The sequence below is a fragment of the Bicyclus anynana genome, chromosome Z, assembly GCF_947172395.1.
Source record: "Bicyclus anynana chromosome Z, ilBicAnyn1.1, whole genome shotgun sequence".
NCBI classification, from domain to species: Eukaryota; Metazoa; Arthropoda; class Insecta; order Lepidoptera; family Nymphalidae; genus Bicyclus; species Bicyclus anynana.
The window spans coordinates 2,913,948-3,058,126 of record NC_069110.1 but is presented as its reverse complement, the minus strand read 5'-3'; the positions used below and the strand labels follow the sequence as shown (position 1 = coordinate 3,058,126).

Here is a 144,179-nt window from a genome sequence, read left to right as displayed (position 1 = left end):
AGGTTTTCAAGTCGGTTGTATTTTTTTTTATTAAAAATTTCATGTTTTTATTCTTTGTATTAGTGATGACGCAATCGAATATGGAAGCGGATTAACTAGTCATGAAGGATGAAAATCCACACTCCTTTGAGTTTCTACAGGACATCGTATCGGAACGCTAAATCGTTTTGACGGCCTCCGTGATGCAGTGGTATGCGCGGTGGATTTACGGAGGACCTGGGTTCGATCGTCGGCTGGGCTTTTGGTTTACTTAATTGGTCCAGGTCTGGCTTTCGGCCGTAGATAGTTATCACCCCACTGACAAAGACGTATCGCCAAGCGATTTAGCGTTCCGGTACGATGTCGTGTAGAAAACGAAAGGGGTGTAGATTTTCATCCTCCTCCTCGTAGGTTAGCCCGCTTCCATTTTAGATTGCATCATCACTTACCATCAGGTGAGACTGTAGTCTAGGGCTAATTTGTATATACTTAAGCCGCGATAGCCCAGTGGATATGACCTCTGCCTCCGATTCCAGAGGGTGTGGGTACAAATTCGGTCCGGGGCATGCACCTCCAACTTTTCAGTTGTGTGCATTTTAAGAAATTAAATATCAAACGGTGAAGGAAAAACGTCGTGAGGAAACCTGCATACCAGAAAAAAAAAATACCGAGGATTCCAAAAGCACCTTGGTCCGATAAGAGCCCAGAAAAAACTCAGCCAAGGTTTATTGCACGACAAACTGACCAATTGACTAGCACTAGTGTAGGTATTAGTTTAGATTATAAGGTTGTGTTGGCTGTGTTCGTCGCGTTACCCAATCTGTGGTTCCAATTGAAAATCAGCGCTACGTGTCCAAATTCAAATGGTCACGTAGCATTGTGCTGAGCTGGGGACATTTTCTGGGTTATGCCACACATCGCAGGATATTGTCTTGGATGTCCTGGTGTACTGGAGATATTTTCATTTTTCTTTCTTCTTTCATTATTTTATCTACTCATACATTGATAAAGATTTACCAAGATAATGTCTGTGAACTTACATTCAACAGTGATAAGCATGACGTATGAAGACCGACACCTTCTGGGAGGTGTCGGAATAAACTGGTAATCAGAATGAACCCTAGGATATCTACCTGAAAGGGTCAAGGTACAGAGCACGTTGTGGCAATTTAAAATGCTTCTTTATGTAGTCCTCATCGAGTAGTTCGAAGTCGTTCGATTTACTAGTAGTTGCGTGAGAAGGTTGTGGTCGAGCACCGGACTCAGGCTTGCCATCCCGCGGCACCAGGCAGACTAGAGGCAGATTCTGTTTGCCTGAACCAGTGGACCCACGGTTGCATGTACAGCAACTGAAAAAATGTAGTAGATTAGCCATCAAGAGGCTGACGCCGCGCGGTTTTACCCGCGTGGTTCCCGTTCCCGTAGAAATACGGGGATAATATCTAGCCTATAGCCTTTCTCGATAAATGGGCTATCTAATACTGAAAGAATTTTTCAAATCGGAACAGTAGTTCCTGAGATTAGCTCGTTCAAACAAACAAACTCTTCGGCTTTATAATATTAGTATAATTAGTATAAATTAGGTATCATAGCCCAATGGATATGACCTCTGCCTCCGATTCCAGAGGGTGTGGGCTCGAATCCAGAGGGTGTGGGTGTGCATTTTAAGAAATTAAATATCACGTGTCTCAAACGGTGAAGGATAACATCGTGATCAAACCTGCATACCAGGGAATTTTCTTAATTCTCTGCGTATGTGAAGTCTGCCAATCCGCATTGGGCCAGCCTAACGAAGAAGTCACGGGCGTCGTCTAGTTTACTCATAATAAATACAAGAATAAGGTGTTTACCAAAGAGTGAATGTTGGTGTTTACCTTGCCATTCTTCCAGTGTCCTTCTCCAAATCCCTTCAAATATAAGTTAAAACCACAAGATTTTCATCTTTTTAGTTTTAATATTTTGTAAATTTTATTATATTTAGCTTACATTATTTATTAATTTTTGATATATAATTATGACAATAATTTTTAGTAAAAATTGACGTTATCATCTTGTCTATTTGTTCGTATTTATATTCTTACTTCTTAAATAGGTCGTATACCTACTTAATACATAATAATATAGCAGTTTAATACTGTTTTGTATATTTTGTATGTTTATCATTGTTAAAAAATAAAAAAAAAGAGAAATAAATAAATGAGAAAAAAAAGCAGCTATCATAGATGTTTAAATCTATGGATGTAATAATGTTCACACACCACTAAATACACAATGCACTCAATCGTCTATGGCCGCTTTAATATTGTAGGGCATTAAATCATCATTTATCCAAGTATCAGTTTTATAGAATAGAGATTACCTAGTTTAGTTTAGTAGATTATCCAGTGAATTTAATCTATACTTCTACTACTACTAATACTAATATAATACCTATGTATATATAGCTAAAGAGTTTGTTTGTTTGATTGAACGCGCTAATCTCAGGAACTACTGGTCCGATGTGAAAATTTCTTTCAGTGTTAGATATATAATTTTTCTTACACTGAAATATTTTTTCGGACTTGAGATTAGCGCGTTCAATGAAATAAACTCTTCAGCTTTATAATATTAGTATAGATTGCGTTATTTCGTTGCGATGGACTCAGTTCCCTATTGAAACTTCAATATAATGGAAAATACTTCTGATAGAAAATTCAAAAGTTATTATTAAAATACCTACCTTACGATATTACGAGATGTTTCGTCTCATAAAACTATATTGACGGTTCAATATTGTTCTTGGGAAAGTTGCATAAATCTTACAACCAGCTTCTAAAAGACAGTTATAAATTCTGAACTATTCATAAGGAATGCACGCTTGCTTTTATTAAAGGTAGCTTGATAAACAAGTAATAAGATATAGGTATTTCAATATAATAGTTCAGGAAGCGGTACCTTGGGAGTGGTAAACAGAGTTTGTTTAATGTAACTTCAGAGTTTCAGAGTTGCTGCATACAGTTATGAAGTCCTCAAGCCAATGTTGAATTATTATAAGCGACAAACTTCTATTCTGCTCTGTTGCTCTAACTGCCGTAGATATTGTAATATCTGCGGCAGTTAGATCTACAGAGCCCGTTATGAATAGTTTTTGTACACTTCGCAACTGTACACCTAGTTTTGGATTAGAGATGCATAATTAAAAAAAAATATACAAGAGGCTTATGACATCGTTTATAATAGACCAGCGGCTTAGATCGAAAAATGTCTGTAGTTCTTGACTAACTGAAAAGTTGGAGGTGCATGGCCCGGACCGGATTCGAACCCACACCCTCCGAAATCGGAGGCAGAGGTCATATCCACTGGGCTATCACGGCTCGGCAATTTTTAAATTTAATAAATATTTCACTTCTACTCATGATATCTAAAGTCGGTTTCAATATTTCGACATTGTCGTTATCAACCCATATTCGGCTCACTGCTGAGCTCGAGTCTCTTCTCAGAATGAGAGGGGTTAGCGCAGAGACATTTCGACATATTTCAATGCAAAATACTTCAAGTTCGACATTGATATAATGAAATGAGATAAATCTCTATGTTTATAAGATACAAAATGGCGAACGTTAAACAGTTAGGGGTAGAGTTTAGATTTTGGTTGTTGACCGCTTACCTATAATATCGCCCATCAAATGATAGTACTGGCGGAGCAATAAAGTCGTTGCCGATAGCGATAAAATAGTAGAACTATACTTGTGTGAATCAATACTATGGGCCCATTATTAAGGGCCGTTCTTTGGAGAATTTTTCAGACTACAACTTGCAGATCGAGACGAATTAAGAGTGTGCATTATGTAATTTGGTGGTTACAAATGGTTCTGGATCTCAGATTCTGGAAAAGTTAGGAGCCTGATTTAGGTAAATGATATTTCAAAGTGTTAGCTCCGTTATGACTATACAAAATACACAATTTGTAAAACTTTTCTCGATAGTTTATTTTTTTTTAAAATACATGTTTTGCTCACATTTTGCTTTCAATCTCAGGAAAAGCAAAGTTATTTTCTTAAATTTTTGTTTTGCATAGAAAATTAGGTATATATCTTGAACATGGCCATTTTGTTTTTCGTTATGTTGTTTAATTTACTTGCAATTAGGTAAAAATGGTTTTGGCGCTCACGTCATAAAATTTGCGTCGCGCGTCAATCGCTCCGTGCTTTTCACTCACGTGAAAGCCATAATTCGGCGTCTCGTTTGTGCTTCGAATTTTATCCATATCGTACCGATGCATTGCGCGCTCTTAAGTGATCGCCAGCCAGTAGGTATATTTTAAGACGACGTAGATTAGCGGATTTCAAAAATGTTGTTCTGCTTTAATTACATACTTTTCTCTCAAACACAACTCGTGATTAATAAATGGAGAGTTGGACTCTGCAAGTTTGAAGACCAAAACCTGGCGTTCGGCAAGGATGTATTTTGTCTTCACTCTTCTTCAAGACCTGTACAGAATATTATAATCCGGATTGTTATAGAAAACTGGGACAAGCAAATATCAGTAGCCGGACGAAAGATTTCCAGCCAACAATTTAGGTATACAGACGGTACTACGCTTTTTGCACAAAATAAAGAAGATATAAAATAATTAACCAATGAGCGAAAGAGATTAAATAAATTAAAAAAAATAATCATTAAACTCTATCTGGCCGCAATTTAACAAGGCAACCTATGTTCAATGTGTCAATGTGAATATTTTCTATCATTTATTTCTTATCCCAATTAAGTAACAGATTCCCGTAAGAATACGGAGATATTATATAGCCTATAACCTTCCTCGATAAACGGGCTATCTAACACTGGAAGAATTTTTCAAATCAGTAGTTCCTGAGATTAGCACGTTCAATCAATCCAACAAACAAACTCTTCAGCTTTATAATATTAGTATAGAAGTATAGATGCCGGATCTCGTACTATACGTTTTACTGTACTAAGTACTACTCGTAGATGGCATCAATATAAGTAGATTTAATTTAAATGTCAGGTAGGCCCTTAACCTAGTAGAAAATCTATAGTTTCCTCTGTTTTACTCTTATTCCTCTAGTAAATAGAGGTGATATTAGAAGTCAGTTAATATATAAATACTATAGAACTGTTACAAAGAATGAGATCGTCAGACGTACCAATTTACAAAATAATTTATCAATTAAGTAGGTACATGAAGCTACTTCTCAAAAAGCTACTTCTACTTCTCTTGCTTGAAGATTATCAAATCAGCTTTATTAGATACAGAACACAATGATTTGTAAACGATATTAGAGATAAGATGATTAAAAAGAAATGTTGAAAAACCTAGTGCCGTACTAAAAAGTCAGAACAAACATTTAATTGTCGACAATTGCAGAAGAAAAATCATCTCATTTCTCATTCGTCAGGTCATTTATTACTGTGTTTTGCACATATCGCAGCGCAGGAGTCGAAATATAAGGTTTGCAAGCCTTACTCTTCACTCGCGTACTCACCTGTACCGCTTAGAAATGACGGCATAGTGCTCTTCTAAGAGTTATTCACATTGGGTCATTTCAAATGTACTTTTTGTTCAAGGGCATGTAGTCTATAATAAATAACTCATGAGGGTATTATTTGTAATGCATAAGATGTAAGACTTTTAAATTATATGTTAATTTAAAAGTCTAGCTAAAATAAACAAATGTTTTAAACCTTTTGGTAGAAAACATTGGCATTTCTATAAAGTTTAATCTATGATGGCCGGTATAAAGATTTTCCCGATGAAAGCGGCGCGTGGCGTCCACGCGTCGGTCGCGATATTGAAACTGTTACTAGTTCTTCGCCATGGGGCTTGATAACTTTGTTTGATGTGCCTTGTTTGAACTTGTCGAATCAACAACGGAGATAATGTTTTATATATTAAAACATTAAGGTGCGTGCACATACGTCGATAAGCGCGTTAACTTTCTTTTAGCGTAAGTGATGATGCAGTCTAAGATGGAAGCGTGCTAACTTGTTAGGAGGAGGATGAAAATCCACACCCCTTTCGGTTTCTACACGACATTGTACCGGAACGCTAAATCGCTTGGCGGTACGTCTTTGCCGATAGGGTGGTAACTAGCCACGGCCGAACGCACCCACCAGCCAAAACCTACCTCCCTTTAGACCATCCTCAAGTATTAAAGTCGGTTACATGGTCAGGGGAAAAGAAGAGAAGCTAATAATCGACCAACGCATCGGGATACGTGTGCAGTCTATAGCATGTTTCTAAACCCCGCCACTTTTCTCACAAAAGTGGAATAACAATTTTAGTTTCTGCTAGGTGTCATGATCTTCAATAATATACAAAAACGCAAGAATGGAGTGATACGCTGCCTACATAATTACGATGATAAGCTTTAGGCAAAGAATGTCTATCAATTGATCGTTGACCTTGAACATAATAAAAATACTTATTGTTTTTTATTGAGAAAGAATACAATAAGGAACTCAAGCTAACTTATCCTAATAACTATACAAATCATGCCCATGTAGAATGGTGGCAAGAATACTGGCTGCATTTCCGCGCTGGACAGCCAGGTTGATCCTTTGCGCAAAAAATGAGCCAGCCTTTCTGTCACCAGTTGAGGCAACTAGCCGCGGAATTTTAAAATGCATATAATTATGTAATTTGCTTACTTAAAAGATAATAAATGTTAATAATTAGATTTGGATTCAGTTTTTGCAACACAAAATTTCATCAGCGTGAGAAAATTGAGGGAAAATTAACTGATAGGCCTCTTTCGGTTTGCAAAGACATTTCAGGTGCTGAAATTTAAACTTTTAACGCGAAACGTAACAGGATCGTTCAGTTTTATGGAGAACGGAAATTGAGTGAGTGTTCCACAACTTCAAACAAAAAGGGTGGTAACAAAAAAGAATAACGCAATAGATACGTGCCAACGAGTGTTTGATCGATAACGACTCTACAGGTGTCGACTTTCCGATGTAAAACACATTATGGAGATAACTTCGGAAAAGGGCCAAGTGTTTTAATAGTATTTTAAGCATTTCAGGATTTGTTTATTTTTTTCATAAACGTCTGAACATTTTTGTCAACTTTATGAGGAAGTTATAGAGCTAAGAAATAGAGATTTATCACAATCAACTGTTTACTTTAAGCTAAGAATAATTTTTAAATTGCAAGAAATGTTATATATATAACGACAGCTTACAAAACCCATCGTTCTTAGAGGAAACTAGGATTTAAGAATAAAGCCGAGTTAGTATTAGACGGCCGCGTGGCGCAGTGGGTAGTGACCCTGCTTTCTGCATCCACGGCCGTGGGTTCGATTCCCACAACTGGAAAATATTTGTGTGATGAGCATGGGTGTTTTCCAGTGTCTGTGTGTATTTATACATTATATAAGTATTTATATGTAGTATATAAATGTATATGAATATTATAATATCAACTATCTTAGCACCCATAACACAAGCTACTCTGTATGCTTACTTTGGGGCTAAATAGTGATGTGTATTGTTTAAGTATAATTATTTATAAAAAACAAAAAAAAAAATGACGTTTCTCAATATAGAAGTGAAGTTCAAGCAACTTAAGATCATAATTAGCGACGTTTCTTTATGTGGTGTGGATTATATTATCTCACTCTCCAGCGTGTCATTGTTCCAGCGTGGTGGACTATTAGCCTAACCTCTCTAATTCAGAGAGAACAATCGAAGTAAGTATTGTTAACTTTTATTTTTTACAAAGCCTTATGCTTTCGTTTTGTTCAGTATAAACTCAATAGGGTATAATCTATTAAACCTACTATCTGGATTAGTTCTTTATCGTTACATTCAACCACCAATGTTTATTATCAATATTCGTAAAGCATAAAATACTCATAGTAGATACAATTATGGTATTAATTGAGTTCTACAAAAGGGTTATTTTCCGGTGCATATTCCTAGCTGTTCTAATGTATTGTTGTAGGTTGTAGATACTACAGGCTACAGCCGTACGTTTTGTGTAGAAGGCGTCATAGAAAATAAGCATTTAGCGTTCCGGGACGATGTCGTGTAGAAACCGAAAGGGGTGTAGATTTTTATCCTACTCCTAACAAGTTAGCCCGCTTCCATCTTAGATTGCATCATCACTTACCATCAGGTGAGATTGTAGTCAAGCTAACTTGTAAAGAATAAAAAAAAGCATTGAAGCTCTTGATATATTTTTAACTTATATAGTAATACTCGTAAATTAGGGCTCGAGCGCAGCCCGCTCGACTGTTATTGTTCCCAGCTCACGATTCTTTAGCTCAGTTGAAGCTCAGTGATAAAAGGCAATATTGATCATATATTCCGAAGATATGTTTAAATAAATAAACAAATATTTTCTTTTTTAGTAGAACTTATAGATGCTTCTTAGTGGCAGAATGTAAATCTATATAAAAATAATTTATAATGATACAAGACAGCAGTACCACTTCCAACACTTCTGATACAAAAAAATCTACATTCTTTACCAGTTTTTTTTTCTTTACAAGTTAGCCCTTGACTACAATCTCACTTGATGGTAAGTGATGACGCAGTCTAAGATGGAAGCGTGCTAACTTGTTAGTATGAGGATGAAAATCCACACTCCTTTCGGTTTCTACACGGCATCGTACCGGAACGCTAAATCGCTTGGCGGTACGTCTTTGCCGGTAGGGTGGTAACTAGCCACGGCCGAAGCCTCCCACCAGCCAAAAAAAAGCAGCTACCAGCCAGTACGACGTATTCAGCGATCTTTTGACGTGACATATACAATAACGCATATCAGTTTAGGGATCCTACATAGCCATTCTGATTACAAAGTTTATCAATAGACACGATACTATCACCACTCGAGAATTGATCGAGATAAAATCGGTTCAATTAATTTAACCGGCAATTGGAATGATGTATGTATACCGCTACCTACCAGCTTGCTACCTGAAGCCTGGAGAGTCATCATTAACAACCCATATTTGGCTCACTGTTGAGCACGAGTCTCACAATAAGAGGGCTTAAAACTAATAAACAAGCCTCTTATTCGGACCTTTTTAACAAGTTGATTCTTACACTATAGTATATATAATATATAACTTTTCGCTTTTCGCATATTTGCTTTCTATAGGTCTGTTTGCCAATTGGCAAAGGCCTCCTCCAACCTACTCCATTCTGATCTCTTTCTGGCGATTGTAGTCCAAGATGGTCTAGCAACCTGTCTGATATAATCTTTCCATCTTTTTGGTTGCCTTCTTCTGTTCCTTTTACCTTCCCTTGGATACCATTGTGTAATCTTTGTGTTCCACTTGTTCTCCTCTGATTATCAGGCTAATTCGCTATCTGTGACTATGCTAGCTAACAAATACACTATTTCCCAACTTTGGGCTAACAATTTGTAAAAAAAAACAATATTTCATTGACTCGAACCCAGGACCTCGTCATACAAAGTAACACAGGCCAACCACGCGACCAACGATGCAGTCAATGTAAATATTACACAGCACTAATTTCACTAAAACAAAATAAATTTTCATTAACAACAATTACTTTGGGGAAATCTGTAAATGTTTCGACGCTAAAATCAATGAGACAGATAGCCCGAACGACAGGGTTATAGCTGTTCAATAGTCCAACTCCATCTGAGTAAATAGTGAGGACGAATGGGACTAATTAAAACGTCATCGACGCTTAATAGGCACGTGTCATTAGGCTCAGCACCCCTAGTACTACGTTGATCGACTCGCAAACGTAGCTGGTTTTCGAATAGAGAATGTTTTCTGTTCCATCAGTGTTTCAGACTAAGTAAAAAAAAATCTTATTGCAGTTTGAAATACTAAAGGCTTTCTCATATTATAACGCGTCCCCTGGGAAAACTGAAACCTCCCAATATTGTAAATACTGAAAGTAACTAACTTAACTTAACTCTATTTTTCCTCTACACAGTCAAGTACTCCTGAAGGAGGTTATTTGTGTGTCTCCGACACATAAATAAGAGGAATAGTCATCTAGTGGAATGGTTTGAGAGTGGCGATAGTTAAAATCAGTTAAATAAAGAAAATGTCTTCTTTTAGGTTTTTTAACAAGTGTAAGTAGTTGTTTTTGATTGAAATTATTACTGTTCAATTTTAACTTTATAGCCATTCAAAGTTCAAACGGTTCCGGTGTTAGTGCGGTAGCAAATTCGTACTAAGGGCACGGAAATTTTCAAGATTGGATACATCACATCTATCTATCTATCTAGATTCTGGGCAATCCTGAAAAATGTATGAGTTTTCGTAACTTTCAAATAAAATCATTGGTGTAGATGTTTTACGAGTCCTCTATGAACATAAAAATGTAGAGCAAAAATTAAAAGTAATTTTTTGAAAATTGAAAACAAAAATTAAAAGTATTTTGCAAATATCTCAAAAACAAGTAAAAATTTTTTGAAATTCAAAATGTTTTTGTATGACACACAATACAACAAAAAAAAAAGTTGTCCGGAAAAGCACTGGAACACTGGGTTATGCAAAACTTTTCGTACTCTAGCGATCGAGGCTGGTTGAAAAAGCCAAGCAATTCCATGGCGATGAAGTTACTGCTAGAATAATATTTGTTATACTAGCAGTCCTCCGCGGTTTCACCCGCGTTCGTCGACATTTTGGGTTAAATAAAATTGAAATGGAGCCCTACTACTTCCCAGCCTGGTCTCCAGTTTTGTGTTAGAGAGAGGTCAGGACAAGTTTTGAGCTTGTCTCAAATATTTACCCAAATATTTCAATCAGCTCTATAATATTTAAAATAGGTAAAAATGCGATTCGCCTTTTATACTAATGCAAAGTTGTATCATAATTTTTATCATTATCAGCTTATTTTTAACAGCGCACTATAGGGGGCAGACCTCATTTCCGTATAGGAAAGGTGATATGGAGTTTAGACCCAACACACTGCTACAATGCGGAATGGCTGGCTCAAGATGATAATGTTAAATTCATTAACGACCACTATCAAATGATAATGATAGTGACCGGGGCCTTTAGTTTAACGGAGGGAGTAACACTAACAGTTTCCCTACTCCTTCACTACTCACCAATATCATATTGGTTATTGATATTGGTGAGTTATTTCATTCTTCTGGGAAATTTCAGTTACATTTTTCCATTATCCCAGGATTGCCGCCCCAGGATTGGAATCCAGGACCTCATTATCCGAAGCTACACGGGCTAACCACTAGAGCTAGATCAACGAGGCAGGCAGTAAAAATGCATATGCATATGAGACATGAAAACAATTTAATTTGCGTGAATCGGACGACTGACGGAAATCTCAAAAGGCTTTTTCAAAACATCACTCGAAATTAAAATAGAATTTTATTTGTAGCGAACGTCCGAATAACCTTACGCTTAAAATTTAGTTTTTCACAAAGCTTGCCGAAAGCATTGATTTTTATGGGACAAAAAGGTGCTTTATAATTTGCTAAATTATGTGCTCTACCTTTCAATGTAAGTCCAATTAAAATACAGACAAAAATTGAAAAGTTCGCATTCGCGTATAGTCTTAAATCAGATAACCATGCACATGAAAAGACACTGTTATTTTGAAATCACAGGTAGACATTTAAATTTCATTTATATGTATTGATGATATTGTTTCGCAGAAATTTATTTATTATACAAAGTTTATTCACAAAATTCCTGCGCCCGGTTTTCAGTGTTTGGTGTTGATAGGGATGCTCAAATAATTGGCGGCAATGCATCGTCCGTGCGATGCAGCATCAACGCACAATACCCGGCCAGGAATTTATGCGTCTAGAGCCAGCACGTGTTATCGTGTAGGTGACCATTATTTCTGCAATTAAGGAGACTTTTTTTATTTAATTAATGACTAGTTAACATTTAACTACTGTTTATAGCAGGGAAGCGGACGAGGGAAGGTCTTTAAGCTTCTGGACTGAGACGGATTTGGCATCAACATCAACGGCGTAGTATGTAGTCATCATGGCAGAGACTCTGGATGACCTTAGTACCATGCTCAATAACCTCAGCAGAGTTTATCATCAGGTTGGTTGGGTTGAACCGAGACTTGGTCATGAAGTAGCTTACTAGTGAAGTGCGGAGTGCTACTTGCAATATCTTGTCGATATCGCTAGTCACAGTCGATTACGTATTTTAAAATGCAAGGAAAGCTTTATGCGTGTGTTACATGGATAGTAGGAATTATATGAATTACTTTGTATGAAAACGTCAAACGTAAAAAGTTTTTTTTTTAGTTAAAAAAGATTAGTTATGCAGTTCGGCTCCTATAAGTGGATTTGTCAACACCTTGAAGTTATGGGAAATACTTCTGAGCACCCTGTATAAATAATAAATTAGTATTACTATTGGTAGGTAGGTATACCAAAGGTTGATTAAAATGTAAACAAATTTATCATTTTCTTTAATGTGAATAAAAAAAAATAAAAGAAAACTAAAAATTATAATTCCTTAAATTAACCGCAGCCTTGAAAAAAGTCTAGCACTAAACTTTAGTAACTTGCTTATTTGATAGACACCAGATAGGTAAAAAACTTTCATACTCTTCATAACTTTAATAGTCCAAGAGGTAGTGGCGGCAAGAAGCTAGTCATTTTATAATAGCTGAAACTTTGTCAGTCCATGCGCATAGATAATGGCAACTGCATAGCACGACAAGAAACCATAGAGTTTGGATCATGGTTGCTTTCTGAGGTCGCAAATAAGAAAGGTCCAGACACTCAATCCAAAATGAATCGGTGATTGTTAAACCCCACAAGTACCAATAAGTTAATTTTTCAGGAGAGACAATAAACATTTATTAAAATAAATATTGTTTATAAATATTTGTGTTTGCCGTATGTTGTAGTTAATATAAGCAGTAATAACAGCAGCATAAGTATTACTTTTTTAAACTTTCATAATGTGTAAGTATGTTATTTTTTTTAATTTCGTAAAGAATTCTACTTGTGGGGCTTTAACAATCACCGATTCAAATTTAAAACGTATTTTTTACATTTTTACCGTGTAACATAAATTTCCAAGGATATTCGAGAGCTCTCTACTGACAATGTGGTTTCTTATTTAAAAAAATCGGTATAAAATTAATGATTGAGAGTCAGAATAATTGTTACCTACTTAATGCCATAATTATTGAAATTCCATATTTGCGTGTACTATGTGGTAAGCGTATTAACTGACACTGATAAACTTTTAGCTTTTACAAAACGATGAAATAGCGAAAATATGTCCATAGGCTCTTGCACTATGAGTTCTTTACACTGTAGGTAGCAGGAAATATGCCAAGCAAGTATGCCGGTCTAGTAAATTAAGGAGGAATTTCAAAAAATCCTGTAATATAAAACTGTTTGCTAAAAGATCCTGTAGCTACTAACTTGAAATATCAGTCTACTTTACTTCACGCAATTTACTTTGTAGACAAAAGATTAAAGCTTTCAAAGAGTGCTAGATGCTATTTCAAAGAAATAAAATTCCAGAGTTAGGGTCGTAGCTCACTTAGACGATAGCGCTGCCGCAGTTTTATCATATTGAAAATGCCTAATTTTGTTTTGTTAGATCTATTTGTGGAGCTTTTTGTGAACACAGCTCGAAGTACTTGAAGTAAGTACTTACGTTGTGTATATTTGTACTGTTATGCTGCGTTGCAACCATACCGTGTCATAAGTTTTTTTTGTATGGTAGCTTGACTACAATCATGTCTGATGTAAAGTTAGCTAGCTGTAAGTGTGTAGACGCCGTGCATGAAAGAATATTTGCCATATCCTCAGACCAATTATAGAAGGACCTGTATCGCACTCATAGTCACGAACAAAATTGTCTGTCATTTTCTGAGGAAAACGAGCTTAAATTTTGTATATATCTTATACTAAACTAGAAGTTTTTGCCCGTTTTTTACACAATCCAATTACACTAAAAGGTAATTTACGGAGTTCTTTAACCGACGAACACGATTACAACTATTTAACATCGATTCTATAGAGACAGTACATAATCGCATTAGATCGTTGATCATATACTTTGACAGAAAAGTAACGTCTAGCGAGGCAGGTCCTATACAATAATTGGTCTGAGGCCATATCTATTAAATATGACTAATATTACATTTCCCTACCTACGAGTATACTCGTACTTACATCACTACATAGCCCCAAAGTTAGGATTTTATGATATATTTATAATTTGCGATTTGCTTCTTCGTTTCTTATTCGCATGGCTAGAGTATGGAACTCTCTCCCGAAATCAGTGTTTCCTAATTCTTACAATCTGGGCATCTTTAAGAAGAGAGTGAATAGGTATCTTCTAGGCAAGCGCGTTCCACCTTAGGCCACATCTACACTTACCATCAGGTGAGATCGTGATCAAGCGCGAGATTATTCAATAAAAAAAGGGAAATCTGTAGGGAATATAGTGTGGACTGTGTGGACGCATGAATAAACGGGATTTGGAGATGTGTGTTTGGAGGGCGGAGGCTGGACGTACCTTAGATGAGCGGAGGTGAGAGGCAGGGAGTAGCAACAGCGTTGGCGGCTGTTGGCGGCGTACGGCGGTGGTGGCGCGCATTACGCGGCGCTTGCGTTGCGTCTTCCAATGTAGTTTGCTGTGCTGAGTTGGCGATTCGGTCGACCACGCAATGCCCGGCACCTTCACTCACTAAACACGGGTTAGGGCGTTCGAGTCGTTGGGTTAAGGTTTTATTAGGTTTTTATGGGCAGAGCGGAATAAACTGGATTTTAGTTATTACACGCGTGTTCTCTCGCTGAGCACACACCGGAAAAAGCAAAAAAAAATGTCATAGCGTCCGCTATTCCAACGGTAGTCGGCCAGTTTTGCCACCATTTCTTGGTGTTAATTCCGGCACCTTTTACTGTTATACTGTATGAGATATTGAGGATTTTAGTAGTGCGAAGGAATATGGAGCATTGAGAAACAACCTTTAGAGCAAGTTTCTCTTTGTTTTGTTACATCCGTGCACCCAATACAGAATTTGTACACTTATCTCCGTTTATCTACGTAGAAGAGGCCGATAATTACGGCTGCGAGGAAAAGTTCTTACTGCAACAATCACATTTATGCAAAATATGGTATTTTTATTAATTTATTTTTATTTAGTTAGATTTATTCACTTATTTAGATTTTATTTTAATGATACGGGGTACAAGAGTGGACCTGAAATGGACCATCTCTTTTGTGTTGATAGAAAAACAGAATCCGTTTTTCTAATAACTTATAAACCTCCACATTTGATAGATTCTCAAATCAGCAGTGCAATGTAATTATTATTTTTTATTCGTGCTCTCTCTCTCTCTATATAATAATTTATGGACTTGTATTTTGTACGGTTACAAGAAACTACAAAAGTAACGCACAATAGTTGTTACATCGAATAATGCATTAAAGAAGTCCCCTCTTTCGTTAAAATTACTAACGGACAGCCGCGTCTTCGGCTGCGTGGAATTTAGTTTGTCACAAATCCCTCCAGAACCGTGGATTTTTCTGGGTTTATAAGTATATAGCCTATGTCTTAATCCATGCTATCATATATCTCAATACCAAATTTCAGGTAATTCAGTAATCGAGGCGTGAAAGAGTAACAAACATTCTTATCATCAAAATCATCTATTTTCGCAAATCTCGGGAAAGCATGGATATTTTCGGGATGAAAAGTATATGTTAATTCAGAGTAAAACCTATTTCCAATTCAAATTTCAGCCAAATCGCTTCAGTAGTAGCGGCGTTAAAGAGTAACAAACATCCAAACATCCATACAAACTTTCGCGTTTATAATATTAGTAGGATGTCCTGATACGCATCAGTTAATGGTTACCCTTCTATAGTCCACCTGTCACCTTCAGATAGGTATTTCTTGTACAATATAATATATCAATGTATATCAGAACTAACGAGAAAACGGATGTATTTCAACAGTTTCAGTTGCCGATTGATTTGATGAAACACCAAGTTAGTATTGAAATCTCAGCTAAGATGTGACAGCAGAGAGCGTTATCCTCTTCGTTCGTGTATTTCAAATTGCATCTCACAGTGTACGAAGTGTTACAGTTGGCCAATTTTACTATTTTGGTCTTTTTTATCAACCTACAAATAATTGTGTCATTTACCCTATTCACCTGTAACATCATGAGGAAACCTGCATACCAGAGAATTTTCTTGATTCTCTGCGTGTTTGAAGTTTGCCAATCCTCATTGGGTCAGCTGGGGGGACTATAAGCCTAACCCCTCATTCTGAGAGGAGACTCGAGCTCAACAGCGGCGGAATATGGGTTGATAATGAATGAATAGGTAACAGACTTCATAGAAGTGACACAAATAAACGTATTGATGACAGCCGTGCCGTTCCATCACCGCAACGCAGCGAGGCGCGTGCGCGTCTCTAATCGCGCGTTTACGCGTGAAATTGCATATGATGCGTTCCGGCTTGTTTGCCTCTCCCGCACCCTCCCCGCATCTCCTCCCGCATGCACCCTCGCACCCTGTGTCGAGTCAACCTTGCCCAATTGGAGGAACCGTGAAAATGCAATACAATTTGGTATTTGACACTCGGAATCAAAGTAACAAAGTCCTATTTTCTATGCTCTTCCTTTTGTCAATGCTTGTTTACGTCCAGAGTGCTTTGTATTTGAACTAAAATAACTTCGAAAAAATTTGCCTAATAGGTACTAATTATTTATTTATTATTATGGATATATTTATTATGGATTACTTTCTCAATAATTTATATATTTTTGGCTTACAGGAGAAAATATTTGGAGCCATGTGGCCTGAATGTTAGCGGGCTTAGGGTAAATGTTAACAAATATTTTAATAATATCCTAAAAGACGGCTTAACGTGCTCTCCGAGGCACATGAGTGTAACATAACTAATAATAGAAGAAGAAGAAATATACTTTATTGTACATTAAAAACAAAAATAAACAATAACTTATAATAACACTTAGAAACTAATGTACAAATGGCGGTCTTATCGCTAAAGAGCGATCTCTTCCAGACAACCACTGTGGAAGAGAAAAAAAAAAAACGTAAGCACCGATTCGGGTATACGCACACAAAAAATAAGAAAAGTTAAGTAATTTAAATACATAAATATTATACATAATAATACATAATACATAATAATAATACATAGACTATACTTAACTACATCATACATATATACAAAGAAATACATATATACATACATACATACATACATACATACATACATACATACATACACACATACATACATACATACATACATGAAAACCTGCAAAACATAAAAACAAGACGGCATCTAAGGGAAGACAAAAGAAAAATAAATAAACAAAATAATTCAAAAATAATAATAAATAAACATAATACACATACAAGCGTAATTTGGATTAATAAGTTAAATTAAAAGATCAGGGAGGAAAAAAATGCATGTTTACCAGCCGTTTGAAAGAGGTTAGAGATTGGGCACGCCGAATGTCTAAGGGCAATGAATTCCAGAGCCGAGCAGCTTTAACAGAAAAGGATTTAGAATAGAAGGAAGTATTATGGGAAGGAATTTTTAAGATTAGGTTGTCTTCAGAGCGAAGGGAGCGACAGTGAGTATCACTTAGAAAGCTAAAACGCTCTTTTAAATAAATCGGAGTCGTAGGATTAAACAGGACATTATACAAAAAAGACAGAATGTGAGTATTCCTGCGAAGGCGGATCGAGGGCCACTTGAGTTTTTCGCGAAATTCGGAAACATGGTCATATTTGCGAAGTCCAAATATGAATCTTATACAAACATTCTGAATGCGCTCAAGTTTATCCAGTAATTCTTCACTCAAATTTAGATAACAAGTGTCCGCGTAATCGAGAATTGGTAACAGGAGAGATTGTGCAAGCGCAATTTTAGTAGATAAAGGAAGGAAGTTTCGTAACCTACGAAGTGACCCCACGGATGCAAACACCTTCCCACTTACTCTGCTTACCTGAGGGGCCCAAGTGAAATACTTGTCAAAAGTAACTCCGAGATTTTTAACCGTGTCACTAAATGGCACACGCGTTCCATCAAAGATTACGTATGGAATATTATCCCAGTCAATACGTGCAACCAAACTGTGACTGCCTATAATAATAACTTGGGTTTTAGACGGATTGACTTTAAGGCCATAAGCCTTACTCCATTGCACTATACAATCTAAATCTTTATTTATGGCATCTATTGCATTGGGTAAATCAGCCAGTTTGGACTGAGCATATATTTGGAGATCATCTGCATACAGGTGATAGAGCGAGGTAAGTTGAAGAGTAATAGAACTTATAAAAAGAGAAAAAAGAAGAGGAGACAACACGCCACCTTGCGGTACGCCGGCAGAAATTGTGCACCAATCAGACACAGAGTCATTGACTCGCACACGCTGCCGACGTCCGAACAAGTAACTATGAAACCAGTCAATCACATTAGGAGATATGTTGAGAGAAGCTAGTTTGGCTAGTAGAAGTTCGAAATCGACATTATTAAATGCATTGCTGAAATCTAGTAAGGCCAACACTGTGACACACTGATTGTCCATATTAAAACGAATATCTTCGGTAATTTTTACTAATGCAGTAGTCGTACTATGACCAGTGCGGAAACCAGATTGAAAAGGATTTAAAAGATTCTGTCGGGTTAGGAAAAGGCTTAATTGACGATGGACTAAACGCTCAAAAACTTTCGAAAGGAATGGGAGGATAGAAATAGGCCTATAGTCAGAAAAGCAGGAAGGATTTAATTTTTTGGGTAGTGGAATGACTTGAGCATCCTTCCAAGAGGAAGGAAAACTCCCGGAAGACATGGAGAAATTGAATAAGGATTTAATTATTGGAGCTAGTAGGTTAATGAGAGGAATAATCATCTTCCGACTAATGCAGTCAGTACCAATAGCATCAGAGTTGACCTCACGAATACTTCTCTCAACATCACTATCAGTGACTTGACAGAAAATAAAAGCAGGATCATCAGAAGTGGGTAAAGCTAGTAAATTATATTTAGTAGTAAGTTTAGTGGCGTCATCAATGACGCAAGTAGAGGAAAAGTGGCTATTAAGCTGATTTAAATTTATGTTGAAGGAGCTATTATTTTGACGCGCTTTCCCAACTCCTAGAGACTTAAGAAATGTCCACACTCGACCTGAATCTTCTTCTTCGAGTATGGATTTGTGGATATGGCGTCGTTGCATGTCTCTACACAACCTGTTGCAGCGATTCCGAATAATATGATATTTTTCCTTATTGGCATCACAATTGTTGGATCTATACTTGGCTTTAGCCGAGTTTTTTTTACCCTGTAAAATTTTAATTTCCTCAGTAAGCCAGGGAGCAGGGAGGTGCTTAAGCCGAACAGGACGTATTGGAGCATGTACTTCATATAGTTGAGTAAGGAGAGAATTAAAGCTCTCAACCCTACTGTCAATGTTAGCTCCAGTAAGAACATTGGTCCAGTCAATCCCAGCAGCGTCTTCCCTCAAGCGATTTATGTCCATACTACCAAAATTACGCAGCAGAAGGATTCTCGATTTAGTTTTAGGTGGACGAATTTTGTATGAGAGAAAAATCAAGTCATGATACGAAAAGGCATCAGCGGGACATTGGCCATGTTTGGCGACATGATCAGGGGAAGAAACTAAGATGATATCCAGAAGAGATGGGCACGAATTAGGAAAAGAATGTGTAGCTAGAAGAGGAAGTATTTGTAAGTTGGCTGCTCTCACTATTGTTTTTAGACGCAGAGAGCGGAAATCTGCTTTTAGCAGGCAGGTATTGAAATCCCCCATAATAATATTATGCGAATACAATGGAATAAATCTGTCTAAAAGAGTTTCAAAAGCAGGGAAGTAGTCAATAGTGAGATTGGGATTATAATACACGCCAAGTAAAACTTTAGTATTAGAAAATAATACTTCGATAAATAAATGTTCCGCTCCCGGCGCGGCCTGGGCGTCAGATAAATTTATGATATTAAAGGGTATGTGAGAGCGTAAATATATGGCAACACCACCCCCAGTCCGGTGAATGCGATCATTACGTATTAGTTGAAATCCCGGGATTGCATAGGTTGTAGAGGACAATAATAATTTGTAGGTAGAAGGATACTCTAATATTAAATGTCCTAAACATCTTCATTCTTTTCTCTTAAATTCCACATTACACACTAATATGCTGCAAATTCAGTTTCGCATATAATAATTGCTTAGCCTTTGGCTTCAGATCTCATTCCTTTCTGGGTTCCTAAAAAATTTTCATTAAAAATTCTTAGTCCGGCGCCACAGAATACATATGTACAAGCCGGCGCTGAGAAGTTAATGGTGTTAGAATTACATTGTTTTTTATATTTGGATCACAAAACTGGTTACAATTATGTTACAATATTAAATAACATACTTATTGATTGCATCTTCTTGGTGTGACCTCTTATAATAAATTATCATAACTGCACTTAGACGAAAACACTACACAAGACAACAATATAAATGCAAAAATGTTACATGTAAGAGGTCAGAGTACTATAGAGAAGTGTAGTTCTCTGACCTGTTTAAAAAAAACTCATCAAGTTTACTTAGTGATTATGGATTAGTTTGGGGACGTGTATCATATATTATCATACAGTATCATACATTATCATACAGTATCATACATTTTGGCGAAGCCATCACGACATGTCACAACACATAAGTGTAAACGTTGCTACACAAAAAGTATGATACCGATTCTGTTCTGATGCGTTACGTCACGTCAGAGAAATGTAAATCCGCCTTAAATCCGCGTCAACACTAATATGCCTCGGAGAGGCAAGAATTAATAAACTAGATTTTCGATATAGAATGCTATAAATAGCATACTCGTACAATCTTTATGATGTTTAGAAACATCGTGCATTATGCTGTGCAATACCATATTTTAGATATCAGCGGTAACGTAGGGGCGCGGTGGTACGGCATCACCTCGCAGTCGCTTCTTGATATTTATAAACTGAGCGTAGCGATAGCGTAGTGATGGTCGACTAGGTAGAACGAAGACGTAGGGTAGCAGGGAGTCACAGGATGCTGGCGGCTCCAAAACATTGTGTTTGGAAATCCATGCAAGAGGCCTATGTCCAGCAGTGGAGGTCCATCGGCAGTTAACGATGATGATAAAATGAGGTATGTCTGGCTGCGCAATACAAGAGAGAGCCGTGATAGCTCAGTGGAAGTGGAGGACCTCTGCCGGTCCGGGCCATGCACCTCCAATTTTCCAGTTGTGGGCATTTTAAGAAATTAAATATCACGTGTCTCAAACGGTGAAGAATCGTGAGAAACCTGCATACCAGAGAATTTTCTTAATACTCTGCGTGTGTGAAGTCTGCCTATCCGCATTGGGCCAGCGTGGTGAATATTAGCTTAACCTCTCTCATCCTGAGAGGATACTCGAGCTCAGTAGTGAGTTGAACATGAGTTGATAATGATAATGATGATATCTGGCTATCAAGTCTCTCTTTACTAGGTCAGGCGAAACTTTGCTGCGTGGTGCGTGATGAACAATGCGCATGTCACCCTTACAAATATAAATCGGATTGAACACAAAGATCAAGTGACGTATAGCTTTTTTACAGTCACCGATACGCTACAATTAATTACACTTGTCCGCAAAATTGAATTATTATTACAATATGCTATAGGGTAGGGTACAGTAAGGAGGAACGGCATATTGTCATGCACCCCATACTCCCTTGCCCCTGAAATTCCTGGCGCACGTGTTTTATTTTACTATGTAGGGTAGTTGTGGAATAATTAATTGTTTCTGTTGACGTAATATAGGTTATGATGGATTTGTTTATTATAGCACTAGCCAAACTTAAAACTTAAGAGGTGCTTTGTTTAGAATTTAAGCTGTCGTGAGTATTATTCATATTAATTTATTATGATGTAGTTTAGCTATGTATATATTATAGTTTCTTTAGTTGCTTATAATTAAAAATCTTTGATTTTATTTTTATAACTTAGTCATAAAATACATGCGGTATTATTGAATTGTATTCAATAACAAGCTAGTATAATATATCTCATAGTTTGCTATGTCGGTTTATAAGTTACAAGTTATCTTTCTTATATAAAAAAAAACTGAAATATATTTAAAAACGTGAAATTCGAACAGCTTCCTATTACTGGGTAATGCGTTGAGCTAATTAATATGCTAATTTTAATATTGTTTTTGGTGAAAATAATGCTTGAACAGAATTGGTTTCGCCTTAAAATGTAAATGTAACTTAAAATAATAAATTGTAAAAACGTGTAATTTCAAAAGATCAACTTTTGTAGGGACTTCCAAACATCACGATACTGAGCCGCCTGCATCCAGCGAATACCTGCGACTCGCTTGATGTTGTCAGTCCACCTGCTGGGTGGTCGATTATAAGGTTACTTCCTGATAATGTAGCCTTCTTTTGGTGAAAGGATTTTTCAAATAAGTCAGAACGTAGTACAGCAGTTGCGTTAACAGTAGTTTTTGAGTTTATTCGTTACATTATCATCTTCATCATTCATAGACGATAGACGTCCACTGCTGGACATAAACAGATGATAGACGTCCACTGCTGGACAAAGGCCTCTTGTATGGACTTCCAAGCACAACGGTCTCGAGCCGCCAGCATCCAGCGACTCGTTACGTACAGAAATACAAATCTTTCTTCTTTTTAATACTCGTATTAGTGTAGAAGAAAGTCCTCCTCCGGGTCTGTTTGTCTGTCTGTCTGTTTTCATTAAACTCAAAGGTTACTAAAAGAATTTTTACCATTAGATAGTTATATGAGAAAAGTTCCGGTAATTTGTCAAGATTTTGTATAAATTGATTGAAATATTACGATGGAACGTAAAAATATACATCCATTTTTATCTGCTTCATACAAGCTCTAAGAAAAACTAGTGGCACGCCCACCTTCGAAATGATTTTCATGTGAAGGGGGGAAGTGAAGGGCAGGGAGGGGCAAAGAGGGGGGACCGTATTTCACAATTAAATTTTTCTGGCGCGATCTCAGTGTGTACGCCGAGCTACGAACCACGCTTGGGGTGAGATCTGGTTGTTCTCAAACTTTTAGAAATTAATTTGGAATAAACGCGAATAACTTATTTTACGCGATTATTTAATAAACCTCCAAGCACAACGGTCTCGAGCCGCCAGCATCTAGCGGCTCCTTGCAACCCGCTTGATATACTCGATCCACCTACTGGGGGGGTCAATCAACACTGCGCTTTCCGGTACGGGTTCCAGCGTCACCAACGTCCATCGGCTCTTCGAACTATGAGGCCTGCCCATTGCCACTTCAGCTTTGCGACTCGCTGAGCTATGTCAGTGACTTTGGTTCGTCTGCGGATCTCCTCATACTTATACGAAAATACACCCGGTGTATTATTGCAAATCATCAGTAAATGTTAAAGGGGGTACGAGCTCGATTTCTCAAGTTCAGTTTGAAGGTTTTCATACAGCTTCAATAAGTTTAAATTCATTTTTAATCAGCATTAACTCTTTGAATAACTCGGTGCTCAAGCAAGCTGCCAGTTCTATGATCACTCAATACATAACTCTTTTAGGAACTTAAACAGCATGTATATTTGACCTCCGAAGACCAGCGTTCTCAAAAGACAGAAAATTTAAAATGTTTGTTACTGAACAAATAAGCCAAACTTTGGGAAGCCCAGTTCGTCGGTTTAATATCGCAGCGGCGACGACACGGCGTCACGTGCTCGCAAAGATACACTAACACAGACGCACAGCCCTGTGTTTATGTTCGTTTGTTTGTGTGGGTGACCTGAATCTTAGACTTTGACATGTCGTACCTATCTATTGCTCTTATTTAGGGTCAGGGCTTTTCGGGAACCGTGTAAATTCTCGAGCTGTCGTGAATTGTGTATGTATATAAAACAGTGGAGTGCACAAGGTTTTAACCTAGGGTAGGCCCTACAAAAGAAGATGAAAAATTCCTTCTTCGATAGACGTTCGTAATGCATCCTCAGAGGTCAAGGATCGAACCTCTATGTCAGAATACTTTGGACCAGTCCCTGACATGTCTGGATAGTGGATAGAGTTGTAATTTTTACTTTCAACTTGTGCTAAATAAATACAATAAATTGTATAATCTATACAATGACATGGGTCACAGGCAAGACCAAAAATCTTTGGGCAAGAATATTACAAAAATAAATTATAGTGATATCATTTCATTGCGTTAAATGTTACCATAATCGAAAAGAACTTTCTGAAATACTTTTGAACGTTAAATATTTTTTTAATGAGTTTCATTAACGCGTTTCATTAATCGCATTAATGCACGTTAATAACGCGAATCCAAATATAATTAGGTAAATGAAACGTAAAAGTCCTATAAAATGTAATTAATAAAAAATACGTCAAACAAGTTTATCATTGATTTTGAAATTGGATTATCGAATTTGTTTGTCTGTTTAATGAACTTACAACGTAATAATATAATGCATTACAAATTACGATTCAATAATATAATCGGATTTAAAAACTAAACAAAACAGCAAAAATTATTTTAGACTTTAACATCTGTGTAATAGGGTTGGTATTCCTTTGCGTGATTTAATCAGGGGTAGTTCAAATTGGTATCGGTTTTTCTACCAAGGGTCTCATAATGCTATGTGACAGGTGTTATTAATTGTTGCGCTGATGGTATTTTATTGAAAGGAGTACAAGAGTTGAATGTCCAGGTATCCTCACTCTTACCAAGCTTTTTGTTCTGATTGTGTAAGTGTCGTAGGCTCCTTATGGGACCTCAACGGCGTCAACGGGGCGGTTTGGGCGAGCGCAGAAGCATCACCTGATGCTTCTGCGAAGGCTCTGAGACTCGGACCTCGTCTTAGAGGGCCGTTCGGAAAGGGTGATTTCGCCTGAGTGTGTCAGCCCGGGCACCCCCGAGATCGTGAGTTAAAAAGCCCACGTCTTGGTGACGTTAGATAACATAACAATTAACATGCGTATAAATAATAAAATTTGCTAAATAACATTTAACTTATTCTAAAAAAAAAAAAATTAAACCTGCATAAATCAATAAAGCAAATAAGATGGCACCTGCCAGAGCAACTAGGACTTCTCCAAAATGGGGATTTATTTATATAAAAAAAAGCTTATTATGGTACCTAGGTAACCTAATATGCTTGCCTTTGGTAGGAATATAGTGTATTTTTACTATTAATCCCTGAATGCCCTTCTATAAAAAAATTAAAAAGTAGTACAGAATTCATTTATGAGCCGTGATAGCCCAGTGGATATGACCTCTGCCTCCGATTCCGGAGGGTGTGAGTTCCAATCTGTCCGAGCATACACCTCAAGCTTTTTAGTTGTGGGCATTTTAAGAAATTAAATATCATGTGTCTCAAACGGTGAAGGAAAAACATCGTGAGGAAACCTGCATACCAGAGAATGTTCGTAGTTATCTGCGTGTGTGAAGTCTGCCAATCCGCATTGGGCCAGCGTGGTGGACTATTGGAATAACCCCTCCCATTCTGAGAAGAGACTGGAGCTCAGCAGTGAGCCGAATATGGCTTGATAATGACCATGACAGAGTTCATTCTGTTACAATTTTTTTTATAAGTAGGTAAGATCAATAGATACATATGGTGACATTACACAAGGGTTGGGTTAAACTCTCTATAGGTACTAACACATCATTGATGTATTCATAGTCACGTACGGAACACTTGCTTGACCCGAAATCCCGTACCCTTTATGAAATTACTGGTAGTACCCCGTTTTAAAAATAATTTACACGCACATATCTTTTTTTTTTATTTAATTTTTTACTACACTTTGTCTACAATCTCACCTAAAGGTAAGTGATGATGCAATCTAAGATGGAAGCAGGCTAACTTGTTAGGAGGAGGATGAAAATCCACAATCCTTTCGGTTGTTCACGGCATCGAACCAGAACACTAAATCGCTTGGCGGTACGTTTTTGCCCAGCCGGGGATCGAATCCCGTAAATCCACCGCGCATACTACTGCGCCACGGAGGCCGACGGATATTTAATTAAGTAAAGAATGATTTCCACGTAAACTTAGTCCAGTAACCCGCCTTTAGAGCTGTGTGCTTCCCCCCCCATATCCCCTAAAGATGAAATCTGATTAATCCTTATCAGCCTATTCTATCTACTTAGAAGTTTTTTGTTTGTTATCTACCCATATTTGTCTCACTGCTGAGCTCGAGTCTCCTCTCAGAACGGGAGGAGAGCCACGCTGGCCGAATGCGGATTGGCAGACCTAAATAATAAAATATCAAGAAAATTCTCTGGTATGCAGGTTTCCTCACGATCCTTCACAGTTTGGGACACGTGATATATAATTTCTTAGAATGCACACAACTGAAAAGTTGGAGGTGCATGCCCCGGATCGGATTCAAAGCTACCCTCTCTAAATTAAAGGTATATTCGCCAGGCTATCACGGTTTCAAACTATATATTATGGATTAACTAATATATGAAACAGCGGGGTTATCAAGAGCAGATGCTGCTAATCGGCTTACGAAGACAGCAGGGCACGCACTGTCCCAGCTTCCGTGACATTGCACAGCGGGTGTAGTGTAAAGGGCAGTACAGCATGGCTATTCTCTAACTATGTTTTGTATAACTCGGTAGTGCGAGTTTGAATTCACCGCTACCTTTCTCATTCTGTAGTATCGTGCTAAACAGAGAGAGATGGAGGTTAAATCGAAACTCGCACTTGCTAAAATATCGTTACAGAATAGCCTAGCAGTTCGGGGTTTTTACCCGACTTTGCGACGCAAGTGACGATTACGAGTGTGTTTATCAGTCTACTAGACTGCGACTCTGTTTGCGTGAAATATTGTTCCAAGTCCCACGGTAACCGAATTTTTCCGGGATAATAGATAACCTATTTTCTGCAAAAAATTCATTTAAAATCAGACATAGTACTATTTTTTTTTCACTTAGGTACTTGTTTCTTCTTTGCGGTATAACAAAAACGATTTTTTTACAATTTCCCGTTTTCGATATATTTTTTTAGACAAATGCTAAAATTTTCGTTTATTCTTAATTATTCTATGTTATGAATAGAGATACAATCAACGACGTCATTAAACACACAAGACAGAAACTTTTTGATTATTTAACTTTGGCTTTTCGATTGAAAATTGCTTACTACTTACTCATAGATCGGCGAAACTTGGACGCGGGTATAATTTTAAGGGTAATTAATTTATATTGAATATTTTTTTTAGTAATCGTGTAATCAACTTTTTGTTTCCTTTATAAATGGTTTCCAAGTCATTAAAAAAATACTTCCTAATAGTCATTAAATTCAAACTGAGCAATTGTAAAAGGTCAGTTGGAGTGAATTTTCATTTCATTATCTCGCCGAGTCTCATTTGGTTTGATTATAATTACCTTTGAGAATTAATAAAATGGTAATAAGCCACTCGACGCAGGGCGCGGTAAGCGCTGCGGTCGTCATATTGAAATAGCTTCGTTTGTTACCTAGTACCTAGTACCTACAGTATCTGGCGAAAGTACGCTCGTGGCTTTCCTTTTGCCGTAGACGCGTATTTTTTCGTTAAACATATTTGTACCGTTATCATTTCGTACTGTCTGAGTACCACTAACATCCAATATTGGTTATATTAAATAAACCGGACAAGTGCGAGTCGGATTCCTACCGAGGGTTCTGTACGTAGGATCGTTATAAAAAGTTCAGGAATTATTATAGTTCAAATATGCGTTTTTGCCGTGATAGGCCAGTGGATGTGACCTCCGCCTCCGATTCCGGAGGGCGTGGGTTCCAATCCGGTCCGGGCCATGCACCTCCAACTTTTCAGTTGTGTGCATTTTAAGAAATTTAATATCACGTGTCTCAAACGGTGAAGGAAAAACATCGTGAGGAAACATGGATACCAGAGAATTTTCTTAATTCACTGCGTGTGTGAAGTCTGCCAATCTTTGCTGATAATCATCATCAGTAGCTGGATAGGTTATACCGTTCATTAAAAAAGATCGTTAAAAAAAATTAAAAAACTTGATCTTATAACTATGAAAGACTAACGGACCCGGTCAAGCTTCGCTTTGACTTATGTGCACTTCTTCCCTATCTCTACTCTAGCCTACCCTAACCTACCCCTCCCTACCCCTACCCTACCCCTTGACTCTTAAACGTTTGTATAGGAAATAGAAAAGGTTTGTTTTATGGTTTTCCCTGCAATTATTCTAATTTTTGCTCACCTTTTAAACCTTCCCTACACCTCCACCAACATTTCGAGACCAAGTTAAGATAAATCCATCCAGCCGTTCTCAAGTTTCAGCGAGACTAACGAACAGCAATTCATTTTTCTATATATAGATAGATAAGATTAATAAAGGAACTTTTATAATGGAGGCAGTTATTAAAATGTGACAGGAGATATTAATATCAAAGAATTTCGAGGCTTAAGTTCTAACGCCATAGCGTCGTTGCCGGCTTACTACCCGGTAACGTCTCTTTATTATTGCATCGGGTATAAAATATGGGTCCGTGCGGGTAATAGAGGTGGATTACATACAACCGCTCGACGCTTATGGACGTCGCACTGGTAATAACCTACTATGAATTATTTATAATGATATAGTTGAATAGTAATGTGGGAATTTGCAAATACAGTAGGTCAGGGTTTCTCAAAATTTCGGCTCCACGAACCCCTGTTAAAATTTCCAAGTGACAGCGAACCCCTTACTAACTAATAGGATCCACCAAAGAAAAAAATAAATTTGACTGTTGAAGAAAGTAAGGTTTTTATTTGAATAAACGATCTGTATCTATTATTTCTCTTGAATATAATGTATTTATTAGTATATTTTGATATGTATTTTATTTATTATTGTAGGTATTTGTGTAATATTGTTTATGTATTAGGATGTAAATTATTTGTATGCGTGTGTATTACTAATACTATGGTTTTTTTTGTTTTACGCCATCTGCTGATGTTCTTAAGTTTTCCTAAACCGAAGGTTGCCTGGAAGAAATCGCTACTTAGCTATAAGGCCGCCTTTTGTATGCTGAACTCTTCTTAATTTGTTTTTTTTTTTCACTTGTATTTGTCTTTGTGGTGTGCAAATAAAGTATATCTATCTTTCTAAAAGGTAGCACATAAAGTACCAAAAGAAATGTCTTTGTAACATTAATGTGATGAGTGTGCTTGTTTCTTGTCGCAAACGTTTTCAATGTTAGGAGTAATTTTGGACAATTTTAACCTTAATTCTGACTTGGTATCAGTTATCAAGCCACCATTACGTAAAGCTTGTCGCGAACCCCCTACCGTCGAATGGCGAACCCCTAGGGATTCGCGTACCCCACTTTGAGAAACCTAGGGCATAGGGCACTAGGTCATAGGGTCAATATAATACAATAATTTAATGTTATTCATATTACCCACTAATGGTGTACACAGTACTCGATCCCAGTATGAGATCGGACGTAATTATAAATAGTTCACTAAAAGGTAAAAAAAGGTACACCCGATTCCTCCTGCTAAGAAGTGCAGGGCTTATCATCATCATCATCATATCAGCCGATGGACGTTCACTGCAGGACATAGGCCTTTTGTAGAGACTTCCAAACATTACGATACTGAACCGCCTGCATCCAGCGAATCCCTGCGACTCGCTTGATGTCGCCAGTCCACCTGATGGGGGTCTACCAATACTGCGCTTTGTAGTGCGGGGTCGCCATTCCAGCACTTTGGGACCCCAACGTCCATCAGTTCTTCAACTATGTGGCCCGTCCATTGCCACTTCAGCTTCGCGACTCGTTGAGCTGTGTCGGTGACTTTGGTTCTTCTGCGGAGTAGGTTCTCAATTCAATTGGTCAATTGGAAAAAAATCATCCATCATGGCCGACAGGCGTGTTGGCTCATAAGTATGTCTCGTAAAATATGATGACGTGACAACGTCTTATAATTCGATGGATGAATATCTTATAACTCTCGAAAAAAGATAATGTCATACGTCGTTTCCTTGCTCTAGGGCCGCAGCGCCGTCACCAAGGCCGCCGCCTTCGGGGACATGTCGAAGTTCAGCCAGTTGTCTATGCGGACCATGTTGTCGACCTTCAACAAAAATATATCTCGTCGTCATCAACCCATATTCGGCTCACTGCTGAGCTCGAGTCTCCTCTCAGAGTGAGAGGGGTTAGGCCAATAGTCCATCACGCTGGCCAATGCGGATTGGCAGACTTCACACACGCAGAGAATTAAGATAATTTTCTGTTATGCAGGTTTCCTCACGATGTTTTCCTTCACCGATTGAGACATATGATATTTAATTTCTTCCCCGGACCGGATTCGAACCCACACCCTCCGGAATCGGAGGCAGAGGTCATATCCACTGGGCTATCACGGATAAAAAAAAATATCTATACTAATAATATGGAAAATATATCTATACTTTTTTTTACAAGAAATAAAGTATATTCTGGTCTATGACGTTTATTAAACAGTATTTTAGAAAAACGAACATTTTCTTTTAAAAAATGCAACCATTCCATCAGTATTTTCTTATATGACGTTGTCACGTTTAACTATAGACAGTAAACCGACTGTACAGACAACCGATTTTTTTTTCAATTTAGTAGAACGATAGTGAACAATTTAAGACCAATTAAAAAAAAAAAGTCAACTAGCCAATTGTACTTAACACAATAACTCCATCTATTTAACATAGAAAAAGTCAACGTCCGCAACGTTACAATTGCAAATAGCCGCCGTGCTTCGGCCGCGTGTCCCCGTCGGCGCTACCACGCGGCGTTAAGCCGGCACACACGTCGCGCGGCACTAAACGTCATACTGTGCGATTGATAAGTCGCGCGATTGTTTGCACACCGTGTGTACCCCGCTTTATTGCCCCGTAGCAAGGTTCTCCATTGTTGCTGTGGACTGCACCTCACTGTACAGGATGATCTAATTATGATTTATCATCGGTATCAAACCATATTTGGCTCACTACTGAACTCGAGTCTCCAATCAGAATGAGAGGGGTTAGGTCTTAGTCCACCATACTGGCCTAATGCGGATTGGCAGATTTCACACACGCAGAGAATCCTCACGATGTTTCCCTTCACCGTTTGAGACACGTGATTTTTAAATTTTTATAATGCACACAACTGAAAAGTTGGAGGTGCATGCCCCGGACCGGATACAAACCCACGCCCTCCGGAATCGGAGGCGGAGGTCATATCCACTGGGCTATAATGGCCCTCTTATTTATCATACTATGATCTATTTATTATTGTAGGCATACTTAATATAATAAATGTGAAAGTAAGTCTGTCTGTCTGTTATCTTTACACTGTTAAACGGTTGAACCGATCAAGAAGAATTTTGGTATAATGGTAAATGGGGCCTTGTAGTAAAACATAGGGTACTTTTTGACCCTAAAAGTTTGTACGGAAATTCCTTCATTTTCAGTTACAGTTTTTAAAATTTGTTCATAAAAAACCTTTTTTTTTATAAAGAATATTTGCCATATCTTTTAAATATGACCAATATTCCCATACCCCAACTATTCTGGAAAGACTGTATTAGGAGTGGGTACGACAATAGACCAACGGGGCAAGGATCGAACCACCACCCCTCGGTGATGAGTCCGACCGCTCTTACCATTGAGCTATTGAGGCTTACAATGATAATGATGACGATGATCTAACAAATCTAGTTGTTTTTAATTAAATTATTATTTTTTACAACACCAACATTTCAAGATCAGTTTCATTGCCACAACTGTTACAGAATATGTTTTGTCATAGAACATAAAGCACTTATGCTGTGCTTATATTGTATATTTTTTTTCAAAACTATTCCAAGCAAACGGAACACCCTATAGCTACACAGAATGTAGAACATTGTCACCCGGTATGGGAAAAACAATATTTTCCCCGAATTCGCGGTGTTTGCGATTCGTGTTTACTTATTGGCGAGCGCTTTCAGTTCGCAAATTGTTATTGGTCTACGCGTATTTACTTTGTACTGTGAAAGTTGACATGGTCAGTGTCGGATCTTTGATTATTTATACATCTTACTATACCTACTGTTACTAATATATCCAGTATAAAGTACATTACCTACGTTACATATCCTTTTATGTTTTGTTGTAACAGTTTTTGTAATAATTAATACAACCTTATTAGACAATAGACGTCCACAGCTGGACATAGGCCTCTTGCATTGACCTCCACAACGATCTCGAGCCGCTAGCATCCAGCGGCTTCCTGCAACCCGCTTGATATCCTCGGTCCACCTAGTGGGGGGTCAGCCAACATTGCGCTTTCCGGTGTGGGGCCATGATTCCAGCACCTTGGGACCCCAACGTCCATCGGCTCTTCGAACTATGTGGCCTGCCCATCGGCACATTAGCTTCGCGACTCGCTGAGCTATATCAGTAACTTTGGTTCGTCTGCGGATCTCCTCATTCCTGATTCGGTCAGGCAGAGAAACTCCAAGCATAGCTCGCTCCATCGCCCGCTGTTAGTTAATTAATACAAACATACATTATTTCTATAAAAAGCCGTGATAGCCCAGTGAATACAACTATTGAGTTATGTGCATTTTATGGAATTAAATATCACGTGTCTCGAACCGTGAAAGAAAAACATCATGAAACCTGTATACCTACCTGAGAATTCTCTAAAGTCTCCGCGTGTGTGAAGTCTGCCAATCCGCATTGGGCGAGCGTGGTGGAAATTTTGGCCTAACCCCTCTCATTCTGCGATTAGACTCGAGCTCAGCAGCGAATCAAATATGGGTTGAGAACGATGATGTCTATAAATAAAATTTAAGTGATTTCAGAATAACTGTGTTTCCTTAAGTGCTTAACTGCATTGTTATAGTTTTTCTTTCTTTTCTGAAAGATCTATCTCACCTAGTGGTACAAACGGCTAAAACATTTTGTTCCCGGAACTACAAGTATCTTGGGCTCAAACAATCTTAATTAGTACGAGTATTAACTTTATGGTAGAGGAGGTTGTTTAGCAACCGATCCAGGTTACTTTTTATCCCGGAACAATCCATAGAAGGTACACACTCGCGATATTTGTGAAAAATTTCAAAGAAGATAGTGAAAAGAATTTTTCACTATCTTTGACTTAAGCTACTCGTAGTTGACATATACAAAATTAAGAAAGATTCTATGTTAAAATGTCATCCGGCGCTTACTGATGGATATCACACAATAGGTAAATGACATTTTGTCAATTGATTTGAGGTTTATTTTAGTACAAAGATCAAAATAGTGAATAGGCGAGCTGGGCATTTCGACAGCTAAAAAGGTTTTGTCCTCTCAGTGTTATTTACACAATCATCATCATTATCAACCCATATTCTGCTCACTGCTGAGCTCGTTTTTCCTTCACCGTTGGAGACATGTGATATTTAATTTCTTAAAATGCACACAATTGAAAAATTGGAGGTGCATGTCTCAGACCGGATTCGCACCCACACCCTCCGGAATCAGAGGCAGATGATTTCCATATCTCTTACCAAGATACCTGCAAGTTATAATTACCTACCTACCTGTTTAATTTTTTGTGTTATCAAGTCACAAACATAAATTATTGATGTACAAGCAAGACAATTGCATATAGTAGTTAGAATATTCACCTTTGTTTTTTACACGATAAAGGTTATAAAAGCATGTTTAGGTTAATATATTCTGTGGGATATCATCACTGTTGTTATTATCAAAGAGTGCGCATAATTAGCTACAATGATACGTAATTTGTTCAAGCGATTTTGATACATTGAATAGTGTAGCAACATTGCAATAAAGTTTAGATTTGCTTGTGCTGTTTCGATGGTTTTGTTGTAACAGTTTACAGGTGTTGTTATCTGACGTCGGTACAGCAAATATTGGTATTCAGTAATTTTGTTGAATGTACCATACATACGATAGTGCATTATTAGAATTTATCGCCAAATGCTCGATTCCCACTGCTGTCAGTTTCCCTGTATATATAGGTATTTTCGCATTTCACGTGAATTGAGCAATGCTGTGTGTACCATGTCAAAACAATCAAATGGCATAGTATTTGTCTAGAAACAAACCTACGTATTACATATTATAAGCCTGATTTTAGCCTGACATATTAAAGCCTGTTTAGTTAGGATTTTAAAAAGGGTTTTTATAGTCGGAATGTTTAAACTAATATAAGAAGTAAGATTTGATTTTTTGCTTGTTTATTACCATTTGACTCGTAAACTACTCCGGTTTTATAAACTTTTTCAACATTAAATGGTAAAGTTAGCAAAGGCAGTATTTTATTCCCGTATTTCTACCGGAAGCGAACTATAAGGTTTAAATCACTGCGCATCTGCTGTTAATTATAAATTTGACGATTCCCGCAATAACGTGAATATGAGAATTAAGGTAAAGGTTAAAGGAGGTAAAGTTAAGAAATTAAAAAGTAGGTTCTATTTTTGCGCCAGAAGTTTTTGTCCTTCATTAAGGTTAAGCTCCTCCGTATCAAAGAGGAAGATTTTAATTCGAAAATATTTTATGTACCTTTATCAATTATCATCATCTGCAATGTCAAAAAGTATGTTTGAAAATTGTAATCAATCTACCCTCAATATTGCATTTAACGGTCCGAAGAGCATAATCGTATCGTACGATCGCTTTTTTTGAATAGCGAACGCGTGAACACCACTCATCTGATTGGGCACGGTCAAAGCGTTTGAATTTAGAACGTTTTCATCGAAAGGGACAAGTGCCAGTGAAGTAGATGTTATCTGTGTTCTGCGCGTGTTCACACGGGCGGGCGGCGCGTGCGCCGTCCGTACCTGTGTACAATAATTATTAGGGGACTATCATTATCCAGAGGTGACATTAGGCATAAACTGATAATATATTGTAACTATAGATTTATCCTGCTATAGTTGTTCTTTATTTTGTCAAGAGAATTCCCAAGTAATTAGTAAGCTACATATAGTTGTGACCCAGTGATACAAAAGCAAGGTTAATTAATCTTACTTTATTAGTTACTTGTAGTTTTTGAAGTGGAAGTTCAATTTAACTTATGAACCTACCTATTCGGTTCGCTGTTAATTGTGTATCTGCCATCTGTGGGGTCAGGTGAACTACTCGTAACAGGAAAAGTTAAAAGAACTAAACGCGAATCGATGACAGACGGTTAAATTTAAACTAAATGAAATATACTAGTGCATATATACACATTGCCTCATTTTTGTTTGTGCCACGAAATAGATCTAAAAAATCTGTGCCTAATCTTTATAGCGTGGTCTTTAATTCAGTATTTCCTTATCATTTATTTAAATAGTAGTGCTTAGTCTGGTGCTATTCGCGTTATGAATTTTATTCTTTATTTTAAGAAACCTTTTAGAAAAATTTATGAGATTTACAATATGCTTCTGGTTATGAATACACAACTATAATTTGGTAGGTACTAGATGGTTGGTATTAATGTTGCCTTCTGTTTATTATTTCATCTTTGACAGTCGTACCCCATTTGTAAATTCTAAATCTGTAACAATGAAGCATTGTAATTTGTATGGGAAATTGGCCAAAGTAAATCTACTCGTAAACAGTGGGAGAAACGTTGGTCATTTATCTGATAGACACAAATAGTCCACAGTAGAGGAAAATTTATGGCACATTTTGAAACATCTGTATCTGTAATCTCGTATTTTGAACATGACCAGTCTATTTGAACAGTCCACTACATGGCCAGCCGAGAGAGCCGTGATAGCCCAGTAGATATGACGCCTGCTTCCGATTCCGGAGGTTGTGGATTCGAATCAGGTCCGGAGCATGCACCTCCAACTTTTCAGTTGTGTGCATTTTAACAAATTAGATGTCTCAAACGGTGAAGGAAAACATCGTGAGGAAACCTGCATACCAGAGAATTTTCTTTATTCTTTGCGTGTGTGAAGTCTGCCGATCCGCATTGGGCCAGCGTGGTGGACTATTGGCCTAACCCCTCTCATTCTGAGAGGAGACTCGAGCTCAGTAGTAAGCCGAATACTTCACAGTATTAAGAAAATTCTCTGATATGCAGGTTTTCTCACGATGTTTTTCCTTCACCGTTTAAGACACGTGATACTTAATTCCTTAAAATGCACACAACTGAAAAGTTGGAGGTGCATGCCCCGGACCGGATTCGAATCCACACCCTCCGAAATCGGAGGCAGGGGTCATATCCTCTGGACTATCACGGCTCTCATATTGCGAGTAGGTTGCCTAAAATTTTCCCGGCCAAATTATTATTAACTATCATTAATGATGTGTTTGGCCGGGAGTTTTTGAGGCAAGCTCATCGCATTATATTTTTAAACGTACTGAATTCTAACGACCAACAATGCAATTATGGATTCGTACGTCACTGCGTGCACATTTGGCTTGCTTACTTATTATATGTATGGATGATGACCGCTCAAGGGGCCCAGTTGGAGTTCATAACAGACTTGAAGGGGCCGCCTAGCGAGCGAGGTCATGGAGTGGCCTCGATCAAATGCTCCGAACGGTCAATCTGACAGACGATAGCAGGGCAAACAACCAGCATCAATCTGTATAATATATTATATATATATACGAGCTATTCTGTTATATCCAATATCCATATTCTACATAACAAGAAAACCCTTTGCCTCGTCTGTCTGCCGTTGCTAAGCTTGCTAAGCTTGCTAAGTTGCTAAGTTCATTTGTTTGGTTGAACGTGCTAATCTCAAGAACTACTGGTCCGATTTGAAAAATTCTTTCAGTGTTAGATAGCCCATTTATCGAGGAAGGCTATAGGTTATATATTATCCCGTATTCTTACGGGAACGGGAACCACGCGGGTAAAACCGTGCGGCGGCAGCTGGTAGTCTCATAAATTAAATTTTAAGTCAAACATATTCTTTGTTCGTTGTAATATAATGTCATAACCACAGGAAATTAGATAAAGAGCTTAAGCTTGCGAACATTCGTCCTATAAAATTAATAAATTTTATCAGATAAAGTTACATTTACCTCGATATTTTAATAAAAACAGAATAAGTATTGTCAATAGAATATACTTATACTTACTAGGTTCAATGAATTCCATACTTAATTGACTTTTTACCTTTAGGTGTTAGAAATTATATTTTGTATAAAGGCGTTTGCCGCTAGAAACCGTGTTCTCATCCTTTCTATTATATACTAGCGGACGCTCGCGACTTCGTCCACCCTTAGACCTGCTTAATCCAGCCATCACGTTAGTTCTTATTGCTGTAAAAATGGAGTAACTTCTCCCGTTTTTCCAACATTTCCCTTCACTGCTCTGCTTCTATTGATCGTAGCGTGATGAAAGTATACTATAACCTGCCCAGGGGTATGTAAAACAACTGCACCAAGTTTCGTTAAATTCCGATTTCTACACGATATAGTACCGGAACGCTTAATCGCTTGGCGGTACGTCTTTGCCGGTAGGTAACTAGCCACGGCCAAAGCCTTCCTACCAGACCTGAACTTATATTAACTTTACCAACCAATTATACCAACTTATTGCTTTTAATAATATCTGCCAGACAACATTTGGTACCTATGGTATTTGTTGGTTCGATATTGGTTAGTCAGTACCAATATTAGAGATATACTTAGAGTAGGTTAGTTTAAAGGAAATCACTTTTTAATTTCGCTTTAACTTTTACATTTAAGGAGCAACTTCGGCTTAGTACAATAATCGCAGGGGGATTTTTTTATTAGAGATTTATAGCCGGAACCCCCGCGGTGTATCGGCGTTTGAACGGCACAGTGCAAATATGGTGGAAACTCGGCGCGGGCTTATTGCGTTGTTATGTAAACGGCGATATTTGGCCGTTAGCTTTTGTATGGTCCATACACCGAACAAAAACAATGCCACAAGAATGTACTTACTCATCACTGTTGGCAATTTTTCTGGGAGGGTGGGATTTCACCGTTACCAGACCACCTTCTTGATATAAGGGATATGGAGCTTAGACCCACCATGTTTGCCCCAATACAGTGCAAGTACCTACGATGGATACGCGGTACGGGCTTATTGCGGTGTTCGGCATTGGCCATTTTTGGCCGTTAGCTTTTCTGTTGTCTATACGCCGAACTATTGGCCATTTTTGGGATTAGCTTTTGTGTTGTCCATGCATCGAACAAAAACAAGCCCCAGGAAAGTACTCACACATCATAGTGAGTGTGGCCCACAGAGCCAGATAAAGTAAAAAATTAAAGAGTCAGTTCTCCCTCTTTATGAGAGAGTTATGGAACTTAGACCCAACGCTGTTCCAATGTGGATGGATGATAATGAAAAGCATTAACGGGCTTTTCAAGGCATGGGGGCGTACCAACACCACCAAGTTCCCATTTCTCAAAGCAATTAAAAACATACGTAGGCTTAGGCTCCCCTATATCGTTCTGATGTCAAATGAAGACAAATGTCTTTAATGAGTATGTCTTGCCTGTGATGGACAGGGCTATGTTAGGGGGCTATGTTATTAGGCTCTGAAGGACAAAATCCGAAACGAAAAAATCTCTAGGAGAACGAAAATAATCGATGTAACCCAAAGGATTAGCAAACTGAAGTGGCAGTGGGCGGGCCATATTTGTCGTAGAACAGATGGCTGCTGGGCAGACATGTTCTGGTGTGGAGACCACGTACCTGCAAGCGCAGTGTAGGACGCCCTCCACCTAGATGGTCCGACGATATCAATGAGGTAGTGCGAAGTGACTGGATAAGGAGGGCGGTGGATCGTGAGTGGTGGCGCTTTCTCGGAAAGGCAGCAGTGGACTAATCAGCAGTGCATCCAGCAGTCTAGCAGTTATTCATTCTCATTGAACTAGGACCTTTGGAAGCTTCAATAGCTTAGCAGTAAAGGGGCCGGACTCATCACCGAGAGGCGGTGGTTCGATCACCGCCCGCTGGACTATCGTCGTACCCACTCCTAACACAGTCTTTTCCGACTAATTGTAGGGGAACGGGAATATTGATCATATTTAAAAAAAAATACAGGAAATATTTTTTATTCAATAAAATCCAATGATCATTTTCAATGTATAAAATATTTTAGAATTTATACTATCGTGAGTGTTATTCAACCAACGTGAGTGGTTCTTGCAACGCGGTACCAAACAGACTGCAGTATGAATCGTGCCGCATTGCAAGAACCAGCTCATGACTAAGGGTTCGAAACTAGTCGGTCGGTTTTAGCCGTGTTTCATAATAAATTAGTATAAAATATTTTACATTCTACATTAATCTAAGGTAGGTAATGGTAATATTACTATTTACTTACCTAGTAAACCCATGTTTCAAAGCTATGAGGATTTTCAACGCGTCCAATCTCAGAAGAAACCCACAAATTGATCAAAATGAATTTTAATTATAACAGAATAATTTCTTTAAGGTTTTTTATTTTTTAAAGATTTGTTTTTGTATTGATGAAACAGAGTTTTATTACTGTAATGAAACAGAGTTGTTGGAACTTTTCTAGATATAAATAATATAGAGATTGGTTGACCATAAAATTGTAAATAGATGTCGCGAGTCGCCGGGAGAGACAAGCAATAACGGTTTGAAAGGTCCCCTTCCGTCATTTTCAACCCCGATCGATTGATCGTTTAGGAATACAAATTGTTTGCGCCGTTAAAGGGTTCCATATAACGAGGATGTTTTTTATATGTTTTTGTGTACTTATTTGAATATAGCCCGTGATAGCCCAGTGGATATGACCTCTGATTCCGATTCCAAAGGTGTGAGTTCGAATCCGGTCCGGTGCATGTACCTCCAACTTTTCAGTTGTGTGCATTTTAAGAAATTAAATATCACGTGACTCAACGGTGAAGGAAAAACATCGTGAGGAAATACATAACAGTGACAATTCTCTGCGTGTGTGAAGTCTAGACTATTAGCCTAACCCCTCTCATTTTGAGAGGAGAATCGATCTCAGCAGTGAGCCGTATATGGGTTGATAACGACTAGTTGTCACCTTTCCTGTGAAATATCAGGATACCGATTACCTTAAATGCTGTACCAGACTGTATTCTATTTTCAGATCCGTGAATAGTCGTCAAATTATCTGATATTTTTTAATTTCAGTAGGTACAGATTTGTTAATTTTTTTTAAAACATAAAAACGAAATTAACTACATCGGCCGAGTTGTTCTCAATTTATGGCGTGACCAAGAGAAATAAAAATATATTTACACAATACTAACACACTAGATATTTATAAAGTTGCTACAATTTTTTATAGATTTAGATTTTGACGGCCTCCGTGGCGCAGTGGTATGCGCGGTGGATTTACAAGACGGAGGTCCTGGGTTCAATCCCCGGGTGGGCTTATTGAGGTTTTCTTGATTGGTCCAGGTCTAGCTTGTGGGAGGCTTCGGCCGTGGTTAGTTACCACTCTACCGGCAAAGACTAGCACTAACTTAGATAGCATCATCACGTACCATCAGGTGATATTGTAATCAAGGGATTACTTGTAAAGAATAAAAAAGGCCATTCTTGGAAACTTCAAAATTCGGATCTATTATTCGGCATCGTTTAATTTTCCACGTTTATTTTAATTCTTTTAAAAATATTTATGGCATACAATGCAGTACAGATGCGGGTGGTCTCGCAAGTTTATGATAAAATCACTAAATAGCCGTGACCAAAAACGAGATATCTATTCGTAGACTTTGCAAACTACCCCCGTGGGGCAGACACGCGGCGGGCGCGTGGCGGGATTTAACTAAACTCTATCCGCCCGTTTAATTTGGGTGCGTTAAACGTCTATCAAGCTGTATATTAGGTATATTGGCTGCCGGTACAAATAATGTTACCTGATTTTTGAAATTTAATTATTTTATGCCGCTTACAGTAGACCGAAGTGACGGAAATTGTCATGTAACGCAAAGTTTGTAGTTGTACTTTGGCAGAATAGCAGAATAGAAGAACTTCTATTTATCTGGTCAGATTTAGCAAAATTATAATTTTGCAGGTGGGAGTTTCCAAGCGTTCCGGTACGATGCCGTGTAGGAATCGAAAGGGGTATGAATTTTTATCTTTATATGAACACAATTAAATTTCGGAATTGTGAACACCAAGAAGGTAAAGATTATTATTTCTTGAAATACGGTAACTCCTTCCAAGACTGTCAAAAACTGCCAGTTCCTTCTCAAACGTCATTGCCAAAATTTGCGGACTTCACGATTGTCAGTGCCTACGCGACATTGACATTTGATTAAAGGTGTACACCCTCAGAATACAGAAAACCACACCTAATTTAATTACAAAATTAAATGTAGATTAATAAATTTTAGATTTACTTTCTTACTAGGTTAGATAAATTTTGAAATAACTTTTATTTTTAATTTATGTTCGACACGTTACAACTAGCTAACCCGTTTCCATCTTTGATTGCATCATCACTTACCATTTGATATTGCTAGCTTGTAAAGAAAAAAAAATTGGCAGCTTGAAAAATCGAAATCTGCATGCTTTTCTGAGTTCAAAACTGGAAACAGAATGCGGTCCTCGAATTATGTAGACTCAAACCTCACAGCGCTTGGTCTAAAATCTAAATGCTCTCTCTGTCCACACACTGATCTACTCGAGCAATTAATCGCTCGCTCCGCACTTGTCCTTTGACTCGCGCTGACAAAATAGGGAGAGGCAGGTAAATGTTCTGCCACTGGAATGTCCGATTAAAATCCAGGCCCGACAGCCCAAACATAGGCTATATTTTATCTTCGTATTCTAACGGGAATATGCGTCAGTTAGTTTCGTATAAGTTCAATAACATTCGTCACAGTTAGTGAATTGGCCTGCAAATCTGTCTGCCCATCCGGTGGTTTTTTAAGCAGGCAAATCTGTTTTTGCTCTCACCATAGGTATACCAGCAGTTTTGTCTGTCTGTCGATGGACTGCCAGTCACATACTGAGTTGAAGACACAAACTCACGGCACAAAAACATGCGCTAGGACTAGGAGAGCGTGCCCTACATAAAAATAACTTTAAATATGTAGTTTAAAAAACTAAAAAACACTCATTTAGCTCGCATTTAAAATTACAAATATTAGATTTATGTCACGTGACTATTTTTTTCGTATTCCTGACAGCAAATCCTCTCATTTGATAACACTTGGGTTATTAAGACAAATCCTACTAATATTATAAACGCGATGTTTGGATGTTTGTTACTATTTACCGCCGCTATTACTGAAGTGATTTGGCTGAAAGTTGGAATGGAAGTAGATTTTACTTTCCCAGAAAAATCCATGGTACCCGAGGGATTTAATTACGTAATTCCGTTCAGCGGTTTGGAAGATATGAGATAATAAAGAATATTACATACATACAAGACACGCGCGAAAAACATAACCCTTCTTGCAGTCGAGTAAAAATAAGGCTGTAAGTCGGCTAGCGGCCGGTATAATATTTTAATCTGGCAAGTAATCTGCTATGAGTTTCGCGTCACGCCGCCCCCTGTAGGTGCCTGCGCCGCCCCTAGCATCACACGATGATTAAATGTTTCCATCCCAGTTGACTTTTATTTGTATTTAATGACGGCCGGTCGGATGCTGTTTCAATACGAAAACAACGCCGTGTATACAAATTGTAAAGAAAAATCCATACGATTTATTTTTACTGGTGGAAGGCTTCGGCCTTCGGCAGGCAAAGACGTACCTACGTACGTCAAGCGATTTAGCTAGGCTATTCTGTAACTATTTTATGACTCGCAAGTGCGAGTTTGAATTCACGTCTATCTCTCTCTGTTTAATACGATACTATAGAATGAGATTGATAGCGGTAAATTCGAAACTCACACTTGCGAGATAAACAAAATATCGTTAGAGAATAGCCGTGGTGGTACGTTGTCGCGTAGAAACCGAATGGGGTGTGGATTTTTATCCTCCTCCAAACAAGTTAGCCCGATTTCATCTTAGATTGCATCATCATTTTCCATCAGGTGAGGTTGTAGTCAAGGGCTAACTTGTAAAGAATTAAAAAAAAATTAGGCAGTTTAATATAGAGTCTTGCATGTGGACCTCTTACCTTCTTTTATATATTTCTGTTGTTAAGAAAATCACAAATACTGGTACTGTGAATAAGAAGTGTACAGTTTCGAATATATGTAATTTAATAACTTACATAATGTAATATCTAAGTATAGATATTATTTGAAAACGGTTTTTTGAAAAAGATAATATAAAAATACCGGCTATGCATTCGGGATATTTAATTAAGATTTATTTATAGAACAGCATGCAATGACGTCCGCAAGCCGACGCTGCCTTTTAAGTCCATCGTTCAAACTCCCTGCTTAGCTTTGAGTAGATTAAACGGAGGGTTAACTTTGTATATTGTACCTATACACGTAACGTCTCTCAGAGGATATATAATAAAGTTGAATTAAAGTTTTGTTTTAGTTACTTTGATTCTAAAGCTTTGATTATAAATACGAGAAAATGGGAAAATATGTGCGGATTTTTTAATTTATGTCCTTCTATCAATTACCTTATTATGAGTATTTAATCAAATTAGGTACCCATGTGGATACTAAGTATCTTAAGACATGAGTGCATTAAAACATTAATTGCAACGCAGCCTACGTAAGAGTGACTAAGCTGCGTCATCACTAAAGTGGTTAAAGAATAAAGTCATAACTATACTCCTTATTATAACATATTTTATTATGATAAAGTTATAATAAGCATAGGGGTAAGCCCTACATAAAATTATTATATGTATATGATATGATAAATATACGTGGAAATAAAATACATTTTTTATCTATATTTAAAATAAAAAGAAAGATTTCGAAAATCTACTAATAAAACCATATTGCACACTAAATAACTAAATTTGTCTTTTCTAGGATTACACTATAAAATATTTTCAAAAGAAAAAAATTCTGAGGCTAATATAAAAAGTCATACATAGTTCCAACGCAAATCATTGACACGTCTACATTTTCTATTCTACGTTCAACATCGCTATGTTTACAGCAGGGGTAAGCCGGTCCCTTTTCGCATAAGATTGTGTAGTGTTATATGAAAACAGACTTTATGAATGTCAACTTAAGATCTAAATCTGTACGACTCATTTATATGATGGAGATCATCCGTGTCGGTGGCACGTGTGTTGCCAGCCTTTATTGACGTGAAGCTTGTCCCACCCATTGCTAAATGAAATTCCACCTGTTCTTAAAACATAGCTATCTTTATTGTCATGCAAAGAATAATAATCTGCGATCGCTTTGTGTATAGAGCTACTTCATTGATTTCTTCAGCAAAATGAATGCAGGCCTATAATGTGTCTTGGTGTATCATTAAATGATTGAGTCACTAGATAATTGTATTTTTATTTTAGTGATCATCTAATTTATTTATTTCAATAAATAGTCTAATTACTATATGTACAAAATATCCAAATACAAAAAATAGTAGCGCTGAAAACACTGAGCTTTTCTTAATTCTAAGGAATTTTCAGTAATAATTCTTAGCTCAAATTCAAATTCTTTATTGACCTTATAAAATTCAATATAATAGGTTCAATATCAGGTTGAATCGGCAATTGTACCTCATAACTTCGTCATTGATTAACCGAATTTCAATTCAATTCAATTTATTTATTTGCAATTGTACAGTTACATTAGCTGGTATACAATAAATGTTGAAATAGGTACATTATACAATTCGCCATATACCGGTATGCAAATTTCTTAAAACACTATCTAAAAATCACTAGTCAAAATAAATACAATATTAAATTAGTTTTTTTACAATATCATAATTTGAAAATTATTTTTTTGTTTAAAAGCGTATACTTCCAGATTAGTTCCATTTCATTTTCATGAAATTCGGGTAAGTAATTTTATGTTAAAATCAAAATACGTCTTTGAAGTTGATTCCATTTTTATGTTAAAAAGACTATAATATTATTCCTTAAATCAATTTACTTATGAAAATTGATTTGAGGAATAATACAAAATAAGTCTAAATAAAATAAAAATGGTTAGGGTCGTGGGCCCATAAAGAACGCAGTTTATAAAAAAAGTTAAATATAACACTTGTTTTTTGCTTTTGTTTTTGCCCTATAATAACACACTAAATACCTGGGTGACCGAGGTTTGCTCAGTATTTTCTATTTGGTAGGTACGTTTTCTGAAAATGAAACCTTGCTAGTCGCTCCTGAAACCATCTGCATATTAAATTTCAAGAAAATCGTTGGAGCCGTTTACTATTAGGTAGGTACTTACCCAACGTCCATCGGCTCTTCGAACTATGTGCCCCGTCATTGCCACTTCAGCTTCGCAACTCGTTGAGCTATGTCGGTGACTTTTGTTCTTCTGCGGATCTCCTCATTTCTGATTCGATCACGCAGAGATACTCCTAACATAGCTCGTTCCATCGCCCGCCGTGTGACTCTGAGCCTTCTTATGAGGCCCATAGTAATAACAATAGAAGAGAACTAAAGAGTAAGTACATATACAGGAATAACTTCTGCTGAATTGGTACTTGGTACCTTGTTTGATTAAGTTATGTTACGATTGTTGACGGTACAGTAAGCCGCAAAAAAGAACATCGTTCTATAAAATGAAACAGGAAAACACAACGAATTTGTAATTTCATTTGCGGTAGGTAGGTACCAACATTTAGAGCAATTAAATGGATAGGAGCAAACCGCAAGTACTGACAAATATTTACTTTAAATTTCAAATAGAAGTCAAATCAATTTGTAAAATCAAATATGGCTACAATACTCGTATCTATCTATCAATTAACGCTATTTAATGTTAGAAAATTGTATTTATTAATACCTATAGGTACTATTAGTATTTATACTTGAATTTTTTATGTACATAAATATATTAATTGAAATAAATGAAATTTGAATTTAAAATATTAATATAAATACGAGTAGGTACAAATTACAAAATTTAATTACTATGTTATATTTTTATAATAAGTAGGTACCAATTTATTATATTATTTTTTGCACTATCCATTTTCCTCTTAAATTATGTCATTACGCGTTGGTCAGAGATCGCTTTTAGCGATAAGTATCTTCAAGTCAAAACTAAATAGACATCTAGACAATTCCAACGTGTGGTGGCTCATTTACCACTAGGCATGGTTGCAAAAAATATCATTATATTATATATCAAACGATTTAATGAAAGCCATAACAAATTTGTTATCTATCGATTGGTGAAAATCGCTTGAAAATTCAAAAAATCAGGATAGATAATTATATTTTAAGTTGTCGAATAAATTTTATTATTGATATCCGGCGATGTTAATACTGTCAATACTATAAATGGATAGAACTGAATCGAATAGCAATAAAAAATTCTTACAATAAAAAGCATTACGCACCGCCGAGTTATAAAACGTAAATAGCGCTTGTATTACCGTATTTCCTAACAAAACCGATGCTAACCCGTCCACAGCTTTTTTCTTGTTCATCCCACCATACAGCTTGAAGTGGTATAAGCGGTCACAATGGGCAAAAACGCACGCAGCGCTATTCATTCTGTCTTATAAATGAAAACACAATAATAATTCCATGTAAATTTAATGCATGTGCGAAGGGATGGATGTGGTATTCGTTGCTCAAACGAGATTGTGTTGAACCGTATCGATCTCCGATGCAGTTGTCTATTGTATGTTGAACTCCATTGGATTATTTGTTATCTGTTCAAAAGTAGATACAAATGGAAGTGTCTTAAAATGCAATAAATATACATTAAACAGTTAAATTAAAATAATTACCACTTCATTTTGTAACATTACATTTCAATCTGTACCACTGATAAAGGTTCTGTACAGGTTTAAAGTAAAATCTTAAAATAATAATAGTTAGGCACATTGAGAGAGGACAGACTTTTTATCTCAATGCTGCTATAAAGATTTTCTTAAAATAAACGAGTGACTTATTTTTTGACAGTTAATGAATGGAGAGTTCATCTGTGTTGAGGATTGAGACTTATTCACCTGGTGGTATATTTTTTTAATAGTAAATTATATATGAAACGGATACTTAATAGGGATTATGTGCTTTAAAAAGTTTTGAACAAAAAATTCAAATACTACATATACTAAATATTTGGCTCGTTCGTGCTGGAAGTGCTTTCAATGGCAGAATTGCCCCCATAAATTATAAAGAGGAATGATTAGATTAGATCTGTTTGCAATGAATAGTCTTTCAAAATAAGCTACATGTGAAACCTGCATATCTGAAAATTTGCTTAATAGGTAGGCTAGGTAGGTACATGTGTGAAGTCTGACAATCCTCATTTTGCCAGCGTGGTAGACTATTGGCCTAACCCATCTCATTCTAAGAGAATACTCATGCTCAGCAGTGAGCCGTATATGGGTTGACAATGAATTAATAAATATCCGTATTGTAAAAATAAGTTTTAAATGTACCACCATAGTTATTTATCTACTAGTAAAAAAGTCATTCATATAATATTTTACTTTAAAAAAATAATACCATAATAATTTCATTACACGTGATTAATACCTATATTACACGTGATTAATACCTATATTTTTTTGTGTTCACCGCTTATCGTCTCCATTACACATAACATTCGTACATCGTGAATGTTTACACAACGCATGGCTCGCTCGTGGTGGAAGTGCTTTCAATGGCAGAATTGCCCCACTCGAGCCACAAAGGTTCGAGCCCAGCAAGATAGCTCTCGAAAGACCACATTTTTAGCAATAAAAAAAAGTTTTTTAATTTATACAATAGTTCAAAAAACACAGTTTTCAATGGTAAAGAATACGGAAGCATACGATTCTAGTTCCAGGATTCTAGAATATCTCACAAATATGTAGGACTTTTCCCGCTCGGAGTCTAAGATATCTCACGGATGGTCGTGACTTTTCCAACGAGGAATCTGAGGCCACGGCAGTGCGCAAGCTAAGATCAGACAATGGAAACGCAGAGGTTTATCAAAATGTTTCGTCGTATTTTTTATACTTTTCATTTTATTAATCACTACATAGTATATAACAAAGTCGCTTTCTCTGTCTATTATTTATTTATTTATTTATTTATTTATATCCCTGTGTATACTTAAATCTTTCAAACTATGCTACGGATTTCGGTTTTTTTAATAGATAGAGTGATTGAAGAGGAAGGTTTATATGTATAATAACATTAATTAAGCAGTGGAGAAATACTGTTATTTTTGAGGTTTCTAATGAGGTGTCGTAAATAATATTTTTTTTTCGCTTACATTGCTGGCTGAACCCTACGAGATTTATCAAAATAATGTACTAAGTACCTATTATACACATTGAAGAGGTCTACGGAAAACTCTGCGGTGTGGTATACCTATGTCTATCTCATATCAGATATCCCACAATAAATTTTTTTTGTCATTTACCTATTCGACAAATAATGGCTAATTTTAAAAGTATTTAAACCAATACAGCATTAATCCTTATCCAACTTATTACCTCTTCTTCGATTTGTCGTCTGGAAGAGATCGCTCATTAGCGATAAGGCCACCAATTGTACATTCGTTTTTAAGTTAATTTATTGCTTGTTATTATTCTTTTTGGTGTACAATAAAGTGTATTTCATTCATTCATTCATACGATACTTAATGTAAATTCTGGCTATATAAGGATAGCAAAGACGGGTTTAAAATATCCACTATAAATAACGGTCAGAATTTAATTGGACCTGAAATCTCTTCATTGGATCATCTTTTTTATTGAAATTCATGACTGGTTTTCTAGACTCATGCAGTATTGCATCTGCCTGATGTAAAAGGGTTGGTGCTTTTAAGGGTTCCGTAGCACAAAAGGAAAAACCTTTATATAATCACTTTGTTATTCTATTCGTCTATCTGCAAAACCCTTTATTTCGGGAATACATTTTTACGTTTCACAACTTCATGGGGCGGTATACTCATGTTTAAGGTTCCATGAAGATATGAAAAATTCAAACTTCTTAAATAAAAGAATACTTCTAAAACATATAGAATTTATATATATTTCGACACTCTCAAAGGAATCAAAATTCATTCATAGAACTATGAAATTTGGCAAGCATGATGTTACTTACAGACTACAAGTATATGAAACAATGTCAAAACTATATATTTGTAATAAAATAAAATAAACCTATGCTTATTCCCTGCAGTTTTTGTAGCAATTTAGAATATCAAATTGAAGGAATAATTCCAAAAATGGGTTCCCCTTATGAAAAAACTTGGTGTGCATTGTGCACATTGAAAAATACTAATTATTTTTATCAGTTGTTCACTTAACTTGGCTTAACCGCTCGAGAATGAAATAGTAAGAAACATATATCTGTCTATACAAAATTTTATGTAGTACTGGCGGTCGCCCGCGACTTTTCGCGTGGAATTCACTTTTCTCAAATCCCGCGGGAACCATGGACATTTCTGGGATGAAAAGTATGAGTTCAGGGCACTAACTATATATATCCTTGTTTTAAATTTCAGCCAAATCGGTTAATGAGTAACAAACATCCAAACAAACAAACTGTCGCGTTTATAATATTTGTAGGATTTAAATGGTTTAAAGCTGAACCACTTGGCAAAAACTGCGCAGTTCGATTCCAGAAATATTAGTAATGATTCCACGCACAGAACCATCGGTAGGTGAATCCGACTCGCACTTGCCGGGCTTTTTAATCTTTATACAGTTAGATAGTTACTAGGTATTTATAGATAGCGGGTAGCGGGATGCCACCACTCACAGGCGTCTCGCTATTCTGTGACAAAAGAAGCGAGAGGAACAAGAAAGTTAAGTTCTTGAGCACACTTGCCTGAGTAGGTATCATATTAAAAACCGACTAAGTGAAGAGTTTAAAAAATAATTTAGACACAATTACTGATTACCTCGTTCGACCTGTGGTATCAGACTCTGAATAACGTTCGGATTATGATCTACAGAGATTTTTTTTATTCTAAGAAATTAAACTCAAAGTCACTCAGTGGGCGATGAAGCCGAGCTATGCTTGGAGTTTCTCTGTGTGATCGAATCAGAAATGAGGAGATCCGCAGACGAACCAAAGTCACTGACATAGCTTAGCGAGTCGCGAAGCTGAAGTGGCGATGGGCAGGCCACATAGTTCGACGAGCCGATGGATGTTGGGGTCCCAAGGTGCTGGAATGACGACCCCGCACCGGAAAGCGCAGTGTTGGTCGACCCCCCACTAGGTGGGGTTGCGTTTTGAGACATCAAGCTATGTCACGATTTAATGGTGATAATTAAAGTAAAAAAATCTAAAAACTAATGTTAGGTGGGTTCCAAACGCACCTTGGTCTGAGAAGAGCCCTAAACAAAGTCAGCCAGGCCAATAATAATTCTTAGCCCGAAGTTAGTTATGTTACACTTACAATGCCGTGCCTCGTAGAGCACGTTAAACTTTCGGATCCGAACATTATCAGTAACATCTGTTAAGTACAGTGGCGTGAACAGGATTTTTAACAAGGGTATGCACAAAATGGAAAATTCTTTCCGCAATACAGCATCGTAATGAGTTCTCAGGGTAGGCAAGGAATTTTGCATCTATGGTGTGCACGCCGCTGGTTCATTATCAAGAGTCAAATATTATCATACTAGGCCTATTTTTTTAGTTTTATAATTGAGAAAGAATATAATAAGGAACTTAAGCTATCTTATCCTAATAACTATACAAATCATGCCCACGTGGAATGATGGCTACATTTCCGCGCTGGACAGCCAGGCTGATCCTTTGGGCAAAAAATGAGCCAGCCCTTCTGTCACCAGTCGAGGCAACTAGCCGCGGTGAAATGATTCGGGGAAATTTGTTGGCACTGCGATTCCATGGCCCAAGGGATTCCACGACACATACCTATATAAGTATAACTCTCAGTCAGAGAGGCATAGGTACTTGTGACACTTACTTACCGGTTTCAGAATAAAACTAAGTTATGTTTTCGCGATAAAAGCAAGTTGGACTTTGGAGCAGAATATAATAATAATATTCTAATGGAATACAATAAGCATGTTCTGCTTCAAAGTATCTTTATACCAATAAAGTTTCAGCCGTGAAAAGATAACAGACAGACAAACTTACTGTCGCGTTTATAATAAATTGCTAGTATAGTAAGTGGGTATAGTATAGCTTTAATGCGCTGATTAAAAAAGTCCGATTATTATTTTACACAGCCATAAACCGATTCATCATTATCAGCCCATATTCAAGTCACTGCTGAGCTCGAGTCTCTTTTCGGAATTAGAGGGTTTGGTTTGGATAGTCTACCACGCAGGGTTGGCAGACTTCGCACACGTAGAGAATTAATAAAATTTTCAGGTCGGGTTTTCTCACGATATTCCTTCACCGTTTGAGACACGTGATATTTAATTTCTTAGAATGCACATAAAAGCAAAGTTGAAGATACCAAGGATATATATCACGGATAAATATTTATATTCAAAATAAATTTCTTGACAATAGGCGAACAAATTAATTATTTTTAAAAACTTTCCGGAACCAGTACCTAGTGTGAATTCGGTAAAGTTTAAATTAATCAGAGATAAGATGTGTTATAGGCGAAAAGTTCGACGACGAGTGTAAAATATTGGAATCGCATCCTCATCATGTATGGAAAAATTTTAAAAGTGACACGGTAAATAAATAAATTAATTTAAAACCCATGTTCAAAAAATCTGACAGATTAGATAATATTATGAAACTGATATAATAGGTGGATATTAAAATTCTAATGCATTTTATAAAACGATCGAAGTGATTTTTTTATAATCACATCACACTAATATTATAAAGGCGAAAGTTTGTGTGTAAGTGTGTAAGTATGTTTGTTCCTCTTTTACGCTGCGGCTACTGAAGCGATTTAGATGAAATTTGGAATGGAAATAGATTTTACTCTGGATTAACACATAGGCTACTTTTCATCCCGGAAAATCCATGGTTCCCGCGGGATTTGTGAAAAACTGAATTCCACGCGCACGAAGTCGCGGGCGTCCGCTAGTAATAATATAGATTATGAGGCAACAAAAATGAAACAACAACAAAATGAAATACCTAAGCATGGTGTGCTTGAAAACTATCATGCCTAGTTGTAAAGAAACCAATGGGTATAGAACTATTATAAATCATAGATATCTAATAATGAAAAACATATTGAAATAATAGGAAGGTAGGTACCTAATCTTCTTAAGGAAGATGTATTGTAATATTTTAATTTCGTTAAAATATGCAAAAATATTATTTTAATGGTGTACTTATTATTAAGGAATTTAAGTTTTATTTATGAGAGACGATAAATGAGTTCGGGCTAATTATTAGGATCTGGATCGTAATATACTCAGTTCGTAGTATTTACATAGTAAAAGCAATTTCAACTTGCTCAACGAAGATAAACATTTCAGCTAGATATGTTAAGGGCATCGTCTGTTTCTGTCGAACAATTTTACAATTTAGCTAGGTAAGCGATATGCTTAAACGCAAACCAGAATAATTCCAAAAAACCAATAATATCCAGAAACACAGTCAGATAACGATTAAAAAGAAATAAATATTTGTAGAGAAATGAAACAGAACAACATTAACTTATCAACAACAGCTTGTGCTTAGTTCACAACATGAGCTTTCACTAAGGTCTCGCTAAAACGCTCGCTATAGTCGATAAAGCGCGTATACGGCATGAAAGCGGCACATCTGTTTTTATTAAAAGTTCAATTTTGGAAAAAACTGCACCGTTTCAGTACGTTTGTGGGTGTACACTGCTAGTGGCTGAGCGTTGAAATGGCGGGCGGTGGGACGCCGACATTTTTCCAGTTTCCAGAATGAAAAAATACAATTTGGTAACATGTCGGTAAGCGGCAAAATATCATAGCTTTGAGCTGTATAAATAGGTAGGTTGTCTTACAAGCGGTGTAGGCGGAGCTTTCCGGATGAGCCGACGCGATTGGTTGGACGATTGGAGGGGAAAGACGTTTGATGTGACCCGCCAGAGGTCGACACCGGCTCCCTTCGCCATTGTACGGTCAGCAGGCGCAGAGCTCGCCTTGGTGAAGTGTCCGTGGTATATTTTATATGAAAAAAATGCTCGAGTTTTACACTAACATCAATTCGGGATTGATGCCGGAGAATATCCAGCCGCCGCTCTCGTGTGCTGGGAGGACAGGTTAGTACATTGTTACTTGCCAACTAACATACATTTAAAGTTTTTGGCACTAGCGAATTTGTATAACATTTGCCAACTTTATCTGATACGTAAAACTTTTCCGTGTATGTCTTTCATTTGAATTCCAAATCATTATGAATGACTTAACTTATGGACTGTCTATATGGTTACCAGAATTTAACGTTTTTAAATTATTTAAATTTAGTACATATTTTTTTAAATTGTATTGGGCTTATTGTGCCAACCATTTTCCGTCGCTTTTTTTTCATTTATTTAAATTGAAATTAAAATTATGTGATTTATATTATGTATTTCTAAATGTAATTATGTTAAATTTTGCTTTTTCAACGCTACCGTGAAGTTCTTCGAGAAGTTTGAAACTTTCTTGCTGCTTATAAATGATTACGTAGATATATTTCATGTAGACCCCTTTTTATAAGCAAGCTTTTGAGCGATACTTAATCTTTTCGTTTTCTTGGTATCCAATCGCGGGATTTTTAATTAATCAGTTCCATAAAATAGTAAAATTGCATGGCCATTTAAATGACTTTTTAATTATTTTAAATCTTACTAGTTTTGCTCTTTGATGCTCCGAGATTGAGGTGCCATTTACTTTAAACCGTCTTCGACAATAATTAAGTTATCTGCCCAAGTAATTTGTTTTTTTTTTAATCTGGCACAATAATAAAATATTCTGAACATTCTTTAAACTTAGATGTCAATGCACTTTCAGGAAATGTTGATAGGTTACTGACTGCCGCATAGACTTTACACAGTCTGTTGCATAAACCACATATTTTGCGATCTTGGAAATGGGTTACACGATTTGAATCAAATTTTGCATTTAGACAATTTTTACCTTATAGTTTCATCTTTAAAAACTATGGTTTTAAAAATTTATTGTAGGTATTTCTTTACATAAGCGTCTTAGGCACAATGTAAATTGTACCGCCAGATTCTCGTAAATTTTTCGAGACTTGGCCGCTAATTATGGGCCTCATAAGAAAGCTCATAGTCACACAGCCGGCGATGGAACAAGCTGAGCTTGGAGTATCTCTGCGTGATCGAGAGACGATGGACGTAGATGGATTAAGTGTTTTATGTTCTGTGTTCAGGACTTCAATAGACGAGGGAGTTCTCAATCAGCTCCCATTCGCACGAGCGCTTTTTTAACGGACGTTAAAGAGCTTTCAAATAGAATAAATACATTCCCGAGTATGAGTATAAGTTCACACGTCAGCGTTGTACAAACGTTGGAAATATAACTTCATTTAACTTCACACTGTATTTAAACGTTTTTTTTTAGGATTTTTTAACGTCCGTTAAAAAAGCGCTTGTGTGAATGAGGGCTTAGACTAATACCTATAATTTACAGGTATACTTATATTTTTTATCTCTTTATCTTCTATAATCGGTTGAAAATGTCAACCGATTTTGGAAATCACTTTTAACTTCCCGCTAGATTTTTTAATACCACTTCATAGGAAAGATAGGAACCTACTTGTAACCTATTTCACCTGGTTTTTAAAAAATCGGGTTTTCATTCAAGGTTGACGTTGGCAATAGGAGTCCTGATTATTTTTACGAGGGTGTCTGTCTGTCTGCATGTATATTTGTGTGTGTATGTACGAGTATATGTATGTAACTTTCTTAAAAAATTTTAAACAGCTTATCCGATTTGAACAAAATAGACAGCTGCATCAAACTTCATTTGACTAATTTGGACCAGTAAGTACATTTTGAGATATCTCAAAAACAAAAATGTCAATGGTTTGAACTTTTGTTCGAAAATATTAATTGTCATATCTGTTCTAAATTTATATGTACTCGTAGTATTTTATATGCATTACGTAGGTAACCTTAAATAATGGAGAACCCGTGTCGGCAGATATTCGATATTTTATTAAAGCTAAAAGTTTTTCAGCCCATGCTTTTACCATAGCCAATACGGTAGCCAATTAAGTTCGGACCGTAATTACTTTGGGAGGTAACAGGATTTCAAGGGTCCAGGCCCTCAATTGTCTAAGTAGGTATAAAGTGTATTTTTTTTAATATTCCTCGGCATAATATAAGAAACAAATGCAATAAATAGGCCATATAATGCAAAGGAAGGACTACAACTGGGGCCTGGGCTACAGAAATTAATACTTGATGCCCAAAATAATAAGAGAAGAAGAGGTAGACCATTATCATGGCGTGCATAAGGTTGTCGATCAGAGTATGCACTAGTAATAAAATTAGGCAAACTGGAAAAATCTGTATTTAATAAGCACTAAGAAGACAACTCTTAGGGTACATTAATGCATGTATGAAGTGCACGCCACTGACCATTATGTACTTAAATTTCGAGATGACATAGTAGAGTATATAGGCCCTTCATGGCACCAAAAAACAAATCCAAAACTATGGGAGAGTTTGCGGGAGGCCTTAGTCAGGAAATGGGAGGCTAAATAAATTAATTTAGGAAACTGTGTCCCCAGTCACATAGCCTCATGGCAACACTTTGAAAAACAAGGTTGGCTTAACTGCATTAATCGTTGCGAAACGCCTAAAAATAGGTTGATATTATAAATAGCCCACCAAACTCCCTATATGATTTTATTCAATGAGAACATAAACTATAATACATGTTACCTATATGTTATATAACATATAACATATAGGTAACATCCATATTTAGAGAAATCTCAAAAACAACAAATTGTTTTCATCATCATCATTAACAACCCATATTCGGCTCACTGATGAGTACAAGCCTCCTCTCAGAATGAGAGGGGTTAGGATAATGGTCTACCACGCTGGCAAAATGCGGTGCGGTGGCAGACTTCACAGAGAATTAAGAAAATTCTCAGGTATGCAGGTTTCCTCAAGATGTTTTTTTCTCACCGTTTGGGGTACGTAATAATTATTTTCTTAAAATGCACACAATTGAAAAGTTGGAGGTCCCGGACCGGATTTGAACTTACACCCTCCGAATGGCTATCCACTGGGCTACCACGGTTCTCAATTGTTTTAAATGAACTCGATTTGGCTAGAAGTTGCAAGGATAGCCTTGGTGAAAAGTTTTAAATTTTATTTATTTGCAACCCTTTACTATTGAGGTGATAACTTCTTAAAGTTTCGTAAACCACTTCGTAACGTAACGCGTTACGACTTCACTCTGTCTGGTTTCCCTTTCTCTCACGCATACAGCAGCAGGTTCAAGTTACCACTTATGTCGAGCGTCCCGAGACGCACACCTTTTTTAGTTTATTAGTCCCATAATCTATGGGACTAGACTAAAAAGCCCCAAAAAAAATGTACTATGTTATTCATCCATTGCGCTATCGATAAATCATTTACAGATCACAAGATTCACTAAAAGGCAAAATAAAAAAAAACAGGAATTTCTTTTTTTTTTACAAAAAATGCTAACTTTAAAAATGTATTTATAAAGCAAAAAAACAATGCTGTTATTGCATCCATTGACTTAAGATCAGAAATCGTTGAAAACAGTACCGTGCAACTTTGAAACTTTAAATACTCATTAATTTTAAATATCATACATTCTTGTCGATTAGGTACATCGAAGTAAAAGCAAATGAAAAATGTTACCTTATTATAAGCTAACTAAATAAGCAGAATTATATTATGGAGTAACGAAAACTTATGGCAAAGTATTTAGTGTTGGTATCCTAACGCTATTGTGTGTAAAAGACAAGATAGTCCAGAACTTACCCGGATGCCTTCAGTCAGGGAATGTGTTTCGGTTCGTTCGAACGGCTACGAGCGCATCACTATAGCTCCGCTACAAAATCGCCAATCAGCCGTGTGCGGAGGCCCTAATACCCCTGTTTGCTGTCAGACAGCCAGCGGGCCGTATCGATCGCGTTCACCCATTCTACGATAACGCAACGTAACTTTCATAGATACACATTTAATCTATAGTTCTTGTGTTTCACAACTGCCGCTGTTTAGGTGTACAAACTTTGCTTTGTGAACTTTATTTGGGTCCGGGTAAAGCTCTTAGGACTCGAGTTATCCAGAGCCCTTATACGAGATAGGTACATATAAGTTTAGGCCTACGCTGACTTAACGTTATAGTAGGGGAGACGGAAAAATGCGGCAGATGAAAGTCCTCAATTGCACGAGAGCTTTTTGACGTTAAAAAAATGTTCAAGAACAACAAATGCATTCCTAGATATGTTCACAAGACACCGTTTTTTTCAAGCAGTTTTCATTTTCTATTTTGGGCGTTGAAAATGGAACTTCATTGAACTTCATACTATATTTGGACGCTTTTTTAACGTCCGTCAAAAAAACTCTCGTGCGAATTCATGCTAAGGGTAACCTTGCACGCCGTTGAGAACCTCCACCAAGTATGAAACCTTAATATTGGTTGGTACGTTTAGGGCACTAAAAAATAACTTTAGAAATACTCAACCAGCACATTAGATAATTAATTGATTAAGAAAGTTAGCTAGTAGCTAAATAATATGTATTTCGAATATCTAACGATTTAAACGCAAAGTATGGGAGGGTTCTAGAGTTACATAACTAAACCCCTGTATTTCTGTTTTCGAGCCACAATTATTTTCAATTTATAATAACGTGGAATATATGTAAACGTGGAATTCAGTTTTTCACAATTTCCGCGATTTCATGGATTTTTCCAGGATGAAAAGTAGCCTGTGTTAATCAAGAGTAAAATCTATTTTCATGCCAAATCGCTGTCATTCGTTCATCGAATTTTATTGCCCATATTTTTTTCATACCGGGATCTATATGTATATGAAATACATTCTTAGGGAGTACTCCATAAACTCCAAAAAAATATATATTTATGTAAGTTGTTACACTTCCTGAACACACAACTCGACACAGTAGATAATATTAAAAAAAAACGATAGGTACATATTAAATGTTTTAACATATGAAAATGACGTATTATTATTATTCAAAGGTGTATAAAAGTATATGGAGATTTTTTTTTTGGAATTGGCTTAATAAAAGTATGTTTTAAAAATATTTTTTTCAAAAATGTTCGCCGGTGAACCAAAGTGGCTGTGTACCTAACATTTGAAACTGTATTATTTTTTTCTGTTACCAACAAGCTTAACAAACAAGTTATCGACAAACAAACCAATCATAAGTCTTCAAAAAATATCGTAAGACTGTGTCGTTAAAGATGACTTAAAAATGTCATAAAAAGTTGTAGCTAACTTTTTTTAATAAAGTAATGATTTAATTATTAAAGTAGAATTATCAAGATTTTTTTAGATATAAGTAAATTGCTGGGTGGTTAGGGAATGGGCATTTTCTGTTGACATGCACATGATAATTATGATGAAATAGTTATAAATGTATTATTGATTTATATTGTTTTTGTTTTAATTTTCAACTCGACCGTAATTAAAGATTGGTTTGAGTAACGCTACTATCGGAGTGCTTTATTTACTAAGAATAAACTAACGAATATACCTACGTTTGTATGCAAAGAGTAGATCTTCAATGTCAATATTAATTAAACTACAAATAAAATTTATTTTATTTTATTTGCTGCTATCTTAATTTATTTTATCACGCATATTTAAATATGAAAGCAGTTTTTTTAACTTTCTCTTTAAATATTTTTGTGACAATCCTGGCAAAATTCCCACGCCCGGGATACAGAATACTTATTACAAATTGTACTGTGCCCGGGATCCCATTGTGTTACTGTTTTGCGTATTTTAAAATGCAACGATAAATAAAAGCTTGTTTTACATGGATAGTCGGAGTTATTTCAATTACTTTATATGAAAACATAAAAACCTTTGTTTTAGTTAATAAAACACTAGTTAGATGCAGTTCGGTCTCTTTATGTGGTCTCGGGAACACCCTGAAGCTATGGAAAATACTCCCCAGCACCCTGTATTTTAACTCTCTCTCACTCAACTCACAACTTCTGACATCATTGGGATTCTGGGTATAAATGGAAAAAGTCTAATTCTATGAACATTTCGAAGTCGATCAGATCATTTATGCGCGGTGGATTTATAAGATGGAGGTCCTATGTTCGATCCCTGGCCAATTGAGATTTTCTTAATTGGTCCAGGTCTGACTGGTTAGAGGCTTCGGCCGTGGCTAGTTACCACCCACCGACAAAGACGTACCGCCAAGCAATTGAGTGAAATGGGTTTTCATCCTACTTCTTACAAGTTAGCCCGCTATCGTCTTCGATTGCATCATCACTTACCATCAGGTGAGATTGCAGTTAAGGGCTAATTTGTAGAATATATATAGGGCGGCAGTGAATAAACATAACCAGACGTTTCAAAAGTGTTTGTAAACCAAACCTACTTGAAATCAATGAGTTTTGACTTCGAGTTTAAAGAGAAGGCTAAAACAGCTAATTAAAAGCATATTGCGGTCAATACAGCGAAAAAATACTTTACGCCCTAGCATTCTTTTGCTAAGTTATGGTCACAAAGGCCACTCATGGAATACGGCTCCAAGGTACGGCCTAAATAATAAACGACCCAGTAAATAAACAATAAACAGCCAAGTAGGCCTAAGATTTTTGACGGCCTCCGTGGCGCAGTGGTATGCGCGGTGGATTTACAAATTGGAGGTCCTGAGCTCGATCCCCGCCAGTGCAGATTGAGATTTTTTTAATTGGTCCAGGTCTGGCTGGTGGGAGGCTTCGGCCGTGGCTAGTACCACCCTACCGGCAAAGACGTACCGCCAAGCGATTTAGCGTTCCGGTACGATGCCGTGTAGAAACCGAAAGGGGTGTGGATTTTCATCCTCCTCCTAACAAGTTATCCCGCTTCCATCTAAGACTACATCATCATTTACCATCAGGTGAGATTGTAGTCAAGGGCTAACTTGTAAAGAATAATAAAAAATTAAAAAATAATAATAATAATATAATAGATAGACACCATGAGATATCTTGTGAAGGGATAAATAGGTACAATTTCTTTATTCTCATTTATTTATTTTTCCTTTTTTTTAATTTTTAACAATATTATACATACAAAATATACAAAAAACTATTAAAAATTATAAAAAAAGTATACAATTATTATTATGCGAGAAAACACTTTGAATACATTTTCTGAAAATGAATTTGCATCTTTACTTGTTTTCCATAAGATTAAATTTTGATACGCTTGTAATATCGGTCGATTTTTCGGGCACGAGGCTTAGTAGGTACGCTTGACAGTTCAAAATTAAAACAATACAGCGAACACAGATTAATCATTATTATACAGATGGAGCGTACGGAACATGAAGGTATCGTTGCCGCTCAAAATACAAAAATCAAAAAGTAATAGATTTCTCGAGTCAGTTCGACACGAGCCGACGCATCAGTAATTTTCAATATTATTCAAGAAGAATGGCGTCTTATATTTTTAAATATTGTTTTATATTTTTTTTTTAATTAAACCTAAAAAAATAAGATGGAGTTTTTTTTCTTTGGTAATTATTGATTATTAGACGCGTGACGTTAGTTTTTTTTAAAGGGTTTCACGTAAACGTTCACGTTTTAGTTCATTGAAATGTTACATTTTTAGGCCTTACCTTGCGTTTTTTAGAGGACGCAATTTTACTTTTTTTCTGTGTAGGGGAGGTCAGTGTAAAGCTAAAACCACCTTTGTCCCGCGGCCGCCATTTTGAAAATAAGGGTTGAAATGGTTTTTACGATATATCTTGTAAACTATTTATTTGATAAAAAAAAATTTTTTTAGCAAATTAAATTCTCTACAACTTTGGTTCAGTAACTTTTTGTCGTAGTAACCAATAAATAAAAAAGTTAAAAGCAAAAATGTTCAGAAATTCCAGAAATATAATAATTTATATTTTTCGATATAACTTTTTTTTATCATTTTACGAAAAAATAACATCAGACCATTTTGGTAGATCATTTTTTGGGGACTTTTGTAAGAAACATTTTTTCATTAAGTCGACAGCTAAGGTTTTACAGCGCTCCGAAGTGAGTACTATTTATCAGTAATTATACATATATAATACGTGTGTGCTACTTGCTCCACATTATAGATACTATTTAGGTATTATTTATTTATATAAATATAGTTGTTAACTATACGTCTGAATGAAATTAAGACAATTATTTGCCAACCATTGACGCGCTATTTACCTACTTATTATTTAAGTAAATTAATATTTTTGTCTTTTTTATAGATTAATGGTTGTCTTTTATTGTCAAAATTATTAAAATAAAATTAAATGTTTGTTTATTACATTTTATCTCACAAAATTAATTTTAATTATAAAATGTTGAGCAATTTTCTGACATAAAAACTTTATTCATTAAAAAAAGTACGGTTCTTTTATAGACGGATGATAAACATTGCGTTTTACATTACGGCACAAGTGCTTAAAGAGATATATTACGACATTGAAATCGGTGAAATAAGACTTTACGAGCAAACGTTTTATAAAAAAATGAACATATTGCCAGACGTTCAAACAATAATAGATCAGTGTTCTGACAGAATGCACTAGAATTCAATCAATTTGTTTGCAACGGCGTATTTAATTGAACGCTTCGTCTATATCAATGGAACACTCCTAAAATTTGATTTAACAATTACCGATAGTCGTTTCCATGTTTATTTTTCAACGGATGCGTACAAACATTGACTAATTGTAGTATTTGCTAGTGTAGGTAGAGTCAAATAGTCCGCAATCCCACGTTTGAATTTGAGTTTGTAATTCAGAACATTGTGATATGTTGCAAAACTTTTTTATTTTTTTATTCTTTACTTTACTTACGAGCTGTGATAGCCCAGTGGATATGACCTCTGCCTCCGATTCCGGAGGGTGTAGGTTCGAATCCGGTCCGGCGCATGAACCTCCAACTTTTCAGTTGTGTGCATTTTAAGAAATTAAATATCAATCTCTTGTCGTGTCGTGTCTCAATCGGTGAAGGAAAACATCGTGAGGTAGCCTGCATTCCAGAGAATTATCTTAATTCTCTGCGTGTGTGAAGTCTGAAAAACCGCATTGGGCCAGCGTGGTGGACTATTGGCCTTACCCCTCTCTTTCTGAGAGGAGCCTCGAGCTCAGCAGTGAGCCGAATATGGGTTAATGACGACGACCTACGTCAAGGGCTAACTTGCTTTTGAATATGAATGCCTTGCCCTGGTGGTAAGTGATGACGTTATCTACGATATAGTGGGCTAAAACTATGGTTCCCACGGGATTTGTAAAAAAACGGGTTTCACGCAAAATCACGGGCGTCCGCTAGTTACACATATATAATGGAAAATTTATATTACAATCTGTAAAGGATAACTCATAAGCATTAAATATTGCTTGGAAGTGAATTGCTGTTTATAGCTCGGCGCTCGGTTCTAAATAATACTGCGAGTTGTTGATATTAAAAAAAAAAATATCTCTTTGACTTCGCTGTGGAATTCTTTTCAGACTAACTCTGTTTTGAATTCTTAAAGCGCTCATTTCTAGTTTACTTAAATACACTTTTTGTCACAACTTTTGTTTTTGTTTTGTTGATTTTGCTATTTACCAACCCTACTGGCAAAGATGTACCGGAACGGAAAAAGGAAAATAAATATAAAGGATATAAAAAAGGAGCCGTGTTAGCCCAGTGGATATGACCTCTGCTTCCGTTTCCGGAGGGTGTGGGTTCGAATCCAGTCCAGTGTATGCACCTCCAACTTTTCAGTTGTGTGCATTATATGAAATGAAATATTACGTGTCTCTAACGGTGGAGGAAAAACATTGTGATGAAACCTGTATACCAGAAAATTTTCTTAATTCTCTGCGTGTGTGTAGTCTACCAATTCGCATTGGGCCAGCGTGGTGGTCTATAGGCCTAACCCCTCTCATTCTGAGAGGAGACATTCAGTAGTGAGCCGAATATGGGTTGATAATGATGAATAATAAAGGATGTAAAATTGTTATACAAAAAAAAAATATGAAATGCTTTTTAATCACAGAAAAATCTGATCCTGCTGGTTTTGTGACAATACTAGTATAACTTCACGCAAACTGAGCCGTCGCAAGTAATATCAATAATAGAATTTTTTTATTATAAATTTATTTGTTTCACTTGAATAAAATTTAAATTTGAGCCTCCGCCTTTCCGAACCAAATTAATAAAATCAATATTCATTTATTTTAAGAAAAGCCTACCTACTTAGTTTAACAAGAACTTTCATAGCGTCAGATCTGTCTGTCTGTAATGAGAGACTAGTGACTCTACCACCCATTCAAATTCAAATTTTGTTCAAGTAAAACAATCGGTTGAAAAGAGAGAAATTAAATACTTCATACCAAGGCAACATAGGTAGGTTGGTACCCCTAAAACTCGTATTTCCACATCGATTAAGCGTTAGGACGGCAGTTTAACGCCGACGTTTTGTTCCCTGGTTGATCCCGTGACCCGGCACGCCCCTCCCGGGTCTAGGGGCGGGCCTCCCTTCAGGTCCCCGTCTAAGGAGCTGTTGAGACGAATACTTTTTGGGGAATACGCATGTACGCTTCGTAGCCATAGCTACAGTCTACAAATAGCTATATATGAAATATATTTAAGGCTAAGTCACACTAGAAGACTCTCTTATCTTCTATACTAATATTATAAAGCTGAAGAGTTTGTTTGTTTGTTTGTTTGATTCACCGCGGTAATCTCAGGAACTACTGGTCCGATTTAAAAAATTCCTTCAGTGTTAGATAGCTCATTCATCGAGGAAGGCTATATATTATCCCCGTATTTCTACGGGAACAGAAACCACGCAGGTGAAACCGCGGGGCGTCAGCTAGTTATTTATAAATGAAAAGCTCAGCTATTCAAGTACTGAGAGGAATACTTTTTAGGGAATACCTAATAAGCTACGGCTACGAGGCGTACATGTAGCCGGTGCCTCGTAGCCGAAGCTACAGTCTACAAATACGTAACTATTATTTATACATATATGAAACATATTTAATATACGTACACTAGAAAAGTTCCCTACACAGTTAGTTCCCTACCTAGTTTACACATTGCACAGTCCGTGCTTGAGGAGCTGTTAAAACGAATACTTTTTAGGGAAATCGCATGACAACTTTGTAGTATAATACAGGATACATATTTAAGTCTAACTTACACAAGGACAGTACTGTCTAAGGAGATGTTTACACAATTTTTTTTTAGGTTATACGTGTACGTACGCTTCGTTACCATAAATACAGCCTATAAAAATGTAAGCTATTCTTTTTTCTACATATAAAACATGGCTAAGGCTAAGTTACACTAAGAGAGATTCATTATTTATCTATTATGAATTTTAGGAAAAAACGTATGTACCTAAGGTTATGTACGTACTACAATTACTTAATTTTAAATATCCTCGTCGTTTATTGTTTTTAAGTATCTTGTAAATAACTCCAAGTTGAGAAACACAGATAGACACTTTTATGTCGATGTATGTATTGAGTATTGATGAATATTTAAAATCGCAGACATTTAGAGCAAAAAATATTTTCTCTATTTCTTGTTCATTTTTTTCACGAACCATTTGAGTTTCTTTAAACGCAACAATGTTGGAAATGAGTTTGCCGTCGGAATGCAGAATTATGATTCCACTGGAAAATGCAGTCTTCCTCAGTAACGTCCTTTTTGTTCCTTTATAGTATTATCCCTTTGTAGTAATTTAACTTTATTGTTAAATAAAATGAGTTCACTAATACAGTAGGGAAGTTAAATTTAAAACAATGCGCAGCTTAAGTGCTTCGTTCTGGAGATCAACCTTATTCTATCTTTACGTTCGTTAAAAGTTACTTGTAGAGATTTACTAGATATAGCGTTTTAAGTATAAATGTTAAAAAATTGGTTCCTATCCTCACTTTTTCTCTATTGTTGATTTAACAAAATCTTGTGTTTCGCATCATCAACAGTGACGGTTCTAGAAACTTAATTTAACTTTATTCCTTCTTATTTTGTTTATAAGATATTCTACCACATACTACTAAACAAAGTCTCCTTTCACACAGAGCTCAGCGCGAGCATCAAAAGGGAGAAGATTGTTGAAATATGCGAGGGTTGCGGTCAGAAGATCCAAGACCGCTACCTGATGAGGGTCGGTGAACTCTCCTGGCATGAACAATGTCTAAGCTGCTGCGTGTGCGGATGCCCGCTCGCTCACACTTGCTATACAAGAAATGCCAAACTGTATTGCAAGCCTGACTACGACAGGTAATATAATTTGTTCGATGTATAACTGTACTTTTGTTCTTTTAGTAACTGCATTGCGATTGTAGCTTGCGTGCTAGATAACTGCATAGCGATTAACGTAACGCTGCGCGTCTCCCCTATTTCCGAGTGCGTTATTGTTTTTGTTTGGCGCAGATTGTTCGGCGTCAAATGCACCCGTTGCGGCGACAGATTGCTCCCCCAGGAGATGGTTATGCGAGCACAGCAATACGTGTTCCACATACAATGCTTCGTCTGCGTAATGTGCTGCCAACCGTTGCAGAAGGGTGAACAATACGTCATAAGAGCCGGACAGATCTTCTGTAGGCAAGACTTCGAAAAGGAGATGTATTTGATGCAACACGCTGAAGACGATATGATAATAGACGACTCCGAACGCCCCAGAGACGGCAGGCGCGGCCCGAAGCGACCGCGGACTATCCTCACGTCAGCCCAACGGAGACAATTCAAAGCTTCGTTTGAAGTCAGCCCCAAACCGTGTCGCAAAGTCCGCGAGGCTCTTGCGAAAGACACAGGACTGAGCGTTCGAGTAGTCCAAGTGTGGTTTCAAAACCAAAGGGCCAAGATGAAAAAGATTCAACGCAAAGCAAAGCAAGAGGGCGATAAGAGCGTTGACAAAGAGAAAGACAAGGACGAAAAGAGTATTAAACAGGAATCGCCTTCGAGTGAAAATGGAAACTACTTGGGTTTAGACACATCGTATTCGGCGTCAAGTCAGCCGCTCAACCCTAATCTCCCTTATTCACCTGATGGTAAGTGATTGTAGGGCGCTATTAATTTTCCTCAACATTTAATAAATATAGAGAAAAGATTTGTATTTTTGGATGTAAATCATCAAGTTAAAACTACTAAATAGATTTAAAAAAATCTATTAGCAGGGAGAATCATCAAGAAGTACTATAAGTCTATATTTTATCCAGGTATTCCCAGGGGAATAAGAACTACGCGGGTGAAACCGCGAGATTCTGTTATATTAATAGAATAAAATTCTTTACTTTCGTCTCTAAGCAGTATCAGATGTTGAAACGATGGAGTCAAGATTCTGTTTACTAAATAGTTAGATTTCTAAGTATTAATAAGCTTAAGTATAAGTTCTAATTTAGTATGGGTAATAATATTTTTTCCAATTATTTTTAAACAAGCTTTTTTAAAACGTTCCACTGAAACAGACGACAGTTCTCTATTTTCGATCTCAATGAAAAAACTTTTATGAACGAGTAGCTGCAAAATAAAAAACCCTGTAAAAAATACATGCATGGAAAATCCGTTTGCACGTTCAACGAGCATTTGAAAAGACCAAATAAAAATGACAACAACGTCATGTCATTGTTCTTTTAGTGTGTAAAACTGTTTTGATTCCGCCTGACATTGCAATGTATCGTTACAGATTACCCAACGCACTCCGGCGACAGCTTTTGCAGTTCGGACATATCCCTGGACGGCAGCAACTTCGACCAGCTCGACGAAGGCGCTTCAGACACGATGAGTCTACAGAACCTTGAAGTACCACACCACGCCCATCAACACGGCAACCATTCCTTACACGAGCCCCTTAACCTCGGCACGGGGGCGGTGGTGAACCCAATAGATAAGCTGTATCTAATGCAGAACTCATATTTCAGTACGGATCACTGATTCTCTGATGGCGCTATCCGTAAACTTGATACGAGACAGCGCATATATCCCAAAGACTTTACGAAGTGTACAGAAACAAAAACTAGTCAATCCACCACTGTAACTAACGTCCAAAATACGGTATTCGGACACGGTTTTTATTCGACTTTGTAAATATATAAATAGTTCTGTAACGTGTCGTGTTGGTGTCGTGACCATAGAGCTAAGATACATTTTCACAAATCGACAGACGCGTAAGTTTCGAATTCGTCCTCGTCTCTCTTTATACAGCGTGCTCGATAAATAGCACGACGTTCTCTACAGGGCGATAGCTGCTATCAAGGCCTACTAAAATAACGTAAAATATGTTAGCCGATATTTTACGACTTTCAAGTTATATTATTTTCCTATACACAACCCCTACAACGTGTTGGAAAGTTATATAGGTAAGCGATGATTTTCTACTTGGAATTTATGTTTTAAATAGGTGTTTCCGTTACCAACCTACGTACCTACACACAAAAAACCATGAAAGAAAATTAAAGCCGGTTACATGGAACAACTAAAGTTTAATTGGTTCAAAAACATGGTTCCACTAAATTGCATTTAAGGTATTTTGTATTTTGTAGAAAAATCCATACTATTACAGAGCTGAAGAGTTTGTTTGTTTGTTAGAGCGCGCTAATCTCAGGGACTGGTCCGATTTGAAAAATTCTTTCAGTGTTAGATAGCCCATTTATCGAGGAAGGCTATAGGCTATATATGATTCCCATACACCTACGGAAACGGGAACCACGCGGCGTCAGCTATTCAATAATAACTTTAAAACAGTTGAATTTTGGCTAACATATCTACTATATTTAGTTATTTTAGAAGGCCTTGGTGTCAGCTACCACCATACGTAAAGTCGTGCTATTTACGGGGCACTATGTTTATAGTACGGGGTATAATTTTTGACAAAGAGACATACGACGAAATCGAAAGTAACACAGCTGAGTAGAATAGCTTAGCTGTTGTCTAAAAATTATTCGACTCTAGAGCCCCAGCAGACACGAGAATCACATAATGCCAGCCACATATGATCAAGTTTAACGTTAAGTCTGTAGCGCGCTTGGTGTGGGCTGTGAAAACATCGAAACCATACTCATAACCATATTTTCGATATTTTTTTCACTACTTTTTCTCTAATGCTAACCACTCACCATCCACTAAACTTGCATGCTTGACATTCAATAAAACTGATCGTGTGTTGATCGCGATGTGCATGACATAATGCCGATCGTGACCAACACACGATCAGTGCGCTTCAAACTTGATGGCAAACTTGATTGTGAGTATAAAGTTGTACGTAAAGCGGTGTAGAATGCTGAAACTCTAACAGTGGAATTCATAGACGTTCTAGGGGCACCCCCAGGGGATCATCCAGCCGCTGAGTGTCGAATTTAACCTCTATTTGTTTGAGAATTTGACACTCAGCGGGTGAATGATCCCCTACAAAGTCTATGAATTCCACTGTAAATCTGTGAGGGATCATAACGGTTATACATAGTATAGTCTGGCTAGTTCGTTGATAACACTCCCGTGATATGCGGGCGACGGGGGGAAAACCTGCGCGGGTTATTCTACTACACGCCCCCGGCCCCCGCGGACCATCGGGAGTGTTACGAACGAAGTTGCCAAGCTATAGTTTTAACGTATAATACTTTTGAAGGTATAAGTGAATCAGACTTTTAGAATATGCTGATATCAAAGAGCTCTATAGAACCCACTGAGTCAGCTATTAGCCAAGCTACTAGCTTATACATTGTACGAGTACATTTTGATGTAACCAGAGATGCGCCAAGTAACACTTTTGCCAAGTAACGAGTACCGAGTTTTACTCGGTTCAATTTTTTTTCAGCCGAGTACTCGGCCGAGTAGCTCAATCAAATTTCTATTTCACGCGCGTAAACAAGTATTATTTCAAATCAATTCAATTCAAAGTTGTTTATTTCAAGTAGGCTTAGTTTACAAGCACTTTTGAAACGTCAAGTTTGACTATTTGTAGTGACTCTACTACCCAGCTCGGAAGGCGCAGTCTCTTAAGAAGAGCGGGCTAGAAACTCAACAGTTGCTCTTTTAAATCTTTCATTTTAATTTTATTTGAATTTAATCGAGATTTTCAAAGATTTCCTAAATAACTAATACTCTTTGATTAACACTGTTGTTTTAATTATATCTACCTAAATAATGCTTTTCTTAAACAAAGTATACTCGGCATTTACCGACCGAGTTATTCGGCCGAGTACGAGTATCAAAAAATCCGCCGAGTACGCCGAGTACCGAGTATCAACCGCGTACTCGGCCCATCTCTAGCTGTAACTAAGTCTAGATTCACAAAGTATTACAAGACCTAGGGTACTGTAAACTTGCACGACAATGCTAGGTGAATCTAGCATAATGGTAGATTTGTATTACACGCGAATGAGTGCGATCATGTTAGTTAATAAATATTTATATCTAAGAAATAAAAGAAAGTAATTATATATACAGCATGCACTCATTCGTATGAACAGTCACCGTTTAAGGCATCCTATAGAGTTCGTTTCAATGCAAGTAGACTCCGTGCCACGAAAGAAGTCCCGCGGCTAAAACCTGAACTAAATTTGACAGCGCCTTACACAAATGACAATAAGACCGCCATCATGATAATGAGCGCCATTAAGACATTAACGCCGCGTCTGTGGGACTTGTTTCGTGGCACGAAGTATATAGCATTAATAGGTATGCCTCAGGGTTATTTTTCTCAATGCGCATTATTTTATTGTGACGTGACATATTAAAATTTTAAATAGCTTATAAGCTTAGCCATTGTGTATGTTAAAGATATTTCTCAAAAATAAAATATTACAGATTTACCTTGTCTACTTTTGTAAGTCTGTTTCGTTTTGGATGTACTGGTAAGCTGTAAAGACAAATGTTTGACAGTAGACAACAGAGTGCCTAGTGGGAGTTTTCAATATTTTCATAAATTTGCGTTTACGTTAACGCGATAGTAACAGTATGAAAATATTAAAAACTCCCACTAGGCACACATATTGATTCTTTGATAATGTACATAATAAGATTTTTTGATGTTGTTTACTTCTACCACGCTTTAGGTAGTCCGTGACTTCTACAAATATTCAAAAATTTTATTAACTTAACTTCATGTACCCATTTCAGTATATTAAATGTCTTTTATTTGTTTATAATATTTATTTGATTGCAATACAAAATAGAACAAAGACAATAATAGAAATTTAAAAATCTAATTTATTATTTCACTAGCTACTAGGCCTACATTTGTTTTTTTCTAAATTGTATTGCAGCTTGTGTTTAGTTAAATATTATATTGTTCATTTAGAACTCATGACTGGCTGTGTATGTATAAATAAATATTACCTCAACTTATAATACGAAAAATAAGTATGCTTACCAAACATTTGTAAAATCACGATCAAACTTAACAAACAACTCTGATGCGGATTGCGGATTCTTCTTACAAATCTCAAATGATGATGATATCGATAAAGCTATTTAGTTAACTGTAGTGAAATTCAAATAACGAATGTTTACAAAATCGAGAGTACCATTTCGATTAATTAATAAAACTATTTGGTTATAAAATCGGGGATATAGTTTCGATTGTTAATACTTTTTAGTTCACAGCGAAATTTACGAAATTAAATTAAAAACACGAATGAATATAAAATCCGGAGATGCAGGTTAGTTTCAAAATCGCTCAGTGGCTCATTAAAAGAAAAAATATCTATCATAATTACAAATAGGTAATGTTTTTGGCTTCCGACACGTTTTCAATCTTTAGTAAAGGTGGAAGAAACGAACTGTAGCAATATTTCCTGAAGGCTGACTTTCCTTATTCTTTTCTTTTCAACAAACAGTAAACAAACAATCAATACAGAATGCTTTTGTTTTAGGTTTTAAAAGAGTCACGTTGATTACTTGAAAAACAATTACAATAGGTTTGCGTAAGGAACGTTATGAACAAAGTTAGCACCTTAAAATATCACAATGGAAAGAAAAAAGCGCCCTTGTTTTTGTCTTTTTGACACAGCTTTTTTATTTTCTTTTTTATCGTTTTTTCTTCGGTACAGATGAAATAAAAGAAAAACCTCACCTTAATACAAACTTTCAAAGAAATCGTTAAACTCGTTAAAGAATAGAAGCTATAAAAGGATTGACGCCTGAATAACTACAGGCTTGGTATAATTAATTAGAACATAGTAAGCCAAAGTTGAAATTCCAAATTTAAGAAAACAAACCATGGTTTCAATCTCCGCCTGCTGAATTTGCGAATTAAAAAAAAGTAGCCATGTGCTACCTACTCTCGCTCTGAGGCTTCCGTACCGTTTCACCATACAATAATATTGCTTCTGCTAACCTATTCATTATTTTTTGGGGTTTATTACCAAACTATTAAAATAAACATCAGATCAATTGATGAAACGACATTTACCTCATATCATATTTGTGTGATATCCTCCAGTATGCACCGGGTGACATTTTTACATTTAGAATCCCAATTTCGGATTTTATATTGGAGTTGATATACATACTCGTATAATCAACTAACATACGTCAAAGATAGTGAATTAGCCTGCAGATCAAATTTCACGATTTCAATTCCTTTATACCCTCCCTATTTATTTTAAATTAAAATTGAATAAACTGTTAATTCTTAATTTTGGTTCACGATTACGTTAATTCATATGTGAAATAAACGGCCGTATATTTTGATTGTGTAGACTGAGAATTGTATTTTTGTATCGTATTTCAATACCTTTCTCCTCTAAGCATATAAAACGAAGTGATCTTATATGGTTTCCTTTTTTAATTTAGAGGTACGAATTCCTACAAAAGGCAACAATTCACTATTTTTACAGAATACCTAATATGTCGAATTTACCTGTTTGTAAAGTCACAACTGGAGAAACATTATAAACCATTGGAGAAACAAAGTTATCTTCTTTTCTCTAAATTCGGAACGAGATAATGTTCCTATTTGTAGAACATTGTGACATTTTTATTAAACTCCCAACTTGTATCACTATCGAGGTGAATTACGAATTAGCTACCAGTGTGCCTAGTGGAAGTTTTCAATATTTTCATACTGTTACTATCGCGTTGGCATAAACGCAAGTTTATATGGAATTGAAACAGTTGTGCCACTAGATGTCGTTGTTTCAATTCCTTATAAATTCGCGTTTACGTTAACGCGATAGTAACAGTATCAAAGTGTCACTTGGCCCTCAGAATCAAGAATTTTCGAAAATAAAAAAATTGAGCGTCTCGTCAAGATGAAACTACTCGCGGAAAATTCACTTGATAGTAATCAATTGTAAAAATGTTCCACGGATCCTGGGCTTAGCCCTCACAAAAATCTCTAAACTATTTATGAACATACATACTATTTTGTAAACTACGAAAATATATAATAGGTAAGTATTGTACCTTATAAAAAACTAATCTAAGATATGACATCTCTAGCTGTATATAAGTATTTGAAAATGGATAATTATGTTACTTAGGTATGTAAGTTTAGGTACAAGTTAGATACATGATAATGATAGAATTTGTGATGTTTGATGTAATTTGTAAATAATATTATATTATCAGCTCTAGTCAAACGGCGCGTGATTTTAAATGTACACACCTACCAAGTTATTGACTTATTCTTTATGTACCTATATCTACGGATAGGTCGTTTTTCTTAAAATCGATGTAAAATATATTATGACGTGAATTAGATGCATGGTTTTTTATTTTCCCCACATAGCTGAGACCTTGTGAGTATAAACTCATAAAAAATAAAAATAAACCTAAAGTAAATGAGGTAAAGTTTGTGAGTGTAACAGAGCACTAATTATTTTCTATCTGTTGATCGATTTGAAGGTAGTGCGAAGCCACATGGGTAGGTAGTTTAGTTTGTTTTTCGGCCCCACCTTTTTTAAAAATGCTTTAAAGTTTCCGTTTTTAACATGTCCCATAAGTACTTGAGCATTTTACTGTCAAGAAAATTCAAAAGAGGAAATTTCCACATCTCCATGTTAGTTGTGGTGAACAACGAACGTTATTTATACAAGTAATACTTACCTAAATATCGTCTACAATGTTAGAGGCGTCTCTAGCGTACGTAGCGCCCAGGTACAATCATCACCTAGCGCCCAGGTACAATCATCACCTAGCGCCCAGGTACAATCATCACCTAGCGCCCAGGTACAATCATCACCTAGCGCCCAGGTACAATCATCACCTAGCGCCCAGGTACAATCATCACCTAGCGCCCTCTAGTACCTAAGCGTGCTGAGCAATGTTAAAACGGACTAAGTACATACAAACAGCACTTCCAAGTTACCACAGCAATGTGCGTAACTAACTAATTCCTTTGTAGTCGTAGTAAAGGTAAATTTCAAAAATTTTGTCTGAAAACTAGGTGGGTACACTAGGTTTCGAAGGTATAAATTTTTGGAACTGTGATAGTTTTATTTTGGGAAGTTACCTAGATGTAAGTTATGTAACACTTACTGTAATTACACGGATAAAATGAACTTTATGGATGTAAAGGTTAACAAAACAAAAATAACTCAACACAACTTTAAAAAAAAGTTTAATTCGAAAACAAAATAGTGGTGCTTGGGTGCCCCTGGGCACTATACGTAAAGACGCTTCAGTACAATGTCGAGTTGTGTGTTGTAAAAAACTTTAAAGGTATATCTAAATTAATAATGGTAAGACAAAATTGTGCATGTGTGCGCTCAGTTTTGTAGCCTATTATTCGGATCACTGTTTGCGGAGATTTTGTAGGGATGTAGGTAACCGATCTAGTATAAAATTATCATTGCTCAAAACGGTGATTTACGAAATATTTGCTTTTCGCTCTGTGGGGACGAAATAATAAATAGTCCACTAATCATTTTTCAATAGGATATAACTCAACATGAACGATTTACACTGGAAACTTCAACAGCTTTTTAACCCTTTAGAATTTTGAGAAATCTTGAAATAAGTTATTTTTCACTACTCTTGCTCAAAAACACTGTCATATTACCACTCCACAGCGGGGCTAAACAAGCATATTAGCCTCTAGGGGCTAAAGTAATTTTGTTTTTTTAATTCTTGTCTGTTACGAGTACTAGCCAAGTACTAGCCTACTATAAAACGGAGGAGGTTTTATTCGATAATAGAATCATTTTAAGTAAGGCCCGATTGTTTTGAAAAATAAATAAAAAAACTTGTTGCAGCGTTCTTGTCTGTGGAATGCGTTTATTTTTTTATTTAATTTTTATTGAGTTGCGAATAGAGCGAGATTTGAAGACATGGGACATCCTTTACGGTGTAATAACTTTGCCTTTTTCTCATGTGAAAAAATAAAATTAAAAAGCGAGAATTTAAAAAACAATTGGCGTGAATAATACACACTTGATATTTTCAGAAATTCATTGTAAATTTGTGACCGTAACTTACATATTTCTCAACAATAAGTTATTGTTGTCGTCATCTAGTGAGAATGGTGATCTTAATTTGGAGATGGATGAAATTTTCAATCTGTTACCAACAAAATCGAGACGCATATACTTAAATACTTACCTACGATACCTACGAAAAATTTAATAAGTGAAGAAAACAACAACGAATGGATTCACTTACGAAAGGAGTTTTTTAAACTATTATCTCCCACGTTTACCTCACATACTCGTTATTTATCTTCACAGTAGTCGGAAATTATGCTACCGGGTAAAAGCATCTCCCATTTATCCAAAATTGTAGACTTTGTACATTTAATTTTTAATTAAAATAAATCATTGAACATTGTACTAAACTATTTTATTTTCTCGCAATCGTAGTGAAAAGCAGAGTGTAACACGTGGGGCTAAACCCATTATAAACTCGGTTTCTATTTAGGCGGCCCTCGCCTTATGTCTCGGGCCCTAAAAATACCTCGTATATAATGGGTCTTTTTAGCCCCTTGTATAACAATCTACTATTTAGGATTAGAAGATTTTGAAAAATGAAGAATTATCCATACAAACTTTCAACCCTTGTTTCTCCTCCTTCTGATTTTATTAAAGCGACAAAAAGTACTTATCCCATGTTCCTTCGTATTCATGTTGTTCGTGCCTCGTGCCAAATAACAAATTTCATTTGAATTCATTCAGTAGATTCAGCGTGATGCCCGGTCAATAAAAATACGGACGGACAGGTAGTCAGACAGACAAAAAATAGGTGACATACATCAATAACCTTAATTTTTTTTTCTCTCATTTATTTATTTACCTTTTTTTTAATTTTCATCAATGTTAACATAAAAATATAATACAAAACCTTAGATACGTAGATATACGTGTCAAAGTACAAAACACTATTAAAAGTTTATGTAAAAATAAACCCTCCCGGCGCGGGACATTTGAGTGCCCAAGTAACCGAACTTAATTTTTATTATTATTAGATGTGATCAGTGAAAAACTGTTTCTAGTTTTGGAGAAAATTGTTCGTACAAATACAAACATCATTTTACCATGTCTAATTTTCATGTAACTTTATGGAAGGTCTGTGGTCACAGATTAAAAAATAATAGGCAAATTGAGCGCACCGAACACGGCAGTGATGCAGCTATTCCTAATAAATTAAAAAACTTTACTTCTCGAGTCAGTACGACACAAAGCGTCACATCAGTAACTTTCAATATTATTCACGAAAAATGTCGTTTTATGTTTTTAAATATTTTATAAAATGTTTACAAAAACTAAAAAAATACGATAGAGTATTTTATTGAAAGTAATTAATAGTGTAATATGAATTTACGTAATTATTGTTTGTGTTAAATCTTAAAATGCGAAATTATGAAAAAAGTTTATTTAAGCGGATGTCAAGGAGACGCGAGACGTTTTTTTTTAATAATTTCACCGGCCTCACCGCACTGCTTGTAAAAGAGCCATTCTGTACATTCTTTAATCTTTGTCTGTATGTCGCGTTGTTGAAAATATAATATACTCAAAAATCAAATGACCCGAAACCGTGAAGCCAATTTAAAAAATAGTTACTAGTCTGTGGTTTTTCTTTTTGACAAGCGGCAACTTTAACCTGTCAAAACCTTTCCTCTATGGTCGTTTTTGTTGGTTTTGATTTTTTATTTTTCGTTCGCATTTCGTTTTCCAAAATTCGGTATTTTTGTTATCCCTTTAAAATATAAGTTTTGGTTTTGTTATTTAGTAGATCCCTCTTCCCTGTCTGTCCATTTACCTCGTGTTCTTGACATTCTAAATAAATATATTTTATAAATAAAAACAATTGTGATAATTTATGTGGTAAAAACTACACTTGGAATATGAACAATTCGGCTGCCAAAGTAAGTATTCTTACAAAAGTAAATATCTCTATTTTTTGTATTTACTTTCTGTACCTTATTCAGGCTCAATTGAGAAACATTACATATACGCAATCGTAGTGTTGAGCGTGATTTTAGAACTTTAGAGAGTTTCTTGTAAACTTTCATACGTTTGTTGTGAACTGTTTAATATATTTTACGTGTTATAATCGGATTTCGAAATCTGAACGTTTCAGCACGGCACAGAGATTTCGATAGACCACTATTGATTTTCAGTTTTGACAGAACTCGCGCAGACACGGCTACCGCGTTTCTATAGCTCGTTGTCGCAGTAACTGACAGTTAAAGTATTGATTTATCGCACATTAAGTTCATAGTACTAGTCTTCTCTGCTTCTGGTTGTGTTACTGCTGTATTTTGTAATTCATAATGTAAACTTTGGTACCTTTGCTGGTTTGTGGTTGTTTATGTATGACTGAATTGAGAATTATGGTGAGAGAGTCTTAATATACTTTCAATATGACGAATTGTAAGAAGGCTAAAGTAAGTGCATTAATTTAGAATAATTTAAATTTCTTTGGATGTTTTATGTATTTTAAATGTGTGCGGTGAAGGCGGAGGTATATATAATTGTAGATGCTTTCAAGTTTCTGTGGATTCAAGTTATTTTAACATGGAGTAAATGAGCTAAAAAATTGTCACAATAACTGTGTAATAATTGCTTTGTCAATTTTTATAACTGGAATGACTAGAATAGAACAATACTTATCATAATACATATGGTAATATGATAAAATAATTCAGTTCTAGTTATAAAAGTATTAATCTATAATATAAAAATTAATCACGAAATGTTGAGTTTCACGCGGACAAAATTGCAGGCTCTCATCAGGCGATGCTTCCGCGCTCGCCCAAATCCCCCGGTGACGCTGTAGTAGTCCCACATGGAGCCATCAGCACTTACTCAACACGAAAAAAAAAAAAAGTTGCAGGAGTCCGCTAAAAATTATAACTTGAATATCCAAACATTTGATATAATAAAATAAACTATGCACACATAATTATATAATAAACATTGTAATTTTTTTTCTATACAAATTACTTTAGTTATGTAAGTGAACTAATCATAGTCACATAATTATGATCCACTTCTTGATATCAATGGCTAAAGTATTTTTGACATAGCATGGGTATGGTGACAGTCGCCTGTATCAGTTCATAATACATTGTGAATCACAGCAAACTTTCAAAACTATTCAAATATATTCATTTAAAAAAAAGTGACTGAAATGAGCTGTCACACGATCCATTCTACATGATACAAACTCTAGATGGGAAAGTCTTACTCTAACAAAACATACCATTTCTTTTCAGGTAGGGGAAATATTCAGGGAGGCAGGCACAGCATTCAACAAGCTGTCTGAGATGACACTGCTGTTACATCCCAAGAATGAATTGCAAAACGGGTGAGTAAGCAGTTTCCAATTAATACATTAATAATATAATGTCTCAAATCTTTAGATTAATTAAAAAACTATATCATTATATATCATCATTTGTCATAGCCTCATATCATAGCCTCAAATATATCAGACAGATATATTTGCAGACTATGTTTTTGTAACGCTCACAAGTTTCGAAAAGTTTTCTCTATCTTAACTACCAAAATGCAAAAGACCCGTAAAATTATAAAAGAGTGTATTTTTCATCTCAGAAATAATTCATGGTCTCATATAAATCAATCAAACCTTGCTTTGAGGTTTTATGCCACTGGATGCGACCAGCTTCAATTTCCAAATGAAAATATATAACAATTGTCAGTTGAACATGGTAAATCAATGTTGCAAAAGTAGAAACTCAAATTGGGGAAAGAACATATCTCAATTCCCAAAAAAATCCCCACCGTTTGGGAAATTCCTCTCAAGTTGGCAATGTTATAGATAATAAATAAATTTTTCATAGATTGTCCATTCGCCATTCTCAAACACTTGTTTACAAACCAGAGTTCAAACTATGTTTAATATTTGATGGGCAGGTTCTGAAAACTCCATTCAAATGAAAGTCAGTGAACTCACTTAGTGTGATAATGTTGAATTCTTTGACAATTATTATCAGATGTAATGTGTTCTCCAAGCCACATAGGTGTAACACCACCAGCTTCCCAAGTCTGGGCTGAGAATTTTTACTGAATTATTTCTTAGAATATTTTTAAAGGCAACTATAATTCAAAACACAAAAAATTGTAATGAACACCTGTCTATTACCATGCCTAACATATGCCTGCCAAACATAGGCGTTTCATAACAAAGCCAAAGGCAAAGTAAGGTCATGTCAAAGGGCAATGGAACGCAGCATGCTGAAATTGAAAAAGATCGATAAAGTCAGACATGAAATGATCAGAGAAAGAACCAGACATTTATATTACGTATTTTGACACAATTGTTCATAAACAGTAATCTTCAGTGGTGCTTTAACTCTGACATACTTAATTTTTTTTCCAGATTTAAATGGAGTGAAGAAGAGCTTGACGTGCTCAGGACTTGTGTGCATCGTTTTGCTGTAGATCTTAACAAACTTAGCCACCACATAAAGAGTAGGACAGTGTGAGTATTCCCTCTTTTTAAATAGATAGTATGTTCTTGGTCGCTTACTCTGTGCCTCCAAGAACCAAAATCACCGTCATAGCTTAACGAGTTGCAATGCTAATGAGGGCAGGGCGCATTGTTCTTAGAGTCAGTGGATGTTGAGATTCCAAAGTGCTGGAATGGCCTGTCAAGAATTGCTCTATTACAGAGGAATATTTTCCATATAATATCAGATGGATTGTTCTTTGAACACAATTTTATTACTTTAATAAAAATATCTTTCACAAATTTTGTCTCTATGAATGATACAAAGAGTAAAGATATGATTATTGTTTTGTTCGACTTGAACAGCCTCTAAAACTTCTGACTCAATTTTAAAATTCTTTCACTGGAAAGCTACAATATCAGGGAGTAAGTAATACAAGCTATAATTTATCCTCATGTTCCCATACTATTGGGAACAATTCAGGAGAATTTATAATGATTGTTTTAATTTTATAAAGTACTTTTTAGCAGCTTCAAAGTGGACAATAATTTGTGAGTACTAATTTACACAACAGAAAAGATAATTCATATTATAATCTGTAATATGTTATACTATTAGCTGAATATAGTCTGCGCGTTTTACTTGAACATGGCCTTAAGAAAATGGTCCTATGTGCTAGGTTGTAATTTAAAAACTCATATTTGATTTTTCTAGATATGCTCACGTTTGAGCATATTTCAGTATATAGTAAGTGACCATATTTAGGTCTAAGATGGGATGTGCTTGTTTGAAAGATGTCTTTTCATTCTTGTTTAAAGATAAACAAGTTTTAAGAATCGGATAACACAGACTTTAGTGTTTGTTGTTACCACATAGGTTTCGTTTTTGCACCTTAGTTGTTAACATTAACTTCGAAATAGAACTAACAGTCTTCTTTTTGATGTAGCGGCTCTTCAGGAGTTCCCTGTATCATGTTGACTTCTTCCGTTCACAATAGAAATTGTGATCAAACCATCTAATCTAACGTTATTTACGGTCGCTGGCATTTGGACGGCACTATAAAAGGTGCGGGCTCCTGTTTCTTTGGGTGGATCCCAGCATCGGGTTGGAGATCTGAACAATATTTTTTTACACAATATTTTTTTTCTGAGGTATCGTTACTATGTGTGATATATCCTAAATAACGGCGGATGCGCTGACGAATGGTTGCTTTAATGTTGCCTTAAATGTGCATTCACAAATAAATTTATAATGGCTATAAATTCCAGTTCCCAAATCCGCACAACATTAAAGAAGAAGGCATTCGAAGACGCAGGTATACCTGTGAGGCAGGTAAGCAGCATCGCGCCCAGGGTCGGGAAACCAGCTACCCAGGTAGTTGCGCCACTCAACATCATCCAAGGAGTGATAAGAACTAACGCCGAGGTTCAAATCTTCACTAACTAAACGCAAATTGATCACTGGATTTGTTTCTTTTTTTTTTGCCAATTTTTTGTGATGTCCTTTTTATTTTATTTTTTTATTTCAGTTAGTGAAGTTTGAATTTATTTTACTTTGAGCTTTGTCTTGCACTCTGCTTTCATTAATATTCTGCATGCATTCATATTTATATAATTATTATAAAGGAGTTAAATTTTAAACTATGTATCTATGTATAATATACATTTTGTTTTTACATATACATATATAATGTACTCGTATATTATACAGGATATCCCGTAATAAATGGATCAAACGCCAGTGGGAGATATACCATATTATTATCTAAAACTATTATTTACCGGTCAAGCTTCGCTTTGACTTTTGTGCACTTCTTCCATACCCTTACCTACCCTACTCCAATCCTACACCTACCCTACCCCTACTCTACCCCTATCCTATCCCCACCCTACCCTTACCCTACTCCTACCTTACTCCTACCCTACCCCTAGCATACCCCTACCGTACTCCTACCCTACCTCTACCCTATACATATTAAAGTTCAAATTATTACGAATCGTTTGTATGGGAGTATAATTTTTTTTTAGTCTTTTTAAATTTTTCTCGCCGTAAAAACCATCCTAGAACTTCAATTAACATTTTAAAAATAGAATTGGCCAAATTGGTCCAGGCTTTGTTGAGTTATGCGCTTACCAACACATTTTGCGATTCATTTTTATATTATAGAAGATTATTAGTGATTATTAGTTTTGAAAAGATTCGTAAGGTGACCAATTTTTCAAATTTTACTATGTGGAGTCAGTCTTACGATTTTTTCAAAATAATTTAAATATTTTAGTGGTGTATCTCCCATTTGCGTTTTATCTATTATTTACAGGACACTCTGTTTCTTATGTATGTATAAACAAAAATATACGTAGAAATACAGTTTGAACAATAGATTTCGCTGCAACTAAATTGCTGAACAATTCTCATTAGTAATGTTGATTCTTACAAATCTTTGGCTTTAGCATATTTGTGGAATTAGTTTAGATAGATTACTTTCTAAAGTTTATTTATGAACCTAATATCAAAAGTTGCGGCAACGACGGGAATCGAGGACGGGTATCAACTAGTCAACAGAAATGTAGAATCGCGTATGGGTATCAACTAGTATACAGAAATGTAGAATAAAGTGCGAGTCTCAACTAGTCGACAGAAATGTAGAATCGAGTGCGTGTATCAACTAGTCAACAGAAATGTAGAATCGAGTGTGAGTATCAACTAGTATACAGAAATGTAGAATCGAGTGCGAGTATCAACTAATCAACAAAATTGTAGAATCGAGTGCGAGAATCAACTAGTCAACAGAAATTTAGAGTCGATTGCAACTATCAACTCAACATAAATGTAGTTACCAAATTATGAACAAGATGACGTTTTTCAATTGAAGAGCAACATTTTGTATTAACTCGGTATATTCATACTGACATCGCAGTCGTCAAGGCTGGTTTAAACCAAAAATAATGGCCGTGGACAAGTAGTAAAGACTCTCAGTAGTCTCAAGATGCGACATATTTCGAGATGGAAGAAAGACAAATGTTGAGCAGTAGCGGCGGACTCGAAAGTATCGTGAACTCGAAAGCAACGCGGATTTGAGAGCAATTCTCTTTTTTCGTTTCATTGGGACGAAAATAGAGCGATATTTCAACTCCTCTGCTATTGGTCGACGGTATGTCAATTTGTCACAAGAAACGCGAAGCCCGAAAATTAGGCCTCATGTGCCAGAGAAGCATCGGTTTCCGTCGGTGTCGTAATTTTTGTAATTATGTTTAATTTTGAAATTATCTACAATTTTGGATAACACTGAATAGTAAAAATAATGATTGTATCTAATATACATTAATTAAAGTATATGTGTGTCCATAGGTGACATTGAACATGCTAAATGCAACGGAAAACGAAGTGGATGTGGAAGGTTTGACTGGTGAAGTGAAACTCGAGTTCGATGGAAGCACCGAGGAAGTGAACGCGTGAAAATTTTCAACCCACAATTTAATTTAAGTTTAAAACTTAATTTTATTTTAATGTTTAAAACTTAATTTTATTTTTTAATTTGTGTAATTTGTTTTTTTTATATTTTAATTTGTTTAAAGACGAGTATTACGGGAAGTCCGTTTGGCATATGTGGTTAAAACACATAGACAAGAGTTTGACAGGCGCTTTGGCCAATATTGCTTCCTCACTTTATACATATAAGCAATCACGCTTGCTTTGTCATCTTATGACCACTGCAAACAGACCAAATTAGATTATATCATAATGAAAAAAAGAAAACAATCCGACGAATCGATATCCTCTTCCTTTTTTGAAGTTGGTTAAAAACGCCCGTCACATGCTAATTGTTATTAAAGTCTGACAACTTCGTTGATTACACTCCTATGATATTCGAGTGACGGGCGGAAAGAGTGCGCGGGTGTGTAATAGTGCGTGCGGGGAAGTGACATGCGTCAGTCGTGGGTTTTCATTCATCGCTACAAAGCCCCCGCCCCGCGCGCAACATCGGCAGTGTTATGAACGAAGTTGCCAAGCTATAGTTGTCATCTCAACATACTTGGTTTTACAGTCTGCTATGTCAGGACATGCAGTGGCGTGCACAAGATTTTTAACTAGGGTATGCATTATAGGTACCTACAAATTGTACAAAATGGAGAATTCCTCCTTCAATACAGGTACTTAATGAATCGTCAGGGTATGCATTTATGAAGTGCACGCCACAGAGGACATGGTAACTGTGGTAATTAATTGGTGATAGGAAACTCCCTTGGGGTACTCCGGCTGTAATACTGTGTTATTCTGATAGTTCCGCGCCTGCCTTTATGTGGAACTTCCGTTTTCTAGGAATAAACGGATAATTTAGAGAAGAAAGGAAATTAAAGAGAAGGACCTTGTGCCATGTCTAGGAACACATTCGTCCTCATTGAAGAATAGTACGATATTTATATTTGGACAAACATATCTCGTTGTCTCTTGTCACTCGGTTTAAGTTATATACTATATCATTAAGTAATTAAGTAAGTAGTAATTTTAGAATTTTATTTCATGTTTGGTGTATTTAGTTTGTGAAAAAAAAGTTCGCATAGTTTTAAGTGTTATATTTCTATATTCCTTATGGTTCCGTATATAGTAAAATAAATAGTTAATGTAGAATAGTTTAACCTTTTTAAAATTTGAATTTGTGAATTTTATACTATACTATACTTATAACAAATAATAATTCATTCTTCCAACATGGTTCACGATTATCTATACTTATAGAAAATCTATAGACAGGGCAATTGTGTACATGAAATATATTTCCAAAATAACTATCAGGGGGTGATTAGTGATCGATACTGAAGCCAAAAGTGTAATCAGTAAAATTTTTGTCTGTCTGTCTCGCTCGGATTTCGTTAAACTCGACGGATTTTAACGAAACTTGGTACAGTTGTTCTTCATACTCCTGGGTAGGTTATAGATACATCACGCTTTCTTCACGCTACGATCAATAGGAGCTGAGCAGTGAAGGGAAATGTTGGGAAAACGGGAGAAGTTACTTAATTTCTTAAGCTTCTGTCGCGTGTACAGCCTTAATGGGGAAGGTAGGGGTAGGGTAGAGTAGGGATAGGGAAGGGGTAGTTGAAATTTACATCGACTTTCACGTGGACGAAGTCGCGGGCGTCCGCTAGTTTTTAAAATTTTATAAGGGTACAATTACTTTAATATGTAGATGTAGTGCGCATCAAGTGACTGCCGTTACGTATTCTACTTTTTAACTATCTGTGCATGTGCTGCTATCTATTGTGATTTTAATTATAAAGTAAGAATAATAATAATTATTATTATTAATGATAGATGCCACACAACTGGAATTTTTTGTGATAATCGACGTTGAATGTAATCTATCTGGATTTATTATAGAACCTCTATACCTCAAACTTCTAGGGAGATGCCCAACAATTCGAGTTCATCATCATCATGATTGAAAGCTGATGGACGTCCACTGCTGGACATTAGGTCTCTTGCTTAGACTTCCAAACAAAACGATCTCCAGCATCCATCGGCTCCCTGCAACCTGCGCGATGTCCTCGATCCACCTAGACAGGGGTCGACCAACACTACGCTTTCCCGAGCGGGGTCGCCATTTCAGCACCTTGGGACTCCAACACCCTGTGGCCTGCCCATTGCTACTCCAGCTTTGCGACTCGCTGAGCTATATCTGTGACTTTGGTTCGTCTGCGGATCTCCCCATTTCTTATTCGATCCTACGAGAAATTCCAAACATAACTCGCTCTTTCCTTTCGCTGAGTGTATTTGAGCCTTCTAATAAGGTCCATAGTCAGCTCTCGAATCCGTATGTCATCATTGGCAACACACTGTTCGAAGACTTTCGTCTTCAGGCACTAAGGAATATTGGACGTAAATACGTATACGTAAGACGTATAGTTTTCAAGTTATTCAAGAAATTATGTAAAAAGTCTTTCTAAAAAGTTTATCTCCAAGAGGGTTACATTTTTCGAGTACCTAATTAAAGTTATGAGACTTAAAGGGGAAATGAACAAGTATTTTTTGCTACTTATCGAAGTTCGAATTAAAGTGGTTCTACTGTTTAAGTTATTAAGTATAATATGTTTTTAATAGAAATAATCTAAGTGCTCATAATACAAGTCTAACATAACTATGCTTACGTGCCTAATGAATTGTCTTAATATCTTAATAGAAAAATAAGAAACTTCGTCATTATCCTTTTAACTTATGTCTTCTGATGAACACACGTAAGTTGTGGGTCTGTGGAATATTTCAAAAGTTCTCAAGCCGCCTGCATTCAGCGGCTTTTCTGTAATCAGTTAAATATCGTCGGTCCACCCAGTGTAGAGTTACCTAAAACTCTGCAATTCAGTTGTACGATGCCCCATATTATAATGATCCGTATTATAGCTTGGCAAGTTCGTTGATGACACTACCATGATATGCGGGCGACGGGAGGAAGGACGCTAACCCACTCCCGGCCCGCGCGGTCCAATGGGAGTGTTACGAACGAATTTGCCAAGCTAGAGAAACGTTCTTCACCCATCTGTTTATTGGATGAAAAGTGTTTTACATCAAATACGTTAATAAATATATTGCCTATTTCCTGGCCAATTTATTATTAACCATTATTTTTTATTTTAGTTTGGCTATTTTTTAACATACTTATATTGATTTAAAACACTTTTCATTCATTTCTAATACGGATCGCTATAATAGCTCCAGCTTATTATTATATATTTATAGGTCATGACTATATACAGGGTTGAACTGAACTTTCTTGATTACAAGTTTATTAATAAGACTATTTAATTTTTATCGCTGATAGTGTTGTGGTTTTTTTTATTCTCATCTTGGTAAATAGATTTAGTTCAACTTTTTGCGAATGTTTTATGGACATGCAAAATTAAACGAGCGATAGTATATTGGCTTTATTTTAACTGTCATTTAACATCACCATTTAAATTATCTATATTTATTTATATGTTCACATCTATCCATCTAAAAATATAGTCAACACACATATTGCCCAAAAATAAATCGGAAACTGCTATGGGAAAAAGAAATATAAATATAATTTGTTACTAAAACTCATAAATTAAATCTATGTACATCAAATGAATCAATTCCCAAGATTTAACAGAATATTAAAAAGCTAAATGAAATTATTTTTTTTTTTATTGTAATTTAATTCTTGCTTCTTAATTTTGAATGCTTAACATTCAAAATTATTACTAGTAAAGGGGATAAAGCTTAATTATTATTAGTTTATTTTATTTATTTAATTATTATGTATTATGTGTTTTTAAACATTATACAAATTGTATCAAACCCTCAGAGAAAAGGAAATACCTAAGAATTTGTATCTACCATAGCAAGTTTTATTAAGTAACCTTGGTCTAAGTAAGTAACGGACTGCTATTCTCACTTAAACGTGTGTTCCAAAATTCCGAGCTTGTATTTGTTTTTAATAAACAAATACAAGATTCTTGTCCCGACTTGGAATTTTGACAAAAATATTAATTTTAAAAAATATTGCTCACTTTAAATGAATTTAATGGTGATAAGTATTTTTAATCTTTACCTGTGAAATTAGTTTAAATCAACGAATAATAAATTTATTTTGCGATATTCTGTTTATATGTACTAGGTATTTGATTGTAGAGATGATAAAATGTGAAATTCATATATAGGTATTCATTATTGTATAATGTATGAATGAAAATTATATGGTATGAGTATAATATAAGTACCAAGTAGGTATACTATAAGAAAAAAAAACATCGTGAGGAAACCTGTATACCTTAGAATTTTCTTAATTCTCTACGTGTGTTAAGTCTGCCAATCCGCATTGGGTCAGCGTGGCGGACTATTAGCCTAACCTCTCACTCTGAGAGGACACTCGTGCTCAACCGTGAGCCGAAATGGGTTGCTAAAGATGATGATGATACAATAATAAAAAAGATCGCGTACAATCATCATCATCATCAAATCAGCCGATAGACGTCCACTGCGGGACATATTTGTACTTATATTTCCCCAACTATAGGGTTGCCAACATTTTTTGTAGAATAATATGGGTTTTTTAGATTTAGCCATCAAAAATATAGTACACTTAAAGAAAATATAGTACCTATTTTACGAAACAAGCGAGAAAGTTTTAAAATATTTATTTTGACTTATTGCTATTATATTATATGTTTCAAGAGTTTTTGTATAAGTAATTTAGAGATATAATAATATGCTTTTTCGCGTTTTTCACATTTTTTTTTTTTCTTTTTTGTAGATCGATAAATTTGGATTCGATGATTGAAAAGTTTCAAAATAAAAGATAATATAAAATAATATTGTAAAGTTGTAGAAAACATAGTATTATTGCGTACTATATATTTGTTCAACAGTATATAGTACGCAGAATTGGAATAAAGTACAATACTATATATTATAGTACGGTTGGCAACCTTATCCAAACATCACGATCTTGAGCCGCCTGCATCCAGCGAATTCCTGCGACTCGCTTGATGTCGTCAGTCCACCTGCTTACAGTAACAAAATAAATTTATTATTCACTTTTCTTACCGAACTACTGCAATAACAATACGCCTTAAAACTAAGCACACTTTAATCTATTCGTCAATATTTTATATTAGGTAGGTATACTATTATATTTTTGAAACGGAGACGAGTCTTAAACATAGTGATTATATTGTACCTACCTAGGTGTAAATATCGTCATTAAGTTCTATCGATATTCTACATTTTTTTAGTTACATATTAGAATCAATAAGTCTTAAATAATTGTTTAAAGTTATTTTAAACTGATAATGTCAGGATATAAATAAATAATTAGTTACTAGATCATTTGTTTTATTTTGGAAACCTAATTATAGTCTGGCAAGTTCGTTGACGACAATTCCATGATATGCGGGCGACAGGGGGAAAGACTGCGCGGGTGTGAAATCCTGCGTGCGGGGAAGTGAGGTGCATCAGTCCTGGGTTTTTCATTCATCGCATCGCCGGCCCGCGCGGACCATCGGGAGTGTTACGAACGCCTTGGCAACTTCGTTCACTGTTGGGAAGCTACCGAAGGTATACACTATCCCCGAGTGAAATAAGTTTTAATTTATCCCCGTGTTCCTACGGGAACGAGAACAACACAAGTGAAACCGCGTGGCATCTACTAGTTAAATAAAATACAATGTTATTCTTACGATTGTCCCGCAAAACTCCCTTTGAAACTCGCTATCTTACAAAGCAACCATGGACAAAGTTCCACAAATCATCAACATCATCATATCAGCCGATGGACGTCCACTGCAGGACATATGCCTTTTGTAGGGACTTCCAAACATCACGATCCTGAGCTGCCTGCATCCAGCGAATTCCTGCGGCTCGCCAGTCAGTCCACCTGGTGGGTGGTCGACTGCAGTCGGTGACGTCTCGGCGGCAGTCGCCGGCAGCAGTAACCAGCTGCCGTTGGAAACATACTGCTCGTGTAAAAGAAGTCTTGGCGGCAGTTGGCAACTACGGTGGACTGCCGTAGACAGCAGTCGTCAGCAGCAACCAGCTGACGTTGGAAACATGCTGCTCGTGTAAATGAAGTCTCGGCGGCAGTCGGAAACTACAGTAGACTGCCGTAGACAGCAGTCGTCGGCAGTACCAGCTGCCGTTGGAAACATGCTGCTCGTGTAAATGAAGTCTCGGCGGCAGTCGTCAACTACAGTAGACTGCCGTAGACAGCAGTCGTCGGCAGTACCAGCTGCCGTTGGAAACATGCTGCTCGTGTAAATGAAGTCTCGGCGGCAGTCGGCAACTACAGTAGACCAGTAGACTGCCGTAGACAGCAGTCGTCGGCAGTAACCAGCTGCCGTTAAAAACATACTGCTCGTGTAAATGAAGTCTCGGCGGCAGTTGGCAACTACAGTAGACTGCCGTAGACAGCAGTCGTCGGCAGTAACCAGCTGCCGTTGGAAACATGCTGCTCGTGTAAATGAAGTCTCGGCGGCAGTCGGCAACTACAGTAGACTGCCGTAGACAGCAGTCGTCGGCAGTAACCAGCTGCCGTTGGAAACATGCTGCTCGTGTAAATGAAGTCTCGGCGGCAGTCGGCAACTACAGTAGACTGCCGTAGACAGCAGTCGTCGGCAGTAACCAGCTGCCGTTGGAAACATGCTGCTCGTGTAAATGAAGTCTCGGCGGCAGTCGGCAACTACAGTAGACTGCCGTAGACAGCAGTCGTCGGCAGTAACCAGCTGCCGTTGGAAACATGCTGCTCGTGTAAATGAAGTCTCGGCGGCAGTCGGCAACTACAGTAGACTGCCGTAGACAGCTGTCGTCGGCAGTAACCAGCTGCTGTTGAAAACATACTGCTCGTGTAAATGAAGTCTCGGCGGCAGTCGGTAACTACAGTAGACTGCCGTAGACAGCTGTCGTCGGCAGTAACCAGCTACTGTTGAAAACATACTGCTCGTGTAAATGAAGTCTCGGCGGCAGTCGGCAACTACAGTAGACTACCGTAGACAGCAGTCGTCGGCAGTAACCAGCTGCCGTTGGAAACATGCTGCTCGTGTAAATGAAGTCTCGGCGGCAGTCGGCAACTACAGTAGACTGCCGTAGACAGCAGTCGTCGGCAGTAACCAGCTGCCGTTGGAAACATGCTGCTCGTGTAAATGAAGTCTCGGCGGCAGTCGGCAACTACAGTAGACTGCCGTAGACAGCTGTCGTCGGCAGTAACCAGCTGCCGTTGGAAACATGCTGCTCGTGTAAATGAAGTCTCGGCGGCAGTCGGCAACTACAGTAGACTGCCGTAGACAGCAGTCGTCGGCAGTAACCAGCTGCCGTTGGAAACATGCTGCTCGTGTAAATGAAGTCTCGGCGGCAGTCGGCAACTACAGTAGACTGCCGTAGACAGCTGTCGTCGGCAGTAACCAGCTGCTGTTGGAAACATGCTGCTCGTGTAAATGAAGTCTCGGCGGCAGTCGGCAACTACAGTAGACTGCCGTAGACAGCTGTCGTCGGCAGTAACCAGCTGCTGTTGAAAACATACTGCTCGTGTAAATGAAGTCTCGGCGGCAGTCGGCAACTACAGTAGACTGCCGTAGACAGCTGTCGTCGGCAGTAACCAGCTGCTGTTGAAAACTTTTGAAAGCTTTTCTCTGATAGTTTCTATGCCGCCTTACAGCTTTTGAGCCTTGATAGCCCAGTGGATATGACCTGTGCCTCCGATTCCGGAGGATGTGAGTTCGAATCCGGTCCGGGACATGCACTTGCACATTTTCAATTGTGTGAAGTTTGCCAATCCGCATTGGGCCAGCGCAGTGGACCATTGGCATAACCCTTCTCATTTTGAGAGGAGACTCGAGCTCAGCAGTGAGCCGAATCTGGGTTGATAGTGATGATTACCTACAGCTTTTATAAAATGAAGAAGGTCTGGCCTATACAGGATGTTAATTTAAATTATGAGGTCTAGTTTTGAGCGCGATCGTCTAAGTCTAGATTGCCAATTCACTCTTCATCAAACATTATCAGCCTATTTTAACGGCTGTAGTGGGCCGGACCTTCCTCTTTATGAGAGACTAGCCGATAGCCCGCGGTTTCACCCGCGTAGCTCCCGTTGCCGTGAGAATACGAGGGTAAAATAAAGCATAGAAAGAGCTCTATTTGTGAGTATCATCACAAAAAATGCGGCTTTCTAGTGGTAAAATAATTTTCAAAATCGGTTCAGTAGATCCTGAAACTACCCCCTACAATACCACAAGCTTTACCTCTTTATAATATTACTGTAGACGCCGCGCGATTTCACCCGCGTGGTTCCCGTCCCCGTATTAATAAGGGCATAAAATATAGCCTATAGCTTTTCTCGATAAGTGGGCTATCTAACACTGAAAGAATTTTTGAAATCGGATCAGTAGTTCCTGAGATTAGCGCGTTCAAACAAACAAAACTTTAGCTTTATAATATTAGTAGGTATAGATAGGATATGGAGCTTAGATCCACCATGTTGCTCTAAAGCGGGTATGAAGGCTTAGGGAGATAATGTTAAATTCATTGACGACCACTATCAGATGTTAATGCTATTGACTGGGACCGACGACTAAAGTGCTCTCCGAGGCACGGGGTGTGACACCACCAACTTCTCAATTCTAGATAACTCAAAATTACTTAGAAGACAGAAAAACTCATAGCCCGACCCAGGATTCGATACCAGGACCTCGTGTTCCAAAACCACATATGCTAATTACTGGTCCAACGAGGCTCAGAAAGGACACAGTGGCTTTGCAATTTTTTTTTTATTTTTAAAACTTAGCCCTTGACTACAATCTCACTTGATGGTGAGTGACGATGCAGTCTAATATGGAAGCGGGGTAGGTACCCAACTTGTTAGGAGGAGGATGAAAATCCACACCCCTTTCGGTTTCTACACCACATCGTAGGTAACGGAACGTTAAATCGCTTGCCGGTACGTCTTAACCGGTAGGGTGGTGGTAAGCCACAGCCGAAGCCTCCCACCAGCCAGACCTGCACTAATTAAGAAAACCTCAATCGGCCCAGCCGGGGATCGTACCTAGGACCTCCGGCTTGTAAATCCACTGCGCCACGTAGCCGACAAAAAATAGATAGTTTCTAGTGAGTCGAATGCATATTAGCGCACAAGTGCAACAGGCGCATAATTAAAGCCTCTATAGTCCCACAGTTAAGGACAGATTCACCAAGAGGTCTCGTGTTCGATTCCCACATGATATACCAATATCGTACCTTTTCCTAGCACATTAACGACTAATTTAATCGATATACCTTACATTGGTCATAGTTAGAACACTATTATGGCTAGTAGGTATATTTTTTCAAGTGCAGGTACCTATCATCATCATCATCATTATCAACCCATATTCGGCTCACTGCTAAGCTCGAGTCTCCTCTCAGAATGAGAGGGGTTAGGCTAAAGTCCACCACGCTGGCCCAATGCGGATTGGCAGACTTCACCCACGCAGAGTGTTAAGAAAATTTTCAGGTATGCAGGTTTCCTCACGATGTTTTTTCTACACTGTTTAAGACACGTGATATTTAATTTCTTAAAATGCACACAACAAAAAAGTTGGAGGTGCATGCCCCGGACCGGATTCGAACACACTATCCGGAGGCAGAGATCCACTGGGCTATCACGGCTCAGGTACCTATAGACCCTGGCAAATAAGTCGAAAATACTTCAAAGATGTCAAATAATTGAAATCGAATAATTTTAATTGATGGCGATTGTGATGTCAAGGTATTGCTGGTTAGGTACATCAGTACATGTCCGTAGTAAACCATGTTCACCAATTTAATATTTAATTATTGGAATTATTATTAGTTATTATAATATTACTTTTAATATTCATACACCTGTCAAGGTAGAAAGTATGTATGTCTATAGCTTGTTCTGTAAGCCTTCTGTACTTTCTCATGAATAAATGAAAAAAAAAACTACGTCGCTAATATCCGAAAATATTCTGCAGTTCAGGTTCTTCTACTTAGTCAGCGTACTTTAAGTACTAAACTAAGTAGGTAAAAGTTTAGTTAGGTATAGGTATGATGTAGGGATACACAATAAAAACAAGTCATTAACTTAAAAGGTGTATTTGAGACAACTTAAGAATCTAAAATTAACATGGTTCTATCATTTTATTTTAGTTTCAACCACCATACCAATATATTATTAGTGCTAATTCAGTTAGGTATATCAAACATAATTAAGTAAAAATATATTTTTTTAATACAACTGCTTTCCAAATACTGGTATAAGTTCATTATTTGTTAAATTAAAAAAATATAAATTGGACATATATTTAATTTTAATAACAGAATTAAAATGATCTAGGAATCTTCAAATTGCGAAAATTAGACAAAAGTGAATTAGCAGTAATAACTTGGTAGGTAGGTAAATACTTTTTTGACAAGTTACAGAATGGTAGGATTAAATGTAGTGACTTAATTGGCTTTAGCTTTACTAAAACTTAGTTCTTTTAAAATATAAAAAGTAGGTATTTTGTACTTAAACTTAAATAATTATTTATCGAACAAATTATACACATATTATCAAAATTAACAAACTTATATACCTATTTAAGTAAGTGGTATTTTTACTAAAACTTCTTTTCCGAACTGAACACGAGAAGTATGGATGCACAGCGTACAAAAACGTACCCCAGAAGGGTTATATTAGCTGCGCAGTTCAGCGTTCTGGAACTTCAGAGCGGACAAGAAGTTTGGCGTATACTGTACCTATATTTATTAATCGATCAAAACGTAGTTTATCGTAACTAAAGAGTTAAGGAGTTAATTTGCTCCCCTATACGTCCATGGGTCCCCTATACATTCATTTCCGGCAAGCCCTGTTTGACTTTAGTCCAGAGATTAGTAGTCAAACTACCTACATAATTTATCAAACGTAAACTAATAAGTAATAATTTTTATATACTTTTTCAGTCTTCTTTTTACCTGTACCTGTATACTTAACATAGTTGCAAAAAAGGTGTCAAAGTAATAAAAATTATAATAACAACAGTTTATCTATCTCGTTCTCATAAAATCTTTTTTGTTATAACTACGAATAAAAATAGACAGATTTAAATCTGAAACGAGTAGAAGGAGTACAGTAAAAACAATGCGTTGCGCAAGATATAAAGCTCGTTCGAAATATACTATAAATATTTCATAAAATATGTCCTTACTTCCCTATATTATATAGAACAAACCTAAAGGAAATGTAGTAAAATTTTATTCCATAGGTTATACCTATTTATCGATGCTGCGCCTGTATTAGGAATTAAGATAAATTATTCTACTTACGAGTATCTACTCATTACAAAAAGTAGGTATTAGGGATATTCTTAAAATACAAAAACTCTTTTAAAAAATTCTGGCAATATCTCGATTCTATACCTAGGCATTGATTTATATAATATTTAATCTGCTCAACGAAAAGAAGAAAATATCTGCTCATTTTGCATAGTACAAATACTTTTTCTATAGGAAAAAAATATTTTATGAAAGCGGTTTCTAGTACTAATTTCAGTACATATTATAAACTCAAACTACACCCGTAGTGATTAAAATATTACAAAATTTAGGACCCTTCACATCTCCCGCCTCTTCAACGTTACTTATATACTAGATATATAAAATAAATTAATAGTTTACAAAGAGTATCAGATACAAAAAGGTATAGTTATTTTTATTAAGCAAATGTTTCATTATTTTCCAAACCTCTTCATCAAAATAGTGTTTCTAACGTTTTTTTTTTTAAATATGGAACTTAAATCATCATTAATCTATTTATTATCTTTTAGATAGACGGTTTCTTTCCATAAAATAATAGGAATAGGAATTAGGTCTAATAGACATACTTGACTACCTGGCCCTGCGACTCGGGCGATGTCACCCGATGGTGGATCAGTCAACGAGATTTCTGTTACGGAGTCGCTAATTTTACATCACACAGTCAATGTGCCCCGCCCAAAGTGCCTTCTGTTACGTTTGTCCTTATATCTGAATCGTTTATGAAAAATGTTACAAACTTAAATTTCTACATTCGCCGTTTATTTTTGCATGATTTCATTTCGGCTATTTCGTTCATAATTTGTTTGGCATCTTCAAAATTTTTACTAATGCTAAATTTAAAAAAATATATTTTATCGTAAACTTCATCTAAATTAATCGAATTCTAGTTTTATTCTCTCGAAAATGGTACATTTCCATTTGATATGAGTGTTTTGTTATAATCAATGATCAGATTTATTACAACATCTTTACAAACTTGTTGAATCGTATCGAATATAATCCAATATTTTTTCCTTTTCATGTTTTCATTTTAATATACCTAACATCTTAAATGCAATTTCATTAGGGACTACTTAAACTGTAAGTCAAATAAAAAGTGTGGCGCAGCGATCGATTATACCCTTTCCACATTATCGGTCTCATTTATAAACATAGATAAAGATTTATACGCCACATATCTTTAAAGAAAAGTGAGTTTTAAACAGTAGCACTTTGAAGAAAATTGAGGTAAAAATCTTATTCTATGTTTATGAATACGGGTGTATAGTTTTCCACATTTAAGGTTATAGCTCGTTGGGTCCACCCGCCTGCTGATCAGTACTTCTCGCCTCTCTATGGTTATCAACTCAGGAGCGTCTCGCCCTCTGGAACGCATGGACGTGAATGGACCACTCGGTGACCCACGTGACCTACTCACGTCCGTTCTAGCGCGAGGACGACGCCTCGGTGATTTTTACTGGTCAACAAGGCGACATCCTCCTGCGGACTATCATTCAATTTGTTGACACGCGGCACTCTACCGTGGACCACTTGACGTCACCGAGTGGACAGCGAACGACTGGCGCCGGGTAGGTCCAATGAGCTATGACCTTTAATTGTCCGACATTAAAGTTTAAAAGTCTTGATCGATTAATAAAAATGTAAAGTCACAAAAAGAACTCCACCTTGACCTTTGAAAAACTTTAAAGAACTTCGAACTTAGAAATAAAATGGACACATCATAATATACATTAAACTCACCTTCTGAAAACATATTCATCTTTTTAATGACAACAAACGCACAAAAAATAATCTTTAAAACTCTTATCTCTCTGTCTCTTCACGCTATCTCCAAAACTACTTTCCTGTTTTAAGCGCATAAATAGTACTTGTACGTTGTTCAGTCAAATTTGTCATACGATCAGAGTTTCGAGTGGAAATTGTAAAATCAGGTTTTTCGGATCTGGGTAGCAGGAATACGACGTGGAGAAAACGGGGGCAAAACAAATTATTATCATTAATAAATATCTTAGATTAAGCTAAGCTTGGAGCACCACATGAGCTGTGTTCTTTTGACATAAGAGAAAAAAACCGAATTCAACGCGAAAGAAGCCGCGGTATACCCTAGATAAGTAAAAAGTAGTTGGCGAGTCGTATAGGATAGCAAGTAGCACAGTAGCTCATGCTGAAAGCAAAACAATAAGCATCAATAACCTCTGAAACTTATAGTTAATAACATTGATTATCTCAGACTAATTACCTAAGGACTAGTATCGCACCCAAATTGTTTGTAATTTTTTGAAGAAAACGAGTTTAGATTAGATATATATTATTTACTAAACTAGAAGTAGTTGACCATTTTTTAAACCATTCAACACAAAAAGGTATTTTTACGAAGCTCTATAACCGACGAACAGGATTACAACTATGAAACATCGATTCTATAGAGACAGTTTTTATAATCGCATTAGATCGTTGACCATATACTTTGGCAGAAAAGTAACGTCTAGCGAGTCAGATCCATAAGTAATTATTCTGAGTTGATTATACACGTATATTGATTAATTTTAATTATTTTGAACGAATATTATTATTACGCAATGGCTACGTTCACACGGCCTTTACCATAAATAGGTACGGGTAGGTCTTGACGATTTAAATTTGAACTTATAGATGTTAAAAATGCGTAGTACAAGTAGGTATGCACCTAAAACTTAAACGCCACTAAGTTTCACATTCAATACTTTCTGCCCGCATAAATGATATACACTGTAAGGTTGGTTAAATTACTAGAAATCATATAAAAGACCTTTACTATGAATTTGAAAACATTTACGTATGTACGAGTAAATCATGACGCTTCATCCAGCAGCGGTAAGAAGAGACCACGTCTTTCCACTTGATACGTTACTTGCTTCTCTCCTGAATTATTAAAAAAAAATGTTTGTATTTTAAACTTAAAGAAAAAGAAATTTCATTAGAAGAAAAATACATTACATAGATAAAAACAAATAAAAAAACCTACGTCAATTTTCTTGTAGCACTGATGTTACTTATTAAAATAATTTCAAGAGCCTTCTTTACGACAACTTATAGTTATACATACACTGCCTCTTCTGATTTTGATAAAATGAAAAAACCACTAAATATTGCCGTTTGAACGCAGCCGACTACAATTATTATTCTATTGAGTATTAGAGAGTATAATCCTATTGATTAAGAAACCTTATAAATTATACATTATGGAATAAGTCCTAAGGATTACATTTTTAATATTATGAATTAATGTCTAAATATTATAAATAAGTATTTTAAGGAGTACATTCTAAACATTATAAATACCTACTTAAGTACTTATAACTAAAATATTTACAACTACGAGGAAGTAGTTGGGCGAGCGTTCAAAGTACACATTTCAAATACTTTTACTATATTTACAACTTGACTTAGATCATATGGGTAATAAGGCCTGCATATTAGGAACAATTATTATAATCTAAAATCTAACTTACAAGCATGCCAGTAGAGCATATTATACGGTAAGACAATAATTAATAAGAATTTTAATATTTATCAATGCTAAGTATCTACCAATTAGTAAAGAGGTTTCTTATGTTATCGTCATCAACCCATATTCGGCTGACTGCTGAGCTCGAGTCTCCTCTCAGAATGAGAGGGTAATAGTCCACCACGCTGGCCCAATGCGGATTGGCAGACTTCACACACGCAGAGAATTAAGATAATTCTCTGGTATGCAGGTTTCCTCCCGATGTTTTCCTTCACCGATTGAGACACGTGATATTTAATTTCTTAAAATGCACACAACTGAAAAGTTGGAGGTGCATGCCCCGGACCGGATTTGAACCCACACCCTCCGGAGTCGGAGGCAGAGGTCATATCCACTGGGCTATCACAGCTCTCTATGTTAAAAGGTATAATAATATTATATCAATTTAATTTTTCTTTTTATTTTGTGAAAAAAATCTTCGCTAACTCAATTTCTTTAGTACTTAATTTTATTTTTAATTTTCTGAAAAAGAGTTTAATTAGTTTAAGTAATTAGGTACATAAATATGTTTAAATACACGACTATTCGTATTAGGAATTGTTTTGCTAATAGTGCCTTATTACCCATAATACAATTAAACATATTTTACTTAAACAACTACTAACCATCTTTATGTTATATTCTCTTTTTAGTAGTACATTTGTAAGGCATATTTCTTGAAGATCATGACATGTCTATCTGTCATTTTTTTTGTATGATTTTGTTTATTTTATGTTTTTTTTTTTCTTTTTTATATTTTTTATTCAACTGTGAAACAAAATTCAAATAAAATTTGAATTTTATATTATTGCCCGGTTTGAAGTAAGTAATCAAATTCTAAACGGGTAGGTCAGTTTAAACGAGAATTGTAGTGTTAGTACAATGATATCCCCGTTACTATATTATACAAACCCTAAAAAAGGTTTAATTAGGTACCAACTGTCTCGTTGGTCCAATAGTTAGCTCATGTGGGTTCGGATCACAAGTTCCTGGTTTTGAGTGTTTTTGTCGGGCTGTGGAATATTGAACTTTTCCTCCATTCTTTCTTCCGTGGCATTCTTAGCCCGTAGATGAAGAGTTTAAGTCTTCGATCGCAGACAATAATTTTAGATTTTTGTGTTTAAGTGGAATGTGATTACTTACTTGTGAATACCGGTTGCAATTTAATCAATGTAGGATGGTGCATCTGGCGGATGTCAGTTTGCCGTAAATTGAGATCAGGAAAAACGATTTGTAAATACTAATTAACAATTCTACGGCCCTAGTATTAATTATCGATTAAAATCGTTAAAATTAATGTAATTAATTTGATCAAGATTTATATCGTACAACTCTCATCATTTTACCATCGCACTGGAAGACATCCGGTAGGTTTCCATCATTTATTTGGTTCTTCGTTTTTTATACGCATGATTAGGGTATGAAACTCTCTCCCGAAGTCAGTGTTTCCTAATTCGCACAACCGGGACGTCTTTAAGATGAGAGTGATTAGACATTTTCTAAGCAAGCGCGTTACATCTTAGACCACTACACTTACCATCAGGTGAGATCGTGATCAAGCGCGAGCCTATTCCTTAAAAAAATATTGTACGTTGTTGAATAAAAGCTTTTGTGATAATAACGACAAATACCAGACAAAATCTATCTAATATTACAGATGTATTTCTGTTAAATTATCTATTGAACATTTTTTGAAACAAACAATCGACAATTGCAACAAAATTATATAGTAACAAAATAACATAATTTATTAAAAGTAATTTTTATATGTTCTATTTATTTTAATTAATTAAACAATTAGTGAGTCTATGATTTATACTACGTCGCGTGGATTTTCCCGCGGGTAGCGTTAATTAAGACATTAGCCGTCATACATTATATAAAAAAATAATATAAAACTTTATATAGGTTGATCTATCGCACGCACCATCTTACATTGAAGAATCTATATACTATAACCACTATAACTAATTATATTGCTAAAATGCTATTATATTATGTGTTTATAGTCGTTTATATTTAACATAATTATTTACATGCTATTAGTTCATTTTATTGCGATTGTATTTCTCATTTCTTCGTATTTACAACTATTATCTAGTACTGCATCTTTTCACCTTTATGTAAGTACTCCTAGGTAGGTAATAGCTCAATGGTGTGGTACTAACGGCTTATTTATAGTAATTAGCGTTAATATATAGTTATTTTGTATTATAATCTTTTTAGACAAATACAACACCCAATAAGTCCACGGTAAGGGGTCGGACTCATCAAGCTGAGAGTTCGTGGTTCAACCGCCCCTGGACTTATGTCGTATTCACTCCTAAAACAGGGTTTTCCATATCATTGCAGGGGTACAGGAAAGTTGGTCGTATTAAAAATATACGGTACTAGCAGGCGCCACGCGGTTTCACCCGCGAGTTCCCGTTCCCGTAGGAATGCAGGAACAAAATATAGCCTATATCACTCGAGGATAGTGTAGCTTCCCAACAGTAAAAGAATTTTTCAAATCGGTTCAGTAGTTAGTAGTAGTCCAGAGTCTATTCAAAACATACAAACAAACAATCAAATCTATCCACTTTATAATATTAGTATAGAAATATTCTTTGTTCACAGACGGTAAGGTTAAAAGTAAACGCGTCTCTGTTCCATACTATCGAGCTATTACTTTCCGAGTACTAATACTAATACTAACTTAAAATTATTACAGTTTTTCGTCATACCTTGTTATTTAAATTTACATGATTACATTGACATTCGTGTCCCTCTAATATTCTACTATATAGGCCACTATACATTTATTTATTAATGCTACTTAAATATTCTTGTGTCTCAAATTGTATTACTAGTGAAAACGGTTAATATATTGCTACTTATTATAATTTAAAAAAGAAAGCATTCTACAAAGTATTATTTAATATTCTTTATATCCTTAGTTTTGTTACTATCTTTATTTACCTCAGCTTTTAATTGTAGTTATTATTTAATAGAAGAGAAATAACGGCTATTTATTTTACAATAACCTACACAGTTATCTAAAATACATTGGTGATTTGCATAGAGACATTTATACTACGTCTAGCATTTTACAACTTAGCTTAGCTTAGCTTAGCTTAGGTGCTGTTTACGCCAACTTTTTGTATCAGACAGGGAAACATGCGTAATACTCAAGATTCCAAGTAATTAGATTTGGAAGAAAAAGTAAATCTAAAATCACCTACTTTTAACATAATATACGAAATATACATGTACCACTATTAATTAAAAAGATTCACTAAATAGAGAATAATTTTCTATAAATCCTTCAGACCTGAAAGACTTTAGTTTTCCCAAGGAAATGAAAATATAACCGAAAACGAGTCATCTGTTACTCGGGCGACATCCCACTGCGGGTTCATTATCGATTTAAACGTTATATATAAAAATTAAGAAACTAAAACATTCAGGAATTTTACCTAAATATTTTTTTTCATTTTATTGATAAGTATAAATTGATAATGTTCGAAGTGGTGTGCTCCTCGCGGGAAAAAGTACCTACCAATTTTTGGTTGAATTTTCATCTGGGTGAACTATAATATTGATCTTATGGTTCCGAAAGACAGGGCTTTTTTTAGAAAATATCCTCTTATTATTGAATTTTAAAAAATCTCACTTAAGACGTTTTCTGAAAACCAAATCCCTTTTTAGAGTTCCATAGTCTAAACGAAAGCCTTATAGTATCACTACAGCAAGCCAAGTTGCTAAGAAAAACCCTTCTAATTTTGTTTTCAAGGTATGAGCGCGGTTAATTATTTTATTATACAGAAAATAATTTCAAAAACAAAAATATTTTCAGACGCTTTGGAAGGGCAAAATGATAAAAGTTGTTTTTTAAACTCTGCAGTTTTTTTTATCCCACTGCTGAAAGCGGAAATCCTTAAAACATTTAATCTTCCTACCAAATTTAATAAATCTAATAATAGTAGGTTGCGGGTTGCAGGTAGCAAGACGGTTTTGTTTAGAAGTCCATTCAAGAGGCCTTTGTCCAGCAGTGGACGTCGATCAGTTGATAATGATGATTGATGAATAGGTTTCCGCACCGCTCGAGTAGGTAAGTATACTTTTTAACCCCCGACGCAAAAAGTAAGGTGTTATATGTTTGACGTGTCTGTCTGTGGCACCATAGCTCCCGAACGGATTAAGCGATTTCAATTCAATTTATTTTGTACTAGATGACGCCACCCCGTTTCACCCGCGTGGTCCCCGTTCCCGAAGGAATACGGGGATAAAATATAGCCTATATCCTTCCTCGTTAAATGGGCTATCTAACACTGAAAGAATTTTTCAAATCGGACCAGTAGTTACTGAGATTAGCGCGTTCAATCAAACAAACAAACTCTTCAGCTTTATAATATTAGTATAGATGAAAGGTGACTTATGTGCGAGTGTTCTTAAACATATTTGTTGAAAATTGGTTAAGCCGTTTAAAAGTTCTGGGGGTGAAAGTGGGGAAGACCAACCGAATGTCTGCAAATATACTCGAGTGGGGTCCCAAATGAAAGCGCACTGAAAGAGAATATTGATGACTTGATCGAGAGCGTAATTAATAATTTTATGACCTTCCGGAGTTTTCCAAAATTTTCAATTTTATGTTATAGCATCATCCCTCCCCTGCCATAAAAAACGTTGGCGCTTAAGCACTTGTAAATCAGAGTAACGGTGAGGTTATTGTAAATGACTGCACGCGGCTCTATCTCTATCGAGCTAATACTGTCTTAATACTAATGGTAAATTAATTGATTAACATATTACAAAATTACAGTTTTACAGTTCTACATGTTGCCAATTTTATAATACGTTATAAATTTTATGTTCTAAGACAAATTTGATAGTATTTAGGGATTTATAAAATGTATAACTACAATAGTATGCTACAATCGGATATAAATCAATGTTCATAGTAATATAGGTAACTATTGGAAGTACGAGGCGTGATAAAGGTTATTATATACTTAACTGCTAATACGGCCGATACAAATAGAATACCTTTTCTACAATGCAAGAATATAATACGAGCTGAAATAATTCATAACGATATGAAAACTTCAATTGTTGTCAATATAATTTAAACATTGCACAGTTAATATAAGAGGTAGGTAATAATATAACTTATGGTCAAATATTCTCACGTTTCTGCAGCGCAAACGGCAGCGAAGACGTTTTATAAGTCGAGCCGTCATGCACGCAGCGACCAATACACGATCAATTATAGTCGTGGGTGCTGCAAAAACGAGAGAATAATTGATCGTCAATAGCGTGCGTTATTTAGTACGAAATAAAGAATTAAGGGTACGAAAAACTTGGTGAATGTAAAAAATATAAATTGTACACCTACAAAAAATCCTAAACTCATCATTTTCAAACCTTCTTATAATTATAATTATAATAAAAGTTTCCTTAATTATACTGATTATGATGGTATTATGATGGATGTTCTTTAGGGTTTACAAAATCTCGTAGAATTGAAAACTAACGCTGTGAGGGGTTAAATAGCGCATTAGTCTGGAAACAGCCTAAAGATGACCTAGCTGAGGTTTCCCTTTCTTAGCTACTTTTTTAATTGTCAGAAATCGTACTAGCAGAACATGCCCTATAATGCGATCTAAATACATACATAAATATTAACATTTTCTTTGTTTTTTAAATAGGTACTTAAATAATAGCAAATACACCTAATTAGTGTGACGCTAAGTGCTTCCGTATGCTGAATAATCAGTTATTATTGATCACTACTACGACGACGACGTGCACTACACAGACTGAAAATAAGCAGTAATTCAATTATCTAAAGTCCACAGGAGAAGGACGGAATTAAAGGAGAGAATTTTTCAATTGTTTTTCTTAGCAGAAGGGACATGAAACTATGCACACATTTTCTTTATAACAAAAAGATACATAATAATTTAATAATATTTTCATTTAATAAATAAATAAATTATTTGATAAAATTTTAGTAATAAATTTATTTATTTATTCAGATTTCTGAGAATTGAAGTGAACATATGTATTTTGAGAGTAATAATTTATAGGTATTGTTTTGTAATTATGTAGTAAATACTAAAAGTTGGCTCAAATTATGATCAAATCAAAAGTCAAATTTCGTTTAGAATATTGAGAATCTTCATTGTATACAATATAGGTTAAGTAGAAATATAGTATACTATTTATTATATTCAAACTCAATTAATGTTTTATCCAGAAAGAACAAATTAAAGAATGTTAATATTGAAAAAATTTACTAACACTAATAATTAAAATAGTAATTCAAATTATATTCCTAAAGGCTTATTGCTATGAGAAAAATCCCACAACAAACTTTATATTTTTGTACTAGTTTATGCACATACCTAAACTTAAATGAGGCTTTTATTATTATTTTTATTTTAATATCGAATACATAAAATTGGTTTACATCCGGTATGCTCCAGAATGCTGAATAGTTATTAAAATCACAAACAGCGTGCACTCCAGACGATACAGCCGTCTAATTCACTATCTTTGACGTATGACAGTTTACATATACGAAATTGAGATTCTATGTAACAAATGTCACCGGTGCCTACTGGTTGATGTGATACAGTTGGTCTAAGATCCGACATTAGAATTATATACCCTCATCTGATATTCATTAGTGCTATGAAATAAATGATAGTTAATGTTCACAGTGACACATTCCAAATAGGTTGCCTAGTAAAGTTGGGGCCAAACAGATTTTTCATACAACATTTAGGAAACCATAAAGTAGATAAAAGACACGAATAAAATAAGCTTTCATTTGACACATTTGATGATTAAATAAATGATGAGGGTATGTGATAACATTGCTGAATTGTTTATATCTGGCAACCCCACAGTTGCAGTGTGAAAGCAGGCAACCTTTACTTTTTATAATTATTATATACTAGCTGGCGTCGCGCGGTTTCACCCGCGTGGTTCCCTGTACCGTAGGAATACGGGGATAATATAGCCTATAGCCTTCCTCGATAAATGGGCTATCTAACACTGAAAGAATTTTTCGAATCGGTCCAGTAGTTTCTGAGATTAGCGCGTTCAATCAATCAAACAAACAAACAAACAAACTCTTTAGCATTATAATATTAGTATAGATTGTATGATCTAGTGTACGATTTATTTTAAAGTAACCAATGCCTGAAGGACTTATTTTTTTTAATAAATTATAAAAAAAATATTCATTTAATTCTATAACGCTGCAATAATGTAACAACCTATATGCAACCAATGTGCAATGTGTCGATGTGGATATTTTCAATCATTTATTTTCTATCCCAATTATATAACATGTGAGGGTTTGTATTTGTTATGCCTTCTTTACGAGATCCGTACTAAGTAGGCAAATGACATTTCTCAATTGATTCTGATGTACATTTTAATAGGTTGATAATAATGACCGGCAGGCAAGCAGTGTTGAACCTAAAAACTGTGTTAGGAGTGGGTAGGTCGATAGTCCAGCGGGCCGGGATCGAACCCCTCGGTGTTGAGTCCGGCCCCTTTACCGTTGAACTATTGAGCCTAATTCTCAATTAACCTGTTTTTAGGCCGTCTGTGGGGACATGCAATCACAACGAAGTAGTCGATTTACTGGCAATCAAGTCGACCACTTGCTCATATTTGTATGTCACCTGTCCCTGCTGAGGAGGTCGACAAACTGCTTAACTTGCTGCGGCAAGTGGATGTAGTATATGGATCTTTTGACATACACCTGGTTGGAAAACTCCTTCAGCTTAACTTGCTGACTCTCATGATGACTCTAAACATAGTTGGAAATCTCATTATGCTTAACCTTTAGTGAATGGATGTTGTATATGGCTCTCTTGAAAGCTGCTTTGTTGGAAAACTACTTCTGGTTAACTTCTTGCAACGAATGAATGTTGTATCTTTAAACATCCGCCTAGTTGGAAAACTCCTTCTGCTGCAAATGGATGTTATATATGGCTCTTACGACACCCGCCTAATTGGTAAACTCCTTCTGCTTATCTTGCTGTGACGAATGTTAAAGTACTCAAACTAATCATCCTAGGAGCGATACATGATGACTCTCGAAACTTTTGACTTGACCGAATACAAATTTTAGTCAACTTACAATCATATTGCTAATTTTCAATTTAATTTCAATATCTTAGTAACTGCTTATCTTCTATCTCTGTGCACGTTCACTATACTTTAGTTAAAGAGTGAAGAAAATATTTTTATTCAAATATTTTTATGAGAGACTCCGCGGCGTCTTCTTAAGACTAGTTTATCTAACTTAAAACTACTTAACCTAACTTAAAACTACTTAACCTAACTTAAAACTACTTAAACTAACTTAAAACTAAATACCCTAACATAAATCTACGAGACAGGCTAACCTATGAATTACTTATGGATAATCTAAAATGCTTGCTTATTTAAAGGAAATGGATGATATTAAATAAAAAATGAGAAGAAGGATGAATTTCTGGTCAATATCTTTTTTGTAATTCAGTAGCACAATTCAAAAACCTGTCTCCTTTTATCTGTTGCTCTTTCTTTTAGTCTTTAATCGTTTTCTTTGTCCTTCTTCCCATCTCTATTGATTAATTCATTACAGTATTGTTGTATTTCTTTTTTTTTATTTTATTATTTTTTGTTGATTTTAGTAGGTTATGTGCATCAGGTAGGTTGGCTGGGTGTAACATCATCCATCTCCTTAGAAAATATCAGAATTCAGCTATGAATAATATGAATAATATACAAGACAAAGCAAGTTACAATAAATAATATCATAATGTCGGAAATCATTGGATAAGTATGCTGCACCTAAACTGAAAGATAAATTAGATATGATACTTTTACTTTAAAACTAGTCAAGCACTTAGTGATATTTAAAGACTATTCGATGCTATTCGAGAATAAAAATAGTAAAATTAATATCAAATGCACAATATGGAGGACACTTAATATTTAACAATTTTGAGAACATAAATCAAAAGATATGTGAAAATTATTTTAATAAAATAAATGTATAAGAAAAAGGGCAGAGAGGGTGAGTGATGGGAGACTTGGACCCTGTTTCTTTGTTAATTCGTTATTCGTAACTCGTGATATCAAACTTAACATGTCAGAAATAACAAGTAAATTTGGTGCCACGAATTTCAGTTTAGAATATCACAAAGAAACAAGACCCTGAGATGTTTTGTCTCGTGTGCTGACAAACTGGCTCACTCGTCATTCTATCCCCAACAATAGATACTGAAATGCGGTTGTACTTACTACAAACTGAAGTTAAATGAAGTATAAAAGGATTTTTAATATTTTCACGAAATAAAAATAAATAAAAATGTTTTTAAACCGGACAAAGTACAGCATGTTTTAAATACAACCGTATCAGTACTATTGTTGAGGTAAGATTGTATTATTATTCACATTTGCGCGTGGCACCTTTATCAAATGCGAATATTAAATACATGCGAGTGTGTGGTACTAACCCAGGCGGGCTTGCACATGCCCTCCCACTTATTTTTCACTGTACGGCACGGGAAAGTTATCTATTGTTACTCGACGAATAAGCTTATGCAGTTTTAATTATAATGTCGAAAAATTAAAATCAGTGTTTTTTAAATTATATTTCTATTTGGTCATTGATATTATAAAGCTAATTTGATTCATTCAGTTATTCACGCCTGTATCGAGTCCCTGGGCGGGGTGAGTTGTTTAACCGACGCATCATAACTGGAGTAATCAAGAACGACTAAAAAGGAGTAGCTACAAATTTGGTGAAACGTATTTATTGTGATAAGGAGAATAGCGACACTGCTTAGGGATCAGCAGAAAGAAGAATAACGGCAAACGGCAAACAAAATAGTCCTGAACGGAAGGTAAACGGCACGGGATTTTTATGCGCGTAAAACTATCGTCACAAATACGCGGAAGAATCAGTGACAGGTAAAACTATATTAAATAATAAGGGTATTTGAAAACTGATGTTTTTAAAATAAATTTGTTACAAAAATTGGGCAGACGATACAATCTTGACTAATAACTGTTTCTGCCCCGTGAGACTTGGATCTTTTTTATTAGTACATTCTTTATTTGTAACAAGTGACGACAAATTTAGCATTCCAGAAAGAACGGCTAAATATGTTGCCACGAATTTCAATTTAGAATGTCATAAAAGACCCTGAGGTGTTTTGTCTCGTGTGCTGAGAAACTGGCTCACTCGTCACTCTACTCCTAACAATAGATACTGAAATACGGTTGTACTCAATACTAACTGAACTTAATTGAAGTCTAAAAGCATTTGTTGTTGTTTCCAGGAACTAAAAATCAACAAAAATGTTTTTGGACCGGACAAAGTCCAGTTTATTTTAAATACAACCGTATAAGTACTATTGTTGAGGTAAGATTGTATTAATATTCACATTTGCACGAAGCACCTTTATCAAATGCGAATATTAAATACATGCGAGTGTGTGGTACTAACCCAGGCGGGCTTGCACATGCCCTCCCACTTATTTTTCACTGTATGGCACGGGAAAGTTATGGGCATAAGAAATTTTTACTTGAAGCATACAACGACAAACTTTTGTCATTAGAGATATAATAAAAAGAATAATAAAACGTAGAGATTCATTAAAATTTTGCCGCGGTATCAGATACTAAACACTCTTTAAGTAAAATAAAAAAATGTAATTGACAAGCAAATATTGTAAATGCAATCTTGAACTAAACCAAGTAAGTATATTCACGCCTGTATCTAGTCCCTGGGCGGGGTGAGTTCTATGACAGGAGCAATATAACTGCAGTAATCACGAACGGTTAACAAACAGAAGCTAAAAATTTAGTGGAACGTATTTATTGTGACACGGAAAATAGCGACACTGCTTAAGAAGCAGCAGAAAGAAGAATAACAGCAAACGGCAAATTAAAATGCCCTCAGTGGAAAGTAACCGACACGGGATATTTATGCATGAAGAACTATCGTTACAAATATGCGGAAGTATTAGTGACATATAAAATTATATTTAATAATAATAAGGGTATTTGAAAAATTATGTTGATAAAATAAATGTATTACTAAAACAGGGCAGACAATACAATTATGACTAATAATTGTTTCTACCCTCGAGACTTGGATCCTGTTTCTAAGTTCTTTCTTTATTAACCTCGGACGCAAAAAGAGGGGTGTTATAAGTTTGACGTGTTTGTCTGTCTGTCAGTCAGCATGTCTGTGGCACTGTAGTTGCTGAACGGATGAAGCGATTTCAATTTAGTTATTTTCGTATTAAAGGTGACTTACGGACGAGTGCTCTTAGACATGTTTGATGAAAATCGGTTGAGCTGTTTAAAAGTTGTGAGGGGTGAAATTGGGAAGAACAACTGAATGTCAGCAAATATATTCGAGTGGGGTCTCAAATGAAAGCGCACTGAAAGAGGCTATTGATGACTTGATCGAAAGTGTAATTAATAATTTCATGACATTCGGGGGTTCTTCAAAATTTTCAATTTTATGTTATTCGTAACTAGTGACATCAAATTCAGTATTTCATAAAGAGCCGCTAAATTTGGTGCCACGAATTTTAGTTTAGAATGTCACAAAAAAACAAGACCCCTGAGGTGTTTTGTCTCGTGTGCTGATAAACTGGCTCACTCGTCACTCTACCCCTAACAATAGATACCGAAATGCGGTTGTACTCACTATTAACTGAACTAAATTAAAGTCTAAAATATATACGGACGAATTGAGTAACCTCTCCCTTTTTTTGAAAATTTTTTTTGAACCGGACAAAATCCAGTTTATTTTAAATACAACCGCATAAGTACTATTGTTGAGGTAAGATTGTATTAATATTCACATTTGCACGAAGCACCTTTATCAAATGCGAATATTAAATACATGCGAGTGTGTGGTACTAACCCAGGCGGGCTTGCACATGCCCTCCCACTTATTTTTCACTGTATGGCACGGGAAAGTTATCTATTGTTACTCGACGAATAAGCTTATGCAGTTTTAATTATAATGTCGAAAAATCAGTGTTTTTTAAATTATATTTCCATTTGGTCATTGATATTATAAAGCCAATTTGATTCATTCAGTTATTCACGCCTGTATCGAGTCCCTGGGCGGGGTGAGTTTTTTAACCGACGCGTCATAACTGGAGTAATCAAGAACGACTAAAAAGGAGTAGCTACAAATTTGGTGAAACGTATTTATTGTGATAAGGAGAATAGCGACACTGCTTAGGGATCAGCAGAAAGAAGAATAACGGCAAACGGCAAACAAAATAGTCCTGAACGGAAGGTAAACGGCACGGGATTTTTATGCGCGTAAAACTATCGTCACAAATACGCGGAAGAATCAGTGACAGGTAAAACTATATTAAATAATAAGGGTATTTGAAAACTGATGTTTTTAAAATAAATTTGTTACAAAAATTGGGCAGACGATACAATCTTGACTAATAACTGTTTCTGCCCCGTGAGACTTGGATCTTTTTTATTAGTTCATTCTTTATTCGTAACAAGTGACGACAAATTTAGCATTCCAGAAAGAACGGCTAAATATGTTGCCACGAATTTCAATTTAGAATGTCATAAAAGACCCTGAGGTGTTTTGTCTCGTGTGCTGAGAAACTGGCTCACTCGTCACTCTACTCCTAACAATAGATACTGAAATACGGTTGTACTCAATACTAACTGAACTTAATTGAAGTCTAAAAGCATTTGTTGTTGTTTCCAGGAACTACAAATCAACAAAAATGTTTTTGGACCGGACAAAGTCCAGTTTATTTTAAATACAACCGTGTAAGTACTATTGTTGAGGTAAGATTGTATTAATATTCACATTTGCACGAAGCACCTTTATCAAATGCGAATATTAAATACATGCGAGTGTGTGGTACTAACCCAGGCGGGCTTGCACATGCCCTCCCACTTATTTTTCACTGTACGGCACGGGAAAGTTATCTTTTGTTACTCGACGAATAAGCTTATGCAGTTTTAATTATAATGTCGAAAAATTAAAATCAGTGTTTTTTAAATTATATTTCTATTTGGTCATTGATATTATAAAGCTAATTTGATTCATTCAGTTATTCACGCCTGTATCGAGTCCCTGGGCGGGGTGAGTTGTTTAACCGACGCATCATAACTGGAGTAATCAAGAACGACTAAAAAGGAGTAGCTACAAATTTGGTGAAACGTATTTATTGTGATAAGGAGAATAGCGACACTGCTTAGGGATCAGCAGAAAGAAGAATAACGGCAAACGGCAAACAAAATAGTCCTGAACGGAAGGTAAACGGCACGGGATTTTTATGCGCGTAAAACTATCGTCACAAATACGCGGAAGAATCAGTGACAGGTAAAACTATATTAAATAATAAGGGTATTTGAAAACTGATGTTTTTAAAATAAATTTGTTACAAAAATTGGGCAGACGATACAATCTTGACTAATAACTGTTTCTGCCCCGTGAGACTTGGATCTTTTTTATTAGTACATTCTTTATTCGTAACAAGTGACGACAAATTTAGCATTCCAGAAAGAACGGCTAAATATGTTGCCACGAATTTCAATTTAGAATGTCATAAAAGACCCTGAGGTGTTTTGTCTCGTGTGCTGAGAAACTGGCTCACTCGTCACTCTACTCCTAACAATAGATACTGAAATACGGTTGTACTCAATACTAACTGAACTTAATTGAAGTCTAAAAGCATTTGTTGTTGTTTCCAGGAACTAAAAATCAACAAAAATGTTTTTGGACCGGACAAAGTCCAGTTTATTTTAAATACAACCGTATTAGTACTATTGTTGAGGTAAGATTGTATTAATATTCACATTTGCACGAAGCACCTTTATCAAATGCGAATATTAAATACATGCGAGTGTGTGGTACTAACCCAGGCGGGCTTGCACATGCCCTCCCACTTATTTTTCACTGTACGGCACGGGAAAGTTATCTATTGTTACTCGACGAATAAGCTTATGCAGTTTTAATTATAATTTCGAAAAAATCAGTGTTTTTTAAATTATATTTCCATTTGGTCATTGATATTATAAAGCTAATTTGATTCATTCAGTTATTCACGCCTGTATCTAGTCCCTGGGCGGGGTGAGTTTTTTAACCGACGCGTCATAACTGGAGTAATCAAGAACGACTAAAAAGGAGTAGCTACAAATTTGGTGAAACGTATTTATTGTGATAAGGAGAATAGCGACACTGCTTAGGGATCAGCAGAAAGAAGAATAACGGCAAACGGCAAACAAAATAGTCCTGAACGGAAGGTAAACGGCACGGGATTTTTATGCGCGTAAAACTATCGTCACAAATACGCGGAAGAATCAGTGACAGGTAAAACTATATTAAATAATAAGGGTATTTGAAAACTGATGTTTTTAAAATAAATTTGTTACAAAAATTGGGCAGACGATACAATCTTGACTAATAACTGTTTCTGCCCCGTGAGACTTGGATCTTTTTTATTAGTTCATTCTTTATTCGTAACAAGTGACGACAAATTTAGCATTCCAGAAAGAACGGCTAAATATGTTGCCACGAATTTCAATTTAGAATGTCATAAAAGACCCCGAGGTGTTTTGTCTCGTGTGCTGAGAAACTGGCTCACTCGTCACTCTACTCCTAACAATATATACTGAAATACGGTTGTACTCAATACTAACTGAACTTAATTGAAGTCTAAAAGCATTTGTTGTTGTTTCCAGGAACTACAAATCAACAAAAATGTTTTTGGACCGGACAAAGTCCAGTTTATTTTAAATACAACCGTATAAGTACTATTGTTGAGGTAAGATTGTATTAATATTCACATTTGCACGAAGCACCTTTATCAAATGCGAATATTAAATACATGCGAGTGTGTGGTACTAACCCAGGCGGGCTTGCACATGCCCTCCCACTTATTTTTCACTGTACGGCACGGGAAAGTTATCTTTTGTTACTCGACGAATAAGCTTATGCAGTTTTAATTATAATGTCGAAAAATTAAAATCAGTGTTTTTTAAATTATATTTCTATTTGGTCATTGATATTATAAAGCTAATTTGATTCATTCAGTTATTCACGCCTGTATCGAGTCCCTGGGCGGGGTGAGTTGTTTAACCGACGCATCATAACTGGAGTAATCAAGAACGACTAAAAAGGAGTAGCTACAAATTTGGTGAAACGTATTTATTGTGATAAGGAGAATAGCGACACTGCTTAGGGATCAGCAGAAAGAAGAATAACGGCAAACGGCAAACAAAATAGTCCTGAACGGAAGGTAAACGGCACGGGATTTTTATGCGCGTAAAACTATCGTCACAAATACGCGGAAGAATCAGTGACAGGTAAAACTATATTAAATAATAAGGGTATTTGAAAACTGATGTTTTTAAAATAAATTTGTTACAAAAATTGGGCAGACGATACAATCTTGACTAATAACTGTTTCTGCCCCGTGAGACTTGGATCTTTTTTATTAGTACATTCTTTATTCGTAACAAGTGACGACAAATTTAGCATTCCAGAAAGAACGGCTAAATATGTTGCCACGAATTTCAATTTAGAATGTCATAAAAGACCCCGAGGTGTTTTGTCTCGTGTGCTGAGAAACTGGCTCACTCGTCACTCTACTCCTAACAATAGATACTGAAATACGGTTGTACTCAATACTAACTGAACTTAATTGAAGTCTAAAAGCATTTGTTGTTGTTTCCAGGAACTAAAAATCAACAAAAATGTTTTTGGACCGGACAAAGTCCAGTTTATTTTAAATACAACCGTATAAGTACTATTGTTGAGGTAAGATTGTATTAATATTCACATTTGCACGAAGCACCTTTATCAAATGCGAATATTAAACACATGCGAGTGTGTGGTACTAACCCAGGCGGGCTTGCACATGCCCTCCCACTTATTTTTCACTGTACGGCACGGGAAAGTTATCTATTGTTACTCGACGAATAAGCTTATGCAGTTTTAATTATAATTTCGAAAAAATCAGTGTTTTTTAAATTATATTTCCATTTGGTCATTGATATTATAAAGCTAATTTGATTCATTCAGTTATTCACGCCTGTATCGAGTCCCTGGGCGGGGTGAGTTGTTTAACCGACGCATCATAACTGGAGTAATCAATAACGACTAAAAAGGAGTAGTTACAAATTTGGTGAAACGTATTTATTGAGATAAGGAGAATAGCGACACTGCTTAGGGATCAGCAGAAAGAAGAATAACGGCAAACGGCAAACAAAATAGTCCTGAACGGAAGGTAAACGGCACGGGATTTTTATGCGCGTAAAACTATCGTCACAAATACGCGGAAGAATCAGTGACAGGTAAAACTATATTAAATAATAAGGGTATTTGAAAACTGATGTTTTTAAAATAAATTTGTTACAAAAATTGGGCAGACGATACAATCTTGACTAATAACTGTTTCTGCCCCGTGAGACTTGGATCTTTTTTATTAGTTCATTCTTTATTCGTAACAAGTGACGACAAATTTAGCATTCCAGAAAGAACGGCTAAATATGTTGCCACGAATTTCAATTTAGAATGTCATAAAAGACCCTGAGGTGTTTTGTCTCGTGTGCTGAGAAACTGGCTCACTCGTCACTCTACTCCTAACAATAGATACTGAAATACGGTTGTACTCAATACTAACTGAACTTAATTGAAGTCTAAAAGCATTTGTTGTTGTTTCCAGGAACTAAAAATCAACAAAAATGTTTTTGGACCGGACAAAGTCCAGTTTATTTTAAATACAACCGTATTAGTACTATTGTTGAGGTAAGATTGTATTAATATTCACATTTGCACGAAGCACCTTTATCAAATGCGAATATTAAATACATGCGAGTGTGTGGTACTAACCCAGGCGGGCTTGCACATGCCCTCCCACTTATTTTTCACTGTATGGCACGGGAAAGTTATGGGCATAAGAAATTTTTACTTGAAGCATACAACGACAAACTTTTGTCATTAGAGATATAATAAAAAGAATAATAAAACGTAGAGATTCATTAAAATTTTGCCGCGGTATCAGATACTAAACACTCTTTAAGTAAAATAAAAAAAAAGTAATTGACAAGCAAATATTGTAAATGCAATCTTGAACTAAACCAAGTAAGTATATTCACGCCTGTATCTAGTCCCTGGGCGGGGTGAGTTCTATGACAGGAGCAATATAACTGCAGTAATCACGAACGGTTAACAAACAGAAGCTAAAAATTTAGTGGTACGTATTTATTGTGACACGGAAAATAGCGACACTGCTTAAGAAGCAGCAGAAAGAAGAATAACAGCAAACGGCAAATTAAAATGCCCTAGTGGAAAGTAACCGACACGGGATATTTATGCATGAAGAACTATCGTTACAAATATGCGGAAGTATTAGTGACATATAAAATTATATTTAATAATAATAAGGGTATTTGAAAAATTATGTTGATAAAATAAATTTATTACTAAAACAGGGCAGACGATACAATTATGACTAATAATTGTTTCTACCCTCGAGACTTGGATCCTGTTTCTAAGTTCATTCTTTATTAACCTCGGACGCAAAAAGAGGGGTGTTAAACATGACAGACAGACAGACATGTCAAATAAGTTTGACATGTCTGTCTGTCTGTCAGTCAGCATGTCTGTGGCACTGTAGTTGCTGAACGGATGAAGCGATTTCAATTTAGTTATTTTTGTATTAAGTACGGACGAGTGCTCTTAGACATGTTTGATGAAAATCGGTTGAGCTGTTTAAAAGGGTGAAATTGGGAAGAACAACAGAATGTCAGCAAATATATTCGAGTGGGGTCTCAAATGAAAGCGCACTGAAAGAGACTATTGATGACTTGATCGAAAGTGTAATTAATAATTTCATGACATTCGGGGGTTCTTCAAAATTTTCAATTTTATGTTATTCGTAACTAGTGACATGAAATTCAGCATTTCATAAGGAACCGCTAAATTTGGTGCCACGAATTTTAGTTTAGAATGTCACAAAGAAACAAGACCCCGAGGTGTTTTGTCTCGTGTGCTGATAAACTGGCTCACTCGTCACTCTACCCCTAACAATAGATACCGAAATGCGGTTGTACTGACTATTAACTGAACTAAATTTAAGTCTAAAATATATACGGTCAAATTGAGAAACCTCCTCCTTTTTAAAGTCGGTTAAAAAGCATTTGTTATTGTTTTCTGGAAGTAAAAATCAACAAAAATGTTTATTTTAAATACAACCGTATAAGTACTATTGTTGAGGTAAGATTGTATTAATATTCACATTTGCACGAAGCACCTTTATCAAATGCGAATATTAAATACATGCGAGTGTGTGGTACTAACCCAGGCGGGCTTGCACATGCCCTCCCACTTATTTTTTAGAAGCAGTAAAAAGATGCAAAACAGCAAATGACAAATAAAATTTCACAGTACAGATTCATTAAAATTTTGCAGCGGATTTGACATATACAGTGTTTAGTATATTAGATACTAAACACTCTATATGTTAAATCAATAAAAAAGTTGACAAGCAAATAATGTAAATACAATCTTGAACAAAATCGAGTAAGTATATTCACGACTATACGGGCGTCCCTGGGCGGGGTGAGTTTTATAACAGGCGCATCAAGATAGTAACCAAGAATGGTTAAAAGGCAGTAGCTAAAAATTTAGTGGAACGTATATTTATTGTGATACGAAAAATAGCGACACTGCTTAAGAAGCAGCATAAAGAAGAATATCAGCAAACGGCAAATTAAATTGCCCTAAATGGAAAGTAAACAGCACGGGATATTTCGTCACGGTACAGTAAAAAAATTGACAAGCAAATATTGTAAATGCAAACATGAACAAAATTAAGTAAGTACATTTACGCCTATTTTGAGTCCCTGGGCGGGGTGAATTCTTTCATAGGCGCATCATACCTTGAGTAATTAAGAACGGTTAAAAAGCAGTAATTAAAAATTTGATGAAACATATTTATTGTGTTACGGAGAATAGCGACACTGCTTAGGTAGCATCAGAAAGAATAATTACTCATTCTCATTCAAAGGTAAGGTAAACGGCACGGGATATTTATGCGCGTTAAACTATCGTTACAAATACAATGCAAGCCGATGATTTATATGAAGTTATGAATATTAAAAATTTTTAGGTAGGTATTTCAAATAGTGCTCTTTCATGTGGTTCTTTCAGAAACGGCCTAAATTAATACGAATACTAATAAAAAATAATAATAATACGGCTTAGCATTGTCTTTAAACTGATCAGCAGGAAGAACATAAATATATAGTATGATGTTATTTTTCGCTGTTTAGTTTAGTGGGTACGTTTGTAAGTTTTGCAGTTGGTTGTATTTTATTTTTATTTAATTTTTTGTCTTATGAGTAGACAAACTGGCTCACTCGCAGGAGACGCGGTTATAATCGTAAATATTAGTACAAGTTTTGAAATCAGATCGTATATAATAAATCTTCTACCAAATGAGAACAATAAGTCCATGCGAGAGTGTGGTCCCACGTCATTCCTCCTGAATATATGTTTTTAACGGGTGATCGATAAAAGTGTCACAGTAAGGAGTTGGTCATATTCATGGAGAGATCGAACATGTGTGATACGATGAAAAAGCTTACGCTATTTTAATTTAAATCTAACTGACACTGTATAAGAAATACTTAAAGGGAGAATAACAACAGCAAATAACAGCAAACGTTAAAGAAAATTGCCCTGAACAGATAAACGGTACGGGACACTTATGCGCGTAAAACTACCGCTACATGTACCCCGTATCAAATTGATGAAATAAATTTATAACAAAAATAGGGCAGTCGATACAATCTTGACCAATTGTTGGTTCTACCCTGTGAGGCTTGGGCTCTATTTCTTGCTTCATTCGTTATTCGTGTTTAACATTTTAAAGAAATGCTAAAGGTGTCACGAATTTCAGTTCAGAATGTCACAAAGAAACAAGACGCCGAGGTGTTTTGCCTCGTGTGCTGAGGAACTGGCTCACTCGCTTCTCTGTCTCAACATTATACAATTCAGTTATAACCGTAATTACAACCATATTAGTAGTATTGTTGAAACAATGTTGTATTAATATTCACTGCAGCACTTCTATGAAATGCGAAAATTAAATACATGCGAGTGTGTGGTACTAACCCAGGCGGGCTTGCACATGCCCTCCCACGTCAATTTTTTTTCAGACTATATGTTTTTTTAGCGAATTAACGATAAAAGTATAACAGTGTGTAGATTAGAAGGCTGGTCATAGTAATGAAGAGTTTGACAAACGGTTAAAATCAGTAGCTATAGATCAAACGTGTGTAATACAACGAAAAACCTTACGCTATTTAATATTAATTAAACAGACACTGCGAAGTACTTAAAAGAAGAATAATAGCTAACGTTTAATAAAATTGCCCAGCTGGCCTATTCTCTATTTTGGTCTTTATTAACCTATTAATGTAAATAACAAGTCAATTGAGAAATGTCATTTACATAGTGTATGATATCCACGAGTAGGCACCGGATGATTTGTTACTTATATATAGTAGGTAGATGACATTTTGTTAATTAATTTGATATGTATTTTAATAGGTTGATAAAAAAAATACCAAAATAGTGAATATGCCAGCTGAACGGCAGATAAACGGCACGGGATACTTGTGCGCATTAAACTATCGCTACACGTACCCAAAAGAATCAGTGACAGGTAAAATTATTTTAAATAGTATGGGTATTAGAAAAATCAATTTGATAAAATATATTTATAACAAAAATAGAGCAGACGTTACAATCTTGACTAATAATTGGTTCTACACCGCGAGACTTCGACCCTGTTTCTTAGTTCATTCTTTTGAAGCTAGTGACGTCAAATACAACATTCCAGATAGAACCGCTAAATTTGGTGCCACGAATTTCAGTTTAGAATGTCACAAAAAAACAAACCCCGAGGTGTTTTGTCTCGTGTGCTGACAAACTGGCTCACTCGTAACTCTACCCCTAACAATAGATACTGAAATGCGGTTGTACTCACTATTAACTGAACTAAATTGAAGTCTAAAAGCATTTGTTATTGTTTTCAGGAAGTAAAAATCAATAAAAATGTTTTTATACCGGGCAAAGTCCAGTTTATTTTAAATACAACCATATTAGTACTATTGTTGAGGTAAGATTGTATTAATATTTACATTTGCACGAAGCACCTTTATCAAATGCGAATATTAAATACATGCGAGTGTGTGGTACTAACCCAGGCGGGCTTGCACATGCCCTCCCACTTATTTTTTTACTGTACGGCACGGGAAAGTTATCTATTGTTACTCGACGAATAAGCTTATGCAGTTTTAATTATAATGTCGAAAAATTAAAATCAGTGTTTTTTACATTATATTTCTATTTGTTCATTGATATTATAAAGCCAATTTGATTCATTCAGTTATTCACGCTTGTATCGAGTCCCTGGGCGGGGTGAGTTGTTTAACCGACGCATCATAACTGGAGTAATCAAGAACGACTAAAAAGGAGTAGCTACAAATTTGGTGAAACGTATTTATTGTGATAAGGAGAATAGCGACACTGCTTAGGGATCAGCAGAAAGAAGAATAACGGCAAACGGCAAATAAAATTGTCCTGAACGGAAGATAAACGGCACGGGATATTTATGCGCGTAAAACTATCGTCACAAATACGCGGAAGAATTAGTGACAGGTAAAACTATATTAAATAATAAGGGTATTTGAAAACTGATGTTTTTAAAATAAATTTGTTACAAAAATTGGGCAGACGATACAATCTTGACTAATAACTGTTTCTGCCCTCGAGACTTGGATCCTGTTTCTAAGTTCATTCTTTATTAACCTCGGACGCAAAAAGAGGGGTGTTATAAGTTTGACGTGTCTGTCTGTCTGTCAGTCAGCATGTCTGTGGCACTGTAGTTGCTGAACGGATGAAGCGATTTCAATTTAGTTATTTTCGTATTAAAGGTGACTTACGGACGAGTGCTCTTAGACATGTTTGATGAAAATTGGTTGAGCTATTTAAAAGTTGTGGGGGATGAAATTGGGGAAGAACAACAGATTGTCAGCAAATATATTCGAGTGAGGTCTCAAATGAAAGCGCACTGAAAGAAACTATTGATGACTTGATCGAGAGTGTAATTAATAATTTCATGACATTCGGGGTTCTTCAAAATTTTCAATTTTATGTTATTCGTAACAAGTGACATCAAATTCAGTATTTCATAAAGAGCCGCTAAATTTGGTGCCACGAATTTTAGTTCAGAATGTCACAAAGAAACAAGACCCCGAGGTGTTTTGTCTCGTGTGCTGATAAACTGGCTCACTCGTAACTCTACCCCTAACAATAGATACAGAAATGCGGTTGTACTCACTATTAACTGAACTAAATTGAAGTCTAAAATATATACGGTCGAATTGAGTAACCTCTCCCTTTTTTTGAAAAATGTTTTTGAACCGGACAAAGTCCAGTTTATTTTAAATACAACCGTATTAGTACTATTGTTGAGGTAAGATTGTATTAATATTCACATTTGCACGAAGCACCTTTATCAAATGCGAATATTAAATACATGCGAGTGTGTGGTACTAACCCAGGCGGGCTTGCACATGCCCTCCCACTTATTTTTTAGAAGCAGTAAAAAGATGCAAAACAGCAAATGACAAATAAAATTTCACAGTCATTCAGATTCATTAAAATTTTGCAGCGGATTTGACATATAGAGTGTTTAGTATATTAGATACTAAACACTCTATATGTTAAATCAAGTATATTCACGACTATACGGGCGTCCCTGGGCGGGGTGAGTTTTATAACAGGCGCATCAAGATAGTAACCAAGAACGGTTAAAAGGCAGTAGCTAAAAATTTAGTGGAACGTATATTTATTGTGATACGAAAAATAGCGACACTGCTTAAGAAGCAGCATAAAGAAGAATATCAGCAAACGGCAAATTAAATTGCCCTAAATGGAAAGTAAACAGCACGGGATATTTCATCACGGTACAGTTAAAAAATTGACAAGCAAATATTGTAAATGCAAACATGAACAAAATTAATTAAGTACATTTACGCCTATTTTGAGTCCCTGGGCGGGGTGAATTCTTTCATAGGCGCATCATACCTTGAGTAATTAAGAACGGTTAAAAAGCAGTAATTAAAAATTTGATGAAACGTATTTATTGTGTTGTCTTATGAGTAGACAAACTGGCTCACTCGCAGGAGACGCGGTTATAATCGTAAATATTAGTACAAGTTTTGAAATCAGATCGTATATAATAAATCTTCTACCAAATGAGAACAATAAGTCCATGCGAGAGTGTGGTCCCACGTCATTCCTCCTGAATATATGTTTTTAACGGGTAATCGATTAAAGTGTCACAGTAAGGAGTTGGTCATATTCATGGAGAGATCGAACATGTGTGATACGATGAAAAAGCTTACGCTATTTTAATTTAAATCTAACTGACACTGTATAAGAAATACTTAAAGGGAGAATAACAACAGCAAATAACAGCAAACGTTAAAGAAAATTGCCCTGAACAGATAAACGGTACGGGACACTTATGCGCGTAAAACTACCGCTACATGTACCCCGTATCAAATTGATGAAATAAATTTATAACAAAAATAGGGCAGTCGATACAATCTTGACCAATTGTTGGTTCTACCCTGTGAGGCTTGGGCTCTATTTCTTGCTTCATTCGTTATTCGTGTTTAACATTTTAAAGAAATGCTAAAGGTGTCACGAATTTCAGTTCAGAATGTCACAAAGAAACAAGACGCCGAGGTGTTTTGCCTCGTGTGCTGAGGAACTGGCTCACTCGCTTCTCTGTCTCAACATTATACAATTCAGTTATAACCGTAATTACAACCATATTAGTAGTATTGTTGAAACAATGTTGTATTAATATTCACTGCAGCACTTCTATGAAATGCGAAAATTAAATACATGCGAGTGTGTGGTACTAACCCAGGCGGGCTTGCACATGCCCTCCCACGTCAATTTTTTTTCAGACTATATGTTTTTTTAGCGAATTAACGATAAAAGTATAACAGTGTGTAGATTAGAAGGCTGGTCATAGTAATGAAGAGTTTGACAAACGGTTAAAATCAGTAGCTATAGATCAAACGTGTGTAATACAACGAAAAACTTTACGCTATTTAATATTAATTAAATAGACACTGCGAAGTACTTAAAAGAAGAATAATAGCTAACGTTTAATAAAATTGCCCAGCTGGCCTATTCTCTATTTTGGTCTTTATTAACCTATTAATGTAAATAACAAGTCAATTGAGAAATGTCATTTACATAGTGTATGATATCCACGAGTAGGCACCGGATGATTTGTTACTTATATATAGTAGGTAGATGACATTTTGTTAATTAATTTGATATGTATTTTAATAGGTTGATAAAAAAATACCAAAATAGTGAATATGCCAGCTGAACGGCAGATAAACGGCACGGGATACTTGTGCGCATACCGCTACACGTACCGAAAAGAATCAGTGACAGGTAAAATTATTTTAAATACTATGGGTATTAGAAAAATCAATTTGATAAAATATATTTATAACAAAAATAGAGCAGACGTTACAATCTTGACTAATAATTGGTTCTACACCGCGAGACTTCGACCCTGTTTCTTAGTTCATTCTTTTGAAGCTAGTGACGTCAAATACAACATTCCAGATAGAACCGCTAAATTTGGTGCCACGAATTTCAGTTTAGAATGTCACAAAGAAACAAACCCCGAGGTGTTTTGTCTCGTGTGCTGAGAAACTGGCTCACTCGTCACTCTACTCCTAACAATAGATACTGAAATACGGTTGTACTCAATACTAACTGAACTTAATTGAAGTCTAAAAGCATTTGTTGTTGTTTCCAGGAACTAAAAATCAACAAAAATGTTTTTGGACCGGACAAAGTCCAGTTTATTTTAAATACAACCGTATAAGTACTATTGTTGAGGTAAGATTGTATTAATATTCACATTTGCACGAAGCACCTTTATCAAATGCGAATATTAAATACATGCGAGTGTGTGGTACTAACCCAGGCGGGCTTGCACATGCCCTCCCACTTATTTGGCGGGGTGAGTTCTATAACAGGCGCATTATACCTGCCGTAATCACGAACGGTTAAAAAACAGTGGCTAAAAAAACGTATTCAACGTGACACGGAAAATAGCGACACTGCTTATGAAGCAGCAGAAAGAAGAATAACAGCAAACGGCATATTAAATGCCCTGCGTGGAAGGTATTTATGGATATTTATGCATGAAGAACTATCGTTAGAAATATGCGGAAGTATTAGTGACATATAAAATTATATTTGTCCTGTCCATATAAAGCTTGACGCCGATGGACGTTGGGGTCCCAAAGTGCTGGAATGGCGACCCCGCACTAGTAAGCGCAGTGTTGGCCGACCCCCAACCAGGTGGACTGACGACATCAAGCGAGTCGCAGGGATTGCGTGATGTTTGGAAGTCCTTACAAAAGGCCTATGTCCTGCAGTTGACGTCCATCGGCTAATATGATGATGATGATGATGATGATGATGATGATGATGATGATGAAAATTATATTTAATAATAAGGGTATTTGAAAAATTATTTGATGATGATTGATGACTTGATCGATAGTGCAATTAATAATTTCATGACATTCGGGGGTTCTTCAAAATTTTAAATTTTTTAACATTTCATTATTTTGCAAAATTACCAAAATTATACAAAATGTAGTCAAAATTATAATTTATTGTACATAAAGTCTTTTTCTATTTGGAAAAGTAATCGATAAATATTACAGCCTTGATCTGGCCAAAGATATAAATACCCGACTACAGACAGAATACATACAGAAAATACAAACATAGGTCCTTCAATTGAAATATCAAACAGTTTTAAAATGCTACTCACAATATACATATTGATGATACATGAGCGCTATTTTAACGGACGGTAAACGACATGCGACTAAAACGCGCGTTACAAACGTCGTTGCAAATACCTACCCGGAGGATACAGTGACAGGTAAAACCATTTTTACCATCACTGGAAAAGTCATAAATATTACAGCCTTATTTGGCTAAGGGCGTTGCCCAAAAGTATAAATGCCCTACTTCAGCAAATGGGCCTTAAACTAGAAGAATCCAAGGCAATATCCTTCTGTTTCACAAGAGAATGTGCAAAGTTTAGGTATATACTTGAAACCCTGAGACCGGCGGCGCATCTAGAAACAATTGTCCTACAAATTATACCTCAAATTTACCACCGGAGCTCAGACGCTGAAGGCAGCTCGTAGCACCGTGGTGCCACTGCGCTATCAACTTATTCGCATTGAACAAATAATCAACACGTATCATTATTTCTGTTAAATTACCAAAAACTAGTCAAAATTATAATTAAGTGCATAGAAAGTCTTTTTCTATTTGGAAAAGTTATCGATAAATATTTTAGCCTTGATCTGGCCAAGGGTGTTGCTGGAAGGTATAAACACCCAACTACAGCAAATAGCTATCTTAGTAGGAAAATAGCATCATAGGTACTTCTGTTGAAATACCAAACATTTTCAAAATGCTACTCACACGATACTTACGCGCTGTTTAAACGGAAGGTAAACGATACGCCACTTAAGTACGCGTTAAAAATGTCGCTGCAAGTACCTATCCGGAGGATACAGTGACAGGTTAAACCATTTTTACTATCACTGGAAAAGTAATCGATAAATATTAGGTATATCCTTGACCTAAAGGAATACTTACGCGCTGTTTAAACGGAAGGTAAACGACACGCCACTAAAGTACGCATTAAAAATGTCGTTGCAAGTACCTATCCGGAGGATAGGATTTTTGTTTGTGTGTGGGAGGCTTCGGCCGTAGCTAGTTACCACCCTACCGTTAAAGACGTACCTCCAAGCGATTTAGCGTTCCGGTACAATGCCGTCTAGAAACCGAAAGGGGTGTGGATTTTCATCCTGCTCCTAACAAGTTAGCCCGCTTCCATCTAAGACATCTAAGACTACATCATCACTTACCATCAGGTGATATTGTAGTCAAGGGATAACTTGTATAGAATAAATAAAAAAAAAGGATACAGTGACAGGTAAAACCATTTTTACTCTCACTGGAAAAGTAATCGATAAATATTAGGTATACTTACGCGCTGTTTAAACGGAAGGCAAACGACACGCCACTAAAGTACGCGTTAAAAATGTCGTTGCAAGTACCTATCCGGAGGATACAGTGACAGGTAACACCATTTTTACTATCACTGGAAAAGTAATCAATGAATATTAGGTATATCCTTGACCTACAGGAATACTTACGCGCTGTTTAAACGGAAGGTAAACGACACGCCACTAAAGTACGCGTTAAAAATGTCGTTGCAAGTACCTATCCGGAGGATACAGTGACAGGTAAAACCATTTTTACCATCACTGGAAAAGTAATCGATAAATATTACAGCCTGATTTGGCTAAGGGCGTTGCCCAAAAGTATAAATGCCCTACTTCAGCAATTATTTCTGTTAAATTACTAAAAACTAGTCAAAATTATAATTAAGTGCATAGAAAGTCTTTTTCTATTTAGAAAAGTTATCGATAAATATTTTAGCCTTGATCTGGCCAAGGGTGTTGCCGGAAGGTATAAACAACCAACTACAGCAAATAGCTATCTTAGGAGGAAAATAGCATCATAGGTACTTCTGTTGAAATACCAAACATTTTCAAAATGCTACTCACACGATACTTACGCGCTGTTTAAACGGAAGGTAAACGACACGCCACTTAAGTACGCGTTAAAAACGTCGTTGCAAGTACCTATCCAGAGGATACAGTGACAGGTTAAACCATTTTTACTATCACTGGAAAAGTAATCAATGAATATTAGGTATATCCTTGACCTAAAGGAATACTTACGCGCTGTTTAAACGGAAGGCAAACGACATGCCACTAAAGTACGCGTTAAAAATGTCGTTGCAAGTACCTATCCGGAGGATACAGTGACAGGTTAAACCATTTTTACTATCACTGGAAAAGTAATCAATGAATATAAGGTATATCCTTGCCCTAAAGGAATAATTACGCGCTATTTAAACGGAAGGTAATCGACACGCCACTAAAGTACGCGTTAAAAACGTCGTTGCAAGTACCTATCCGGGGGATACAGTGACAGGTAAAACCATTTTTACTATCACTGGAAAAGTAATCAATGAATATTAGGTATATCCTTGATCTAAAGGAATACTTTCGCGCTGTTTAAACGGAATGTAAACGACACGCCACTAAAGTACTCGTTAAAAATGTCGTTGCAAGTACCTATCCGGAGGATACAGTGACAGGTAAAACCATTTTTACTATCACTGGAAAAGTAATCAATGAATATTAGGTATATCCTTGACCTAAAGGAATACTTACGCGCTGTTTAAACGGAAGGTAAACGTCACGCCACTAAATTACGCGTTAAAAATGTCGTTGCAAGTACCTATCCGGAGGATACAGTGACAGGTAAAACCATTTTTACTATCACTGGAAAAGTAATCAAAGAATATTAGGTATATCCTTGACCCAAAGGAATACTTACGCGCTATTTAAACGGAAGGTAAACGACACGCCACTAAAGTACGCGTTAAAAATGTCGTTGCAAGTACCTATCCGGAGGATACAGTGACAGGTAAAACCATTTTTACCATCACTGGAAAAGTAATCGATAAATATTACAGCCTTATTTGGCTAAGGGCGTTGCCCAAAAGTATAAATGCCCTACTTCAGCAAATGGGCGTTAAACTAGAAGAATCCAAGGCAATGTCCTTCTGTTTCACAAGGGAAGGTGCAAAGTTTAGGTATAACTTGAAACCCTGAGATCGGCTTCGCATCTAGAAACAAATGTCCTACAAATTATACCTCAAATTTACCACCGGAGCTCAGACGCTGAAGGCAGCTCGTAGCACCGTGGTGCCACTGCGCTATCAACTTGTTCGCATTGAACAAATAATCAACACGTATCATTATTTCAGTTAAATTACCAAAAACTAGTCAAAATTATAATTAAGTGCATAGAAAGTCTTTTTCTATTTGGAAAAGTTATCGATAAATATTTTAGCCTTGATCTGGCCAAGGGTGTTGCTGGAAGGTATAAACACCCAACTACAACAAATAGCTATCTTAGTAGGAAAATAGCATCATAGGTACTTCTGTTGAAATACCAAACATTTTCAAAATGCTACTCACACGATACTTACGCGCTGTTTAAACGGAAGGTAAACGACATACCACTAAAGTACGCGTTAAAAATGTCGTTGCAAGTACCTATCCGGAGGATACAGTGACAGATAAAACTATTTTTACTATCACTGGTAAAGTAATCAATGAATATTAAGTATATCCTTGACCTAAAGGAATACTTACGCGCTGTTTAAACGGAAGGTAAACGACACGCCACTAAAGTACGCGTTAAAAATGTCGTTGCAAGTACCTATCCGGAAGTTACAGTGACAGGTAAAACCATTTTTACTATCACTGGAAAAGTAATCAATGAATATTAGGTATATCCTTGACCTAAAGGAATACTTACGCACTGTTTTAACGGAAGGTAAACGACACGCCACTAAATTACGCGTTAAAAATGTCGTTGCAAATACCTGTCCAGAGGATACAGTGTCAGGTAAAACCATTTTTTCTATCACTGGAAAAGTAATCAATGAATATTAGGTATATCCTTGACCTAAAGGAATACTTACGCGCTATTTAAACGGAAGGTAAACGACACGCCACTAAAGTACGCGTTAAAAACGTCGTTGCAAGTACCTATCCGGAGGATACAGTGACAGGTAAAACCATTTTTACTATCACTGGAAAAGTAATCAATGAATATTAGGTATATCCTTGACCTAAAGGAATACTTACGCACTGTTTTAATGGAAGGTAAACGACAAGCCACTAAATTACGCGTTAAAAATGTCGTTGCAAGTACCTATCCAGAGGATACAGTGTCAGGTAAAACCATTTTTTCTATCACTGGAAAAGTAATCAATGAATATTAGGTATATCCTTGACCTAAAGGAATTCTTACGCGCTATTTAAACGGAAGTTAAACGACACGCCACTAAAGTACGCGTTAAAAATGTCGATGCAAGTACCTATCCGGATTATACAGTGACAGGTAAAACCATTTTTACTATCACTGGAAAAGTAATCAATGAATATTAGGTATATCCTTGACCTATAGGAATACTTACGCGCTATTTAAACGGAAGGTAAACGACACGCCACTAAAGTACGCGTTAAAAATGTCGTTGCAAGTACCTATCCGGAGGATTAAGTGACGGGTAAAAGCTTTTTTGCTATCACTGGAAAAATAATCGATGAATAATGAATATTAGGTACACTCTTGTTCTGAAAGAATCTCTCTATAAGAGGATCTCTATAAGAGCGTTACCCGAAAGTATACGTCATACCGCACTGCAGTAAATGAGTGACAAACTGAAAGAATCCTTTTATTTCAATACCAAACATTTTCAAAATATTACTCAGAAGATACTTACGCGGTTTAAACGGAAGGTAAATGACACGTGACTCAAGTGTGCGTAAAAACGTCGTTACAAGTACCTACCCGGAGGATACAGTGACGGGTAAAAGCACAAATCGATGAATATTACAACCTTAATCTGGTCATGGGCAGTGCCCGAAGGTATAAGTAAAATTGTTTTATTACAACAAATGAGCGTGAAACTAAAAGAATCCAAACCTACACCTATTATGATACTAATAATATAGTATAATATAATACGTTATTATGTATATAAGCGCTGTTTAAGCATCATAAACTTTACAAAGCAACATACATTCGATAGATACTTATTTTATTTTTTTGCCGATCTTAGTAAGCTTAATTTGTTATAATCATGTACTGAATTGAAATTTGATGGCACAAATACATCTGATTGTATGTGGTAAATCATAACCTATTACATACTAATATTACCTTACAAAGCATAATATTTGCTTTGAGTTTGTTTGATGGTACAAGTTACAACTCAAATGTGGAAACTAAAGCACTACAACCTTTAAGACGTAAACACATCGGTGGTGGTAAACAATAAAATGAAGAGTTCTATGAGTACTATTAAGAAGAACATAAATATTTAAAAAATGCAATGGTTTATGTGGGACAGATGCGAAAAAGCTTTATGGGTAATTTTTTTCCTCTACAGATAATTATTATTAGTAACACTATGCAGTAGGCAAGTAAAATTATTTTTTTTTTCTTTTTTTTTTTTATTTTTTTTTTTTATGAAATGAAATGAAAATTTATTATGTTATAGTCTGTGATGTGGCTGAGACCTATATTGAGAGATTATATTGTCATTACAATGCTAAGTATTGTAGCTACCCGGCGCCTGATTACCACCGTCTCGCATCGAGCAGGTTAATATTCCTTGTAAGGAGTAAGTACTAAGGGAACACGCTCACTACCTATATCAACAAGTGACTAGCTCTCCGTTGACCACACGTGACGGCGAGTGGACAGAAAAGCTGATATAAAAATTTTAATCTGTCTGTATGTTTGTCAATAACTTTTATACAAATAGATCGTTTGACATGTGACTTTTGGAAGGTTTCATAAATTGTGTTAGTTTGTCTATAATGATAAAAAGCGAAGAAAACGGAAGAATTTTGTTTGCTTATATGCGGCTATCTCAGGATCTGCCAATCTCGAGATACCAAAAATATCGATATAATTAAAACAATTTCTTACTTCATCTAAAACAGTTCCCAATACTTTATATGCATAAGTATCTCTTATAAATAAACCAGCATTAGTAGAAAGCAAGCAAGCAAGAGAAAAAAGTTTTCTTAACTCTATGAACTTTTAAAAATATATAATATTTACGAGAAATTGGAGAATAAACCTAAGACTATTATTTAATACATTATGTAACGGTACCTTAATATTATTTACCATTATTACACAATACTTAAAAACCAAATTATGGTCCATTACCGTACTCTATTATTTTATCTTAATTTATGCTGTAGAAACTAAATTAAGACCAAAAGAGAAATATAACAAAATTAAAACGTCAACAAAAATAATTTACTTACTTAAAAGTAATTTCAGTGGCACTAAAATTCCAAATTCAAAATAGCCTTACGTGATACTACATACAATATACCTAATACATGCTTCGAGACCTTTTAATACTCCATTTACAGCTTAATCATAGACCATAATATTATAGAATTTACCTAAGTTACGTCAAGATAATGTAAGGCCTTTTTTGCCTTTCTCCCACAGAGATAGATAGAGCTATGCGACTGAGACGCAACCCACAAGTCACCCATAAAGATTTGCTTCACCATTAATTCGATTTCTGCACACAGCGCACTGTATTCATTTCTTTTTCTTAAGTCGTACCTACGATGTCGAGTGAAGGATAAAGGAAACTTTCAATAACCATAATCTACCTAAAAATTAAAAGATGACTAATGAATTTAAAGCTTAATGGTTTATTATATGTGAATCTGAAAAATCATCTTTTTGAGACTTTTTCTCTTATCGATCGCTTACTTTATAAAAGCGATATTAATATTTCCTACAGTTTTCAATTTTTTTCAAAAATACAAACGTAAATAGTACACAACTCGAGTCACGTGGCGATTGTCTCGGGGGAGAATGGCCTAAACGAACTCATGACATTATACTTACACGTGACTAATAATATATTTTAGTCAAACAAATTAATTTTATTAGACTAAATCGTTACAATACATTATAAGCTATGTGTATTGTATATATCATTGTACTACCATTTTGATTCATATTTACATTGACTTATAATCTTTTACACATTCCTAAAATTAACTATGTACATGCTACTCAATTTGCTTGATGAATGTACGGCTACTGCTCATAAGAAGTATCATTTTTAATATACACTTCATAATTATATTAAAACACGTTGATTATTATAGCTACTTATAAATTAATTTAATAGTAATAATTTTGATTTTAACGGATGTTAAACGATATAAACATTTTAAACAACATAGCAAATATTTTAAAAAACTTAATCACCGATATTTCAAAATTGAATTAAAACTTTTTTGAATGAATTTATTTGTAACGAAGTAAAATAATGAAGTAGTTTTTAATTATTACTGAAATTCAATAAAATGATTTACAGAATTAATGTTATTATAGGCTCCTAATTATTTTCTACAACATAACCTTAGTTATACAATACAGACTATAAGCCACTAGCGTATCTAAAGGCGCGCACTCAATAGGGAGCTGCAACTGTAAAGGAGCGAGCATAGCTCGAAGAAGAAGACTACAGAAATCAGCAACAGGCGACATATCGCTGCAGTCATAATTCTGAACTTATCTACAACAGCAGCATAATTATGACAGCGCCGTATTCCAGTTAGTTTTGAGAGTTTCGTGAAACAAAATTAATGACATGTTTGAAAATGAGGTTCAATTCTATATTATATATTTTGTTAAAAGAGGAAGAAGCCACGTGTCATGTTGAATGAATAAACAAGCACGTGCTTGCTGCTGTTGTGTGTAGTCGGCTACAAACTTGTGTCTCAGTTACATTTAAGCAGCGAGCCATAAGTTGGAATGTCAAATGGCCCGAGCGAAGATGATTCTAATCGAGTTCCCAGGTCTTGTTAGTGTCTGTTCGGTTACAGTTACACCTGGCAAATGAGTAAGGCCCTTTAGCTGTTTTCTGACTTACTTAAAAAAATTGGTCCCTTTTGGGGGGCGAGATAGAAAAGTAAAAAAAAAACTGCAAACTGTATCGTGTGACTTGTTGAATCAAAGAGTTTCTTATGAGGATCTCAAGTATTTATATATTTTTTACAATTCTAAAATGAATAGCTTCCAATTAATTGATTATGAAGCACGCCTAAAACCCACTATTAGGAATTCTATTTGAGCCTTAACATTTTATAATTTTAATTTTAGGTAACAACGTTTCTTTTCACGCGAGCTTAACTTGCACTTGTTTTTTGTCTTTTGTCATTTCTGAAGTGAAACTCTGTAGGCAGATTTTTGTGTGATTTTTTCCGGGAAGAAAAAGATCAAGTGAGATTGTGGATAACATTTTACCAAGATTTGCTTTCACACGAAAGAGGCCCCTGTAGGTCGGGGGGCCCGTAATTTTGATAAGGCTGATACTGCGGTAACAACACCTCTGGATTAACGGTTTTCCGATATCAATTAAAATCATAATTACAGTTTATATAATATATGAGAGTAATTATGACATTAACTGTCATACATTTTATTGAAAAATAATATCAAACTTTTGCACACGCACTATCCTATATTTGCATACCAGAGATTTTTCTTAATTATATGCGTGGGTGAAGTCTGCCTATCCGCATTGGGCTAGCGTGGTGGACTATTGGCCTAACTCCTCGCATTGTGAGAAGAGACTCGAGTTCAGTAGTGAGTTGATGGCTCGAAAACGACCATCCTATATATTTAACACACGAAAGGAGAGTGTAGTTATGTAATACGCGTTCCAAAAGTGGCATATCAAGTTTGTTTCAACTTTATTGGGATGAGAATCTGCGCCGTTTGTGATCATCAAATCCAGTAGGTATAAGCAACGATTCCTTAGTGACATATAGTTATTAAATAAGAGCAGGCGATATTTAGCGTGAACAATAAATTGGATATTTATTTAAACGAGAAATTCGTGTATATATACATATATTATACGTGTATATTATGTATTACATTTAGAAATCTCGGCTGCGGAGCGAATTTTGAATTTTGAAAAAAATTTGTAAATGTGTTCATCAGAAATTTGTTTACAAATTATATAAAAGATACGTTGCTAAAATAAATTATAATAAATAAAATATAAAAATTATTTATGTCATAATGGATAATAAATTGCATTGTTAAATGCGCTTTTAAATCAGTTAATATCAGTCGAAGGCAGATAACAGCGAAAGGGCCAAAGTTCCTAATCTACATTCATTATTATTATTCCGAGGCCTATTTTGTATTTTTTTTTGTTCTTTTTTTTCGTTTTTTTGTTTTTTTTTTGTTTTTTTTTTATATATATATCAGAATGATGTTTGTACCGTTATCAGACTTAAAATCTATTATTTACACCTACTTAAAATATACGTATTTATATTTTAAGGTCATAAGGTTCATGTTTATGTTTCATCAATGTACAAATTTTATTTCTAACACGTTATTAATAAGATCAATTATTACATTTTAATAATCTAAATATCTCAGGTTATAAGTGATCGATGGCGATATGGAGAGGTAAAGCAATAGAAATAGTAAAGTACACTGTAGAAGATAGAGGTAACGTAAAAGAAGTATTAGAACACTGTAGAGATTTAATGCTATAACGTTTTTTTTTTCAAAACTTTTACTGTTTAGTATGTACGTGGCAATAAAGCTCCTTGATCCAATTTTCGCAAAGGGATAATATACTCCGCTCCACCAAACAAGTCCCGTAATGGCGGTCCTATTGTCATTTGTGTAAGGCGATGTCAATTTTAGTTCAGCTTTTAGCCGCGGAACTTCATTCGTGGCGCGTGCGGTTAGATATTTATTCTGCAGTAGTTTGGCTTCATTATCAACAAAACACTGTATAATTTTGTTGAAACACCCTCAACGTACGGTATAAAACATCCTTTGTGTGAATTTGATGGCACTGCACGACGGAACATTGGAGAATCCTTGGGCGTTATTGGTTCGACTGTTCTATTGCAAAGTCTTCTGAACCGCGGACCATTTGAATTGAACAATTTTGACGTTGAATATGTTGTCTTACGTGATAGTTGACAGAACAAACAGATGGTCTACATGACGTTAAGTAGAAATGTAGTTTGGGAGAGACGAGACGAGAATATTGAGCCGGTAGTAGATTTCATTTAAAACACGACAAATAAATATTGTCTTTAAATATGTTTTCAGTGGATTAATAAGTTGACAAAACAAACATACGGTATACATAATGTGATAATCACCTATAACAGTAGAACACTTCGCAGAGCAGTCACGCTACGAACATACGTCTATCAATAAAATACCTCGCTATAATATAGCGAACTGGACCAGAAGTCCACTGTGTAACGAATCCTGCATAATCTTTATTCGGACGCATCTCTTCTACTATTAACCTTATAATGCTTATTCCTCTGATGTTGAAGTGTAAAAAATAACACAAATAAAAAAATAAAATTAAACACGATTACTATCCATATGAAAACCACATAGAAAATTGAAGTCACTACATAAAATCCCAATATGATACAACATTCGTTAATTTATACTTCAGAATAATTACAGTATGATGTAACATAATACATCGAGATACCTATTTAAAGAAAGTCAAAAAACAAAAATCCTAAATCACCGTAAAAATACATAAAAAATATCATCTTCTTCAACTAAATGCAAATTATTCTATTTAAAAATAATAAATCAGTAAATACCAACCTTCATTTTAAACATATTATATCTACTATTAAACGGACATATATAGACAATTTATAGTAGGTAGTTTTTTTAACAAAATCTAAGAACTATTTTTTAGTTTAACTATTTCTTTGGCCAGTAGTTATACTACAGTTACTCTTAAATAAAATTTAATATGTACAAAAAACCAGACTTTTTAAACAATCTAAAAGATCACAGATAAAAAAACTTACTTTTGAAGTATTTTATTATACTAATGAAATAATTTTGATAACGCAGAAAGAACAATACGGTAATGAATAACCTAAATAAAAAAGTTTTTATTGTTTTAATAATTGAATTTTAATCAACTTCAAAAGAGTAGGTAAATCCTGGCTACAACATCAAGTTTTACATTATCATTATAGTATAGTAGAGTAATGTGTGTTCTGGTGACAGAACTGAAGAAGATTGCTAAGTTTCAAAGTTCCAAGTTTAGAGTTTACTTTAATCTTATGTAAGATACAAAAATTACATTTTAATTGAAGCCTATGTAACTTATTATATTTTTTTTTTTTTATTTACTCTTTTGAAGTTGGTTAAATGTTCATGTCTTTTTAGTGTCTTTTAGTTACTTTAGTGTTTATGTCTTTTCTGATACAAAAATAATTATATAAGTCCGTTTAATAGCGACAGATGTAATAAGCTCAAACGGGACACTTCCTCGATACTTCCGAAACTGATGTTCACGCCCCTTGTCACTGCAGCTTCGTTTTCCGTTGTATGTGTAACATCACCTGTAAAAATTTTAATAATTGTTTATCCTGATAAAATTAAAATATTGTAAATAATTGTTAAATAAAATAACCTTTAATTTTTAACAATAGAATGATTTTTCGACTATTCAGTTATATTTTATAATTTATTATATTTAATTGTACATACCTGCATCACTAGCAGTTTGAACCTTCGCATATCCGCTTCTATGGTTATATTGCCCCATTGTCCAAAACCGCGATATTGTGTGCAACGTATCTGTAAAGTGATAACGATTAGAAGACTATAATAAAAAAATGTTGATTTAATACTTACTAAACAAAACATAAAAAGGCCAAAGTCAGAAAAAAGTTGATTCATTGTTTTTGCAAGAATTTCTACGAAACTAAAATAATATAAGAGAATAGAAAAATATTTGGGGAAATGTTAACTAAACTTAAAGCAATGCTGAAGTAAAATTTACGCACCTAAATTACGTACGGCACCGTATTTAATAACAATATAATTGTTTCTGACAACTTGTTGAATAGGAAGCCACATTTCTTCACTCTGAAACAAAAGGAAAGATTAATTAAATATTTTTTCAAGACTTGATAATACGTTGGGCTTATTTTAACAACTAGCGGACGCCCGCGACTTCGTCCGCGTGAAATTTAGTTTTTCACAAATCCCACGGGAACCATGGATTTTTCCGGGATGAAAAGTAGCCTATGTGTTAATCCAGAGTAAAATCTATTTTTAATCCAAATTTCAGCAAAATCAGTTTAAAATTGACAAAGTTTCATACAAACTTTCATCCCCTTGGGCGTAGAATTGATCAAAATCCTTTCTTAGCGGATGTCTACGTCATAAAATCTACCTGCATGCCAAATTTCAGCCCGATCTTTCCAATGGTTAGTTCACTTCAGTGATCACTATATCAGTCAGTCACCTTTGAGTTTTATATATTTAGATTGTAAGTGGTACTGGTATAGGGGGTAATCTCTGGATCTACAAAACCGATTTTAAAAATTCTTTCACCAATAGAAAGCTACGTTATTTGTATTTCATTTAAATTTTCTTACTCCGCGTTCTTTCGGGAACAGGAACTACGTGGGTGAAACCGCGGGGCGTCTTTTAGCGGCATTATTGCGTCTTTTAGAAATATTGAATTATCTCCGAAACTATATGACTAATTAACATATTGTAAAAGGCAAATCTTATCTCTATAATATCCTCTTGATTATTAAGCAATATTATTTTGATAAAGATTTAAGCTTAGTTGTGTAAATAATGACGTAAACCTTAGTATAAAATTTAAATAATTTATTAAAGTACAAAAGGTACTATATCTGCTAAAATATAGAAGATAGATATATGCTGCCGCGACTTTTTTTGTAGAAAATAATGTGTTCTGCAAAGTTGTAGTACATTATTTTATTCTTACATCGCGGTGTAAACAAAACTTATTTACATTATTGGAATTTCAGGAAGGATTCCTAATTTTTTAGGGGTAGGGGTAGGGTAGGGGTAGGGTTAGGGTAGGGGTAGGGTAGGGGTAGGATAGTGGTAGGGTAGGGGTAGGGTAGGGGTAGGGTAGGGATAGGGTAGGGTAGGGGTAGGGTAGGGGTAGGGAAGGGGTAGGATAGGGGTAGGGTAGGGGTAGTGGTAGGGTAGGTTTATGGTATAGGGATAGGGTAGGGGTAGGGTACCGGTAGGGTAGTTGTAGGGTAGGGTAGAGGTAGGGTAGGGGTAGGGGTAGGAGTAGGGTACTGTAAGGTAGGGATAGGGAAGAAGTGCAAATAAATAAATTAATAAGTCAAAGCGAAGCTTGAGCGGGGCCGCTAGTTTACTATAAGTATTTACATGTCAAAGTATATTATTTAAAAACAGTTTGGCTAAAACACGCCTAATATTACTAAAATACGAAAATATTTTGAAACAATAATAACTTATAATCAAAAAAGAATACCCGAATTTCAGAGGCTTCGATACCAATATACAGGGTGTGGTCGATTCACGGCGCATGCGTATTTATGTAAGTCCAGCCGAATGTGGAAAGTTATCAAAATTATAAATTTATATACGAAAATTTTTCAAACACTTTTCCACTAGATAAAGCTTGCTGATATTTTGGAAAAATAATCAAAGTGTACCTTGATTTAAAATGCTTTGATACTGCGTAGAAAACAGTCAACTTTCCGCACATGTGTATTTAGGCAAGCCGACTTGAACGAAGAATATTTACTTTAAGTATTTAAATATGAAAAATTAAATTTCTATTTCCATGATGATATTTTGCAAGCTAATAAGACAGTACCTGAAGTTTACATTGTTCGATACGAAAAAAACGATGGACGCTTTTTAGCGCATGCGTACAGAGCTAACGGAGAAAAAAATAAATTAGGAATTTGAAACATTTTGAAAACAGCCTAACAAAACACACTTTTAATTGCAAATGTTTTGGAAAGTTAATAAAAAGGTACCTGGATTTCAGAGGCTTCGAAACCAATACGCAGGGTGTGGTCGATTCACGGCGCATGCGTATTAATGTAAGTCCAGGCGAACGAGGAAAGTTATAAAAAGTATATATTTTTGATATGAAAAGTATTTTTTACTTACACTTTTACACTAGGTACACCTTGCTGATGTTTTGGAAAAATAATCAAAGTGAATCTTGATTTAAGATGCTTTGATACTGCGTTGAGAGCTGTCTTCTTTCCGCGCATGTGTATTTAGGCAAGTCCACGTAACCAAAGGATGTTTATTGTAAGTATTTCGATATGAAAAATTATATTTCGCAAACAACTTTTCACACGACACACCACGATGATAGTTTGCAAGCTTATAAGATGGTATCTGGGTTCTAGATTGATCGATACGAATAAGACGGTGGACGCTTTTTAGCGCATGCGTATTAAGGAGATACCGGACAAAGAAAAAAATTAGTTAAGAATTTGTATTTCAAAAAATATGCTCCAGAAAACAGCCTAACAAAACACTTTTTTAATTGCAAATGTTTTTGAAAAATTATTAAAAGTATCTGGAATTCAGACGCTTCGAAACCGTATACAGGGTGTGGTCGATTCACAGCGCATGCGTATTAATGTATGTCCAGGCAAACAAGAAAAGTTATAGAAAGTATGTTATTTGATATGAAAAATATTATATACAAACATTTTTGCACTATGTACGCCTGGCTGTTTTGGAAAAATAATCAAAGTATACCTTGATTTAAGATGCTTTGATACTGCGTTGAGAGCAGTCTTCTTTCCGCGCATGTGTATTTAGGCAAGTCCACGTAAGCAAAGGATGTTTATTGTAAGTATTTAGATATGAAAAATTATATTTCGCAAAGAACTTTTCACACGACACACCACGATGATGGTTTGCAAGCTTATAAGATTGTATCTGGTATCTGGGTTCTAGATTGATCGATACGGAAAAAATGGTGGACGCTTCAAGGCGCATGCGTATTAAGGAGATACCGGACAAACGGAGAAAAAATAAGTTAAGAATTTGTATATCAAAAAAATATATTCCAGAAAACACCTAACAAAACACGTTTTTAATTGCAAATGTTTTGGAAAAATTATTAAAAGTATCTGAATTTCAGACGCTTCGAAACCGTATACAGGGTGCGGTCGATGCAATGCGCATGCGTATTTATGTATGTCCAGGCAAAAAAGAAAAGTTATAAAAAGTATGTTATTTGATATGAAAAGTATTATACACAAACATTTTTGCACTAGGTACGCCTGGCTGATGTTTTGAAAAAATAATCAAAGTGTATACCTGGATTTAATATGCTTTGATACTGCGTCTAGAGCTGTCTTCTTTCTGTATTTAGGCAAGCCCACGTACCAAAGAATGTTAATTGTAAGTATTTAGATATGAAAAATTATATTTCGCAAACACCTTTTCACACGACACACCATTATGATATTTCGCAAAGTAATAAGAGAGTACTTGGCTTTTAGATTGTTCGATACGAAAAAGATGGTGAACGTTTTTTAGCGCATGCGTATTAAGACGATACCGGACAAACGGAGACCGGAATAAATTAAGAATTTGTTTATCAAAAAATATATATCGAAAACAGACTAAAAAAACACACTTTTAATTGCAAATGTTTTGAGAAGTTTCTTATAAGGTACCTGGATTTCACAGGCTTCAAAACCAATAAACAGGGTGTGGTCGATTCACGGCGCATGCGTATTAATGCAAGTCCTGGCGAATGAGTATAATTATAAGAAGTATATATTTTGATATGAAAAGTATTTTATACAAACACTTTTAAACTAGGTACGCCTGGCTGATGTTTTGGAAAAATAATCAAAGTGTACCTGGATTTAAGATGCTTTGATACTGCGTTGAGAGCTGTCTTCTTTCTGCGCATTTGTATTTAGGCAAGTCCGCGTAAACAAAGAATGTTAATTGTAAGTATTTAGATATGAAAAATTAAATTTCGCAAACACCTATTCACACGACACTTCATGATGATGGTTTGCAAGCTTATAAGATGGTATCTGGGTTCTAGATTGATCGATACGGAAAAGTTGGTGGACGCTTCAAAGCGCATGCGTATTAAGACGATACCGGACAAACGGAGACAGGAATAAATTAAGAATTTGTTTATCAAAAAATATATTTCGGAAAACAGACTAAAAAAACACACTTTTAATTGCAAATGTTTTGGAAAGGTTAATAAAAAGGTACCTGGATTTCAGAGGCTTCGAAACCAATATACAGGGTGTGGTCGATTCACGGCGCATGCGTGTTAATGTAAGTCCAGGTGAACGAGGAAGTTATAAAAAGTATATATTTAGATATGAAAAGTATTTTTTATAACACTTTTAAACTAAGTACATCTTATTGATGTTTTGGAAAAATAATCAAAGTGTACCTGGATTTAAGATGCTTTGATACTGCGTTGAGAGCTGTCTTCTTTCCGCGCATGTGTATTTATTCAAGTCCACGTATGCAAAGGATGTTTATTGTAATGTTTATTGTAACAACTTTTCACACGACACACCACGATGATGGTTTGCAAGCTTATAAGATGGTATCTGGGTTCTAGATTGATCGATACGGAAAAAATGGTGGACGCTTCAAGGCGCATGCGTATTAATGAGAAACCGGACAAACGGAGAAAAAATAAGTTAAGAATTTGTATATCAAAAAATATATTCCAGAAAATACCTAACAAAACACGTTTTTAATTACAAATGTTTTGGAAAAATTATTAAAAGTATCTGAATTTCAGGCGCTTCGAAACCGTATACAGGGTGTGGTCGATGCAAAGCGCATGCGTATTTATGTATGTCCAGGCAAAAAAGAAAAGTTATAAAAAGTATCTTATTTGATATGAAAAGTATTATACACAAACATTTTTGCACTAGGTACGTCTGGCTGATGTTTAGAAAAAATAATCAAAGTGTATACCTGGATTTAATATGCTTTGATACTGCGTCTAGAGCTGTCTTCTTTCTGCGCATGTGTATTTAGTCAAGTCCACGTACCAAAGAATGTTAATTGTAAGTATTTAGATATGAAAAATTATATTTCGCAAACAACTTTTCACACGACACACCATAATGATATTTCGCAAAGTAATAAGAGAGCACTTGGCTTTTAGATTGTTCGATACGAAAAAGATGGTGAACGCTTTTTAGCGCATGCGTATTAAGACGATACCGGACAAACGGAGACCGGAATAAATTAAGAATTTGTTTATCAAAAAATATATATCGGAAAACAGACTAAAAAAACACACTTTTAATTGCAAATGTTTTGAGAAGTTTCTTATAAGGTACCTGGATTTCACAGGCTTCAAAACCAATAAACAGGGTGTGGTCGATTCACGGCGCATGCGTATTAATGCAAGTCCTGGCGAATGAGTATAATTATAAGAAGTATATATTTTGATATGAAAAGTATTTTATACAAACACTTTTAAACTAGGTACGCCTGGCTGATGTTTTGGAAAAATAATCAAAGTGTACCTGGATTTAATATGCTTTGATACTGCGTTGAGAGCTGTCTTCTTTCCGCGCATGTGTATTTAGGCAAGTCCACTTAAGCAAAGGATGTTTATTGTAAGTATTTAGATATGAAAAATTAAATTTCGCAAACACCTATTCACACGACACTTCATGATGATGGTTTGTAAGCTTATAAGATGGTGTCTGGGTTCTAGATTGATCGATACGGAAAAGTTGGTGGACGCTTCAAAGCGCATGCGTATTAAGACGATACCGGACAAACGGAGACAGGAATAAATTAAGAATTTGTTTATCAAAAAATATATTTCGGAAAACAGACTAAAAAAACACACTTTTAATTGCAAATGTTTTGGAAAGGTTAATAAAAAGGTACCTGGATTTCAGAGGCTTCGAAACCAATATACAGGGTGTGGTCGATTCACGGCGCATGCGTGTTAATGTAAGTCCAGGCGAACGAGGAAGTTATAAAAAGTATATATTTAGATATGAAAAGTATTTTTTATAACACTTTTAAACTAAGTACATCTTGTTGATGTTTTAGAAAAATAATCAAAGTCTACCTTGATTTAAGATGCTTTGATACTGCATTGAGAGCTGTCTTCTTTCCGCGCATGTGTATTTATTCAAGTCCACGTATGCAAAGGATGTTTATTGTAACAACTTTTCACACGACACACCACGATGATGGTTTGCAAGCTTATAAGATGGTATCTGGGTTCTAGATTGATCGATACGGAAAAAATGGTGGACGCTTCAAGGCGCATGCGTATTAATGAGAAACCGGACAAACGGAGAAAAAATAAGTTAAGAATTTGTATATCAAAAAATATATTCCAGAAAACACCTAACAAAACACGTTTTTAATTACAAATGTTTTGGAAAAATTATTAAAAGTATCTGAATTTCAGGCGCTTCGAAACCGTATACAGGGTGTGGTCGATGCAAAGCGCATGCGTATTTATGTATGTCCAGGCAAAAAAGAAAAGTTATAAAAAGTATGTTATTTGATATGAAAAATATTATACAGAAACATTTTTGCGCTAGGTACGCCTGGCTGATGTTTTGGAAATATAATCAAAGTGTACCTTGATTTAAGTTGCTTTGATACTGCGTTGAGAGCTGTCTTCTTTCCGCGCATGTGTATTTAGGCAAGTCCACGTAAACAAAGTATGTCTATTGTAAGTATTTAGATATGAAAAATTATATTTCGCAAACACCTTTAAGCACGACACACCATGATAATACTTTGCCACCTAATAACAGAGTACCTAGGTGCTAGATTGTTCGATACGAATAAGACGGTGGACGCTTTTTAGCGCATGCGTATTAAGGAGATACCGGACAAACAGAGAAAAAATAAGTTAAGAATTTGTATATCAAAAAATATATTCCAGAAAACACCTAACAAAACACGTTTTTAATTGCAAATGTTTTGGAAAAATTATTAAAAGTATCTGAATTTCAGACGCTTCGAAACCGTATACAGGGTGTGGTCGATGCAAAGCGCATGCGTATTTATGTATGTCCAGGCAAAAAAGAAAAGTTATAAAAAGTATGTTATTTGATATGAAAAGTATTATACACAAACATTTTTGCACTAGGTACGTCTGGCTGATGTTTTGAAAAAATAATCAAAGTGTATACCTGGATTTAATATGCTTTGATACTGCGTCTAGAGCTGTCTTCTTTCTGCGCATGTGTATTTAGTCAAGTCCACGTGCCAAAGAATGTTAATTGTAAGTATTTAGATATGAAAAATTATATTTCGCAAACACCTTTTCACACGACACACCATAATGATATTTCGCAAAGTAATAAGAGAGTACTTGGCTTTTAGATTGTTCGATACGAAAAAGATGGTGAACGCTTTTTAGCGCATGCGTATTAAGACGATACCGGACAAACGGAGACCGGAATAAATTAAGAATTTGTTTATCAAAAAATATATATCGGAAAACAGACTAAAAAAACACACTTTTAATTGCAAATGTTTTGAGAAGTTTCTTATAAGGTACCTGGATTTCACAGGCTTCAAAACCAATAAACAGGGTGTGGTCGATTCACGGCGCATGCGTATTAATGCAAGTCCTGGCGAATGAGCATAATTATAAGAAGTATATATTTTGATATGAAAAGTATTTTATACAAACACTTTTAAACTAGGTACATCTTGTTGATGTTTTGGAAAAATAATCAAAGTCTACCTTGATTTAAGATGCTTTGATACTGCGTTGAGAGCTGTCTTCTTTCCGCGCATGTGTATTTATTCAAGTCCACGTATGCAAAGGATGTTTATTGTAATGTTTATTGTAACAACTTTTCAGACGACACACCACGATGATGGTTTGCAAGCTTATAAGATGGTATCTGGGTTTTAGATTGATCGATACGGAAAAATGGTGGACGCTTCAAGGCGCATGCGTATTAATGAGAAACCGGACAAACGGAGAAAAAATAAGTTAAGAATTTGTATATCAAAAAATATATTCCAGAAAACACCTAACAAAACACGTTTTTAATTGCAAATGTTTTAGAAAAATTATTAAAAGTATCTGAATTTCAGACGCTTCGAAACCGTATACAGGGTGTGGTCGATGCAAAGCGCATGCGTATTTATGTATGTCCAGGCAAAAAAGAAAAGTTATAAAAAGTATGTTATTTGATATGAAAAGTATTATACACAAACATTTTTGCACTAGGTACGTCTGGCTGATGTTTTGAAAAAATAATCAAAGTGTATACCTGGATTTAATATGCTTTGATACTGCGTCTAGAGCTGTCTTCTTTCTGCGCATGTGTATTTAGTCAAGTCCACGTGCCAAAGAATGTTAATTGTAAGTATTTAGATATGAAAAATTATATTTCGCAAACAACTTTTCACACGACACACCATAATGATATTTCGCAAAGTAATAAGAGAGTACTTGGCTTTTAGATTGTTCGATACGAAAAAGATGGTGAACGCTTTTTAGCGCATGCGTATTAAGACGATACCGGACAAACGGAGACCGGAATAAATTAAGAATTTGTTTATCAAAAAATATATATCGGAAAACAGACTAAAAAAACACACTTTTAATTGCAAATGTTTTGAGAAGTTTCTTATAAGGTACCTGGATTTCACAGGCTTCAAAACCAATAAACAGGGTGTGGTCGATTCACGGCGCATGCGTATTAATGCAAGTCCTGGCGAATGAGTATAATTATAAGAAGTATATATTTTGATATGAAAAGTATTTTATACAAACACTTTTAAACTAGGTACATCTTGTTGATGTTTTGGAAAAATAATCAAAGTCTACCTTGATTTAAGATGCTTTGATACTGCGTTGAGAGCTGTCTTCTTTCCGCGCATGTGTATTTAGGCAAGTCCACGTACACAAAGAATGTTTATTGTAAGTATTTAGATATGAAAAATTATATTTCGCAAACAACTTTTCACACGACACACCATAATGATATTTCACAAAGTAATTAGAGAGTACTTGGCTTTTAGATTGTTCGATACGAAAAAGATGGTGAACGCTTTTTAGCGCATGCGTATTAAGGAGATACCGGACAAAGAAAAAAATTAGTTAAGAATGTGTATATTAAAAAAATATGCTCCAGAAAACAGCCTAACAAAACACTTTTTTAATTGCAAATGTTTTTGAAAAATTATTAACAGTATCTGGATTTCAGAGGCTTCGAAACCAATAAACAGGGTGTGGTCGATTCACGACGCAT

General features: G+C 35.7%; 3 protein-coding genes and 1 long non-coding RNA gene across 7 annotated transcripts in view; 2 read left to right on the top strand and 2 right to left on the bottom strand.

Annotated features, from left to right (window-relative positions):
• Positions 1-2,078, bottom strand: part of LOC112043802 (uncharacterized) — a gene marked incomplete at its 3' end in the record, with an annotated part of 3,686 nt that extends 1,608 nt beyond the window's left edge. Inside the window, 2 exon segments of the mRNA XM_052890692.1 lie at positions 1,113-1,328; positions 1,854-2,078. Coding sequence (XP_052746652.1) covers positions 1,113-1,328; positions 1,854-1,861 — 224 coding nt within the window.
• Positions 2,079-52,985: 50,907 nt separating this feature from the next.
• LOC112043801 (LIM homeobox transcription factor 1-beta) lies at positions 52,986-67,226 on the top strand. The gene is made up of 4 exons (XM_024079389.2): positions 52,986-53,117; positions 65,103-65,304; positions 65,458-66,074; positions 66,710-67,226. The coding sequence occupies exons 1-4, from the start codon at positions 53,027-53,029 to the stop codon at positions 66,955-66,957; spliced, it is 1,158 nt and encodes a 385-aa protein (XP_023935157.2). The 5' UTR covers positions 52,986-53,026; the 3' UTR covers positions 66,958-67,226.
• An 8,837-nt stretch (positions 67,227-76,063) lies between these two features.
• LOC112043803 (chromatin complexes subunit BAP18) lies at positions 76,064-87,716 on the top strand. Of its 4 annotated transcripts, none has more exons than XM_024079392.2 (5): positions 76,064-76,324; positions 77,678-77,769; positions 78,805-78,906; positions 80,143-80,299; positions 82,223-87,716. In XM_024079392.2, exons 1-5 carry the CDS (start codon positions 76,304-76,306, stop codon positions 82,328-82,330), a joined length of 480 nt encoding a protein of 159 aa, XP_023935160.1. In that variant the 5' UTR covers positions 76,064-76,303; the 3' UTR covers positions 82,331-87,716. The 4 variants fall into 4 exon arrangements, with proteins under 4 accessions (XP_023935160.1, XP_023935159.1, XP_023935163.1 ...); XM_024079391.2 differs by lacking the exon at positions 76,064-76,324 and adding an exon at positions 76,593-76,846; XM_024079395.2 differs by lacking the exon at positions 76,064-76,324 and adding an exon at positions 76,598-76,846 and having other exon boundaries at positions 80,143-80,206.
• A 4,744-nt stretch (positions 87,717-92,460) lies between these two features.
• On the bottom strand, positions 92,461-135,889 carry LOC112043817 (uncharacterized). The gene is made up of 3 exons (XR_008252335.1): positions 134,937-135,889; positions 134,638-134,727; positions 92,461-134,489 (listed from the first exon to the last, which is right to left on the bottom strand). It is a non-coding gene; the product is annotated as an uncharacterized LOC112043817 (long non-coding RNA).
• Positions 135,890-144,179: the final 8,290 nt, after the last annotated feature.

What these genes read in the sequence shown, in the direction of transcription:
- LOC112043801 (XM_024079389.2), top strand. Translation starts at nt 53,027, where the DNA reads ATGAAAAAAATGCTCGAGTTTTACACTAACATCAATTCGGGATTGATG. An exon ending in TGCAAGCCTGACTACGACAG is followed by an intron (nt 65,305 to 65,457) that starts GTAATATAATTT and finishes TGTTTGGCGCAG; the next exon opens with ATTGTTCGGCGTCAAATGCA. An exon ending in TCTCCCTTATTCACCTGATG is followed by an intron (nt 66,075 to 66,709) that starts GTAAGTGATTGT and finishes GTATCGTTACAG; the next exon opens with ATTACCCAACGCACTCCGGC.
- LOC112043803 (XM_024079391.2), top strand. Translation starts at nt 76,823, where the DNA reads ATGACGAATTGTAAGAAGGCTAAA. An exon ending in CGAATTGTAAGAAGGCTAAA is followed by an intron (nt 76,847 to 77,677) that starts GTAAGTGCATTA and finishes ATTTCTTTTCAG; the next exon opens with GTAGGGGAAATATTCAGGGA. An exon ending in CACATAAAGAGTAGGACAGT is followed by an intron (nt 78,907 to 80,142) that starts GTGAGTATTCCC and finishes TATAAATTCCAG; the next exon opens with TTCCCAAATCCGCACAACAT.